The following is a 144179-nucleotide window of genomic DNA, read 5'->3' as shown; positions in this document are numbered from 1 at the left end:
CTGGAGAAGCGGCCACAGACTGCAGGTCGCTTCGGGTAGGCGCAGGCCGTAGTAGACAGAGACACCTGCTCACACGCAGCATCTGATGAAGGCAAAAAACACGACAGGACAGGGCGATACACAATCACAGCAAAAACACGACAGGACAGGGCGAAACGCAATCACAGCATGGTGAATACTAAACAAGGAACCGACGGGACAGGAACGGAACACAAAGGAATAAATAGGGACTCTAATCAGGGGAAAGGATCGGGAACAGGTGTGGGAAGACTAAATGATGATTAGGGGAATAGGAACAGCTGGGAGCAGGAACGGAACGATAGAGAGAAGAGAGAGCGAGAGAGTGAGAGAGGGAGGGGGAGAGAGAGGGATAGAAGGAGGGAAAGAACCAAATAAGACCAGCAGAGGGAAACGAATAGAATGGGGAGCACAGGGACAAGACATGATAATAAATGACAAACATGACAGTACCCCCCACTCACCGAGCGCCTCCTGGCGCACTCGAGGAGGAATCCTGGCGGCAACGGAGGAAATCATCGATGAGTGAACGGTCCAGCACGTCCCGAGACGGAACCCAACTCCTCTCCTCAGGACCGTAACCCTCCCAATCCACTAAGTATTGGTGACCCCGTCCCCGAGAACGCATGTCCATGATCTTATGTACCTTGTAAATAGGTGCGCTCTCGACAAGGACGGGAGGGGGGGAGGGAAGACGAACGGGGGTGCGAAGAAAGGGCTTAACACAGGAGACATGGAAGACAGGATGGACGCGACGAAGATGTCGCGGAAGAAGCAGTCGCACAGCAACAGGATTGACGACCTGGGAGACACGGAACGGACCAATGAACCGCGGAGTCAACTTACGAGAAGCTGTCGTAAGAGGAAGGTTGCGAGTGGAAAGCCACACTCTCTGGCCGCAACAATACCTTGGACTCTTAATCCTGCGTTTATTGGCGGCTCTCACCGTCTGTGCCCTGTAACGGCAAAGTGCAGACCTCACCCTCCTCCAGGTGCGCTCACAACGTTGGACAAACGCTTGAGCGGAGGGAACGCTGGACTCGGCAAGCTGGGATGAGAACAGAGGAGGCTGGTAACCCAGACTACTCTGAAACGGAGATAACCCGGTAGCAGACGAAGGAAGCGAATTGTGAGCGTATTCTGCCCAGGGGAGCTGTTCTGCCCAAGACGCAGGGTTTCTGAAAGAAAGGCTGCGTAGTATGCGACCAATCGTCTGATTGGCCCTCTCTGCTTGACCGTTAGACTGGGGATGAAACCCGGAAGAGAGACTGACGGACGCACCAATCAAACGACAGAACTCCCTCCAAAACTGTGACGTGAATTGCGGGCCTCTGTCTGAAACGGCGTCTAACGGGAGGCCATGAATTCTGAATACATTCTCAATAATGATTTGTGCCGTCTCCTTAGCGGAAGGAAGTTTAGCGAGGGGAATGAAATGTGCCGCCTTAGAGAACCTATCGACAACCGTCAGAATCACAGTCTTCCCCGCAGACAAAGGCAGACCGGTAATGAAGTCTAAGGCAATGTGAGACCATGGTCGAGAAGGAATGGGGAGCGGTCTGAGACGACCGGCAGGAGGAGAGTTACCCGACTTAGTCTGCGCGCAGTCCGAACAAGCAGCCACGAAACGGCGCGTGTCACGCTCCTGAGTCGGCCACCAAAAGCGCTGGCGAATAGACGCAAGAGTGCCTCGAACACCGGGATGACCAGCTAACTTGGCAGAGTGAGCCCACTGAAGAACAGCCAGATGAGTGGAAACAGGAACGAAAAGGAGGTTACTAGGACAAGCGCGGCGACGCAGTGTGCGTGAGTGCTTGCTTAACCTGTCTTTCAATTCCCCAGACTGTTAACCCGACAACACGCCCATAAGGAAGAATCCCCTCGGGATCAGTAGAAGCCACAGAAGAACTAAACAGACGGGATAAGGCATCAGGCTTGGTGTTCTTGCTACCCGGACGGTAAGAAATCACAAACTCGAAACGAGCGAAAAACAACGCCCAACGAGCTTGACGGGCATTAAGTCGTTTGGCAGAACGGATGTACTCAAGGTTCTTATGGTCTGTCCAAACGACAAAAGGAACGGTCGCCCCCTCCAACCACTGTCGCCATTCGCCTAGGGCTAAGCGGATGGCGAGCAGTTCACGGTTACCCACATCATAGTTGCGCTCAGATGGCGACAGGCGATGAGAAAAATAAGCGCAAGGATGAACCTTATCGTCAGACTGGAAGCGCTGGGATAGAATGGCTCCCACGCCTACCTCTGAAGCGTCAACCTCGACAATGAATTGTCTAGTGACGTCAGGAGTAACGAGGATAGGAGCGGACGTAAAACGTTCTTTTAGAAGATCAAAAGCTCCCTGGGCGGAACCGGACCACTTAAAACACGTCTTGACAGAAGTAAGAGCTGTGAGAGGGGCAGCAACTTGACCGAAATTACGAATGAAACGCCGATAGAAATTAGCGAAACCTAAAAAGCGCTGCAACTCGACACGTGACCTTGGAACGGGCCAATCACTGACAGCTTGGACCTTAGCGGAATCCATCTGAATGCCTTCAGCGGAAATAACGGAACTGAGAAAAGTAACGGAGGAGACATGAAAAGAGCACTTCTCAGCCTTTACGTAGAGACAATTCTCTAAAAGGCGCTGTAGAACACGTCGAACGTGCTGAACATGAATCTCGAGTGACGGAGAAAAAATCAGGATATCGTCAAGATAGACAAAAACAAAAATGTTCAGCATGTCTCTCAGAACATCATTAACTAATGCCTGAAAAACAGCTGGCGCATTGGCGAGACCGAACGGCAGAACCCGGTACTCAAAATGCCCTAACGGAGTGTTAAACGCCGTTTTCCACTCGTCCCCCTCTCTGATGCGCACGAGATGGTAAGCGTTACGAAGGTCCAACTTAGTAAAGCACCTGGCTCCCTGCAGAATCTCGAAGGCTGATGACATAAGGGGAAGCGGATAACGATTCTTAACCGTTATGTCATTCAGCCCTCGATAATCCACGCAGGGGCGCAGAGTACCGTCCTTCTTCTTAACAAAAAGAACCCCGCCCCGGCCGGAGAAGAAGAAGGCACTATGGTACCGGCGTCAAGAGACACAGACAAATAATCCTCGAGAGCCTTACGTTCGGGAGCCGACAGAGAGTATAGTCTACCTCGAGGAGGAGTGGTCCCCGGAAGGAGATCAATACTACAATCATACAACCGGTGAGGAGGAAGGGAGTTGGCTCGGGACCGACTGAAGACCGTGCGCAGATCATGATATTCCTCCGGCACTCCTGTCAAATCGCCAGGTTCCTCCTGAGAAGTAGGGACAGAAGAAACGGGAGGGATGGCAGACATTAAACACTTCACATGACAAGAAACGTTCCAGGATAGGATAGAATTACTAGACCAATTAATAGAAGGATTATGACATACTAGCCAGGGATGACCCAAAACAACAGGTGTAAACGGTGAACGAAAAATCAAAAAAGAAATAGTCTCACTGTGGTTACCAGATACTGTGAGGGTTAAAGGTAGTGTCTCAAATCTGATACTGGGAAGATGACTACCATCTAAGGCGAACATGGGCGTAGGCTTATCTAACTCTCTGAAAGGAATGTCATGTTTCCGAACCCATGCTTCGTCCATGAAACAACCCTCAGCCCCAGAGTCTATCAAGGCACTACATGTAGCACCCGAACCGGTCCAGCGTAGATGGACCGACAAAGTAGTACAGGATTTTGATGGAGAGACTTGAGTAGTTGCGCTCACCTGTAGCCCTCCGCTTACAGATGAGCTCTGGCTTTTACTGGACATGAATTAACAAAATGTCCAGCAACTCCGCAATAGAGGCACAGGCGGTTGGTGATCCTCCGTTCCCTCTCCTTAGTCGAGATGCGAATCCCTCCCAGCTGCATGGGCTCAGACTCTGAGCCAGAGGAGGGAGATGGTTGCGATGCGGAGCAGGGAAACACCGTTGATGCGAGCTCTCTTCCACGAGCCCGGTGACGAAGATCTACCCGTCGTTCTATGCGGATGGCGAGAGCAATCAAAGAGTCCACATCTGAAGGAACCTCCCGGGAGAGAATCTCATCCTTAACCACTGCGTGGAGTCCCTCCAGAAAACGAGCGAGCAGCGCCGGCTCGTTCCACTCACTAGAGGCAGCAAGAGTGCGAAACTCAATAGAATAATCCGTTATGGACCGTTCACCTTGGCATAAGGAAGCCAGGGCCCTAGAAGCCTCCCTACCAAAAACTGAACGGTCAAAAACCCGAATCATCTCCTCTTTAAAGTTCTGGAACTTGTTAGAGCAATCAGCCCTTGCCTCCCAGATAGCTGTGCCCCATTCTCGAGCCCGGCCAGTAAGGAGTGAAATGACGTAAGCAACCCGAGCTCTCTCTCTAGAGTATGTGTTGGGTTGGAGAGAGAACACAATCTCACACTGCGTGAGAAAGGAGCGGCACTCAGTGGGCTGCCCGGAGTAGCAAGGTGGGTTATTAACCCTAGGTTCTGGAGGCTCGGCAGGCCAGGAAGTAACAGGTGGCACGAGACGTAGACTCTGGAACTGTCCAGAGAGGTCGGAAACCTGAGCGGCCAGGTTCTCCACGGCATGGCGAGCAGCAGACAATTCCTGCTCGTGTCTGCCGAGCATGGCTCCTTGGATCTCGACGGCAGTGTAACGAGCGTCTGAAGTCGCTGGGTCCATTCCTTGGTCGGTTCCTTCTGTCATGCAGGTGAAAGAGGACCCAAAAGCGACTTAACAGAATCAGAGTTTATTTAAGTCCAAACAGGGAATAACAAAAATCCTCTAGTCTGTAGAGGGGAATAACTGGAGAAGCGGCCACAGACTGCAGGTCGCTTCGGGTAGGCGCAGGCCGTAGTAGACAGAGACACCTGCTCACACGCAGCATCTGATGAAGGCAAAAAACACGACAGGACAGGGCGATACACAATCACAGCAAAAACACGACAGGACAGGGCGAAACGCAATCACAGCATGGTGAATACTAAACAAGGAACCGACGGGACAGGAACGGAACACAAAGGAATAAATAGGGACTCTAATCAGGGGAAAGGATCGGGAACAGGTGTGGGAAGACTAAATGATGATTAGGGGAATAGGAACAGCTGGGAGCAGGAACGGAACGATAGAGAGAAGAGAGAGCGAGAGAGTGAGAGAGGGAGGGGGAGAGAGAGGGATAGAAGGAGGGAAAGAACCAAATAAGACCAGCAGAGGGAAACGAATAGAATGGGGAGCACAGGGACAAGACATGATAATAAATGACAAACATGACAGATGGCACATTCACAGCTGATTAGGGACTTATTGGAATGCAGCACTTTCAAAACTTGGGGCACTTCCGGATTGGATTTATCTCAGGCTTTCGCCTGCAACATCAGTTCTGTTATACTCACAGACAATATCTTTACAGTTTTGGAAACGTTAGAGTGTTTTCTATCCAAAGCTGTCAATTATATGCATATTCTAGCATCTTGTTCTGACAAAATATCCCGTTTAAAACGGGAACGTTTTTTTCCCAAAAATGAAAATACTGCCCCTAGAGTCGCAACAGGTTACGTTAGTATACTACATCTAACCACCGGAGGACAACAAATGCAACAAATCAATTTTTTTCCTGTCAATAATGACGTTTGGCTTCTGATGTGATTGGTCTGAAGCCAAATCCAACACATGACAACACAGCATGGTAGCAACACAACATGACAATATGGTAGCAACACATGGCAGCAGCACTACAAAACATGGTACAAACATTATTGGGCACAGACAACAGCACAAAGGGCAAGATGATTGAGACAACAATACATCACACCGAAGCAGCCACAACTGTCAGTAAGAGTGTCCATAACTGAGTCTTTGAATGAAGAGATGGAGATAAAAATGTCCAATTTGTGTGTTTGCTGCAGCTCGTTTCGGTCGCTAGTTGCAGCAAACTGAAAAGAGGAGCGACCCAAGGATGTGTGTGATTGTTCGACAGGTGTTGTATGTGGAGGATGAGGGCTGTAGTAGGTATCTCAGAGAGGGGGGAGTGAGGCCTAAGAGGGTTTTATAAATAAGCATCAACCAGTGGTTCTTGCGACGGGTATACAGAGTTGACCAGTTTATAGAGGAGTATATAATGCAGTGACATGCATTGGTGAAAAATCTGATGGCCGAATGGTAAAGAACATCTAGTCATTCAAGAGCACCCTTAGCTGCAGATCTATTAATTACTTCTCCGTAATGTAGCATGGGTAGGATGGTCATCTGAATCAGGGTTCATTTGGCAGCTGGGGTGAAAGAGGAGTGAATACGATAGAGGAAACCAAGTCTAGATTTAACTTTAGCCTGCAACTTTAATATGTGCTGAGAGAAGGACAGTGCACTGTCTAGCCATACTCCCAAGTACTTGTATAAGGTGACTACCTCATTTACATTTACATTTAAGTCATTTAGCAGACGCTCTTATCCAGAGCGACTTACAAATTGGTGCATTCACCTTATGACATCCAGTGGGACAGTCACTTAACAATAGTGCATCTAAAACTTAGGGGGGTGGGGTGAGAGGGATTACTTAACCTATCCTAGGTATTCCTTAAAGAGGTGGGGTTTCAGGTGTCTCCGGAAGGTGGTGATTGACTCCGCTGTCCTGGCGTCGTGAGGGAGTTTGTTCCACCATTGGGGGGCCAGGGCAGCGAACAGTTTTGACTGGGCCTCAAGATCTAAACCCTCTAAAGCTCTAAACACACATCTGGAAGGTACACAAATAAATTGGTCATTTGGATTTTAATTTGTTATCAATGTTTATCATGCATGGAATCATCTCCTTCAATGTAATACTGAGAAAATAGATCGTGACCATGATTGACAGTGATGTCTGGCTGTTTGGTACCTCTTTTTAAAGTTACAAACTCAAACACATTACACATAGGCTTAACTTTTCATATCAGCCTATTACTATTAAAATGTTCATCTCTTCTGCCAGAGTTACCACATAGCTCTTATTTATGTTTCATTTATATTACTCAAATGGCTGTGATTCAAGCGGATTTAATTTATGCATTTGAGTTTGAAATTACAGTGGCATGCTAGCTTCACTGTGTACAAGTCATTTACAAACATAAATTACATCCCATTCGCCCAAGTTTCATAATAACCTGGCATAGCTATTTTAATTCAAATGCTGGCATAACTAGGGAAATAACACCATAGCTTCCTTTGTATAAATCCAGTAGCCAACAGCCGATCTCTCACCCCCGTGGGGACGTAGATGCACTCTGGAGGGCAGGTGGCAGGAGAGGGTTTCCTCTCCAGATCCTCACAGATGTCCACATCTACATCTCAAAACACAGGACCAACAATACGGGAGGACCAATTGATGGGCTGGAGGACACTCAGAGGGCCCTCCACTGACGTGGAACCACAGGGTGCGGGAAAGCAGGTCCTCCGGCATCCTGGTCCCCAGTCGGTGATTCTCATCTTTGACCAGGAGATGGTGGGGTTATGAAGTTAGACCATGGGAGGCCGAGGATGAATTTGTGTACGAGTGCGGTGATGATGAGGAAGGCTGTCATGGTGCTTGGGTCCCACAATGAGGGTGAGTGGTGCTGTGAAATGCAAAATTGTGCCGGATCCCAATGGTCGCACATCCAGGGCTTGGATAGGAAAAGGAGAGCGTGTATGAAGTCAAGTTCAAGGAGGAGGCGAGGTCCTGGTTGATAAAGTTCCCAGCGGCTCCAGAGTCCACTAGAGCTGTAGAAACAACACTTGAAAGACAGCCAGGCAGTGAAATGGGAACCAGGAAGGGTTTGGCGGAAAACGGTGATAATGGAATACTCATGTCTACCCTGGTCACGGGGCTGCCCCTCTGTTCTAGAGGACCTCAGGTTGGGTTGCACCCAACACGACTGAAGCTGGTGCCCCTCCTGGCCACAATAGGGACAGAGCCTCAGCTATCTCGGGTGACGCCGCTCTCCCGCGGAGAGGTGTGCGGCCCCTACCTCCATGGGTTCAGGCTCAGGACACCCAAAGGAGGGAGGTGAGACAAAGGTGGACACTGGTGCTCCCAAAGAAGGTTATCCAGATGGATGGCCATTGCAATGAGAGCGTCCAAGTACATATTGTCATTCCGACATGCAAGCTCTGTCTGGACCTCTTCGCACAGTCCACTGTGGAACAGAGTGTGAAGCGCCGGCTCATTCCATCCGCTGGGGGCTGCTACAGTCCGAAAGGTGAGGGCGTACTCCGCAGTCGTCTGGGCACCCTGCTGGAGTTAGAAAAGTAACTCACCTACCTCTTTGCCCTTTTGGAGGAAGGTCAAAGACCACCCTGAACAAAGCCAAGAAACTCTCCTAAGAGCTCAGCTCTTCCTCTCCTCTCTCCCAGACGACCGCAACCCACTCCAACGCCCATCCGGTCAGCAGGGAAATGACCATGGCAACCTTGGAGCTCTCGGTGGTGGGCCTCCCGTCTGATAGGCAAAATAGAGGGAGAACTGAAGCAGGAAGCCATGACATTCCGATGGAGTGCCGTCATATTTCTCCGGAAGGGACAGTCGGGCATTGCTGACCTGGGCAGACGGCTGGGTAGGCTGGGGGACTGGCTCACTCTGACGACCTGTAGGAGGAGGCCCTCTGTTAGAGGTATGGAGCACATCTCTACCAGTGTCGAGACGGTGGAGAATGCGGAAGACCTCCTTCATGGTCATACACAGTAGAGCCAACTGGTTGTGGTGTTGGTGGAGTAGATGACCCTGTTCCTTGATAGTCTGGATGATGGTGTAATCTTCTGTTGCTTCCATAATTTCTGAGGCAGTATTCTGTAACATACTCAGGGAGTCAGGAAGCAGGTGCAGAAAGTTTTATTTATTTATTTACTTCACCTTTATTTAACCAGCTAGGCTAGTTGAGAACAAGTTCATTTGCAACTGCGACCTGGCCAAGATAAAGCGAAGAAATTCGACACAAAGAACAACTCAGAGTTACACATGGAATAATCAAAACATACAGTCAATAATACAGTAGAACAAAGGAAACAAAAATTCTATATACAGTGAGTGCAAATGAGGTAAGTTAAGGAAATAAATAGGCCATGGTGGCAAAGTAATTACAATATAGCAATTAAACACTGGAATGGTAGATCGGCAGAAGATGAATGTGCAGGTAGAGATACTGGGGTGCGAAGGAGCAAAATAAATAAATACCCGTATGGGGATGAGGTAGGTAGATAGATGGGCTGTTTACAGATGGGCTATGTACAGGTGCAGTGATCTGTAAGCTGCTCTGACAGCTGGTGCTTAAAGCTAGTGAGGGAGATGTGAGTCTCCAGCTTCAGAGATTTTTGCAATTCGTTCCAGTCATGGGCAGGAGAGAACTGGAAGGAAAGGTGGCAAAAGGAGGAATTGACTTTGGGGGTGACCAGTGAGATATACCTACTGGAGCGCGTGCTATGAGTGGGTGCTGCTATAGTGACCAGTGAGCTGAGATAAGGCGGGCTTTACCTAGCAGAGACTTGTAGATAACCTGTAGCCAGTGGGTTTGGCGACGAGTATGAAGCGAGGGCCAACCAACGAGAGCGTACAGGTCCCAATGGTGGGTAGTGTATGGGGCTTTGGTGACAAAACAGATGGCACTGTGATAGACTGCATTCAGTTTGTTGAGTAGAGTGTTGGAGGCTATTTTATAGATGACATCACCGAAGTCGAGGATCGGTAGGATGGTCAGTTTTACGAGGGTATGTTTGGCAGCATGAGTGAAGGATGCTTTGTTGCGATATAGGAAGCCAATTTTAGATTTAATTTTGGATTGGAGATGCTTAATCTGAGTCTGGAAGGAGTGTTTACAGTCTAACCAGACACCCAGGTATTTGTAGTTGTCTACGTATTCTAAGTCAGAGCCGTCCAGAGTAGTGATGCTGCACGGGCGGGCTGGTGCGGGCAGTGATCGGTTGAATCGCATGCATTCAGTTTTACTTGTGTTTAAGAGCAGTTGGAGGCCACGGAAGGAGAGTTGTATGGCATTGAAGCTCATCTGGAGGTTAGTTAATTCATAACACAGTGTCCAAGGAGGGGCCAGAGGTATACAGAATGGTGTCGTCTACGTAGAGGTGGATCAGAGAATCACCAGCAGCAAGAGCAACATCATTGATGTATCCAGAAAAGAGAGTCGGCCCGAGAATTGAACCCTGTGGCACACCCATAGAGACTGCCAGAGGTCCGGACAACAGGCCCTCCAATTTGACACACTGAACTCTATCAGAGAAGTAGTTGGTAAACCAGGCAAGGCAATCTTTTTAGAAACCAAGGCTGTCGAGTCTGCCAATAAGAATGTTGTGATTGACAGAGTCGAAAGCCTTGGCCAGGTCGATGAATACGTCTGCACAGTATTGTCTCTTATCGATGGTGGTTATGATGTCGTTTAGAACCTTGAGCATGGCTGAGGTGCACCCATGACCAGCTCTGAAACCAGATTGCATAGCGGAGAAGGTATGGTGGAATTTGAAATGGTCAGTAATCTGTTTGTTAACTTGGCTTTCGAAGACCTTAGAAAGACAGGGTAGGATAGATATGGGTCTGTAGCAGTTTGGGTCCAGAGTGTCACCCCCTTTGAAGAGGGGGATGACCGTGGCAGCTTTACAATCTTTGGGAATCTCAGACGATGCGAAGGTGTGTTAAATAATGAAATTATACAAAAGAATAAACGTGAGACGGGTACTGAACGTGAGAGAAAACAATACTGCCTGATGACTGAGGCTTACTGAGTGCTAAATAAAGGGAGAGTAATCAGGTTGTGCTTAACGATGGGGAGCAGGTGTGTGTAATGATGGTTGCCAGGTGTGCACAATGTGGGATGCCAGCACCGGTGGTTAGTTGACCAGCAACGTCGTGCTGGAGGGAGGTAGGGAGCAGGAGTAAGCGTGACAGCAACAGTCTTTTGGATGCCTACTTTAATAGCAATCCTTAGTAATAATTATTAGGCATGTTATGTTAATAACACAGCAAAGAATTATGGTATTGAATTTCCATGAAAACTATGTGTGTGTGCGTGTGCCTGTGAGTGTGCATGTGTGCGTACTTGCCTGTGCGAGTGTGTGTGCGTGTACACGATTACTGTTGATTTTCTAATGGCATGCCCGGGTGCCTCAAAATGCTGGAGACAGCTGTCAGAACAAATAAATATTGACTGATAAAAAGGCCACTGAGGTACTGTCTGTCTGTCTGTCTGTCTGTTTTTCGGGGAGCAGAGTGGAGCTTCTGAATCACTGCCTCATGTGTTTCTTCCTCATAACCACATATAATTGCTGTTCTCTCTCTTTGGGTATATGTGCGCGGTGGTGTGCAAGCTTCATTCCAAAGGACACCTGGGTTTTAGATTGTAGAAATCTCACTGTGCTGCCTGCAGTAGAGAGGAAGCTTTTAGATGAGAATACAGTAAAGTCCTCTAAAGTACCACTGCCTATTCTTTGCTTTTCATTGCTTTGAACCAGTGAAAAAAAAAAATCAACAAGAACAGAACTTTGACCACCTTTCAAAGCCATGGATGAATGATTAGTTATGTAAAGCCACATAATCAAAATGGGTTGAGCTGTCCTCTGATGATGCTGCCCTCTAATGATGCTGTCTTCTGATGATGCTGTCCTGATGTATATATATTTTTTTGAACATACAATCTACCTGCAGTGAAGCCGCTCAACATTTACATTACATTCAGTCATCTAGCTCAACTCAACCATCCAACTCAACCATCCAAGCCGTCAGCCCCCGAAAAACTTCCACTCCACATGGACAAATCCCCCATTCTACACCCCCCAAGCCACCGCCCCCCTCCAACCCATCCAAAACAACCACCCACCCAATGCGCCAACTGCCAACATAAAGAACAAAAGAGAAAAAAAGAGAAAACAACAATGCAAAATCAAAAGACATTATACGTTTGTGTGCATTTGTGGCACAATTTACATGTGGGTACAGTATGTGTGTGTGTACGTGTGTGCATATGAACGCGAGTGTGTGTATGCATGTGTACACACGTATAAGCACTTGATGATGCTGTCCTATGATGATGATGTCTTCTGATAGCTTTTTGTAAGTACCCTATTCACCACACATTCCTGGGTATGTCTTTAAGGCCCTGTCTTTATGTCTTTAACCGCCAGACACTCTATTAGACTTTTACATACCGTCTGTGAAAGCAGCTCAGGAATCAACAGGAAATGACTGAACTGACAATAGACAGGTCATTATGTAAGCCATGAGAGACAAGCAAACTATTTGCACATGATTACATGAGACAAAGGTGTCAGGAAAAGATAAAAATCTACATTAGACTGTTTATTTGTGTTAAAACGTGTTATGACATATTGAAAAACAAAACACGTTTTCAATTTCTGAGATAAAGATATTTATATATTGCTTTCAATAAATGGAAAACTGTTCTGACTATGGGACTAAGTTTACTTTGTTTAGAGGTGGTGGTCTGAGGCTGAGTTTAACTAGTCATGAAGCATATCTACCAGAAACAAAAACAATTGGAGCCAGAAAGGGCAAACCAAATTTTTTTTTTAAATAAGGGTCCAGAATTACAATTGTCTGTTTGGAAGAAATGTCTGGCTTCAACATTGGGGGCGATTGCCTTATTTGCACTGAATTATTATTTGTTTCTTGGTCAAAAATGGAACAAAATGGATGTTGCCTTGAACTGTTTTGTGGAAATTATTAGTAGTCAATCACTTGGTCTGCTATTGATGCACAAGAAATCTAATTTTCTATTTGTATTTATTATGGATCCCCATTAGCTGCTACCAAACAGCTACTCTTCCTGGGGTCCAGCAAATTTAAGGCAGTTTATACAATTTTAAAAACATTACAATACATTCACAGATTTCACAACACACTGTGTGCCCTAAGGCCCCTACTCCACCACTACCACATATCTACATTACTAAATCTACATTACTAAATCCATGTGTATGTATAGTGCGTATGTTATTGCATGTGGGTGTGTGTGTGTGCATGTGTCTGTGCCAATGTTTGTGTGGCGGGTGCAAGAGAGCACTCTGGTTACATTTGTTCTCTCAAATGAAGAAAAAAGTCACACACATGATTTTGCATGTGCAACTTCCTTTTTTACATATATCTTCACCTCTTCAAAGAGGTGTGGGTTCTTGATCTATTTACTTCGTAGATCTGTTGTCTCACCACACCAGAATTTGGGTTGTGGACCAGTCTTCAGGTCTACCCGTCTCAGCCTTTCCATGTTCATCACCTGGGTCACCTGCTGGACGTCAGGGGGAAACTGTCAGCTCCAAGGTATCGAGTTCCTGGGACCATTTCCACAAATATACAGGTCTAAAAACTAACTTTGCATAAAACAATAGAATTAAACAAACCAAAAGTTATCATGCCCGAAAACATAATTATGGCGTTATTGGCATTCTGGGGAAGGGAAAATAAGCTTTCGATTTATAATTCTTAAAGAAAATCCAATACCAGGCCTAACCCTTTCCAGATGAATTGGCAGCCAGTGCGGTACACGCACACACACACACACACACACACACACACACACACACACACACACACACACACACACACACACACACACACACACACACACACACACACACACACACACACACACACACACACACACACACACACACACACACACACACACACACACACACAGTCTTGTATCAGGTTTCAGGTACGACCCAAATGCAGACTGTGTTGAAGTAACAATGTTTATTGTAACCACAGGGGCAGGCAAACGACAGGTCAAGGCAGGCAGGGATCGGTAATCCAGAGTAGGGGCAAAGACACCGGAGTACATTTGGGAGGCTCGTAGGTCTGGGGCAGGCAGAGTGTTCGGCAGGAGGGCTCAGAGTCAGGACAGGCAAAGGTCAAAATCAGGAGGGTGAGAACAGAGTGACTGGGAAAAGCAGGAGCTGAGAAACAAAACGCTGGTTGACTTGACAAACAAGACGAAATGGCAACAGAGAACACAGGTATAAATACCAACAAAAGTTGTCCTTGCATGAAATAACTAATTTTAAACCGTGAATAGGTACAGCTCCTTTTCAGATTACCTAAATCAATTATCTTGTAGCAGAGAACTCATTACAAACAAGGTACAGACTCCTTATTTGTTTTTAACTAGGCAAGTTAGTTAAGAACAAATTCATATTTACAATGACAGCCTACTGGGGAACAATGAGTAAACTACCTTGTTCAGAGGAAGAAGAACAGATGTTTACTTTGTCAGCTCAGAGATTCGATCCAGTAACCTCTCGGTTACTGGCCCAATGCTCTAACCACTAGGCTACCTGCTACCTCTTGTCAGTTTACTAAAACAGTTATCCTGTAAAACAAGTGAAGAAAATAAAGACATGGTGAACTAAAATTATATATTACAACAAAGCTTTCAAGTGTTTGATTGTCTCATGACAGCAATTGATGGAAGAATAAATAAATATAATGTATCTTTTAAAGTGGTAATCTGCATTTGCTAAGTACATTTGGGGATTTATTAATTAATGATATATACTCATTGATTCTTGAAGAATATAACTTACAAATGCCTCGAGCTTAGTTCAACTGTCGTACCCCTATAAGAACCCAACATATAATCTTGTTTTTCTCCAGTACTTGTAAACAAACACTGTACAACCTCAACATACCGTGCCTTCAGAAAGTAGTCACACTTCTTGACTTTTTCCTCATCTTGTTGTGTTACAGCCTGAATGTATTAAATGTAGATTTGTTTTGTCACTGGCCTACACACAATACCACATAATGTCAAAGTGGAATTCTGTTTTTAGAAACTTTTACAAATTAATAAAAAATTAAAAGCTTCAATATCTTGAGTCAAGTATTCAGCCTAAATAAGTTCGGGAGTACAGTGATTCCTCAATTAAAAGGTTTGAGCTTATTTTTTTATTTCACCTTTATATACCAGGTAGGCTAGTTGAAAACAAGTTATCATTTACAACTGCGACCTGGCCATTATAAAGCACAGCAGTTCCACACATACAACAACACAGAGTTACACATGTGTTACGAAAAACTAAGAGTGGTGGATGGAATCAGGCGCAGAGAGCAGGGTTCCGTCGTTTATCAAATTTATTACACCGGTGCAACCGAAAAATGATCACGCCAACACACAGGGCGTATAATAGTTGCCAGTCCAAAACAACAGGACAAAAATAGACCAGAGAATAAAGATAAGAAAAACAAATCACACCATCAAACACAGAGTAACAAAAAACAAGCCCGCACAAAATACCCAGCGGGCCTAGTGCCCTTAAATACCCTACAAACAAACCCTAATACAAAACAGGTGTACCCAATTAACCACGAACCAACACAAACGGAAAAGGAATCGATGGCAGCTAATAGGCCGGTGACGACGACCGCCGAGCCCCGCCCGAACAGGAAGAGGCACCCTCTTCAGCGAGGTTCGTGACAACATGGAATAAACAAACATACAGTCAATAATACTGTAGAAAAAAAGAAAAATTGACATACAGTGAATGCAAATGAGGTAAGATAAGGGAGGAAATGCAATAAATAGGCCATGGTGGCGAAGTAATTACAATATAGCAATTAAACACTGGAATGGTGGATGTGCAGGAGATTAATGTGCAAGTAGAGATACTGGGGTGTAAAGGAGAAAGATAAATAAATACAGTATTGGGATGAGGTAGTTGGATGGACTATTTACAGATGGGCAATGTACAGGTGCAGTGATCTGTGAGCTGCTTTGACAGCTGGTGCTTAAAGCTAGTGAGGGAGATATGGGTCTCCAGCTTCATTGATGTTTGCAGTTCGCTCCAGTCATTGGCAGCAGAGAACTGGAAGGAAAGGCGGCAAAAGGAGGAATTGGCTTTGGGGGTGACCAGTGAGATATACCTCCTGGAGCACAGGCTATAGTGGCCAGTGAGCTGAGATAAGTCGGGGCTTTACCTAGCAGAGACTTGTAGATGACCTGGAGCCAGTGGGTTTGGCGACGAGTATGAAGCGATGGCCAGCCAACGAGAGCGTACAGGTCACAGTGGTGGGTAACATATTTTTTTTATTTCACCTTTATTTAACCAGGTAGGCTAGTTGAGAACAAGTTCTCATTTGCACCTGCGACCTGGCCAAGATAAAGCATAGCAGTGTGAACAGACAACACAGAGTTACACATGGAGTAAACAATTAACAAGTCAATAATACAGTATAAAAAAGGGGAGTCTATATACATTGTGTGCAAAAGGCATGAGGGGGTAGGCGAATAATTACAATTTAGCAGATTAACACTGGAGTGATAAATGATCAGATGGTCATGTGCAGGTAGAGATACTGGTGTGCAAAAGAGCAGAAAAGTAAATAAATAAAAACAGTATGGGGATGAGGTAGGTAAATTGGATGGGCTATTTACCGATGGACTATGTACAGCTGCAGCGATCGGTTAGCTGCTCAGATAGCAGATGTTTAAAGTTGGTGAGGGAGATAAAAGTTTCCAACTTCAGCGATTTTTGCAATTCATTCCAGTCACAGGGAGCAGAGAACTGGAAGGAAAAGCGGCCAAATGAGGTGTTAGATAACAGGAGCCAGGTGCCTGATAACTGTATATTCTAAACTACAACGACTGACGGCTCGGAAGCAGGAACTACCTCTGTCAGAATATATTTATAATATCTTTGTCAGGAACAAGTCAGTTCTCTTTTTGCCCTGCGAGGTGGGACAGAGAGCCGTATATACGAAAATTGCATTTACCATTTATTGCTTGAATTTAATTAAAGATAATTAACGACAGATTCTGACTTTTATTCTTCCTGATACCGGATTCGAAAGACGCAGCCTCTAACACTACTAGCTAGCTAACATTCTGGAATGTTAGCTATGTGGCCAGTTCCAATAGCTGGCTAACATCATATAGCTAGCTAGGTAACATTAGGAGCTAGCAGTTGCATGCATGCCAATTATATTCAGTCCAGCGTTGGCTTTAAAGTCAAAGATTGTCAGCAAACTGGCTACAGAAGTGAACAGAATTGACTAATTCTCTAGCTAAATAATTCTTCATTTGTGAGTTTGAATGTTTGCTAGCTGCACGCTAGCTGCACGCTCCATCCTAAAGGGCACCTGATTTCTTTTCTAATGCACCAGTTTTGACCAGGGCCCTATTCCCTTTATAGGACACTACTTTTGATCAAAAGTAGTGCACTATAGGGAATAGGCTGTCATTAGAAACCTTTTTGAGCTCATTTCACCCTTCCACCTCAGTTCAACCTACCAACTTCCCCAACTCTCCCTAATCATGAACACAATACAAGATTTGAGACACGTGTTGTTTCTCAGCACTGGGTGCATTACCAGCTCTGCTCTACTGACCACCGTTGCAAATTGTAGAGCATTTTTGGTACCATCTTGAAGGTTTGGACTGTAATAAACAAACAGAATGAACACACAACACCACCATGCTTTTCACACACACACACACACACACACACACACACACACACACACACACACACACACACACACACACACACACACACACACACACACACACACACACACACACACACACACACACACACACACACACACACACACACACACACACACACACACACACACACACACACACACACACACACACACACTATCCTATTTACTACAATGGCAGGAAGTTGTGAGGCATTGTTTGCTGACACTGATAATATGCTAATGTCAATTAAATGATATGATAACTATGAAACCTATTTCTATGGTGAGAATAGCACACAAACACACACACTGCTATTCGGTTTCCTCCTCTGATTGTTTAGCTGTGGCAGATGATGTTCCTGTATTTACATGTATTTCAATAATAATGATGATGATGACAACAGAAACAGTTAAATTAGATTTTGTGAGCTGATATGTATGGCTCATGTACATTTCCCTGAATAGAGTTTGCTCCCTACAAGAGGTCAAATGTGTCAAACCGATAAGCATACAGGAGGAGAATGCAGACAATGTGACCTCTGCATAGAAGACTGACACAGACATGACTTAATGTCCTTCTCAAAGTTATAACCATTAACATTCTCAATCAATGATATGATATGATGTTAGGGTAGGGTAGGAGCATGAGCCCGAGATGGCTTGGTTGAGCATTATCTATTTTTAGATGTGACAGATTCAAGGTTTAAGTTAATACTGTTTTGGGGTTATTTTGTAACGATAGTGTACATCAAGCTATCAGCACACTGACTGATTGGATGATAAATTAACTTCTTAAAGTGATATTATTGCTACTTGGTAATTACATTAGGATAATGACAATGTGCATAATCATATGATTGTAACAAAGTTTTTAAAAACGTACTGTAAACTCACTCCACAGCTAGCTTGAAATGTTGTCAATACACCTATCGAATTAGATATTTAGTAGGAAGCACTTTTCCAGTAGGTTACTGTCATTTGCGATTTAAATCAAATCAAAGTTTATTTGTCACGTGCACCAAATACAACAAGTGTAGACCTTACAGTGAAATGCTTACTTACAGGCGCTAACCAACAGTGCAATTTTTAAGTAAAAAACAAGTAAAGAACTAAAAACAACAGTAAAACAGCTTCCTGCTTTCATTTTTTTATTGTAAGCGGGAATCGGGAGGATAGAATTGTGGTCAGATTTGCCAATTGGAGAGCGAGAGAGAGCTTTGTATGCATCTCTGTGTGTGGAGTACAGGTGATCTAGAATTATTTACGCTAGGGTTGCACATTTAACATTTTTATTTTATTTTAATTTATCCGTTATTTTACCAGGTATGTTGACTGAGAACACGTTCTCATTTACAGCAACAACCTGTGGAATAGTTACAGGGGAGAGGATGCTGCTTTCTAACATGCTGATAGAAATGAGGAAAATGGATTTGTTTGCCTGCATCATCCCCGTCCACTATTAGCACTGCCTCTGGGTGAGTGTTTCCGTGTTTGCTTATTTCCTTATACAGCTGACTGAGTGCGGTCTTAGCGCCAGCATCCATCTGTGGTAGTAAATAAACAGCCACGAAAAATATAGATGAAAACTCTCTTGGCAAGTAGTGTGATGGCACCTTGTTATGGTGGAGCGCACGGTTTCTCCAGTGCACTATTCTAGCCCGGTGCGCTCTATTCCAGCTCCTCGCATTGGCCGGGCTAGAAAGGGCATCCAGCCAGGAAGGAGGGTGCCGGCTCAGCGATCCTGGTCTCCAGTATACCTCCTTGGACCAGGATATCCTGCACCGGCTCTGCGTACTGTGTCTCCGGTGAGTCTGCACAGCCCAGTGTGTCCTGTGCCTGCGCCCTGCATTTGTGAGAATAAACATCCAGCCAGGACGGTTGTGTCAGCTCTACACTCCAGACCTCCAGTGCGCCTCCACAGTCCAGTACATCCTGTGCCTGCTCCCCGCTCTCGCCCTGAGGTGGTTGTCACCAGCCCGGTACCACCAGTGCCGGCACCATGCACCAGGCCTCCATTGCGCCTCCAGGGTCCTGTACGCCCTGTTCCTGCCCCTCGCACTCGCCCGAGGTGCGTGTCCCCAGCCCGGTACCACCAGTGCCGGCACCACGCACCAGGCCTAGAGTGCGCCTCGGCAGTCCAGAGCATCGGGCGACAGTACCAGGTCCAGAACGTCCGGCGACAGTGCCCAGCCCAGGGTCTCCAACGACGGTCCCCAGCCGGGGTCTCCAGCAACAGGCCACAGTCGGGAGCCTCCAACGACAGTCCCCAACCTGGGGTCTCCAGCGACGGTCCCCAGCCCGGGGCCTACGGCGGGGATCCGCAGTCCAGAGCCTCCGGCAATGATCCATGGGTCAGTGCTACAAGAGCGGACTCAGTGTAAAGAAGAGGGGCGGCGTCCGAAACCAGAGCCGCCACCGAGGGTAGATGTCCGGGTATCTAGATGCCCTAGATACCCGGACCCTCCCCTATAAGTTCAGGTTTGTGGTTGGGAGTCCACACCTTTGGGGGGGGGGGGGGGGGGGGGGGGGGGGGGGGTACTGTCACGCCCTGACCTTAGTTATATGTTTTATGTATTATTTTGGTCAGGTCCGGGTGTGACGAGGGTGGGTTTGTGTGTTTTTGTCCTGTTTAGGGTTTTTGTATATCTATGGGTTTTTGTATGTCTAGGAAATGTAGGTCTATAGTGGCCTGAATTATTCCCAATCAGATGCAGCTGTTTATCACTGTCTCTGATTGGGGATCCTATTTAGGTTGCCATGTTGGTTTGGTTTGGGTTATTGTCTATGTGTAGTTGCATGTCAGCACTCGTTCTATATAGCTTCACGGTCGTTTTGTTAGTTTAGTGTTCTTTCCTTATTAAATGAAAGGAATGTATTCATATCACGCTGCGCCTTGGTCTCCTCTATACGACGAACGTGACATCTACAGCTTATCATGAGATACTTAACTTAAGGCGAGCAAAATCTAGAGACGTCCTTAGATTTTGTGCACCAGCTGTTGTTTACAAATATGCACAGATCACCCCCTCATCTTACCGGAGTGTGCTGTTCTATCTATCCAGCAAGCTGAATATCCATGTTGTCGTCCAGCCACGATTCGGTAAAACACATATGATGTTACAGTTTTTGATTGCCCAATATTCGTGATCTTACCTTGTCTAATTTATACATTTATCTTGTCCGATGATTGTACGTTGGCAGGTAATACTGACGGTAAAGGCATATTTCCCACTCGCCGTCAGTTGATCGTTACGAGGCACCCCGCTCTGTGTCCTCTGTACCTGCATCTCTTTCTCTTGCCAATGACCGGGATTTTGGCCTTGTCAGGTGTCTGAAGAACATCTTGTGCGTGCGTCCTGCTTGTTGAACAAAAAGTATTTGTCTAATCCGAGGTGAGTGATCTCTGTCCTGATATCCAGAAGCTCTTTGTCTAATCCGAGGTGAGTGATCTCTGTCCTGATATCCAGAAGCTCTTTGTCTAATCCGAGGTGAGTGATCTCTGTCCTGATATCCAGAAGCTCTTTGTCTAATCCGAGGTGAGTGATCTCTGTCCTGATATCCAGAAGCTCTTTGTCTAATCCGAGGTGAGTGATCTCTGTCCTGATATCCAGAAGCTCTTCATCTAATCCGAGGTGAGTGATCTCTGTCCTGATATCCAGAAGCTCTTTGTCTAATCCGAGGTGAGTGATCTCTGTCCTGATATCCAGAAGCTCTTCATCTAATCCGAGGTGAGTGATCTCTGTCCTGATTTCCAGAAGCTCTTTTTTTGCCGTAAGATACGGTGGCAGAAACATTATGTACAAAATAAGTTACAAATAATGCGAGAAAAAAACAATAGCAAAATTGCTTAGGCGCCCGTAAAACTGCTGCCATTTCTCAAGTGTCATTTTCCAAGGCAGCAGCTTGTGATAACGCATTCACATTCCACTAATCGTGAGATGTTTGTAGCCATATTGTAACCACTGTAGCAGCATGAGCAACTAATGCTAGCAATTCAGAGAACTATCCCAAATTGAGAATATCTGACAGGAATAACAAGTAAACAAGTAACAGCATCAATCTCCTTAGTAACTTTGAATGAATGAAGATGACACTGACATAGGGTCCTCTCACATTTTGCTTGCTCTGCTGCTCCATCATTGCAGGCATAATATCATAAACCTACAAAAACATTTTTTAGATAGCTACTTAACTTATACTGAACAAAAAATAAAGGAAACAAAACCATTTCAAAGATTTTACTGGAAATCAATCAATTTAAATACATACATTTGGTCCTAATGTATTAACATGACTTGGAATACAGATACCTAGATCAGAAAACCAGTCAGTATCTCATGTGACCACCATTTTCCTCATGCTGCGCGACACATCTACTTTGCAACTAGAGTTGATCAGGCTGTTGATGGTGGCCTGTCAAATGTTATCCCACTCCTCTTCAATGGCTGTGCGAAGTTGCTGGATATTGGTGGGAACTGTCGTACACTTCGATCCAGAGCATCCCAAAAATGCTCAATGGGTAACATGTCTGGTGAGTATGCAGGCCATGGAAGAACTGGGCCATTTTCAGCTTCCAGGAATTGCTCGCCCACACAACGCCATCACAACGCCATCTGCCCGGTACATTTGAAAGGTGAGCATTTGCCAATTGAAGTCAGGTACGACACTGAACTGCAGTCAGGTCAAGACAAGGCCCTGGTGAGGATGATGAGCGCCCAGATGAGCTTCCCTGAGATGGTTTATGACAGTTCTTTGGTTGTGCAAACCCACAGTTTCATCAGCTGTCCGGCTGGCTGGTATCAGACGATCGCACAGATGAAAAAGCCGGATGTGGACATCCTGGGCTGGAGTGGTTAAACTTGGTCTGTGGTTGTGAGGCTGGTTGGATGTACTGCAAAATTCTCTAAAATGACATTGGACATTGCCACACCTGTCAGGTGGATGGATTATATTGGAAAAGGAGAAATGCTCACTAATAGGGATATAAACACATTTTGCACAACATTTGAGAGAAATAAGCTTTTTGTGCATATGGAACATTTCTGGGATCTTTTTATTTCAGCTCATGAAACGTGGGACCAACTCTTTGCATGTTGCGTTTCAAGTTTTTGTTCAGTGGAATTTACTCATTATTTAAGAATAATTCATATCCAGAATAGTGAAGCTAATATTACATTAGAGCTGCTGTTTTTCTAATGAGTATGCTTTGATTGTGATTATTTCATACAACTATCAAATCCATGCATATTCTTAAATGACACCGATGTTCAAGATAAGATGGTTTTATATTCGTTGATAACTAATATTGAAAGGTGTTATGATACAATCTAACTAGAGTAGAATACATTGGCTAATTCATCCTAATGTAATTGTCACACCCTGACCATAGTTTGCTTTGTATGTTTCTATGTTTTGGCTGGTCAGGGTGTGAGCTGGGTGGGCATTCTATGTTACATGTCTAGTTTGTCTAGTTCTATGTTTGGCCTGATATGGTTCTCAATCAGAGGCAGGTGTTCGTCATGGTCTCTGATTGGGAACCATATTTAGGTAGCCTGTTTGGTGTTGGGTTTTGTGGGTGATTGTCCTTAGTGTCTTGATGTCCTTGTTACGGTCTCTGTGTTACTTTGCACCAGTATTAGGCTGTTTCAGTTTTCGTGGTACGCCGCATTTTGGTCTGACTCTACTTCACCGAAAACAGAACCGTTACAGTAATCAGTTGTCTCTGATTGGGAATCATACTTAGGCAGCCTTTTTCCCTTTGTATTTTGTGGGTAGTTATCTTTGTTAGTGGCACTATAGCCCTAGTAAGCTACACTGTTGTTTCTTTGGTTTGTTGGTGACATTTACACAAATAAAGGAAAATGTACGCTCACCACGTTGCACCTTGGTCCGGTCATTTCCACGACGACGTCCGTGACACTGAAGGCATTGGATACAAATACTAGCATGTGATAAAGAGTCCAATATAAATACAGTACCAGTCAAAAGGTTGGACACACCTACTCATTCAATGTTTCTCTTTTAACTTTTCTACATTGTAGAATAATAGTAAAGACATCAAAACTATGAAAGAACACATATGGAATCATGCAGTAACAAAACTGTGATAAACACATTTTATTTGAAAGTAGCTACCCTTTGCCTTACCCTTTGCCTTGATGACAGCTTTGAACACTCTTGGCATTTTAAGATCATTTGGTGAATAAATAAATGTTATAAATACATTATTCCTTATTCTTCTGGAAAATGTTATCCCAAGTGGTGTCTTCTAATATGCTCTGCACTGCAAGGTGTAATGGTGAAACACAATAGGGGAAGGGAAAGTGGCAAGAGAAAGTTAGCTAGATAGACAGACACTGCATGCAGCTTGCTAGCAAAACAGACTCATCAGAGTGCACAAGTACTTGGCTGGCTAGCAAGCCTACATTGAGAAGAAACCAGATGGCTGCATTTCTTATGTGTTTCATCAGATGTTGTTCAAATGTCTTACCTCCAAACGAGTCGGGCAGGTCAGTTTTCGCCTGCCAAGCCAATGTAATGGAGTGAAAAGTGATCAGGTGCCAACTTTTGTCCCTGAAAAGAGATGGGGGGGGGGAAGATCTTCCACATGTCTTTAACTGGCTAGCAAGTTCATAAATTCATGATTTAAACACTGTCTGGGTCTTTACAATTCAAACATTGCTGAAGCTATGATTAGTTAGTTTAGTTGTTCATCTCTAATCAGTCTAAGCGGGATGAGATCACTTAGTAGCTAGCAATCACATTCAACATGTTAGCTAGCCAGCTAGCTTGGCAACAGACTGATTAACACCAGTTACTCAACATTTGAATTCACAATTCATATGAAAGTAATTTGTTGAACATTTTAAGATAATTTGGTGAATAAATAAATGGTATCCTTACATTCTTTATTCTTCTGGAAAAATGTTAGGTGGGGACTTAATTTTCTCTGCACTGCGAGGTGTAATGGGATAGCCTCCCCAGCAAGGGATACATGGGATTGTGACATGCCAAATTTGACTTCTTGCCTAGAAATTCTGCCTCAAAAAAATATAATTATTATTATCGCCAGATGATGTCTTGTTAAATCATTAATACGAGCTAAAATTCACCTGCACAGCTGATCTAAATTGCAACCATTATGCACCTCATTACCACTTCCTAAGATGCTTTCAACCGAATTCTTGCAAGATACACCCTATATATGTGGACACTCCTTCAAATTACGGGATTTGGCTATTTCTGTCAGGACCCGGTTACGAAACCGGGTCTCCGGAGTGAGAAACAGTCACTAAACCAACTGGGCCACGAATAGTCAGCAGAACCCAGAAAATGAGGCAGACATAGCAGTACTTGAGACGGTGTATTTAATGAAGTAAAAAGTGAAGTTCTTCAGGAAAACATGTAACTCCACAACCTCAAAAGGAATTCCACAAGAACAAAGGTAATCCTCCAAGACAAAAAGGTAAATTCACAAGGTGGAAGGTATAGCACAAAAAAAGCCTCAAAAGATACTTAAAAACGAACAAACAAGAACAAAAAACAGAATTCCACAAGAGAGTCCACCGGGATCAACAAGAGTTCACAGAGTACTAGGGCTGGGTGCTAACATACAAATACAGAGCAAAGAACTGAGTAAAACAAAGGGTTTAAATACAATCAAGGGAAACGAGGCACAGGTGCAAATAATAATGGGGATCAAGGGAAAAGAAAAGGTCAAAAGGCACAATGGGGGCATCTAGTGACCAAAAACCGGAACAACCCTGGCCAAATCCTGACAGAATCCCGCCCTAGGAACGGCTCCTGACGTTCCTACCAGCTCTCTCAGGGTGGAGGGCCCTGAACTGACGAATGAGGTCAGGGTCCAGTATGTCTTTGGCAGGAACCCAGGAGCGCTCCTCGGGACCGTAGCCTTCCCAGTCCACCAGATACTGCCAGGACCGCTGCACCCGGCGGGAATCCAGTATCCGATGGACGGTATAAGCCGGCTGGCCTCCAATGACACGAGGCGGAGGTCTGTCTGCCGGGACAAGGGGAGAAAAAACAACAGGTTTTAATAAGGAAATGTGAAACGTGGGATTAATCTTAAGGGATCTGGGTAAGTGTAGGCGATAAGAAACAGGGTTAACTCTCCTGGCAACCTTAAAGGGACCGATGTATTTTTGGGACAGCTTGCGAGACTCCACCCGTAGTGGTAAGTCTCTTGTGGAGAGCCAGACTCTCTGGCCGGGGTGCAGGGTAGGCCCGGGACGGCGACGTCTGTTGGCTTGTTGTTGGTACCTCTGTGAGGAACGCATAAGATTAAGACGGGTCTTCCTCCACATAAGCCGACAGCGTCTGACGAACTTCAAGGCTGAAGGCACTCTGACTTCTGCCTCCTGGTCCGGGAACAATGGAGCGGCATAGCCAAACTGACACTCATGCGGGGACATACCATTGGAGGAGGAGCGCAAGGTGTTGTGCGCGTATTCGGCCCAAACAATGAAGGACGACCATGTGGACGGGCTGTTATGAGTCATACATCGGAGGGTGGTTTCCAGCTCTTGATTCATCCTCTCTGTTTGGCTGTTGGACTCCGGATGGTACCCTGAAGATAGACTGGCAGAAGCCCCCATGAGTTGGCAGAAGGCCTTCCAAAACCTAGAGGCGAACTGGGGACCTCTGTCAGAAACCATATCTTGAGGAATGCCGAAGACTCGGAACACATGATTAATTACCAACTCAGCCGTTTCATTGGCAGAAGGTAACTTAGTCAGAGGGACGAACCTGGCCGCCTTTGAAAACCTGTCGATTATGACTAGGATAGTAGTATTGCCATGGGATGGAGGAAGGCCAGTAATAAAGTCCAACGAGATATGGGACCAGGGTCTGTGGGGAACAGGTAAAGGGTGAAGGAGTCCTTGAGGGCGGAGGTGAGAAGATTTGCACTGGCAGCACACGGGGCAAGCATTGGCGAAAGTGGCAACGTCTTCTCTTATGGTAGGCCACCAGAACTTACGCTGGATGAACTCCAAGGTGCGACCTACGCGCGGGTGACAGGTGAGGCGAGAGGAGTGCCCCCACAGAAGGACCTGAGTCCTCACTGCCTTGGGGACAAACAACCGATTGGCAGGACCTCCTTTCGGGGCCGGTTCAATAGCTTGAGCTCGTCTCACGGTATCCTCAACTTGCCACGAGATCGGAGCCACTATCTTAGCAGCAGGAAGGACAGGCATGTCCGTGTCATCTCGAATGGCAGGAGCGTAAACTCGGGACAGGGCATCCGGTTTGAGATTCTTCGACCCGGGCCGATAGGTGAGGATAAACTGGAATCGATTGAAGAAAAGAGACCATCTAGCTTGTCTAGAGTTCAACCGCTTCGCCTGCTGGATATACTCTAGATTTTTGTGGTCCGTAAGCACTTGAAACGGGTGAGAAGCCCCTCGAGCCAGTGTCTCCATTCCTTCAATGCCATCTTAACTGCTAGGAGTTCACGATCCCCCACATCGTAGTTCCTCTCAGCCGGGGTAAGCCGGTGTGAGAAGAAAGCGCACGGATGAAGCTTCTTGTCTTCACCCCTCTGAGACAGGACAGCTCCAACACCAACCTCTGAGGCGTCTACCTCCACCACAAACGGTTCATCCGTAGTCGGTAGTATCAGGATGGGAGCAGAGAGGACGCGCTGCTTGAGTCCTTGGAAGGCCGTCTCAGCTTCTCTTCCCCACAAAAAGCTGAGAGAGGGGCTGCCACCAAGCTGAAGTTCTTGATGAACTTGCGGTAAAAGTTAGTGAAGACCAGGAAACGCTGAACTTCCTTAACGGATTTGGGGGTGGGCCAATCCGCTACCGCCCCTACCTTCCTGAGGTCCATTTGGACTCGACAGGGTTCCACTACAAATCCCAGGAATTGTACTCAGGATGAATGGAATTCACATTTTTCCGGCTTAACGTACAGATGGCTGTCTAGGAGGCGTTTGAGTACTTGTCTGACATGCTTTGTGTGTTCTTGAAGAGAGCTCGAAAAGATGAGGATGTCATCCAAGTAAACAAACACAAATATGTTAAGCATATCCCTAAGCACATCGTCTATGAGCGCTTGGAACACCGCTGGGGTGTTGGTCAGGCCGAAGGGCATCACCAAGTATTCATAGTGACCAGTAGGCATGTTGAAAGCGGTCTTCCACTCGTCACCAGGTCTGATCCGCACAAAATGGTATGCGTTCCGCAGGTCAAGCTTAGTGAAAACAACTGCTTCCTGGAGCAGCTCGAAGGCTGTGGCCATAAGGGGTAGCGGGTAACGGTTACGGACGGTTATGGCATTGAGTCCCCGGTAGTCGATGCAAGGATGTAATCCACCGTCTTTCTTGGCCACAAAGAAAAACCCTGCTCCCGCCGGGGAGGTGGATGGACGCATGAGGCCTGCTTCCAGAGCGTCCTTGATGTAGGTATCCATAGCAGCTCGTTCGGGTGGAGATAGGGAAAAGATCCGACCCCTGGGGGGGCAAGTGCCCGGAAACAGTTCGATGGGGCAATCATAAGGTCTATGGGGTGGTAGCATGGTGGCCCTCTGTTTGCTAAATACCAGTTTGAGGTCATGGTAACACTCGGGAACTCGGGTCAGGTCGATGGATTCTAAAGACTCGGGAGTAGAACTCGGGGAATTCGGGAAAATACAAGTAGCTTGGCACGTAGGACCCCACTGCTTGATAGAGCCCACAGACCAGTCGATGTGAGGGTTATGGCTGTGAAGCCAGGGGTATCCAAGGACGAGAGGGAACTCGGAACAGGAGATCAAATGAAAGTTCATCAATTCCTGGTGTTGTGAAACTGAAAGTCGCAAGGAGGTAGTGACATGAGTGACAAGTCCAGATCCCAAAGGGCTTCCATCCAATGTAGTAACCCTCATGGGGTCACTTAGAGGTTCAGAGGGAACGCCATTCTCCTTCGCCCAGACACCATCCATGAAGTTACCTGCGGCTCCAGAGTCTACCAAGGCTTGAAGTTGAAGCTTCTGGTTGTCCCAGGAAAGGATGACTGGAATGAGCAGATGGGAGTTGGACGGATGGGAGGAGGTTATGTTTCCCGTTACAGTTCCCCCCGGTCTGTACGGGACAGAGCGTTTCCCTGGAGCCCGGGACACGTGGAACGGAAATGGCCTGGTTTTCCGCAATATAGACAGCGTCGCTCCCTCATCCGGCGGACTCTCTCAGCCTGGGAGATGCGTCCAATCTGCATGAGTTCCGGTGGAACCAGCGAGGATAAAGGTGGGGACTCGGAGCTGGGACTGATAGGGGCTAGAGGTCTACAGTTGAGTTCTCTCTCTCTCTCTCTCTCTCTCTCAGACGCTGGTCTATGCGTGAGGCCAACTTGATCAGGGACTCGAGTTTGTCCGGTGGTTCCCGAGTGGCCAGTTCATCTTGGATAGTGTCGGTAAGGCCTTTCAGAAAGCACACCGTGAGCGCCTCGTTGTTCCAGCCACTCGCTGCTGCCACCGTGCGGAACTGGATGGCATAGTCCGTCACGCTGCGCCGACCTTGGTGGAGAGTCAGGAGCTGTTTGGCTGAGTCAGGACTACTGCTTGGGCCTTGAAACACTCGTTTGAATTCCTCAGCAAAGGCAGAGTAGCTGGCACAGCAGGAACTATGGGCATCCCACACAGCAGTAGCCCAGGCCAGGGCTTTTTCCGACAGCAGGGTGATGATATATGCGATCTTAGACCGGTCGGTGGGGAACGACGAGGGTTGCAGCTCAAAGGAGAGAGAACATTGGGTGAGAAACCCTTTACAAGCACTTGGGATCACCTGAGAACCGTTGGGGAGGTGGAAGACGAGGTTCAGCCAGAGGGTTAACTGCCATGGGTACGTGAATCTGAGGTACTGGGACGGGAACTGTTGCCGGGGTAAGTCGATCAGATATCTGCTTTATGGAAGTCAGCATCTCCGACAGAAGATGAGAATGTCTAGCCATTAAGGCCTCTTGCTGAACCAGGGCGGCTTCGTGGCGTTGGACAGTCTCCTGGTGGTGGGACAGCATGGCAACAAGGTCCTGGGAACTGGCTGCCTCTGGGTTCATTTTTGGCTCTGTGTTTCTGTCAGGACCCGGTTACGAACCCGGGTCTCCGGAGTGAAAAACAGTCACTTAACCAACTGAGCCACGAATAGTCGGCAGACCCCAGAAGATGAGGCAGACACAGCAGTACTTGAGACGGTGTATTTAATGAAGTAAAAAGTGAAGTCCTTCAGGAAAACATGTAACTCCACAACCTCAAAAGGAATTCCACAAGAACAAAGGTAATCCTCCAAGACAAAAAGGTAAATCCACAAGGTGGTAGGTATAGTATAAAAAGCCTCAAAAGATACTCAAAAATAAATAAACAAGAACAAAAAAAAACAGAATTCCACAAGAGAGTCCACCGGGATCAACAAGAGTTCACAGAATACTAGGGCTGGTTGCTAACATACAAACACAGAGCAAAGAACTGAGGAAAACTAAGGGTTTAAATACAATCAGGGGAAACGAGGCACAGGTGCAAATAATAATGGGGATCAAGGGAAAACAAAAGGTCAAAAAGCACAATGGGGGCATCTAGTGACCAAAAACGGGAACAACCCTGGCCAAATCCTGACAAAGTGTTATTGAAATGTTGTGGTTGCAAGTTCACTTGGCACATCTAAATCATTTTATATTGGGGTGTTGCTATAGGCCAACAAGAGCTAACAGTCAGTATCTAAATGCTTGATAGTGTATGAGATGCACATTGTTGGAAAAAATACCAAAGTTTCATACTTGAGTTAAAGTAAAGATACCTGAATAGAAAATGACTCAATTAAAAGCGAAAGTCACCCAGTAAAATACTAGTAAAAGTCTAAGGTTTTAAATATTCTTAAATATCAAAAGTAAATGTAATTGCTAAAATAGACTTAATTACCAAGCGTAAAGGTAAAAGTATACAACATTTCAAATACCTTATTTAAAGCAAACCAGAGTGCATCATTTTCTTGTTTTTATTTTATTTACAGATAGCCAGGGGCATGGTCCAACCTCAGACATCATTTACAAATGAAGCATGTGTTTAGTGAGTCTGTCAGATCAGAGTTAGTAGGGATGACCAGGGATGTTCGCTTGAAGTGTTTGAATTATACTATTTTCCTGTCCTGCTAAGCATTCAAAATGTAATGAGTACTTTTGGGTGTCAAGAAAATGTATGGAGTAAAAGTACATCATTTTCTTTAGGAATGTAGTGGAGTAAAATTAGTCAAAAATATAAATGGTACAGTACTTTATTTTTACATAACTACTTTACACCACTGGTGATGTAAACAGAGGTCTACGGATGGTTGTGGCTATATCCAGGAATGCCAAAGTTCCAAAAATTGGGCCTAAAATAGTATATAAGAAATCATACAATGATTTAGCTGTTACTCTTATGTGAAAAAAATATTTTTTGGTCTGATGTGATTAATAAGGAGCATCCAGATGCTGCACTTGATGAAATTATGAAATTGCTTCTTACAATTATTGATAAACATGCACCTGTTAAGAAACTGACTGTAAGACAACTGTATGGTTGAAAAAGATGGTGCAAAAAGATAAGAGGCTATTAAGTCTGGCTGCACATCTGACTGGCTGACTTACTGCAAATTGAGAAATGATGTGACTAAACTCAACAAAAAGAAGAAGAAACTGTATTATGAAGCCAAGATCAATTCTATGAGGAATGATGGGGAAAAAACTTTGGAGTACTTTAAATGAAATTATTGGCAGAAAGACGTTCAACTCCATCTTTCAGCGAATGAGATTCATCACAAAACGTTTTGATGTTGGCAATTATTTTAGTGTTTACTTCATTGTCAAAGTGGGCAAACTTAGACAGGAAATGCCAATAACAAACAGTGAGCCATCGTAAAAGCACTGCAAGTTTGAATTTTGTAAAGTTAGTGTGGGAGAGGTGGAAAAATTGTTATCGATCAATAATGACAAGCCTCCTGGCTAGATGGTTAGATGGACAGCTACTGAGGATGGTAGCTGATTCTATAGGCACTCCTATCATATCTTTAATCTGAGCCTAGAGGAAAGTCTTTGTCCTCAGGCCAGTCATTCTGCTACCTAAGAGTGGTAATGCTGCCTTTACTGGTTCTAATAGAAAACCTATCAGCTTGCTGCCAGCCCTTAGCAAACTGTTGAGCATTTTTTTTGACCAAATAAACTTAGCAAAAAAAGAAATGTCCCTTTTTCAGAACCTTGTCTTTCAAAGATCATTCGTAAAAATCTAAATAACTTTACAGATCTTCATTGTAAAGAGTTTAAACACTGTTTCCCATGCTTGTTCAATGAACCATAAACAATGAACATGCACCTGTGGAACGGTCGTTAAAGACACTAACAGCTTACAGACTGTAGGCAATTAAGTTCACAGCTATGAACACTTAGGACACTAAAGAGGCCTTTCTTCTGATTCTGAAAAACACCAAAAGAAAGATTCCCAGGGTCCCTCATCTGCGTGAACGTGCCTTAGGCATGCTGCAAGGAGGCATGAGGACTGCAGATGTGGCCAGAGCAATATATTGCGGTGTCCGTACTGTGAGACGCCTAAGACAGCGCTACAGGGAGACAGGACGGACAGCTGATTGTCCCCGCAGTGGCAGACCACATGTAACAACACCTGCACAGGATTGGTATATTTAAACATCACACCTGCAGGACAGGTACAGGATGGCAACAACTACTGCCCGAGTTACACCAGGAATGCACAATCCCTCCATCAGTGCTCAGACTGTTCGCAATAGGCTGAGAGAAGCTGGACTGAGGGCTTGTAGGACTGTTGGAAGGCAGGTCCTCACCAAACATCACCAGCAACAACGTCGCCTATGAGCACAAACCTACCATCGCTGGACCAGGCAGGACTGGCAAAAAAGTGCTGTCTCACCAGGCGTGATGGTCGGATTCACGTTTATCGTCAAAGGAATGAGCGTTACACTGAGGCCTGTACTCTGGAGCGGGATCAATTTGGAGGTGGAGGGTCCGTCAGGGTCTGGGGCAGTGTGTCACAGCATCATCGGACTGAGCTTGTTGTCATTGCAGGCAATCTCAACACTGTGCGTTACAGGGAAGACATCCTCCTCCCTCATGTGGTACCCTTCCTGTAGGCTCATCCTGACATGACCCTTCAGCATGACAATCCCACCAGCCATACTGCTCATTCTATGCGTGATTTCCTGCAAGACAGGAATGTCAGTATTCTTCCATGGCAGGGCCTTGGTGAAAGAGTGGGGTATCATCTCACAGCAAGAACTGGGAAATCTGGTGCAGTCCATGAGGAGGAGATGCACTGCAGTACTTAATGCAGCTGATGGCCACACCAGATACTGACTGACACCCCCTTCGTTCAGGGACACATTATTCAATTTCTGTTAGTTACATGCCTGTGGAACTTGTTGAGTTTGTCTCAGTTGTTGAATCTTATGTTCATACAAATATTTACACATGTTAAGTTTGCTGAAAATAAACGCAGTTGATAGTGAGATGACATTTATTTTTTTGTTTCTCTGTAAAGAAATGAACAACAGACTTTCAGCATGAATATAGAGAAGGGGCACTCAACATGTTGTCACGTTCTGACCTTAGTTTCTTTTTTATGTCTTTATTTTAGTTGGTCAGTGCGTGAGTTGGGGTGGGCATTCTATGTTGTTTTTCTATGTTTTGTTCTGTTGTTATATTTCTATGTGTTTGGTCTGGTTCTCAATCAGAGGCAGGTGTCAGTCGTTGTCTCTGATTGGGAGCCATATTCAGATAGCCTGTTTTCTATTGTGTTTTGTGGGAGTTGTGTCCTTTGTTCGTGTTTTCACCATACGGGACTGTTTCGGTTGTTTGTACTTTTTTTCAGAGTTCTGTTGATTTATTAAATATATCATTATGGACACTTACCACGCTGCACATTGGTCTGATCCTTGCTACTCCTCCTCTGAAGAAGAGTAATTCCATTACACATGTACTACACTGACACAAATGACTGATGATTGGTTGAAAGAAATTGATAAGAAGATTGTGGGAGCTGTATTGTTAGATTTCAGTGCGGCCTTTGATATTATTGACCATAGCCTGTTGTTGAGAACTTCTGTCATATCGTGGATTCACAGCTATCTATCTGATAGATATCAGAGGATATTCTTTAATGGAAGTGCGACACAAACAACAACACCGAGTTATACATGGAATAAACAAGCGTACAGTCAATAACACAATAGAAAAAATAAAGTCTATATACAGTGTGTGCAATGGCGTGAGGAGGTGTAGTCCATAGTAGCAAAGTAATTACAGTTTAGCAAATTAACACTGGAATGATAAATGAGCAGATGATGATGTGCAAGTAGAAATAATAATAATAATAATAATATATGCCATTTAGCAGACGCTTTTATCCAAAGCAACTTACAGTCATGTGTGCATACATTCTACGTATGGGTGGTCCCGGGGATCGAACCCACTACCCTGGCAAATACTGATGAGGTAGGTAGATTGTGTGGGCTATTTACAGATGGGCGATGTACAGCTGCAGCGATCGGTTAGCTGCTCAGATAGCTGATGTTAAAGTTAGTGAGGGAAATATAAGTCTCCAGCTTCAGTAATTTTTGCAATTCGTTCCAGTCATGGGCAGCAGAGAACTGGAAGGAAAAGCGGCCAAATGAGGTGTTGGCTTTGGGGATGACCAGTGAGATATACATATTGGAGCGCATGCTACATGTGGGTGTTGTTATCGTGACCAGTGAGCTGAGATAAGGCGGAGCTTTACCTAGCATAGACTTATAGATGACCTGGAGCCAGTTGGTCTGGTGACGAATATGTAGTGAGGGCCAGCCGACTAGGGCATACAGGTCGCAGTGGAATGTGGTATAAGGGACTTTGGTGATAAAACGGATGGCACTGTGATAGACTGCATCCAGTTTGCAGAGTAGAGTTTTCGAAGCTATTTTGTAAATGACATTGCCTAGGATCGGTAGGATAGTCAGTGTTACGAGGGTATGTTTGGTGGCATGAGTGAAGGAGGCTTTGTTGCGAAATAGTAAGCAGATTCTAGATATAATTTTGGATTGGAGATGCTTAAAGTGAGTTTGGAAGGAGATTTTACAGTCCAGCCAGACACCTAGGTATTTGTAGGTTGTCCACATATTCCTATTCAGAACGGTCCAGATTAGTGATGCGGGCAGCAATCAGTTGAAGAGCATGCATTTGGTTTTCCTAGCATTTAAGAGCAGTTGGAGGCCAGGGAAGGAGTTATGTATGACATTGAAACTTGTTTGGAGGTAAGTTAACACAGTGTCCAAAGAAGGGCCAGATGTTTACAGAATGGTGTCGTCTGAATAGAGGTAGATCAGGAAATCACCCGCAGCAAGAGCGGAATCGTTGATATATACAGAGTCCCCCATAGAGACTGCCAGAGGTCCGGACAACAGGATCTCCAATTTGACACACTGAACTCTATCTGAGAAGTAGTTGGTGGACCAGGCGAGGTAGTCATTTGAGAAACCAAGGCTGTTGAGTCTGCCAATAACAATACGGTGATTGACAGAGTTGAAGCCTTGACCAGGTCGATGAAGACGGCTGCACAGTACTGTCTTTTATCGATGGCGGTTATGATATTGTTTAGTACCTTGAACGTGGCTGAGGAACCAGCTCTAACTGTTTGGGTCTAGAGTGTCACCCCCTTTGAAGAGTGGGATGACCACGGCAGCTTTCCAATCTTTAGGGATCTCAGACGATATGAAAGTGAGGTTGTACAGACTGGTAATAGGGGTTGCAACAATGGCGGCAGACTGACGGGATGAGGATAATGTCCTTCAAGGATTCCTGGGCCAGGTCAATTAGAAAGGCCTGCTCGCAGAAATGTTTTGGGGAGCGTTTGACAGTGATGACCCATAGCCGCAGACCCATAGCGGATGCAGTAAATGAGGCAGTGATCGCTGAGATCCTGATTTGAAAACAGCAGAGGTGTATTTGGAGGGCAAGTTGGGCAGGATAATATCTATGAGGCTGCCCATGTTTAGGGATTTAGGGTTGTACCTGGTGGGTTCCTTGATAATTTGTGTGAGATTGAGGGCATCTAGCTTAGGTTGTAGGACTGCCGGGGTGTTAAGCATATCCCAGTTTAGGTCACCTAACAGTACGAACTCTGAAGATCGATTGTGGGCAATAAATTCACATATGATGTCCATCCATGGCACAGCTGGGAGCTGAGGGGGATCTATAACAGGTGGCAACAGTGAGATTTATTTCTGGAGAGATTCATTTTTAAAATGATGCCAGTCTCTCTTGGCTAAGTGTTGAGGAGAGACTAACTACATCACTTCTTCTTTTTATGAGAAACATTAATAATGTGTTGAAAAACTCAAATTGTTTGCATAGTCCACTTATACACAGCTCGGACACAGACTTACCCCACCAGACATGCCACCAGGGATTTTTTCACAGTCCCCAAATCCAGATCAAATTCAAGAAAGTGTGCAGTATTGTACAGCGCCGCTATTGCATGGAACTCTGTTCCATCTCTAATTGCTCAAATGAACAGCGAATCTGGTAAAAAACACAAACAAACAAAAAAAAACAGATAAAGCAACACCTCTCCCCTTTTTGACCTCGATAATTTGTGGGTATGTATTCGATCAATCAATCAATCAATCAAATGTATATAGAAAGCCCCTTCTTACATCAGCTGATGTCGCAAATTGCTCTACAGAAACCCATTCTAAATCCCCAAACAGCAAGTGATGTAGGGGTAGAAGCACAAAATTGATATGTAGGCTGCGTGTGCCATTTAATTGATGTAGTTCTGTTGTTTTCTATTAATGTTCTGTATTATGTCATGTTTCATGTCTTCTGTGGACCCCAGGAAGAGTAGCTGCTGCTTTCTCAACAGTTCAAATCAAATCAAATTGTATTTGTCACATACACATGGTTAGCAGGTGTTAATGTGAGTGTAGCGAAATGATTGTATTTCTAGTTCCGACAATGCAGTAATAACCAACAAGTAATCTAACTAACAATTCCAAAACTACTGTCTTATACACAGTGTAAGGGGATAAAGAATATGTACATAAGGATATATGAATGAGTGATGGTACAGAGCAGCATAGGCAATATACAGTAGATGGTATCGAGTACAGTATATACATATGAGATGAGTATGTAAACAAAGGGGCATAGTTAAAGTAGGCCTTGAGATAGAAGCTGTTTTTCAGTCTCTCGGTCCCAGCTTTGATGCACCTGTACTGACCTCGCCTTCTGGATGATAGCGGGGTGAACAGGCAGTGGCTCGGGTGGTTGATGTCCTTGATGATCTTTACGGCCTTCCTGTAACATCGGGTGGTGTAGGTGTCCTGGAGGGCAGATAGTTTGCCCCTGGTGATGTGTTGTGCAGACCTCACTACCCTCTGGAGAGCATTACGGTTGTTGGCGGAGCAGTTGCCGTACCAGGCGGTGATACAGCCCGCCATGATGCTCTCGATTGTGCATCTGTAGAAGTTTGTGAGTGCTTTTGATGACAATCCGAATTTCTTCAGCCTCCTGAGGTTGAAGAGGCGCTGCTGCGCCTTCTTCACGATGCTGTCTGTGTGAGTGGACCAATTCAGTTTGTCTGTGATGTGTATGCCGAGGAACTTAAAACTTGCTACCCTCTCCACTACTGTTCCATCGATGTGGATAGGGGGGTGTTCCCTCTGCTGTTTCCTGAAGTCCACAATCATCTCCTTAGTTTTGTTGACGTTGAGTGTGAGGTTATTTTCCTGACACCACACTCCGAGGGCCCTCACCTCCTCCCTGTAGGCTGTCTCATCGTTGTTGGTAATCAAGCCTACCACTGTTGTGTCGTCCGCAAACTTGATGATTGAGTTGGAGGCGTGCGTGGCCACGCAGTCGTGGGTGAACAGGGAGTACAGGAGTGGGCTCAGAATGCACCCTTGTGGGGCCCCAGTGTTGAGGATCAGCAGGGTGGAGATGTTGTTGCCTACCCTCACCACCTGGGGGCGGCCCGTCAGGAAGTCCAGTACCCAGCTGCACAGGGCGGGGTCGAGACCCAGGGTCTCGAGCTTGATGACGAGCTTGGAGGGTACTATGGTGTTGAATGCCGAGCTGTAGTCGATGAACAGCATTCTCACATAGGTATTCCTCTTGTCCAGATGGGTTAGGGCAGTGTGCAGTGTGGTTGAGATTGCATCGTCTGTGGACCTATTTGGGCGGTAAGCAAATTGGAGTGGGTCTAGGGTGTCAGGTAGGGTGGAGGTGATATGGTCCTTGACTAGTCTCTCAAAGCACTTCATGATGACGGAAGTGAGTGCTACGGGGCGGTAGTCGTTTAGCTCAGTTACCTTAGCTTTCTTGGGAACAGGAACAATGGTGGCCCTCTTGAAGCATCTGGGAACAGCAGACTGGTATAGGGATTGATTGAATATGTCCGTAAACACACCTGCCAGCTGGTCTGCGCATGCTCTGAGGGCGCGGCTGGGGATGCCGTCTGGGCCTGCAGCCTTGCGAGGGTTAACACATTTAAATGTCTTACTCACCTCGGCTGCAGTGAAGGAGAGTCCGCATGTTTTCGTTGCAGGCCGTGTCAGTGGCACTGTATTGTCCTCAAAGCGGGCAAAAAAGTTACTTAGTCTGCCTGGGAGCAAGACATCCTGGTCCGTGACTGGGCTGGATTTCTTCTTGTAGTCCGTGATTAATATTATACTAGTTAATTTATGCCGGATAATATTATACTAAATAATATACTCAATTTTGGGTGTCATAGCAAAGGTTCTGAATACTTGTAAATGTGATACTTCCATTATAAATTTGCAAAAAATTCTAAAAGGTGTTTTTGCTTTGTCATTACTGGGTATTGTGTGTAGATTAATGAGGGGAAAAAACGATTTCATCAATTTTAGAATGAGACTGTAACATAACAAAATGTGGAAAAACTGAACGGGTTTGAATCCTGGGAGCTCCCAGGATCCTAGGAGCTCCAAAGATGCAGTGGGGGTTGGGGGAGGAGGAAAGTCAGAAAGGTGAAATGAGTCCTGTGGAAACAATCTGCTGAGACTGACCGGAAGATCATCAGGTCATACAAATGGGTTTATATTAAAGATCTGTTTCTTTTGGATCGGAAGTCAGCTTGTGGTGGGTGGGTGAGTCACAGGATAGGCTGATATTATGTTCAGATTGACCCAGTGTTGAGATTGGATTGTAGGCCGGGCTCGACCTCTTTCCCCTGTAGAAATTGAGGGTCCTGGCCTTGGGACAACTGCTTTGCAGAGAAATCCATGAAAATGTGTGCTTTTTATCTTGTTTTGTGCTAAAATACAACACAAAAATGAGGGGAGGGGATCGGTATGTATTACTACTTGTGTGACTATGGGCCAGTTTCATTGAAAGGCCAATTCAGAAATCTGTCTGCTGTGTTGTTATGTGTTAATAACATTTAGACTACATTACACAGCAGGCTATGTGGGAGGCGGATGGTTATTAAAGAATGTCTTGCATGGCTAAACATGGAGTTTTCTAGCTGAAGTATATGTTCATTAAAAGTAGTTAAACCTACACCCCGGTTTGTCATGATATAAGGAACAAACATAACATGGTGTCAGATTGGTAGTCACTATGACACGACAGAGAAAAGAAAGGAGTTACTACTTTCCGTGACCAAAATTGAACATTCTACCACAAGTTAAGTGACGTAAGTAGTCGAAGATGCTAGCTTGCAAGAGCGAGGACAACGAGCCGCAGCAGCGAGAGTGACAGCAGCGAGGGGGTGATGATGACAAATTGATAGCTTCCATTTTTCTGCATGTTATTGGAGAGGATGCATTGGACATTAGCAATAGCTTTCAGCAAGACGAGGCAAACTTAACATTGACTGGGCTAATGGCTAAATTTGAGGAGTACTTTGTACCAAGCCAGAACGTCACTTTTGAGAGATACATGTTTTTCTCTCATGATCAGAAGCAGGGAGTCAGTTTTGCCCAGTATTTGGCTGAGCTGAACACACTGACCAAAGTGTGTGAATTTGAAAATCTGAAAGACTCACTAGTGAAGGACAGGATAGTCTGTGGCATACTTGATAATGGCCTCAAGGAGAGATTGCTGCGTGAGCAAGATTTAACTTTGGATAAAGCAGTGAACGTGTCGAACAGCTGAAACCACCAGAGCACAAGCTAAAGAGCTGTGCAGGGATGAGATGTCAGTGCATGCAATAAAAAGAGAGGAGCAATAGACACAACTCCTTACAAAACAAAAACAAGCAAAAGAGAGAAATCAAAACACTACATGTGGAAAATGTGGATTTATCCACAAGCCAAAACAAATGCCCTGCATATGGCAAATCATGTAACAACTGTGGGAAAAATTATATTTTCTCAAAATGCTGCAAAGCTGAAGCTACACAGAAAAAGGTTCACACAGTGGAGGAGATGGAATAATTCTTTGTTGATTCTGTGGAAATATGCAATGCAGTAAATGCTGAATGGGTTGTGCCATTGACTGTGAATGAAACTATAATACCATTCAAGCTTGATACTGGAGCACAGGTAAAGCTGTTGTCGCTGGATGACTACAAAACACTGAAGGTGAAGAGCAAAATACACCCGGTGAAAATTAAGGTTCCTGGTTATAATGGGGAGAACATACCAGTCAAAGGAAACTGCATAGTAACTTTACAGCACAAAGGAAAACAGTTCAGAGCACAGCTGCTGATTGTGGAAAAGAGTGTACAGCCTATTCTAGGAATCAATGCATGTGAAAAACTCAATTTGTTGAAAAGAGTGTATGTAGTGACATCACAGACTGAAAATGACCAAGAATCAATACTGGCTGAGTATGAGGACGTGTTTGAGGGTCTTGGATGTTTACCAGGAGATCACAAAATATGTACTGATGACAAAATTACTCCAGTTGTGCATGCATGCAGAAAAGTTCAATTTGCACTGAGGAAAAAGCTCAAAGAGGAACTCAAACGCATGGTTATTGTGGTAAAAAAATCGGCAATCTCAGGATATGTCTAGACGCGAGATATCACAAAAGCAATCAAGAGAGAGCATTTCAAGTTTCCAACCAGAGAAGAGATAATGTCGCAGTTTGCTGGAGCTAAGTGGTTCAGTAAGCTTGATGTCTCATCAGGATTCTGGCAAATGAAGCTAGTTGATGCAAGTTGATGCAAGCTATGCACATTCAACACACCTGAGGGCAGGTACAGATTTCTTCGTCCACCATATGGGATTCTCTCTGCACCAGAGGTCTACCACAAGACAATCCACATGATATCCGAGCACATTCCAGGAGTGGAGACTATGATGGATGACATCATCGTCTGGGGGTCCACAAAAGAAGAACACGATGCGAGAGTGAGACAAGTGCTGGACCTGACACGGAAAGTCAACCTAAAACTAAACAAGGACAAATGCGAGTTTGGTGTGAAAACACTTACCTTCGTGGGAGATGTACTTTCTGAGGATGGAGTCAAACCAGACCTGAGGAAAACAGCCATCAACAACATGGAGCACCCGAAGACCAAGGACGATGTGAGACGGTTCATGGGCATGATGATCACCTACCTTGCAAAGTTCATACCTCAAATGTCAGCACAGTCCGCTCCACTCAGATGTCTTCTGGAATAGAAAAATGAATGGGAATGGTCCCATGAACAGGAAAACTGCTTCAAAAACCTAAAAAAGACAATCACAGTAGAGCCAGTGCTCAGGTTCTATGATCCAGAGAAAAGCACAAGGATTTCTGCAGACGCGTCACAGTTTGGCCTGGGAGCAGTTCTTCTGCAACAGCATGACGACACGTGGCAACCCGTCGCTTATGCGTCCAGAGCTTTGACAGGCGCAGAGACAAGTTATGCACAAATAGAGAAAGAACTACTGGCGAGCACATACGCATGCGAAAGGTTTCACCAATACGTCTACGGACGAGACTTCGAAGTAGAAACCGACCACAAACCATTGGTGTCGATCATGTCTAAGCCACTAAATGATTGTCCAATGAGAATCCAGAAATTGTTGATCAGACTGCAAAAGTATGATGTGAAGATGATCTGTACCCCGGAGAAGTTCATGTTCGCCGCCGACACTCTTTCTCGAGCAGTCGACAAGGAGAGCTTTGACACACAGAAAAACACTGAGATTCAGGCCTACGTCGACATGATCGTAGCATCACATCCTGTGTCTTCTGAGAGAATGGAGCAGATCAAAAGAGAGACCGCAGCTGACCAAACAATGACAGAGTTGAAAGAAACAACACTGATAGGATGGCCTGCACAGAAAAACAACTGTCCAAGGAGAATACAGGATTACTGGATGTGCAGAGAGAGCAGAGCTCACCGTTGTGGATGACATAGTGTTTAAAGGCAATAAGATTGTCATTCCCATTACACTACGCAAACAAATGCTACAGAACATACACGAGGGCCACTTGGGTGAAGAAAAATCCAAACGACGAGCACAAGAAGTAATGTAATGGCCAAGAATGAATCAGGAAATCAGCCAGACCACTGCTTCATGTGAACTGTGTTTGACCTAAAGGTCAAAACATCAAGCAGAGCCGCTAATGCCTCATCCAGTACCCAACAGACCCTACTACAAAATTGTGAAAGGTCTGATGAAAAATGCACACGATGGAAAGGAGGATTTCCTGCACAAATGTTGATGGGACGTCGTGTCAGAACTAACCTACCCATCCATGAGGACTTGCTAACACCCAGAGGTGCTCAGAAAGTCAAACTCGCAAAGGAAAAACAGAAAGACAAAACAAAAACAGCAACACAACAAAAGTGCAAGACACTTACCTGAACTGAACCTGGAGATCATGTACGACTCCGGGACACCACTACAGGAACATGGATGCAGCAAGGGTGTGTGCAGAGAGAAGTTGCACCGCGATCCTATGAGATCCAAACGGAGCATGGATCACAACTGAGATGAAACAGAGTGGATCTAAGGCTTCAGCCATTCACTCAAGGGACTGAGGATCATCAGGAGGATACTGCTGAAGTGTCAAATGCCTTTAGAAATGGACAATTCAGTCAGAACACCCCGACTGACAATGAACGCTGTCCAACTGTTTCAGGAAGCACTTCAGCAGAACGACCAAAAAGGACCGTCAGAGCCCCTGAAAGGCTTATTGAGAATTGCAAAAAAAAAAAAAAAAGGGGCAACTGGACTGTGAAAAGAAATAGGGCCACAATAGAGTTTTGTTGGACAGACTATATTTAGTTTAATTGTTTGGGTTTTTTAAAGAAAAATTGGGGTAAAGAAATGTGTGTTATTGAAAATTGCATGTTATGCAGGTTGAGTAAACAAATGTGATGTGACGTGTAGTTACATAGAAAAGTAGTTCTCGTTATGTGTTAATAACATTTAGACTACGTTACCCAACAGGCTATGCGGGAGGAGGACGGGTTAAATAATGCCTTGCATGGCTAAACATGGAGTTTTCTAGCTGAAGTATATGTTCCTTAAAAATAGTTAACCCTACGCCCCTGTTTGTCATTATATAAGGAACAAACATAACATCTGCCACAGCCTCTAATCACTTTGATTACTTCCCCTATCAATTTTCTCTCTCTCTCTCGCTCTCTCTCGCTCGCTCTCTCTGCTTATGTTACTATAATAGCAGGTGTATAATTACTACAGTGGAAACTTGAAAATACCATACATGTACAACAGTCACAGTGTCAATCAGTCATGATTGTAAGGAAGTTGTATTGACTTCAGAAAGCTCTACTGTAGCTGTGAAGTCTAGGTTAAAAGCTTTATTATGACGGCATCCATCGATTTACTGTCAGAATAAAGACATCATCCTATCTCCTCTCCTCTCTACAGTACTCTTTGAAAACTGCTTCATTCCGTTCTCTCCTCTTAATTCAATGCAGTAATCTAAATAGATGGATGCGTCTTCTTAAGGGTGTAACTGTTGGTGTTATAGTAACCTCAGAGGAAACACAGCAGCCAGCCCCCCCACACACACATTTATATAGTGCTAATAAATTGCAAATAATTCACTGTCAGACGAGCAATATTTGTCTGTATTGCAGATTGGGGACGTTGACTTAATTTAAAGGTAGTGGTCTCCTGAGAGAAATTAATCAACATTGCCTCTCATGACAGCGGAGTTAATTTTCAATTCATCGTCCCGCAGTACCTCTTGACCTCTCTGTAAGTAGCTCCATTTTCCTCCAGCATCCCACTGCAGACTGGAACTGTGTAGATCTGCAAATGACAGAAAATACATTGAGGGAAACTCTTGTTTCTAAAATGATTTTTATGCAACGTTTTTTGTTCTTTCTCTATGTGATAGTTTTCTCCCCATTGTACTATTGTCTTGTATTTCAAAATGGCCTCCTCGAGACCTCACTTAACATTATAATACATTCTAAAATATGTCATGTTTTTTTATTAAGCAGAGGACTCAAAATAAGCCACTTTACCTTTCTTTTTCCATTTTCCCAATTTAATTAGAGCATCTGCTGACCCCCAAGTAATTGCAACGGGGCTCAATACACCTACCAGTTAAATGGTGTCACAATGTATGCAATAGGATTCATATTTAAAGTGAGCAGCTTCACATGTTCATATGTTCAGTGTAACGGCGTTCTTCGTTAGTAGAAAGAGAGTCGGACCGAAATGCAGCGTGGTGGTTACTCATGACTTTAATAAAAAAAGCGACACATGAAATAACTATACAAATACAAAAACAACAAACGGAACGTGAAACCTAATTACAGCCTATCTGGTGAAACTACACAGAGACAGGAACAATCACCCACGAAATACACAGTGAAACCCAGGCTACCTAAATACGGTTCCCCATCAGAGACAACAAGAATCAATCATACAATAACCCCATGTCACACCCTGGCCTGAACAAATAATTAAAGAAAACAAAAAATACTAAGACCAAGGCGTGACAGAACCCCCCCCCCCCCTAAGGTGCGGACTCACGGACGCACCTCAAAACCATAGAGAGGGTCCAGGTGGGCGTCTGTCCATGGTGGCGGTTCCGGCTCTGGATGTGGACCCCACTCCATTAATGTCCTAGTTCCTCCCCTTCGCGTCCTGGGATAATCCACCCTCGCCACTGACCATGGCCTAATAGTCCTCACCCAGAACCCCACAGAACTGAGGAGCAGCTCGTGACTGAGGGGCATCTCGGGACTGAGGGACAGCTCGGGACTGAGGGGCAGCTCGGGACTGAGGGGCAGCTCGAGACTGAGGGGCAGCTCGGGACTGAGGGGCAGCTCGATACTGAGAGAAAGCCCAGTAATGAGAGGAAGCCCAGTACTGAGAGGAAGCCCAGTACTAAGATGAAGCTCAGGTAGGTAGTAGGCTCCGGTAGATCCTGGCTGGCTGGCGGATCTGGAAGACTCAGGTTGACTAGCAGATCTGGAAGATTCTGGTTGACTGGCAGATCTGGTAGAATCTGGTTGACTGGCAGATCTAGAAGATCATGGCTGACTGTTGGATCTAGCTGCTCTATACAGACTGGCAGATCTGGAAGGATCTGGTTGACTGGCAGATCTAGAAGATCATGGCTGACTGTTGGATCTAGCTGCTCTATGCAGGCTGACAGCTCCTTGCAGACTGACAGCTCTGACTGCTCCATGCAGGCTGACAGCACCCTGCAGACTGACAGCTCCTTGCAGACTGACAGCTCCTTGCAGACTGGCAGCTCTTTGCAGACTGGCAGCTCTGGCTGCTTTATGCAGACTGACATCTCTGGCTGCTTCATACAGACTGACAGCTCTGACTGCTCCATGCAGGCTGACAGCACCCTGCAGACTGACAGCTCCTTGCAGACTGACAGCTCCTTGCAGACTGACAGCTCCTTGCAGACTGACAGCTCTGGTTGCTTCATGCAGACTGACAGCTCCCTGCAGACTGGCAGCTCAGGCTGCTCCGAACAGGCAGGAGGCTCCGGCAGCGCTGTAGAGGGGGAAAGCTCTGATAGCGCTGAACAGGTGGGAGACTCCGACAGCGCAGGAGGGAAGGAAGGCACTGATAGCGCTGAACAGACAGGAGACTCCGGTAGCGCAGGAGAGGAGAAAGGCTCCGGCAGCGCTGGAGAGGCGGGAGACTCCGACAGCACAGGAGAGGCGAGGCGCACTGTAGGCCTGATGCATGGTGCTGGCACTGGTGATACTGGAGCGAGGACACGCACAGGAAGCCTGGTGCGGGGAGCTGCTACCGGAGGACTGGTGTGTGGAGGTGGCTCTGGATAGACCGGACCGTGCAGGCGCACTGGAGCTCTTGAGCACCGAGCCTGCCCAACCTTACCTGGCTCGATGCCCACTCTAGCCTGGCCAATACGAAGGGCTGGTATGAACCGCACCGGGCTATGCACCCGCACTGGAAACACTGTGCGCTCCACACCCCTAAACAACCACGATCCCAATGCCTACAAAAACCCCAATAAGACAATACAATAACCCCATGTCACACCCTGGCCTGAACAAATAATTAAAGAAAACACAAAATACTAAGACCAAGGCGTGACATTCAGATAAGAAGTTGTGTACAGTATATGTTTTAAATACTGTTTACTGTCTGGCTTGAATCAAATACCCTTTGAGGAGATCTTCTTATTTCATTACCATTAGAAGAGGCATCCACCCTGGTTTCACTAGCGAAGACACAAGGGAGTTCAATAGCTAGATCTCCTGCTTTGGCTTTGAAGCTCAGTGAGATAGATCCACAACAGCTCTAAATGAAATCTGACTGTGGAGTGTGTACCACAGCATATCCAGGGTTGGTTAACACACACACACACACACACACACACACACACACACACACACACACACACACACACACACACACACACACACACACACACACACACACACACACACACACACACACACACACACACACACACACACACACACACACACACACACACACACACACACACACACACACACACACACACACACACACACACACTTGTGGAAGGACGAGGTTCACAGCATACTGTATCTCAGGGTTGGTTAATTACACAGAGTGGGCTCAGCGGCTGCTGGCTCATTCTAAATAATTTAACCTGTAGAGACAGGGGAGCTAAGTGTTTGTGACAGGACACCTGACGAGTGTAATTGGGAGATAATAATAAAATGGTAATTTGACTGCAATATTACCTACAGTGTTTCTTCTATGTTCATTTTCATTAAGAATCACTGTCACAAGTTTGTGCCTCCTCTTCACTGAAGGAAGTATTGGCTACAGAAAGACAGCCTCATCTGGTTTGACCCTAAAGAGCATAACATGGTACTGAGCCCAAGACCAGATATGTATGAGTGGAAGCATGCTAACCGTGAACAGCCCAATAATGTAACATTTGTGTTCACCCATGTTTGGCCCACACATGTCACATGTGATGTGGGCCAGTGTTGAATAACTTGACAGATTGTTTATAGTATTTTATGGCTGCCCATAAACGCATGTAGCTGGCTTTTTAAAAATGTTTATTAGGGCTGTAGTTAGGCTAATGTTTATCCATAATATACTAGTGACCCAGAAGTGTCTGAGGATTTCAAAGAGGAGAGGACCTTTAAGGGTGCAGACCAGACCCGACTAGACCAGAACAAACCAGACTAGACCAGAGCAGAGCAGACCCAATTGGACCAGACTAGACCAGACCAAACCAGAGCAGAGCAGACCAGGTCGAGCCAGAATAGACCAGACCAAACCAAAGCAGAGTAGACCAGACTGGACCAGAGCAGACCAGACCAGACCATACCAGAGCAGACCAAACCTGTGTGTGGGTGTGTGTGTGTGTGTGTGTGTGTGTGTGTGTGTGTGTGTGTGTGTGTGTGTGTGTGTGTGTGTGTGTGTGTGTGTGTGTGTGTGTGTGTGTGTGTGTGTGTGTGTGTGTGTGTGTGTGTGTGTGTGTGTGTGTGTGTGTGTGTGTGTGTGTGTGTGTGTGTGTGTGTGTGTGTGTGTCCAAGACTCAAAAACAGAAGTCAAATTAAAGTGAAAGCATATCTTGCTCTATTATCCTAACCCAAGCATCCTGACGCAAGGCAAAGGGTCTGGGTCGAACAAGCAGCCCCTTTTTAAAGTGTCATATAAATTAGAGAGTGTAAGGGAGTATGCTAGAGGCCTTTGTAATGAGATGAGAAATGAGCCTCTCTTTCTATACGAAGGTCAGATGTATCGCCTTGTGGAATACCAAAAGAAGGTCACATCACATTAATATCCCTGGCACACAAATTCATTATAGCATAGAACTTTGAATGGTAAAAGTTACATTTTCACTTGTGAGCCGTGGCATGGGTGTTGTGTCTATGTCTGTTGGCTGACCACTTGCCTTGACCTGTTGACAGGGCAGCATGACAACAACACTACTCTGAGGTGTATTCCTGATCAATGACTGTATAAATGAATGGACAAAGCCATCGATCACATGACACTATTCATTCATGTGAAGACTCAACAGCTCATTGAAGCCAAATTAAGTCTGATAAAAGATGGCGCATCATGGAGACATACCATACGCAGTTTGAGCTACTCTAGGAAGTGACGTTGCAGGCTAGGTGATTGAAGTAGCTCAAGTTGAAGGCCGAAACGTGTACTGCAGGCTGCCATTAGCAATTAAACTATCCTTTGAACTTCTTCTGTTTGTGATTTTAAAATAATCTGTTCAATGACATATTTCTGTTGTATTAGAACCAAGTATTGGTACCATGATTGTCTTCCCCCCCAAAAAACACAAAGATTGACCATGAACTATAATGTGGGATCCTGTTTTCTGCTAACAATGCCTGCAGTACCTTAGTCCGCCTTGACTTCCATGGCTTCAATGAGAGGGGCACACTCTTTTCACACCACTTCGATTCAAAGTGATTTTCGTAACAGGTTAGGAGATCATTTTCGCTACCCCTAACCCTTTTCCTAACCTTAACCTCACTCTCCTAACCTGGTAAGAGTGTTTCCCATGAGAGAGGGAAGTTGTTCCTCCCTGATCCTGACAGTGTCATATAAGGCTTGTCTATAGGCAGGTTAAAGGACAACTAGGAAGCATGGAACTATAGGTCGGCCAACAGAGTGTGCTGGAGCTTCCCTTCTTATTCAGTCCAACAACCGTATTGACAGAAACTACTGTATATTCGTTTCTGGAGATAACCCATTACTAAAAATCAAATCAAATCAAATTGTATTTGTCAAATGCACCAAATACAACAGATGTAGACCTTACTTTGAAATGCTTACTTACAAGACCTTAACCAACAATGCAGTTTTAAGAATATAGAATTAAGAAAATATTTACTAAATTAGCTAAAGTAAAAATGTTTTTAAAAAGTAACACAATAAAATAACAATAATGAGGCTTTACAAAGGGGGTACCAGTATCGAGTCAATGTGCGGGGGTACAGGTAAGTTGTGGTAATTTGTACATGTAGGTAAGGGTAAAGTAACTATGCATAGATAATAAATAGTGAGTAGCAGCAGTGTAAAGACAAGGGGGGGGGGGCATTTGATTAATTGTTTAGCAGTCTTATGGCTTGGGGGTCGAAGCTGTTGTTGAGAATTTTGGACCTAGACTTGGTGCTCCGGTACCGTTTACAGCTTGTCATGCGGTAGTAGAGAGAACAGTCTAGGAATTGGGTGACCGGAGTCTTTTAAAAATGTTTGGCCTTTCTCTGACACCGCTTTGTATATAGATCCTGGATGGCAGTAAGCTTGGCCCCAGTGATGTACTGGGCTGTACGCACTACCCTCTGTAGCGCCTTATGGTCAGATGCCTTACAGTTGCCATTCCAGGCGGTAACTACAGTATACTATTATCTAATAATTACCTTCACTCTTAATCACTTTTTACTTCAGTTTAACTTTAATTCAGTCTAACTTGCTATCCATATTAGTCTCATTCATTATAGCAGTTTGAAATAGAACAATTAACATGTTGCTTATGGTGTTGCTATGGTTCATATGTAGTGACACAATTATCCACATGAATTAACCATCATGTAGCTTGACATGTAATTCCCTGATTGCCTAGGATGGAAAGTGTTTAGTCACTTGTCTGACCTTCATTTGACTTTTCCCCAGGCAACCTCTGGTTTCAGCTTCATGCACAAACAACTGAACCAATTTTCATACTTAAGAGTTGCCAAGTGTGTCAATTAGTAAAAGCTTGCATCAATTTTGCATTAGATTTGGTTTATTGTGCCTGTAGTTAAAGTATGTAGACTCTTAATTGCCTGATGTAGGCTACTACTTTGTATTACAAATCAATTCTTAATGTCTGATTATGGCCACACATAGACAAGCATATCACAAACTAACAGACACATTACATACACATACACCAGCCTGGTCTCATAGACTAGATGTAACATAGTAAACATAAGTCCAGGACATTCACATTAGTATGATATGTTACGTTTGATATGTTTAAATAAAACAGAAGGTTACTTTCATCAAGGATCTCTCTGTACTTTGCTCCGTTCATCTTTCCCTCATTCCTGACTAATCTCCCAGTCCCTGCCACTGAAAAACATCACACACAGCATGATGCTGCCACCACCATACTTCACTGTAGGGGTGGTGCCAGGTTTCCTCCAGATGTGGCGCTTGGCATTCAGGCCAAATAGTTAAATCTTGATTTCATCAGACCTGAGAATCTTGTACCTCATGGTCTGAGAGTCTTTAGGTGCCTTTTGGCAAACTGCAAGCGGGCTGTCATGTGCCTTTTACAAAGGAGTAACTTCCGTCTGGCCACTATGCCATAAAGGCCTGATTGGTGGAGTGCTGCAGAGATGGTTGTCCTTCTGGAAGGTTCTCCCATCTCCACAGAGGAACTCTGAGCTCTGTCAGAGTGACCATCGGGTTCTTGGTCACCTCCCTGAGAAAGGCCCTTCTCCCCTGATTGCACAGAAACAATAGTACCCGCAAAACACCAGTCTCAACGACAACAGTGAAGAGGCGACTCCGGGATGCTGGACTTCTAGGTAGAGTTGCAAATAAAAAGCCATATCTCAGACTGGCCAATAAAAATAATAGATTAACATGGGCAGAAGAACACAGACACTGGAACTTATTGACAGCCTAGGAACAGTGGGTTAACTGCCTTGTTCAGGGTCAGAATGACAGATATTTACCTTGTCGGCTCAGGGATTTGATCTTGCAACCTTTCAGTTACATGTCCAATGCTTTAAATAGGGTGCAGGCCAGGCAGCAGGCTGTTAGCCAGTCTGCTAGCTTAGTGGAGTCTGCCACTAGCACAGTCAGTGTAGTCTTCTCAGCTATCCCCATTGAGACCGTGTCTGTGCCTCGACCTACGTTAGGCAAAACTAAACATGGCGGTGTTCGCCTTAGCAATCTCACTAGGATAAAGACCTCCTCCATTCCTGTCATTATTGAAAGAGATTGTGATACCTCACATCTCAAAATAGGACTACTTAATGTTAGATCCCTTACTTCAAAGGCAGATATAGTCAATGAACTAATCACTGATCATAATCTTGATGTGATTGGCCTGACTGAAACATGGCTTAAGCCTGATGAATTTACTGTGTTAAATGAGGCCTCACCTCCTGGTTACACTAGTGACCATATCCCCCATGCATCCCGCAAATGCGGAGGTGTTGCTAACATTTACGATGGCAAATTTCAATTTACAAAAAAAATACGTTTTCATCTTTTGAGCTTCTAGTCATGAAATCTATGCAGCCTACTCAATATCTTTTTATAGCTACTGTTTACAGGCCTCCTGGGTCATATACAGCATTCCTCATTGAGTACCCTGAATTCCTATCGGACCTTGTAGTCATAGCAAATAATATTCTATTTTTTGGTGACTTTAATATTCACATGGAAAAGTCCACAGACCCACTCCAAAAGGCTTTCGGAGGCATCATCGACTCAGTGGGTTTTGTCCAACATGTCTCTGGACCTGAACAACTGATTGCCCACCTCAAACAACAGCCCCTTCACATTACACTCCATGCAGTTTGGCTTCAGAGCGAAACACTCCACAGAAACGGCCAACTGCTTTCTTCTGGAAAATGTGAAGTCCAAGATGGACAAAGGGGGTGCTGTTGGGGCTGTGTTTCTGGACCTAAGAAAGGCTTTTGATACTGTTAACCATGAGATTCTCATCACAAAATTGTCCAAGTTCAACTTTTCCCCTGATGCCTTGAGATGGATGAAATCATACCTTGAAGGCAGAACTCAGTGTGTCAGAGTGAGCAATGAGCTGTCACCCACTCGTAGCTATGCTGTGGGCGTGCCCCAAGGGTCAATACTGGGGCCCCTCCTGTTGAGCCTGTATATTAATGATCTGCCTTCTGTCTGTACTGGGTCTGAAGTTCAAATGTATGCAGATGATACAGTGATATATGTGCATGCAAAGAGCAAACAACAAGCTGCACAAGAACTCACTACTGTAATGGTCCAGGTTACAAAGTGGCTCAGTGACTCGTGTTTGCATCTCAATGTGAAAAAAACTGTTTGCATGTTCTTCACAAAGAGGGCAACAGATGCTACTGAGCCAGATGTCTATGTGTCAGGGGAGAAGCTCCAGGTGGTATCCGATTTTACTTGATTCCAACCTCTCTTTTAAAAAGCATGTGAAAAAGGTAATTCAAATAACTAAATTCAACCTAGCTAATTTCCGATTTATATGAAATTGTTTGACTACAGAGGTAGCAAAACTGTACTTCAACTCTATGATACTCCCCCACTTAACATACTACTTGACTAGTTGGGCCCAAGCTTGCTGTACAACATTAAAACCTATTCAGTCTGTCTACAAACAGGCTCTCTAAGTGCTTGATAGGAAGCCCAATAGGCATCATCATTGTCACATCCTTAGAAAGCATGAGATCTTGAGTTGGGAAAATCTTGTGCAATACACCGACGCATGTCTTGTATTCAAGATCCTTAATGGCCTGGCCTCCACTCAATATTTTTGTTAAACAGAATAACCCAGACATATGGCAGCAGATCCACAAGGTCTGCCATGAGAGGTGACTGTATAGTTCCCCTAAGGAAAAGCACCTTTAGTAAATCTGCATTCTCTGTGAGAGCTTCCCATGTCTGGAATACACTGCCATCAGACACACATAACTGCACCACATATCACACTTTCACAAAATGCTTGAAGACATGGCTAAAGGTCAATCAGATTTGTGAACATGGTCCCTAGCTGTGTGTTGCCGCTTTCCATGTTGTCTGTAGCTTGTGAGGTGTGGAAACACTTTGTTGCTTTTATGAATTTTGTCTTGTTGCTTTTTGTTCTATGTTCCTATGTCTGTATGCTACGTCTTGCTTGTCCTATGTTGCTCTGTCTGTATGCTATGTCTTGCTTGTCCTATGTTGCTATGTCTTGCTTGTTCTATGTTGCTATTGTCTATTGTAATTGTTTTTAATAACCTGCCCAGGGACTGCGGTTGAAAATTAGCCGGCTGGCTAAAACCGGCACTTTTACTGAAATGTTGATTAATGTGCACTGTCCCTGTAAAAATAAAAAATAAACTCAAACTCAAACCTACTGACTGTCACAGTCATACTCTGGACCTAGTTTTGTCACATGGTATAAATGTTGTGAATCTCAATGTTTTTCCTAATTATCCTGGACTATCGGACCACCATTTTATTACGTTTGCAATTGCAACAAATAATCTGCTCAGACCCCAACCACGGAGCATCAAAAATCGTGCTGTAAATTCCCAGACAACACAAAGATTCCTTGATGCCCTTCCAGACTCCCTCTGCTTACCCAAGGACGTCGGAGGACAAAAATCAGTTAACCACCTAACTGAGGAACTCAATTTAACCTTGCGCAATACCCTAGATGCAGCTGCACCCCTAAAAAAAAAAACATTTGTCATAAGAAACTAGCTCCCTGGTATACAGAAAATACCCGAGCTCTGAAGCAAGCTTCCAGAAAATTGGAACGGAAATGGCGCCACACAAAACGGAAATGGCGCCACACCAAGTCTACCGACTAGCTTGGAAAGACAGTACCGTGCAGTATCGAAGAGCCCTCACTGCTGCTCGATCAACCACTTTTTTCAACTTAATAGAGGAAAATAAGAACAATCCTAAATTTATTTTTGATACTGTCGCAAAGCTAACTAAAAAGCAGCAATCCCCAAGTGAGGATGGCTTTCACTTCAGCAGTAATAAATTCATGAACTTCATGAACTTCATGATCATTAGAAAGCAAATGACAGATTCCTCTTTAAATCTGCGTATTCCTTCAAAGCTCAATTGTCCTGAGTCTGCACAACTCTGCCAGGACCTAGGATCAAGAGAGACACTCAAGTGTTTTAGTACTATATCTCTTGACACAATGATGAAAATAATCAGGGCCTCTAAACCTTCAAGCTGCATACTGGACCCGATTCCAAATAAACTACTGAAAGAGCTGCTTCCTGTGCTTGGTCCTCCTATGTTGAACATAATAAACGGCTCTCTATCCACCGGATCCACCGGATGTGTACCAAACTCACTAAAAGTGGCAGTAATAAAGCCTCTCTTGAAAAAGCCAAACCTTGACCCAGGAAATATAAAAAACTATCAGCCTATATCGAATCTTCAATTCCTCTCAGAATATTTAGAAAAAGCTGTTGCGCAGCAACTCACTGCCTTCCTGAAGACAAACAATGTATACGAAAAGCTTTAGTCTGGTTTTAGACCCCATCATAGCACTGAGACTGCACTTGTGAAGGTGGTAATGTACCTTTTAATGGCATCAGACCGAGGCTCTGCATCTGTCCTCGTGCTCCTAGACCGTAGTGCTGCTTTTGATACCATCAATCACCACATTCTTTTGGAGAGATTGGAAATCCAAATTGGTCTACACAGACAAGTTCTGGCCTGGTTTACATCTTTTTTTGTCAAAGATATCAGTTTGTCTCTGTGAATGATTTGTCCTCTGACAAATCAACTGTAAATTTCGGTGTTCCTCAAGGTTCCGTTTTAGGACCACTATTGTTTTCACTTTATATTTTACCTCTTGGGGATGTCATTCGAAAACATAATGGTAACTTTTACTGCTATGCAGATGACACACAGCTGTAAATTTCAATGAAACATGATGAAGCCCCAAAATTACCCTGCAAACTTTCTACTTTTAAACTCGGACAAAACAGAAATACTTGTTCTAGGTCCCAAGAAACAAAGCGATCTTCTGTTGAATCTGAAAATTAATCTTGATGGTTGTACAGTCGTCTCAAATGAAACTGTGAAGGACCTCGGTGTTACTCTGGACCCTGATCTCTCTTTTGACGAACATATCAAGACTGTTTCAAGGACAGCTTTTTTCCATCTACGTAACATTCTGTCCAAAATGATGCAGAAAAATGTATCCATGCTTTTGTTACTTCTAGAATACTACTGCAATGCTCTACCTTCCTGCTACCCGGATAAAGCATTAAATAAACTTCAGTTAGTGCTAAATACGGCTGCTAGAATCCTGACGAGAACCCCAAAATATTATCATATTACTCCAGTGCTAGCCTCCCTACACTGGCTTCCTGTTAAGGCAAGGGCTGATTTCAAGGTTTTACTGCTAATCTACAAAGCATTACATTGGCCTGCTCCTACCTATCTTTCTGATTTGGTCCTGCCGTACATACCTACACGTACGCTACGGTCACAAGACGCAGGCCTCCTAATTGAAGGCCTCCCTAGAATTTCCAAGCAAACAGCTGGAGGCAGGGCTTTCACCTATAGAGCTCAATTGTTATGGAATGGTCTGCCTACCCATGTGAGAGATGCAGACTCGGTCTCAACCTTTAAGTCTTTACTGAAGACTCATCTCTTCAGTGGGTCATATGATTAAGTTTAGTCTGGTCCAGGAGTTTGAAGGTGAACGGACAGGCTCTGGAGCAACGAACCGCCCTTGCTGTCTCTGCATGGCCGGTTCCACTATTTCCACTGGGATTCTCTGCCTCTAACCCTATTGCAGGGGCTGAGTCATTGGCTTACTGGTGCTCTTTCATGCTGTCCCTTGGAGGGGTGCGTCACTTGAGTGGGTTGAGTCACTGACGTGATCTTCCTGTCTGGGTTGGCGCCCCCCCTTGGGTTGTGCCGTGGCGGAGATCTTTGTGGGCTATACTCAACCTTGTCTCAGGATGGTAAGTTGGAGGTTGAAGATATCCCTCTAGTGGTGTGGGGGCTGTGCTTTGGCAAAGTGGGTGGGGTTATATTCTTCCTGTTTCGCCCTCCTGACCCGTCCTGTCTCAGCCTCCAGTATTTATGCTGCAGTAGTTTATGTGTTGGGTGGCTAGGGTCAGTTTGTTATATCTGGAGTACTTATCCTGTCTTATCCGGTGTCCTGTGTGAATTTAATTATGCCCTCTCTAATTCTATCTTTCTCTCGGAGGACCTGAGCCCTAGGACCATGCTTCAGGACTACCTGGCATGATGACTCCTTGCTGTCTCCGTTCCACCTGGCCGTGCTGCTGCTCCAGTTTCAAATGTTCTGCCTGCGGCTATGGAATCCTGACCTGTTCACCGGACGTGCTACCTGTCCCAGACCTGCTGTTTTCAACTCTCTAGAGACAGCAGGAGTGGTAGAGATACTCTTAATGATCGGCTTTGAAAAGCCAACTGACATTTACTCCTGAGGTGCTGACTTGCTGAACCCTCGACGACTACTGTGATCATTATTATTTGACCATGCTGGTCATTTATGAACATTTGAACATCTTGGCCATGTTCTGTTATAATCTCCACCCCTCATAGCCTGGTTCCTCTCTAGGTTTCTTTCTAGGTTTTGGCCTTTCTAGGGAGTTTTTCCTAGGCCCGGTGCTTCTACACCTGCATTGCTTGCTGTTTGGGGTTTTAGGCTGGGTTTCTGTACAGCACTTTGAGATATCAGCTGATTACGAAGGGCTTTTTAAATAAATTTGATTTGATCTCGATTTGATTTTAACCACTAGGCTACCTGCCACCCCTCTGCCTGGAAGGCCAGCATCCCGGAGTCACCTCTTCACTGTTGACGTTGAGACTGGTGTTTTGCAGGTACCATTTATTGAAGCTGCCAGTTGAGGACTTGTGAGGTGTCTGTTTCTCAAACTAGACACTATAATGTACTCATCCTATTGCTCAGTTGTGCACTGGGGCCTCCCACTCTTCTGTCTATTCTGGTTAGAGACCGTTTGCGCTGTTCTGTGAAGGGAATAGTACACAGCGTTGTACGAGATCTTCAGTTTCTTGGCAATTTCTCGCATGGAATAGACTTCATTTCTCAGAACAAGAATAGACTGACGAGTTTCAGAAGAAAGTTAATTGTTTCTTGCCATTTTGAGCCTGTAATAGAACCCACAAATGCTGATGCTCCAGATACTCAACCCGTCTAAAGAAGGCCAGTGGTATTGCTTCTTTGATCAGGACAACAGTTTTCAGCTGTGCTAACATAATTGCAAAAGGATTTTCTATTATCAATTATCCTTTTAAAATGATCAACTTGGATCAGCTAACACAACTTGCCATTGGAACACAGGAGTGATGGTTGCTGATAATGGGCCTCTGTATGCCTATGTAGATATTTCATAATAAATCAGTCATTTACAACATTAACAATGTATTTCTGATCAATATGATGTTATTTTAATGGACAAAATGCACTCTTCATTAAAAAACAAGGATATTTCTAGTAGTGTATATTAAAATGTTACATAATTATTCAGAACCTTTGCTATGAGACTCGAAATTGAGCTCAGGTGCATCCTGTTTCCATAGATCCCCCTTGATGTTTCTACAACTTGATTGGAGTCTACCTTTGGTAAATTAAATTGATTGGACATGATTTGGAAAGGCACACACCTGTCTATATAAGCTATATAAGGTCCCACAGTTTACAGTGAATGTCAGAGCCAAAACCAAGCCTTAAGGTCGAAGGAATTGTCCGTAGAGCTCAGAGACAGGATTGTGTCGAGGGACAGATCTGGGGAAAGGTACTAAAACATTTCTGCAGCACTGAAGTTCCCCAAGAACACAGTGACCTCCATCATTCTTAAATGGAAGAGGCTTAGAACCACCAAGATTCTTCCTAGAGCTGGCCGCCCGCCAAACTAAGCAACAAGGGCCTCGGTCAGGAAGGTGATGAAGAATCTGATGCTCACTCTGACAGAGCTCCAGGGTTCTTCTGTGTAGATGGGAGAACCTTTCAGAAGTAATACCATCTCTGTAGCACTACACCAATCAGGTCATTATGATAGAGTGGCCAGATGGAATCCACTCCTCAGTAAAAGGCACATGACAGTCCATTTTGGAATTTGCCAAAAGGCACCTAAAGGACTCTCAGATCATGAGAAACACGATTCTCTGGTCTGATGAAACCAAGATTGAACTCTTTGGCCTGATTGCCAAGCGTCACGTCTGGAAGAAACCTAGCACCATCCCTATAGTGAAGCATCATGCTTTGGATATTTTTCAGTGAAAGGGACTGGGAGACTTGTCAGGATCGAGGAAAGATGAATGGCATGAAGTACAGAGAGATCCTTTATGAAAACTTGCTCCTGAGTGCTCAGGACCTCAGACTGGGGCGAAGGTTCACCTTCCAACAGGATAACAACCCTAATCACACACCTATGAGAACACAGGAGTGGCTTCGGGACAAGTCTCTGAATGTCCTTGAGTGGCCCAGCCAGAGCCCGGACTTGAACCTGATCAAACATCTCTGGAGAGACCTGAAAATAGCTGTGCAGCAACATTCCCATCCAACCTGAGCTTGAGAGGATCTGCATAGAAGAATGGGAGAAACTCCCCAAATACAGGTGTGCCAATCTTGTCGCGTCATACCTAAGAAGACTTGAGGCTGTAATCGCTGCCAAAGGTGTTTCAACAAAGTACTGTGTAAAGCTTTTGTAAATGTGCTATTTCCGATGTTAATTTTTTATAAGTTTGAGAAAATGTATAAATACCTATTTTAGCTTTGTCATTATGGGGTATTGTGTGTAGATTTATGAGGGGGAAAAACATTTGAACACCTTTTAGAATAAGGCTGTAACATAACAGAATGTGTAAAAAGTGAATGGGTCTGAATATTTTCTGAATGCACTGTAAAACCAACAGTTAGGGCTCATAAAGCTGTTGTGGAAGTACTGAAGCAGCTCACAGAAGAATGCATTTTGGTTTGTCAGGGTGGGGTTTTGCTGATGAGTGACTGAATTTAATCCCATCTCATAACATATGGTAGAAGCATCATGAGACGTGCCATCTATAATAATTGTATAATAATTTGGTTAATTTACCCATGATTCCATTCTGGATAACATTTTGAGACCCTAATTCTAAACCAGTGATATACGGTTTTGCTGATCTAGGCAGAATATTGAATATATCACCTACATATAATGTATATACAGTAGATCATTGTACATCATTTTGTACATAGATTGCATGGATTGCTGTCTTAGTAGCTCCCTGCAAATCTCTGTAATGCATTCATTTTTTCCAACCATTTTATTTTAACTGAAGGATGTTTGAAAAATATAGTTTAAAGTTTCAAAAGTACTTTTGCTGGGAGATGGAAAAACAAGCGAACGTCAGATCTGACTTTGAAGGGAAAGAATAAAACAACTGAAGAGAACACAACACAAACACTTTGTCTAGACCAGATCAAAGAGGAACAGAGAAAAGGCTTTAGTTTGAGACAATCAGTACCAGTAGACATGCAGACAGAGTAATCATTGTCGTGCGGTTCTGCTCTTACACACAGATATACACTATAAGCAGGTCGATGAGAAAGAACCCACAACTCCCTTATTTTTAGGGAAGTTAGCTTTAGGGTAGCCCTTTCCTGCAGTCAAATGAACTAGTGGCCTCATGGGTGAAATGTTATTCATACTTATCATAATTTCACATCAATAAACATATTTTTTTAAATGCTGAATATCCAGTGTTTCTTTGTCAAACAGTTTTGTTATATTTCAGTCTTCTGTGATGTATATAAAGTGTGATATTGGGATGCAAATTCAAAATGTAATACATTTCAACTCTATATCTGTGTCAAGAACACGAAGGGAGACAGAGCTAATTTCAAGCGCAGGGCGCAGCAGGTGTTTATTGCAAAGGACCACAGGAGGAGGCAGGTAGCTGGATCCAGGGGCAGGCAGAAGGTCATACACAGGAGGAGGCAGGTAGCTGGGTCCAGGGGCAGGCAGAAGGTCATACACAGGAGGGGGCAGGTAGCTGGGTCCAGGGGCAGGCAGAAGGTCATACACAGGAGGAGGTATGTAGCTGGGTCCAGGGGCAGGCAGAAGGTCATACACAGGAGGAGGCAGGTAGCTGGGTCCAGGGGCAGGCAGAAGGTCATACACAGGAGGAGGCAGGTAGCTGGATCCAGGGGCAGGCAGAAGGTCATACACAGGAGGAGGCAGGTAGCTGGGTCCAGGGGCAGGCAGAAGGTCATACACAGGAGGAGGCAGGTAGCTGGGTCCAGGGGCAGGCAGAAGGTCATACACAGGAGGGGGCAGGTAGCTGGGTCCAGGGGCAAGCAGAAGGTCATACACAGGAGGAGGTATGTAGCTGGGTCCAGGGGCAGGCAGAAGGTCATACACAGGAGGAGGCAGGTAGCTGGGTCCAGGGGCAGGCAGAAGGTCATACACAGGAGGAGGCAGGTAGCTGGGTCCAGGGGCAGGCAGAAGGTCATACACAGGAGGAGGCAGGTAGCTGGGTCCAGGGGCAGGCAGAAGGTCATACACAGGAGGGGGCAGGTAGCTGGATCCAGGGGCAGGCAGAAGGTCATACACAGGAGGAGGCAGGTAGCTGGGTCCAGGGGCAGGCAGAAGGTCATACACAGGAGGAGGCAGGTAGCTGGGTCCAGGGGCAGGCAGGAGGTCATACACAGGAGGGGGCAGGTAGCTGGGTCCAGGGGCAAGCAGAAGGTCATACACAGGAGGAGGTATGTAGCTGGATCCAGGGGCAGGCAGAAGGTCATACACAGGAGGAGGCAGGTAGCTGGGTCCAGGGGCAGGCAGAAGGTCATACACAGGAGGAGGCAGGTAGTGGGGTCCAGGGGCAGGCAGAAGGTCATACACAGGAGGAGGCAGGTAGCTGGGTCCAGGGGCAGGCAGAAGGTCATACACAGGAGGGGGCAGGTAGCTGGATCCAGGGGCAGGCAGAAGGTCATACACAGGAGGAGGCAGGTAGCTGGGTCCAGGGGCAGGCAGAAGGTCATACACAGGAGGAGGCAGGTAGCTGGGTCCAGGGGCAGGCAGGAGGTCATACACAGGAGGGGGCAGGTAGCTGGGTCCAGGGGCAAGCAGAAGGTCATACACAGGAGGAGGTATGTAGCTGGATCCAGGGGCAGGCAGAAGGTCATACACAGGAGGAGGCAGGTAGCTGGGTCCAGGGGCAGGCAGAAGGTCATACACAGGAGGAGGCAGGTAGTGGGGTCCAGGGGCAGGCAGAAGGTCATACACAGGAGGAGGCAGGTAGCTGGGTCCAGGGGCAGGCAGAAGGTCATACACAGGAGGTGGTAGGTAGCTGGGTCCAGGCAGAAAGTCATACACAGGGGGTCCAAAAGGGCAACAGTACAGGCAGGGAAAAGGCTAGTAATGTAGTCTTAGAGATCAGGCAGTAGGTAGATAACAGGAAATCCGATAGGCTGAAGTGCAGGTAGGGAATAGGCAAAAAGGCATCGTCAGTGAGGCAGGCAAAAACTATCATACACGGGAGGAGTAAATCACGGGAAAATCAATACTCCGAAAGAAGTGTCACAAAACAAACAATACCGCACAGAGATTGGGTGTAAAGAACTGAACTAAATAGTGTGTGACATACAGGTGTGTGAACAGGTGATTAGATTTCAGGTGATTGGGATCTGGAAAGTGAGCTGCATTCAGGGGATCTTTGTGTTTGAGAGTGTGAGTTGGAAGCAGATGTTACAATCTGACATGGTGCATTATTTTGTAAACCCATAACCATATGTGTGATGTGTATACCTTTTTTTTCAAAGTAGATTTGTTTATTAAAACTCAATTTAATTGGCAACTTGCAATGAATGTGTGATCTCCAATTTGAAGTTGATGCGGAAATGTGTAAACTGAAATTAAAGTTGATATAGTAGAAACCAATCATCAACCCAATCTGGTTTTAGCCAGGTTAGTGTCCTCAGTGTACTACTGTGTGATATTTAACAATTCACCAATAGGTGGAGCAATTAGGTTGTGTTAATTAATACTTTATTTTCTGTTTCCTTTAGACGTCGTCGAATGGCGCTTTTACATGGTACGAGATAGATGGCAAGCCGGATGTCATTGTTTTCAATGAGAGCACGACTGTAAATGCCGTTGAGGCTAGTGGTGAATGCCGTCAGCTGCCCAATAGACTGGACTTTTCGCCAAAGTTCAAATATTTCATCTTTTGGCATCTGTCGTAGCGTTGTTTTCTACCAGATGTTGATTTGCACTGATTGTTTACTGAAATACCGTCGTGCTGGCTTGCTTTTGCCGTCACCCTCTTTGTTTATTTCTTTCCATGCTGACTGGTATGACCGTTTTTGCATCCCTCATCTAAACGCAGCATAACGTAGTGATGCTAAATGTTTGAGTTGAGTTTGAGTTTATTTTTTATTTTTACAGGGACAGTGCACATTAATCAACGTTTCAGTAAAAGTGCCGGTTTTAGCCAGTCCCTGGGCAGGTTATTAAAAACATGTTGCATGGAGAATCTGGAGACTGAAATTTCCTCCAACTTTCTCTGAAAATAATAAATGATAAGATATTGGGAAGCAGGATTTGGGACGAATATACAGTATTAGGAGATATCACTGAGAGTGTTTGCTGTGTATGTTTAGTGAGAACCTCATGCTGGGCCTGTATTATTTTAATGATGATGCCTGCTCCAATGAGTATCAAGCCTTCCCTGGTCGGCTGGTGAGGAATAATAGTTGTCTCTCTGCTGCTCTATCTCTCTGTCACTCTCTCTTTCTCTCCCCCCTCTCTCTGTCTGCCACTTTCCTTTTTTTCTAACAAAGCAGCACACTACCCACTTTCACTCATGACACTTATTCCCTCACGAAGTTTCCCCTCAGTATTCCATCCTAATGCGTTGTGCTTCCTACTGATCCTCAGCATTGTGTCAAACAAAAAATCACTAACATTTTGCCCACAGATTAGTTACCATAGGAGACAATGAGTCCTGTGGTATTTTATCATTGTGAATTCTTAGCAATGAAACAAGTGTATTGTCTTGATGATGCTGCCTGCCCCAATCAGTATCAAGCCTTCCCTTGTCGGCTGGTGAGGGCTAAAAGTTGATTCTCAAATGGACTCTATGCTGCTCTCTATCTCTGTCACTCTCTCTTTCTCCCCCCTCTCTCTCCCCCCTCTCTCTGTCTGACACTTTCCTTTTGTCTAACACAGCAGCCCACTACCCACTTTCAATCCTGTGGTATTCTATTATTGTGAATTCATAGCCATGAAACAAGTGACTATTGGAGAAAAACAGTAACATAAGCATCATAGTTAATGCCATGAAAGGATGTCCTCTACAAAAACATTCCCCGCTGAGACCGGGGGAGTGAGTGGGCCTATTTGGGTTGCCAAGTGGCCTCTTTTGTTCCAACATCATGCACATATAACCGAGACCACCTCGTGGTTTAATCAAACATTTTGGTTTGCTGACGTGTAAATAAGAAATAAGCAATTATATAATAAGATCTAGCCTCTCTTCTGGTTGTGTCTCTCTTTCTCCCTTAATTTATTGATTTGTTTAACAGTTAACGTTAATGTTGCTGAAACGAAATGTGAATCCCTGTTGTCCGTTTTGGCAAAATGTGAGAGAGTAATAGAGTTTTTATTATAAACATCTCTTACGAGTTGGAATGTGTAAGCCTAATACAAATACAGCTGTTGTTCCTTGGTGTCCACATCACCAACAAGCTAACATGGTCCAAGCACACCGAGTGTCATGTTTTGTCATTTATTATCATGTCTTGTCCCTGTGCTTCCCATTCTATTCGTTTCCCTCTGCTGGTCTTATTAGGTTCTTTCCCTCTTTCTAGCCCTCTCTCTCCCCCTCCCTCTCTCACTCTCTCGCTCTCTCTTCTCTCTATCGTTCCGTTCCTGCTCCCAGCTGTTCCTATTCCCCTAATCATCATTTAGTCTTCCCACACCTGTTCCCGATCCTTTTCCCTGATTAGAGTCCCTATTTCTCTCCTTGTTTCCCGTACCTGCCCTGTCGGATCCTCATTTATAATTCACCGTGCTGTGTCTATGTTTTGCCCTGTCGTGTCGTGTTTCCCTCAGATGCTGCGTGGTGAGCAGGTGTCTGAGTCTGCTAGGTTCAAGTGCCTTCCCGAGGCAACCTGCAGTTCTCGATCAAGTCTCCAGTCTCTTCTAGTCTTTACGTGTAGTATTATGCTTTTTGTTTTGTAAAGTTTATTCTGGATTAAATACTCTGTTTTCGCCAAGTCGCTTTTGGGTCCTCATTCACCAGCATGACAGAAGGATCCGACCGAGGAATGGACCCAGCGACTACAGACGCTCGTAACACTGCCGTCGAGATCCAAGGAGCCATGCTCGGCAGACACGAGCAGGAATTGTCTGCTGCTCGCCATGCCGTGGAGAACCTGGCCGCTCAGGTTTCCGACCTCTCTGGACAGTTCCAGAGTCTTCGTCTCGTGCCACCTGTTACTTCCTGGCCTGCCGAGCCTCCAGAACCTAGGGTTAATAACCCACCTTGCTACTCCGGGCAGCCCACTGAGTGCCGCTCCTTTCTCACCCAGTGTGAGATTGTGTTCTCTCTCCAACCCAACACATACTCTAGAGAGAGAGCTCGGGTTGCTTACGTCATTTCACTCCTTACTGGCCGGGCCCGAGAGTGGGGCACAGCTATCTGGGAGGCAAGGGCTGATTGTTCTAACAATTACCAGAACTTTAAAGAGGAGATGATTCGGGTTTTTGACCGTTCAGTTTTTGGTGGGGAGGCTTCTAGGGTCCTGGCTTCCCTATGCCAAGGTGATCGATCCATAACGGATTACTCTATAGAGTTTCGTACTCTTGCTGCCTCTAGTGACTGGAACGAGCCGGCGCTGCTCGCTCGTTTTCTGGAGGGACTCCACACAGTGGTCAAAGATGAGATTCTCTCTCGGGAGGTTCCTTCCAGTGTGGACTCTTTGATTGCTCTCGCCATCCGCATAGAACGACGGGTAGATCTTCGTCACCAGGCTCGTGGAAGAGAGCTCGCATCAACGGTGTTTCCCTGCTCCGCATCGCAACCATCTCCCTCCTCTGGCTCTGAGACTGAGCCCATGCAGCTGGGAGGGATTCGCATCTCGACTAAGGAGAGGGAACGGAGGATCACCAACCGCCTGTGCCTCTATTGCGGATTTGATGGACATTTTGTTAATTCATGTCCAGTAAGAGGCCAGAGCCCATCAGTAAGCGGAGGGCTACTGGTGAGCGCTACTACTCAGGTCTCTTCATCTAGATCTTGTACTACTATGTCGGTCCATCTACGCTGGACCGGTTCGGGTGCTACATGCAGTGCCTTGATTGACTCTGGAGCTGAGGGTTGTTTCATGGACGAAGCATGGGTTCGGAAACATAACATTCCTTTCAGACAGTTAGACAAGCCTACGCCCATGTTTGCCTTAGATGGTAGTCATCTTCCCAGTATCAAATTTGAGACACTACCTTTAACTCTCACAGTATCTGGTATGACTATTTCTTTTTTGATTTTTCGTTCACCTTTCACACCTGTTGTTTTGGGTCATCCCTGGCTAATATGTCATAATCCTTCTATTAATTGGTCTTGTAATTCTATCCTATCCTGGAACGTATCTTGTCATGTGAAGTGCTTAATGTCTGCCATCCCTCCCATTTCTTCTGTCCCCACTTCTCAGGAGGAACCTGGCGATTTGACAGGAGTGCCGGAGGAATATCATGATCTGCGCACGGTCTTCAGTCGGTCCCGAGCCAACTCCCTTCCTCCTCACCGGTCGTATGATTGTAGTATTGATCTCCTTCCGGGGACCACTCCCCCTCGGGGTAGACTATACTCTCTGTCGGCTCCCGAACGTAAGGCTCTCGAGGATTATTTATCTGTGTCTCTTGACGCCGGTACCATAGTGCCTTCTTCCTCTCCGGCCGGGGCGGGGTTCTTTTTTGTTAAGAAGAAGGACGGTACTCTGCGCCCCTGCGTGGATTATCGAGGGCTGAATGACATAACGGTTAAGAATCGTTATCCGCTTCCCTTATGTCATCAGCCTTCGAGATTCTGCAGGGAGCCAGGTGCTTTACTAAGTTGGACCTTCGTAACGCTTACCATCTCGTGCGCATCAGAGAGGGGGACGAGTGGAAAACGGCGTTTAACACTCCGTTAGGGCATTTTGAGTACCGGGTTCTGCCGTTTGGTCTCGCCAATGCGCCAGCTGTTTTTCAGGCATTAGTTAATGATGTTCTGAGAGACATGCTGAACATCTTTGTTTTTGTCTATCTTGACGATATCCTGATTTTTTCACCGTCACTCGAGATTCATGTTCAGCACGTTCGACGTGTTCTACAGCGCCTTTTAGAGAATTGTCTCTACGTAAAGGCTGAGAAGTGTTCTTTTCATGTCTCCTCCGTTACTTTTCTCGGTTCCGTTATTTCCGCTGAAGGCATTCAGATGGATTCCGCTAAGGTCCAAGCTGTCAGTGATTGGCCCGTTCCAAGGTCACGTGTCGAGTTGCAGCGCTTTTTAGGTTTCGCTAATTTCTATCGGCGTTTCATTCGTAATTTCGGTCAAGTTGCTGCCCCTCTCACAGCTCTTACTTCTGTCAAGACGTGTTTTAAGTGGTCCGGTTCCGCCCAGGGAGCTTTTGATCTTCTAAAAGAACGTTTTACGTCCGCTCCTATCCTCGTTACTCTGACGTCACTAGACAATTCATTGTCGAGGTTGACGCTTCAGAGGTAGGCGTGGGAGCCATTCTATCCCAGCGCTTCCAGTCTGACGATAAGGTTCATCCTTGCGCTTATTTTTCTCATCGCCTGTCGCCATCTGAACGCAACTATGATGTGGGTAACCGCGAACTGCTCGCCATCCGCTTAGCCCTAGGCGAATGGCGACAGTGGTTGGAGGGGGCGACCGTTCCTTTTGTCGTTTGGACAGACCATAAGAACCTTGAGTACATCCGTTCTGCCAAACGACTTAATGCCCGTCAAGCTCGTTGGGCGTTGTTTTTCGCTCATTTCGAGTTTGTGATTTCTTACCGTCCGGGTAGCAAGAACACCAAGCCTGATGCCTTATCCCGTCTGTTTAGTTCTTCTGTGGCTTCTACTGATCCCGAGGGGATTCTTCCTTATGGGCGTGTTGTCGGGTTGACAGTCTGGGGAATTGAAAGACAGGTTAAGCAAGCACTCACGCACACTGCGTCGCCGCGCGCTTGTCCTAGTAACCTCCTTTTCGTTCCTGTTTCCACTCGTCTGGCTGTTCTTCAGTGGGCTCACTCTGCCAAGTTAGCTGGTCATCCCGGTGTTCGAGGCACTCTTGCGTCTATTCGCCAGTGATTTTGGTGGCCGACTCAGGAGCGTGACACGCGCCGTTTCGTGGCTGCTTGTTCGGACTGCGCGCAGACTAAGTCGGGTAACTCTCCTCCTGCCGGTCGTCTCAGACCGCTCCCCATTCCTTCTCGACCATGGTCTCACATCGCCCTAGACTTCATTACCGGTCTGCCTTTGTCTGCGGGGAAGACTGTGATTCTTACGGTTGTCGATAGGTTCTCTAAGGCGGCACATTTCATTCCCCTCGCTAAACTTCCTTCCGCTAAGGAGACGGCACAAATCATTATCGAGAATGTGTTCAGAATTCATGGCCTCCCGTTAGACGCCGTTTCAGACAGAGGCCCGCAATTCACGTCACAATTTTGGAGGGAGTTCTGTCGTTTGATTGGTGCGTCCGTCAGTCTCTCTTCCGGGTTTCATCCCCAGTCTAACGGTCAAGCAGAGAGGGCCAATCAGACGATTGGTCGCATACTACGCAGCCTTTCTTTCAGAAACCCTGCGTCTTGGGCAGAACAGCTCCCTGGGCAGAATACGCTCACAACTCGCTTCCTTCGTCTGCTACCGGGTTATCTCCGTTTCAGAGTAGTCTGGGTTACCAGCCTCCTCTATTCTCTTCCCAGCTTGCCGAGTCCAGCGTTCCCTCCGCTCAAGCGTTTGTCCAACGTTGTGAGCGCACCTGGAGGAGGGTGAGGTCTGCACTTTGCCGCTACAGGGCACAGACTGTGAGAGCCGCCAATAAACGCAGGATTAAGAGTCCTAGGTATTGTTGCGGCCAGAGAGTGTGGCTTTCCACTCGCAACCTTCCTCTTACGACAGCTTCTCGTAAGTTGACTCCGCGGTTCATTGGTCCGTTCCGTGTCTCCCAGGTCGTCAATCCTGTCGCTGTGCGACTGCTTCTTCCGCGACATCTTCGTCGCGTCCATCCTGTCTTCCATGTCTCCTGTGTTAAGCCCTTTCTTCGCACCCCGTTCGTCTTCCCTCCCCCTCCCGTCCTTGTCGAGAGCGCACCTATTTACAAGGTACATAAGATCATGGACATGCGTTCTCGGGACGGGGTCACCAATACTTAGTGGATTGGGAGGGTTATGGTCCTGAGGAGAGGAGTTGGGTTCCGTCTCGGGACGTGCTGGACCGTTCACTCATTGATGATTTCCTCCGTTGCCGCCAGGATTCCTCCTCGAGTGCGCCAGGAGGCGCTCGGTGAGTGGGGGGTACTGTCATGTTTTGTCATTTATTATCATGTCTTGTCCCTGTGCTTCCCATTCTATTCGTTTCCCTCTGCTGGTCTTATTAGGTTCTTTCCCTCTTTCTAGCCCTCTCTCTCCCCTCCCTCTCTCACTCTCTCGCTCTCTCTTCTCTCTATCGTTCCGTTCCTGCTCCCAGCTGTTCCTATTCCCCTAATCATCATTTAGTCTTCCCACACCTGTTCCCGATCCTTTTCCCTGATTAGAGTCCCTATTTCTCTCCTTGTTTCCCGTACCTGCCCTGTCGGATCCTCATTTATAATTCACCGTGCTGTGTCTATGTTTTGCCCTGTCGTGTCGTGTTTCCCTCAGATGCTGCGTGGTGAGCAGGTGTCTGAGTCTGCTAGGTTCAAGTGCCTTCCCGAGGCAACCTGCAGTTCTCGATCAAGTCTCCAGTCTGTTCTAGTCTTTACGTGTAGTATTATGCTTTTTGTTTTGTAAAGTTTATTCTGGATTAAATACTCTGTTTTCGCCAAGTCGCTTTTGGGTCCTCATTCACCAGCATGACACCGAGACAGTAGTGAAGAGGGAACGACAAAACCTATTCCCCCTCAGGAGACTGAAAAGATTGGGCATGGGTCCTCAGATCCTCAGCTTCCTGCCATCCAGGACCTCTATACCAAGTGGTGTCAGAGGAAGGCCCTGACAATTGTCAAAGACTCCAGCGATACCGGAATGCCAAGTGTAAGTCCAAGAGGCTTCTAAACGGCTTCTACCCACAAGCCACAAGCCATAAGACTCCTGAACACCTAACCAAATGGCTACCCAGACTATTTGCTTTTACACCGCTTTTACACCGCTGCTACTCTGTTGTTATCAACTCTACCTACATGTACATATTTCCTCAACTAACCGATGCCCCTGCCCATTGACTCTGTACTGGTACCCCCCAGTATACAAACTCGCTATTGTTATTTTACTGCTGCTCTGGCTGCATCCCATTGTTCTCAATTTCCGCCTGAAGACATACCCTAATCTAACTGCCTGTAGCTCAGCCCCAGAGGCAAGGACATGCATTTTATTGGTATCATTTGAATGGAAACATTCTGAAGTTTGTGGAAATGTTAATTGAATGTAGGACACTATAACACAGTAGATCTGGTGGAAGAAAAGAGAAAGAAAGAGCATACGTTTTCTGTTTTTTATTGTTGTAGCATCATCTTTCACACGTACTAGAATAGCCACACAGTCAGATGGGATGCTGGAGATTATTTTGATGGATAACACAAAAGGGCAACTGTAGGTGTGCAAAGTTTCAGACTGATAACTTCAGGAATGGGTGAGCTTCATGACATTTAGCATGAAGTCACTCAGGTGTCCCACACAAGTTGCCCAAATGTACCCAAATGGCCGAATTGGTGAAATTACCTATAACTATATACAACAGTGCAAATAACTATAAACAACATATCAAGAATCAATTCTAACACAAACACACACAAAAAAATGTAATAAAAAATATTAGAAAATAAATATTTTTTAAAAACAGTACACCCTATGGAAGTCCTCGACACAATATTTGCTGCCTGTGCCATCTCCCATAGCAGTCTCTTTCTGATGTAAAGCAGAGGCAAACTGAACAAGTTGTGCAGTTCAAGCGACACAGAACACAACAACGCCTCCATGCTGTGCCCTTTTGGCCCTGAGGCACAGTCATGTCTGCAGTAATGAACTGTGGCATATGAACACCACTGGGGGCAGAGGTAGAGCGGGCAGCTTGGCAGCGGGGCCTCCCAGTCAAAGTCGCTATCACTGTGAAAGAAAACATTTAAAAAATATTTGTATTATATGAGCCTTTTATCATCACATAAAATAAACAGATATGTATTGTATAGAGCAGAGGGAACAGTCACTAAGGTGAAGTGCTGTTCCATTTAACTCCGGCCAATGTTGTGGGCCTGCCCTCCCCTGAACAGCACCCAATGGCTATTTCATATGGAAATGGAGAGGAGTAGCAGGCACAGTGGCCATGTGTGTGTTTGCTGTTATACTCCATTCCATTTGAATAAAAGAATGGAAAATATAATCTGAGATGGAAAATATACAGTGCCTTGCGAAAGTATTCGGCCCCCTTGAACTTTGCAACCTTTTGCCACATTTTAGGCTTCAAACATAAAGATATAAAACTGTATTTTTTGTGAAGAATCAACAACAAGTGGGACACAATCATGAAGTGGCATGACATTTATTGGATATTTCAAACTTTTTTAACAAATCAAAAACAGAAAAATTGGGCGTGCAAAATTATTCAGCCCCCCTTAAGTTAATACTTTGTAGCGCCACCTTTTGCTGCGATTACAGCTGTAAGTTGCTTGGGGTATGTCTCTATCAGTTTTGCACATCGAGAGACTGAAATTTTTTCCCATTCCTCCTTGCAAAACAGCTCGAGCTCAGTGAGGTTGGATGGAGCATTTGTGAACAGCAGTTTTCAGTTCTTTCCACAGATTCTCGATTGGATTCAGGTCTGGACTTTGACTTGGCCATTCTAACACCTGGATATGTTTATTTTTGAACCATTCCATTGTAGATTTTGCTTTATGTTTTGGATCATTGTCTTGTTGGAAGACAAATCTCCGTCCCAGTCTCAGGTCTTTTGCAGACTCCATCAGGTTCTCTTCCAGAATGGTCCTGTATTTGGCTCCATCCATCTTCACATCAATTTTAACCATCTTCCCTGTCCCTGCTGAAGAAAAGCAGGCCCAAACCATGATGCTGCCACCACCATGTTTGACAGGGGGGGTGAGGTGTTCAGGGTGATGAGCTGTGTTGCTTTTACACCAAACATAACGTTTTGCATTGTTGCCAAAAAGTTCAATTTTGGTTTCATCTGACCAGAGCACCTTCTTCCACATGTTTGGTGTGTCTCCCAGGTGGCTTGTGGCAAACTTTAAACGACACTTTTTATGGATATCTTTAAGAAATGGCTTTCTTCTTGCCACTCTTCCATAAAGGCCAGATTTGTGTAATATACGACTGATTGTTGTCCTATGGACAGAGTCTCCCACCTCAGCTGTAGATCTCTGCAGTTCATCCAGAGTGATCATGGGCCTCTTGGCTGCATCTCTGATCAGTCTTCTCCTTGTATGAGCTGAAAGTTTAGAGGGACGGCCAGGTCTTGGTAGATTTGCAGTGGTCTGATACTCCTTCCATTTCAATATTATCGCTTGCACAGTGCTCCTTGGGATGTTTAAAGCTTGGGAAATATTTTTGTATCCAAATCCGGCTTTAAACTTCTTCACAAAAGTATCTCGGATCTGCCTGGTGTGTTCCTTGTTCTTCATGATGCTCTCTGCGCTTTTAACGGACCTCTGAGACTATCACAGTGCAGGTGCATTTATACGGAGACTTGATTACACACAGGTGGATTGTATTTATCATCATTAGTCATTTAGGTCAACATTGGATCATTCAGAGATCCTCACTGAACTTCTGGAGAAAGTTTGCTGCACTGAAAGTAAAGGGACTGAATAATTTTGCACGCGCAATTTTTTCAGTTTTTGATTTGTTAAAAAAGTTTGAAATATCCAATATCCAATATCCAAACAAACCAACACACACACACACACAAACAAACCACACATATTTTGCAACAAAAAAAATATATATATTTGTTTTTTTGCACAAAAAAAAAAAAGATATTTATATTTCATAAAACGGCATTAGCACTTACCCGTCCAGAAGTACGTCCTGTCCTTGCAGAAACAGCTCCTCAGTTCCTGTGTGAATCATAACACTCAAAGATTCCTCAAACAAAAAATCTGTCCCACTTTCACTTTTTCACTTTAGACTTTGACTTCGCTTACCTGATTTATTTGCCATGATATCTTCAATGAAATCGTTGAAAATACAACTTTCCGAAATACTGCTGCGCGTAACAAGCTTCACAGCAACTCCTCTGATCCAAGGCAAGAATGGAGTTCGTTACGTTTGCGATTACAAACAAGGAATGGTGGTCCAACCCAAAACCATTACATACTGGCGTTTACCTCAGCTCATTGGCTATCTACACAGCTAGATTTCAAGAAGATCAGTGGTCATTGGGTAGGAATACAATCCATCAATGAAGCTTCGCTGAAATGATTGGTGCGCAATGTAGTCATTGCTTGGTGTCTTCAAATCAGTTCACTTTGGTCAATATTCCCCGCAAAAAAAACAATGACTTTTGGCTGTGTTTCAAACATCCAGAGGAATGCACTGAAACCAACCATGACTAGATAAACAATGGTTTACCGTGTGTAATTACGTCGAATGCTCCGTGAAAAATTCATGGAGATGGAATTCACGGCACAACGGGTTACAAAATGTTTCGATTTAAGCTGTAAAAATTGATTTTTTCAAAGCAAACGGCACTTCATTTGATCACTGGGACGCTCAGGAAGAGAAATAAGAGCAAGATATCAGAATGTAAGTCATAGTTTTACCTTCAGATGTGAATGTGTAAAAACTGTCATGGCGGAAAATGTTTCTGTTGTTGATTGCTCTTCTCTAACAAAAGCATGGTATTTGTTCTCTGTAATAGCCATTTTAAATTGGAAAATGTAGTTTGATTACCAAGATGCTAATCTTTGGAAGGGTGTAAGACACTTGCATTTTCAAGAATGTTTAATGTTACAATGTTGTATTTTTATTTGTCACTCTGAAATTTCCCCTGATGTTGATCCCTGTACAGGGATCACACCCATGGGCTTGTAAGTAAGCATTTCACTGTAAGGTTGTATTCGGCGCATGTGATAAATACAATTTAATTTGATTCAAGTAAAAACGCCCGGACAGAGACAACCCCCAGCCATTCTTCTGTTATTTGTCTGCAGTAGCTATCTCAAGCAGCCAATATTCTTCAGGGCTACACTGTATGACATCATGTGCAAGTGTAAAAATCATGTACGTGAGCTTTTCCATGGGACAGCTTGTATCTATAGAAGCTCTCTGTCTTTCAGAAATATATAGACCTAATTCCACTTTCCATTGGGAATTCTTCCTTCCTGTCTGTGTGCCTTGTAAATATGGAGCTACAGCTTCGATTCATATCACATCTCTACTGCAGGCTCTGTAAATTAAACGCTGGCATTGGAAAGTAGCCTGAATGGATGGATGTCATACTGACACCTTTATTAGATATCATATGAATAACTATAGAGCAAACATAGAAGATATAGATCTTAAGAAGGCTATGGAGGAGTATGTCAAAAAAGGTTCTTAGTGGATGTTTCATTTCCCACAGGCATTCACAGTGGCCTAGAAACAGAACTGGGATCACTTTCAGTGAGACAAACTATACAGCTAAGAACAAATAATTTTCAATGACGGCCTAAGAACAGTGGGTTAACTGCCTTGTTCCGGGTCAGAATGACAGATTTTTACCTTGTCAGCTCGGGGATTCGATCTTGCAGTCCAACGCTCTAACCGCTAGGCTAACCACTAGGCTACCTGCTGCCCCATACATACATTTTCCAGCTGTGCATTTCTCTGGTCTGATAAAATACTTTATCTCTGTTCTCCACAATATAGTCATAATGCTCACCATAGAATGCTCTATAACAACTGGTATTTATTATAAACTGCTCATGCCAACTTGTGATGATTGTAAGGAAATATGTTGGATTCACAAATGGTTTAATAATGCATAAACAGCCTACCCTATGCCATCTAAACAGTAAAGTTACCAAAATAGTAAAATTACCAAAAGTCCTTCAGGTACAATACCGTTTATTTGTGTATTTACAGAAACAATTCTTAATTTTATTCACTAATTGAAATTCATAATTACGATGTTTAGTTTAGAGCCTGTGTAAATAATTAGCTAATATACAGCGTATCTCTCAGTTTGATACAGGATATAGATAGTATGTTGATTAGTGAGTTTTAAGACACCCTGGGGGAATGCTTTCACTGTCTTCTTCAGGCTAGCCTCCCAATTGGCTGATCCCAGTCCTCCAATCACAACACAATTCAAAGGAAGGACTAGAGAATATTGTTATGTACTCAACGTTCTGTGGATCAAGAGAACAGCTTTGTAAATGGCATTGTCAATTAACCTACAGCACATTAGGGAAGATCAATATTCATAATCCAAGTGGTTATTACCGAAATTAATGTTCTTCAATTCTCAAGAGCTTAACAGAACAATAGAGGGAGTTGTATGTTATACTTTATAAGGGTATGTAACTGATACTTGAGCTGGTTATTGTCATTACATTGATCCACTGTTAAAGCATTCATATAGTGTTTCAGTGTCGTGTGTATAGGTGGCAGGGAAGTCAGGCACAGGAGAGTCAAACGGAGTGTAAAGTGGAGTCTTTAATTGAATGTCCACATAACATGCTCCATAACACTAATAAGAACAGAATATAAACAAACATGGGTGTGAGGACCCGTCGCGCACCTATACAACAAACACAACACTGACCATAAACAATCTCTGACAAAGACATGAGGGGAAACAGAGGGTTAAATACACAACAGGTAATGAATGGGATTGAAAACAGGTGTGTGGGAAGACAAGACAAAACCAATGGGGGAAAAAAAATGGATCAATGATGGCTAGAAGACCGGTGACGTCGACCGCCGAGCACCGCCCGAACAAGGAGAGGCAACGACTTTGGCAGAAGTCGTGACACTCAGATTGCAGTATAAATATGTGGGTATCTTTTGGAGACGTATTACAGATTAAACTGAAGTAAATCTATTGGAGACCAATTGTGCATTAAACTAAAGTAAATGTGTTGAAATCAGAGACATATGACATATTAAACTAAAGTAAATGTGTTGAAATCAGAGACATATGACATATTAAACTAAAGTAAAAGTGTTGAAATCAGAGACATATGACATATTAAACTAAAGTAAATGTGTTGAAATCAGAGACATATGACATATTAAACTAAAGTAAATGTGTTGAAATCAGAGACATATGACATATTAAACTAAAGTAAATGTGTTGAAATCAGAGACATATGACATATTAAACTAAAGTAAAAGTGTTGAAATCAGAGACATATGACATATTAAACTAAAGTAAATGTGTTGAAATCAGAGACATATGACATATTAAACTAAAGTAAAAGTGTTGAAATCAGAGACATATGACATATTAAACTAAAGTAAATGTGTTGAAATCAGAGACATATGACATATTAAACTAAAGTAAATGTGTTGAAATCAGAGACATATGACATATTAAACTAAAGTAAATGTGTTGAAATCAGAGACATATGACATATTAAACTAAAGTAAAAGTGTTGAAATCAGAGACATATGACATATTAAACTAAAGTAAATGTGTTGAAATCAGAGACATATGACATATTAAACTAAAGTAAATGTGTTGAAATCAGAGACATATGACATATTAAACTAAAGTAAATGTGTTGAAATCAGAGACATATGACATATTAAACTAAAGTAAATGTGTTGAAATCAGAGACATATGACATATTAAACTAAACTGCCAAATCAGCCATCAGCAGCAGAGCTTGCCATTTCCACACAGCCAATCGCTTTTCTAACTTTAAAATGGTGTTTAATTTTGAAATGTCACCCTTATACATATGTATGATATGGCCTTTTGTATTAGCAGAGAAACAAGAGATACTGCAGAGTGTGTGTTGGCATTTCCCTCCAATATCACAGTGTATTCTAGATAACAGAGCTCAGAACACAGACTGGAACTTTTGACGTTCTGTACAGATAAGCCACTACAGAGATCAAGGGATTATTAGTGACAAAGACAACAACAACAAAAAAGGTTTAACAAGTAGCAGAAAAAAAAGAAAAACATCATACATTCAATTAAGCAATGTCCCTCAGGTGCGCTGAATTATTGTTATATGATTGCACTTTTTTCTCACTCGTTAACACTAAAGATGACAGATAACACCAGCTAATTGAGAGATTGTTATCTCCATGCAAGTCCTGGAAGTAAACAAGGGCTAGTTAGTTAGTTTGTCACTTCATTTTCTCAGCATTATGTTTCTGTCCGTGGTTGGTTGGTTGTCTGTGCGTGGTTGCCAGAGCATTAATTAAGTAGTTACAGAAACAGGCCTTATGTAGGTTGGATGTTGAGAAGTTATGACAGGTGCTATGACATGGGCGATGGCAGGACAGTTATAGTGGATATGGATATTATTATTCTATTGCTAAGCAATACGTTTAGTCCCTGATTAGAGCATTACCAGGTTCACGATGGTAGATCATTTGAAGGTAAATGACTTGACCCTGGAAAGGTGAGAGCGGATATAGATGAGATAAGATAAGAGAGATAAGGAAACGGTTAGTCATGTTATCTGAGCAAACTAAAGATCTCAAGCATTCCACAGTGATTCTTCTGAGACCCAATGAATAAAACCAAGGGCTCATTGTCATTTTACAGTTAATTAGACTCATCCAAAACCTAATCTGGCATGGCATACTGTAATGCACTGATTAAGCGATATCTCGCATACCAAAGGTGGACAGCCAGCTATGTATGTGGCACAAGACTCGTAGCTACACAATGGAAAACCTACAAAGGCATGCTACAAATGGAAAGATTGGAATCCAGCAGAGGAGCCTGGTGGGATGAGCTATAGGAGGACGGACTCATTGTAATGTACTGTAGGTGTGTTGTGAGCCAGGTAAACACACTGGATCTAAATGTCAGTTTATTACATAGAAGTAATATAAAGTCCAAAAATTGTCAAAGACTCCAGCCACAGTCTGTTCTGTCTACTACCACATGGCAAACGGTACCGGAGCGCCAAGTCTATGTCCAGGAGGCTTCTAAACAGCTTCTACCCCAAGCCATAAGACTCCTGAACGTCTAATCAAATGGCTACCCCAGACTATTTGCATTGCTGCCCACCCTCTTTCACGTTGCCTCTTCTCTCTGTTATTATCTATTCATAGTCACTTTAATAACTCTACCTACATGTATATATTACCTCAGTTACCTCTACTAACCGATGCCCCCGCACATTGACTTTCTACCGGTAGCCCATGTATATAGCCTCGCTATTGTTATTTTACTGCTGCTCTTTAATTAATTGTTGCTATTATTTCTAACTTTTTAGGGGGTATTTTAAAAAACTGCATTGTTGGTTAAGTGCTTGTAAGTAACCTGTTGTATTTGGCGCATGTGACAAATAAGATTTGGTTTGATTTGATTTGAACTCTAATGCTCTCAACCTCTCCCTACAAGAAGGGTACAACATATCAGTGAGAGGGGAAAAACTGTCTGAAGGAAAGAAAAGTTAGATCTGCACACTGAGAAAAGAGGGTTCCTCAAGGGTTCTTTGGGAAGGGCGATGGTTCTATGTGAAACCACACTGACCCAAATAACCTTTTAAGCCTTACAATGGTTCTTTGTTTAGTGATAATGAAAATGTAGGGGCGGTGGCTCATTTGAACATTTTGGGGCGTGATTTGCTCACAGCTCTTTTTGTGCAACCGTGAGTGAGAGTGTCATTATGGTATGTATTAAAAATTACTATGGCCAGTGATGGTGTCTTGTGAAAGACTAATGTATGACCTTGTCATTTAAGAACTGATGTCTAAATCAGTGGTTCTCAATTATCTCCTCAAGGAACCTCAGATGTTTCCAGAGCTAGCGCACCTGATTAAACTAGTCAATTAACATGATAATAAAACCTGGAAATGTAACAATACAATATATCTAAACAGGAAAAAGAATCCTGTGTGGTTCTTCATAAAATTACTTGTAGAAACCTTGAGAAAGGTTCTCCACATTGTGTCTTGCCGAAGAACAGCTCTTAGCCATGGTATTTTGGCCATATAACACACCCTCTCGGGCCTTATTGCTTAATTATTTGATGGCCCCCGCGGTCACACTGCAAAGCTGTTTAAATTAGGTAAGGTGCTGGTGTCAAAGGGCCTGTGATAACTAGTTCTGCCTTCTGCACTGTTTCCCTTCCTGAGAGCCCTCAGCCAAATTACTAGGGGGTACTCTATTATGTGGTTCCACTATGCTGTGTCTAATAAGGGCAAGGTGGGGAGGCTGGGTAGGATCACGATTCAGGCAGACTGGTTCTTGGGCCAATTTAACCTGACAGAACCACTGTGAACTGCTTCATTATAAATGAGGGTCTTGCAGCTGTAGTACCTCTCTCCTATGCTTTTATACTGCTTTGTTTTCAGATTTTGTAGCTCAGTTCTGATTTGAACATTGTCTTGGGGTGGTGTTTGAAACGGTATGGCTAATACAATTTTCCTAGCCAACCAGAACTTTCCCAGGACATTAGCTTTTTATAGTTTGGCATGATAGTTTTATCTTATAAGAAATAATTGGGAATTGTTGACTTAATTGAACATATCTAGGTATTAATTTATTTGGAAGGTCTGTTCCCTTAATTTTTGGGGACAGATTCTTTCTGCAATCACTGAACTGAAGGCAGCTAATGGACTTGAATTCAGTCAGGGGAGAATAATTAGAGGGAATCAATTTCCTGATGTTCCTCTGACTGTTTAAATGGATGTTTAAATGTCAGCAGCCACAGGAGAGCACATCAACATTGAGATCATCAGAGGAGAAAACACAAGGATCAAAAAGAATGAGCTGTCTGATAAACACATTGGAGATGGCAGAACTGTTCAAAACTCAAGGGGCCTGTAGGCATTCAGTTGTCTCTCTTTTGTGAAGAATAATGCCCCATGCAGAGTAAGCCATCATAAGCATCTTCTATGCAGAACATATCTATATTTTGATGGATATTCACATACTGTAGAGGTGAAATACATCTTATGAATGTCATCTCATCTTCACACTGCTGTGCCTTTCTGTAAGAACTGCCAATAACTGCCGATCCCATTAAACAGACACAAAGAACAGGTACAGCGCTACAGTTGCTGAATACGTATTTTACCAGCTGTCGTCTAAGCATAGTAAAGACAATGAGAGTTTTAAGAAATCGGTGTAGTGTTATCTCTGTCAGGATGTTACCCTATCAGAGAGACATCCGCTTTCATTGGTCGTCTTTGGTTATCAAAGACAAACAGAATACCTTTATGAAAGATGTTGCTAATGATAAATGCAGTCATCCATGCCTGAGAGTCACTCTGGGATTTTGTAAACACCCCGACACTCTAAAGGTCAACAGAGGCGGGGGAATTGTCACAGATATTAAGTGTGAATTATACCCTGACACATCTTTGAATCTGTTCACAGATTGGTCCTGTTTTTCATGGTCATTAGAGCTTTCTAACATGATGTATTTGAATAGAACAAGGAAGCTATGTTTTCTCCCTCTAGTCTCATCAGTTGCTCATTCAGCAGAGGTCAGCAGAATACCTCTGGTACAAATCTATCACAATCCTCAAAGCAAGATATAATTAATTGCTGTTTTTACATGACTTATTATCATATTAACATGTCTGTATTCACAACCGGTATCTTAACATGAATAATTGTGTAAGTCACATTTTAGGAAATGGTTCTTCCATAGCTTTCCTGCAGGGTTGTGGTAAAGAGCAGCATATACTGGCCCACGGGATCCATTGGGATGATGGGTGAGACAACATGGTTTGTGTGTGTGTGTGTGTGTGTGTGTGTGTGTGTGTGTGTGTGTGTGTGTGTGTGTGTGTGTGTGTGTGTGTGTGTGTGTGTGTGTGTGTGTGTGTGTGTGTGTGTGTGTGTGTGTGTGTGTGTGTGTGTGTGTGTGTGTGTGTGTGTGTGTGTGTGTGTGTGTGTGTGTGTGTGTCTGGTAGGTCAGTGGAATAAGCAAGGCAATGTGTCTCTAGTCCTGAGCTAGAGAGACCCTCTAGATATCTCCTGCAGTGAGATAATCAGGAAGCCTCAGGGTTTACAAGACCAGCAGATTTCCACAGGAGAAATTGGTCCACGTCTGAAATATTATATATTTAGTGCACTACTTTTGACCAGGAACCACTATGTAGGGAATAGGTGGCCATTTCGGATGCAGACAACAGGTTTTACCCCAGCAACACCCTGTGAAGGCTACTGGTATCCCCACAACACCCTAAGAGGACGACTATCATAAGGCCAGCAGGCTCTGAGTCAGTCAGAGGGATGTCTGGGTATGCTGCAATGGCTGGAAGGGGTGGGGAGGTGCATCATGGGAATGCCCTAATGGCCCTCTAGGGCAGGGGAGCTGTCAACACAGAGGTCTGGCCGGAACCTGAAGAGTCTGCAGGGAGGAATTTCCCATACTCTAATACTAATATTAAGTGGCATTAAATTAATTATTGTCTCGTGTCTCAGGCTTTATTCAGGACACCCGTGAATGGATTAACATAAATTGGGCCAGTCTTGTTTTCCCTATAAAGTCATCCCTACTGTAAGCACAGGAGTTAAAAAGGAGCCTCAAGTTATTCTGTTTAGCTAGATGTTATTTGAATTTCTGGTTTTCTGTGTGTGAAGCCGAATTTCCACATTGCGATGGACAAAACAGTTTAGCTAATTCTAATTCTAATTTTCATTCTCTTACATGTAAGTTAATCAACTGAGAATCTATCAACCCCCAAAAATGTATATTCCCAATATTACTAGCATTCTTGTCACGTTCTGACCTTAGTTCTTTTATTTATGCCTTTGTTTTAGTATGGTCAGGGCGTGAGTTGGGTGGGTTGTCTATGTTGTGTTTGCATTTGGCCTGGTATGGTTCTCAATCAGAGGCAGGTGTCGTTAGTTGTTTCTGATTGAGAATCACAGTTAGGGGCCTCCCGGGTGGCGCAGTGGTTAAGGGCGCTGTACTGCAGCGCCAGCTGTGCCATCACAATTGGCCTAGCGTCGTCCAGGTTAGGGAGGGCATGGTCGGTTGGGATGTCCTTGTCTCATCGCGCACCAGCGACTCCTGTGGCGGGCCAGGCGCAGTGCGTGCGAGCCAAGGTTGCCAGGTGCTGGCTGGCTTCTGGGTTGGATGCGCGCTGTGTTAAGAAGCAGTACGGCTGGTTGGGTTGTGTATCGGAGGACGCATGACTTTCAACCTTCGTCTCTCCCAAGCCCGTACAGGAGTTGTAGCGATGAGACAAGATAGTAGCTACTACAACAATTGGATTCCACAAAATTGCGGGGTAAAATAAAAATTAAAAATTAAAAAAGAGAATCATACTTGGGTAACCTTGTGTTTCGTGGGTGTTTATTTTCTGTCCTGTGTTTTATTTCACCGTTCAGGACTGTTAGTTTGTCGTTTTATTGCTTTTGTTTCAGTGTTTACTATTCGTATTAAAAATCAAGATGAACACTTACCACGCTGCGCTTTAGTCTTCTCCTTCATACGACAACCGTTACAGAAACACCCAAAACAACCGGACCAAGCAGCGTGGTACCCAGGAGCAGCGGGTTCAAGACTCCTGGATTTGGGAGGAGATCTTGGATGGCAAGGGACGCTGGATACAGCCGGGAGAATATCGCCGCCCCAAGGCAGAGCTTGAGACAGCGAAAGCCTAGAGGCGGCGTTATGTGGAGGCAGCGCGGCTGGAAGCTCGAGAGGCAGCCCCAAAAATGTCTTGGGGGGGGCACACGGGGAGTGTGGTTAAGTCAGGAAGGAGACCTGAGCCAACTCGCCGTGCTTACCATGGAGAGAGAGGGACTGGGCAGGCACCGTGTTATGCCGTGAGGCGCACGGTGTCCCCGGTGCGCAGGCATAGCCCGGAGCGATACATAGCAGCGCCTCGTATCGGTCGGGCTAGAGTGGGCATCGAGCCAGGTGCCATGAAGCCGGCTCGGCGCATCTGGTCTCCAGTGGGTCTCCTCGGGCCGGGGTACATAGCACCAGCCTTATGCATGGTGTCCCCAGCTCACCAGCACAGCCCAGTGCGGGCTATTCCACCTCGCTGCACTGGCCTGGCTACGGGGAGCATTCAACCAGGTAAGGTTGGGCAGGCTCGGTGCTCGAGAGCTCCAGTGCGCCTTCACTGGTCCGGTCTATCCGGTGCGAGAGTCCCATCCGTTTGGCCTGGTATCGTTCTCAATCATGGGCAGGTGTCATTAGTTGTCTCTGATTGAGAATCATACTTAGGTAGCCTTTTCCCACTTGTGTTTAGTGGGTGTTTATTTTATTTTCTGTGTTTTATTTCACAGTCCAGGACTGTCCGTTTGTCGTTTCATTTCTTTTGTTTCAGTGTTCACTATTCGTATTAAAAATCAAGATGAACAATTACCACGCTGCACTTTGGTCCTCTCCTTCATATGACAAACCTTACAATTCTAGACCTTCAGTCACTGTTGAATTGTGGTGAGCAGAGAGAAAGTCATTCAAAACAAAAAAGCATCTTCAACTAATTCTGAATAGACTTGCATAAAATAACTTTCAACAATGACATCATTGTTTCCTAGGTGATGGAATGAGCATTCATAATTAACCAAAGCAACAGCAATGGCTCTAATCACAATACCATACAGTATACCTTGCTATCTGATATAATGACTGAACCCTGACCTTTTGAAAAAAGGAAAATATTAGTTACAGCGTTGTTTGGTGTGTTTCTCTAATGCTCCTAATGAGATGAACTGTGCTTGTTTCAATAGCGGGAAAGGCCAAATTCAGGGTATTTGTTTAAAAATTCCTGTTTTCTAAACAATAAATAATAAACCCGGCATTGATTTATTTCTGGTATCTGGTATTTCTGGTATCTGTTATCTTGTCTCTGTGGTCTGTCCACCTGTGACTGCCCCAGAAAATCTGCTCTGGGTAGGCCAGTCACCCCCAATTAATAACACAGTTACCAGGTTAAGTCTGGCTTTTAACAATGTGCATTACTTTTTGGGGGATGTTTTCTGAAATAAATAAAAAAGATAGATTTCAATATTTTCTGGAGTGGGGGATGGAGTAATAAGTAAACATTGTATCACGATCGTCGTAAGGAGCGGACCAAAATGTGGCGTGGTATGTGTTCATGATGATTTTTTAATTAAAGAAAGCACTGAACACTGAATACAAACTATACAAAAACAATAAACGAATAACAACCGTGAAGCTATAAATGAGACCTGTGCTGACACAAGCAACTAACATATACAATCACCCACCAACAAACAGTGAAACCCAGGCTACCTAAGTATGATTCTCAATCAGAGACAAATAATGACACCTGCCTCTGATTGAGAACCATAGTAGGCCGAAACATAGAAATACCAAAATCATAGAAAAACCAACATAGACTGCCCACCCGAACTCACGCCCTGACCACACTAAATAACGACAAAACAAAGGAAATAAAGGTCAGAACGTGACACATTGTCTATAACTAATTGCATTTGGTATGCCAGCCCAGCAGCCTTTTTAGAATGTATTAAAATGCACCTCCTCCCATACCTATAGTTTGACGATAATTGTTTCATCAACTTTTATTACACACTTAGCTCAGCCCTCCTCAGATGTCACAGAATTCAGATGATCACAATTGGAGTCAAGATAATAGGATCTGTAATTGTGAAATAACACATCATCCTCTCCTCTCCCCAGGACATAATTATGACCTACATATGAAGCACTGTGAAGTATAAACTATAGAATTAATGTGGTGGGCATTTCAGAATAATCACAACAGCCCTATTACAGGATGATGTACAGCTGTCCTTGGTGCGTACATGCTGATTTTCTCGAGATATTTCAGATGACTTTAAACAAATTACTGGGTGCGTCCCTATAATCTCTCCATTCTCTTACTTCCCAAAAACTAAAACCCTTGAATTGGTGGAGCCATTGTCTAGTGTGAGTTTCCACCACATTTGTTATGCCAGTCATTTCCTTTCAAATCAGTGAATGGAAGTGGAGAAGTGCACACTTTGGGAGGACAACACATTTATCGCACAACCATTTGTAAACAAGGTATGGGGAGAGGTTGGTGCTACAATGAACAAACCTGATAAAAACACGAAACAAAAAGCACATTTATCTGCTATTGTAAAAGGCATTTACGTACAGTTGGCTACCTCTGTTGTAAATCTTTCATACAGGCTTGTCAAACATTAATGCATAAAATATAAGAAGCGTTAGATACATTTGACCTTCTCTGGGAAAGTTGACTACTGCAGCCTACAAAGTTTGTCAAACCTTGGAAAAAGGAGCAAGGGGGGCATGGTCTGTTTTCAGCTGGTGGGTTGGCCTGGTAGGTGGCTTGATTAATTACTGTGGCATCACAGTGCACATTCCCAAAGATGTCAGGTTGTTTTTGTAAAAGAGAATGTGTTCTCTAGTTAATTAAGGATCTGCCCCTTTTTTGAAGATAATACAAAGAAAAAAAACGTGTTTTTCTGTATTTTTTTGTGTTCCATGAACTTTGAAATGCAGGAGAAAGGCCAATATATGACTTAGGAATCTAGGCGCAATTTAGATCTTGACCACCATGGCAGCAGTGTATGTGCAATCTTTTAGACTGATCCAATGAACCATTGCATTACCGTTCAAAATGTTATATCAAGACTGCCCAAATGTGCCTAAAGGCAGTCTTGATATATAGGCAATTAGCAAGACACCCCCAATAAAGGAGTGGTTCTAAAGGTTTTGTTCACTTTTGAATGCTGGCGGTGCTTTCACTCTAGTGGTTGCATGAGACGGAGTCTACAACCCACACAAGTGGCTCAGGTAGTGCAGCTCATCCAGGATGGCACATCAATGCGAGCTGTGGCAAGAAGGTTTGCTGTGTCTGTCAGCGAGTGTTCAGAGCATGGAGGCGCTACCAGGAGACAGGCCAGTACTTCAGGAGACGTGGAGGAGGCCGTAGGAGGGAAACATAGAAATCAACAACCCAGCAGCAGGATCGCTACCTCTGCCTTTGTGCAAGGAGGAGCACTGCCAGATCCCTGCAAAATGGCCTCCTGCAGGCCACAAATATACATGTGTCTGCTCAAACGGTCACAAACAGACTCCATGAGGGTGGTGTGAGGGCACGATGTCCACAGGTGGGGATTGTGCTTACAGCAAAACACCGTGCAGGACGTTTGGCATTTGCCAGAGAACACCAAGATTGGCAAATTCGCCACTGGCGCCCTGTGCTCGTCACAGATGAAAGCAGGTTCACACTGAGCACGTGACAGACGTGACAGAGTCTGGAGACGCCGTGGAGAACGTTCTGCTGCCTGCAACATCCTCCAGCATGACCGGTTTGGCGGTGGGTCAGTCATGGTGTGGGGTGGCATTTCTTTGGGGGGCAGCACAGCCCTCTATGTGCTCACCAGAGGTAGCCTGACTGCCATTAGGTACCGAGATGAGATCCTCAGACCCCTTGTGAGACCATATGCTGGTGCGTTGGCCCTGGGTTCCTCCTAATGCAAGACAATGCTAGACCTCATGTGGCTGGAGAGTGTCAGCGGTTCCTGCAAGAGGAAGGCATTGCTGCCATGGATTGGCCTGCCCGTTTCCTAGACCTGAATCCAATTGAGCACATCTGGGACATCATGTCTTGCTCCATCCACCAATGCCACGTTGCACCACAGACCGTCCAGGAGTTGGCGGATGCTTTAGTCCAGGTCTGGGAGGAGATCCCTCAGGAGACCATCCACCACCTCATCAGGAGCATGCCCAAGCGTTGTAGGGAGGTCATACAGGCACGTGGAAGCCACACACACTACTGAGCCTCATTTTGACTTGTTTAAGGACATTACATCAAAGTTGGATCAGCCTGTAGTGTGGTTTTCCACTTCAATTTTGAGTGTGATTCCAAATCCAGACCTCCATGGGTTGATAAATTTGATTTCCATGGATCATTTTTGTGTGATTCTGTTGTCAGCACATTCAAATATGTAAAGAAAAAAGTATTTAATAAGAATATTTCATTCATTCAGATCTAGGATGTGTTATTTTAGTGTTCCCTTTATTTTTTGAGCAGTGTATATATGTCCTGGGAAATGTTCTTGTTACTTACAACCTTATGTTAATTGCATTAGCCTAGGTTAGCTCAACCATCCCACTGATCCTGTAGAGGTTAAATAAAGGCAAAACTAAATAAACAGAGACACACTGGAAAATTAAAAGGCATGGAACCCTTCACTCTCGTGGGATTTTTGGCAAGTCAAGGGCCCCTAAAACAAAATGATAAACATTAAACTAGTAGGGTGGGATTCAAGACATGCGCATAGGACAAAAAACCACATGCTGTACAGATTTCAAGATGTAAAAACCATAGAATTATAATGTCTATGGTAAACACAGCAGCCAGGCTGGTAATGCAAACAATCTTTGAGTTATTGTTATGATTAACACACTGAACAGATCTCATTCTACGCTACAGAGATTCACTTCATCTTGAGGGAATAATATATTTAAGGCTCTACTGTTCTCTGGCAAAAGCTGTGCTGTGGGCAGACCTAATACCTCTGAGGTTCAATTGGTTTTTCATCTCTCCGTCTGCCGTAATGGACACATACACATTTGATACAGTAAATACAGTGCAGAAGGTCTCCCCACTGTGGGGGAAATGCTGGCTTTGCTGTGGTTTACTGTAATTTGAAAGTGAGTAAAAAAAACAGTGTTGGAATGAGGTCTACCATGCCTTTGCATGCAGTCCTGAGTCAGTAGTTGATTACTCACTCAAATCAAATCATATTTTATTTGTCACATACACATGGTTAGCAGATGTTAATGCAAGTGTAGCGAAATGCTTCTGCTTCTCATTCCGACCATGCAGTAATATCTAACAAGTAATATAACCTAACAATTCCACAACAACTACCTTATACACACAAGTGTAAAGGAATGAATACGAATATGTACATAAAATATGAGTGATGGCCGAACAGCATAGGCAAGATGCAGTAAATTGTATAGAGTACAGTATATACATATGTAGGGTATGAAAACATATAAAGTGGCTAGTGATACATTACATCAAGATGCAAGATGCACTTCATCGTCTGGGTGTGTGTGTTGGCTGGGGTGAGATTACGTGGGGCCCATCCCCTATTACTGCCCTTGGGATGCATTCAGAGGACCATGAACTCACTCACCATCTGTGGGCAGTGGACCTTGTGCAGTGTGAGGCTGTTATGGGTTAGTGCATGGAGTGAACTTGTGCTGATGAATGTCCTATATGTTCTCATTCATACACAACCGGTGTAGCTGTGTAGACAGGAGAGTGACATCTGAAATGAATTTTACAAGCAATCTACAAGAAGTCTGTTACTAGTCCTTGAGGATCAACAGTGTATCACATCCAAATGAGAAAAACTAAAGCTCTATTAAACTGAATACAAACTGTTAAACTCTACAAATACGAATTCTACCCAGTATCCCACAGGTCCGGTGAACCTGCTATCTGTTCTTATGGGGTTAGGAGACCAGCTGCTATCTGTTCTTATGGGGTTAGGAGAACAGCTGCTATATGTTCTTATGGGGTTAGGAGAACAGCTGCTATATGTTCTTATGAGGTCAGGAGACCAGCTGCTATCTGTTCTTATGGGGTTAGGAGACCAGCTGCTATCTGTTCTTATGGGGTTAGGAGACCAGCTGCTATCTGTTCTTATGGGGTTAGGAGACCAGCTGCTATCTGTTCTTATGGGGTTAGGATACCAGCTGCTATCTGTTCTTATGGGGTTAGGAGACCAGCTGCTATCTGTTCTTATGGGGTTAGGAGACCAGCTGCTATCTGTTCTTATGGGGCTAGGAGACCAGCTGCAATCTGTTCTTATGGGGTTAGGAGACCAGCTGCTATCTGTTCTTATGGGGTTAGGAGACCAGCTGCTATCTGTTCTTATGGGGTTAGGAGACCAGCTGCTATCTGTTCGTAAGGGGTTAGGAGACACTACCAAAGCTGCTCTTTGTACGTAAGGGGTTAGGAGACCAGTCACTATCTGCTCTTATTTAGGAGACCAGCTGCTGTCTGTTAACCCAAAGTGATCCTCAGACAAAACTACATTTTTTTTCTTGTTATGTTATACTTTGTTTGTTTGCTTAGTTATAGAATAACTAGCTTTTATACAGGGTTGGCTATGTTATTTTCTAAATGTAATCTGTTACAGTTACTAGTTACCTGTCCAAAAATGTAATCAGTATCGTAATTTTTGGGTTACCCAAACTCAGTTACATAATCTGATTACTTTCAGTTACTTTTAGATGACTTTCCCCTTAAGAGGCATAGCATTTTTCGTTCTGGATGGACCTCTGTAGAATGGTCACTAGTTGGGACAGCCACAATGTCATAAAATATATATTTTTTTTTACCTAACCTTAACCCCACTGCTAACCCTAATGCCTAACCCTAACCTTAAAATAAGAGCAGAAAGAACATTTTTGTTTTCATTAATTTGGCAATATAGCCAATTATTACTTTGCAGCTGGCCCATCTAGCGGAAATCGTTCAGTTCGGTCTCAAGGCCAAGACTCATCCTAGTAAATGTCAATCTGCTTAAGACGCATTAGAAGAAGACAAGCATTTGAACAACATCTATTGCATTTTACTTTATGGGTTGGTTATGTAGGCTTCTTCTAACCCACTGCTTTCTACTACAGATATTAATATGATTAAGCTATGTCTTTGCATGAAAAAAATCTGATTCCGGTCATTCCAATTAATCTAATACCCCTTGATCTTCAAGAATAGGACTTGGAAATATGGAAATATAGATTAGCCAAATGTTTTTACCTGAGTTGAGGTAGTATGTACTTGTAGGTAGAGTTAATTAAAGTGACTATGCATAGATGACCCAAAAACCAAGGACTAATTAGCCTACTCTGCTGTTTATGAGGACGACTGATTGGGCTCATTGCTTCGAGTTGAATTTTTTTTAAATGCTGCTCTTGGAGTGGAATTCTTTGAGCACTACAGAAAAGTGCTTTTTGCACATTATGAACAATGTATGCCGTATGCTTCATTTTTTTTACCCCGTTTTCTCCCCAATTTCGTGATGTCCAATTGGCAGTTACAGTCTTGTCCCATTGCTGCAACTCCCATACGGACTCGGTAGAGGCGAATGTCGAAAGCCATGCATCCTCCGAAACACAAACCTGCCAAGCCGCGCTGCTTCCTGACACACTGCTCGCTTAACCCGGAAGCCAGCCGCACCAATGTGTCGGAGGAAACACCGTACAACTGGCGACCGTGTCAGCGTGTAGGGAGTCGCTAGAGCGCGAAGGGACAAGAACATTCTCATGCAAGAAACCCTAGAACCACTCCAATTTGCATACCACCCCACAGATCCACAGATGATGCAGTCTCTATTGCACGCCACACTGCCCTTCCCCACCTGAAAAGAAGGAACACCTATGTGAGAATGCTATTCATTGACTACAGCTCAGCCTTCAACACCATAGTGCCCTCAAAGCTCATCAGTAAGCTAAGGACCCTGGGACTAAACACCTCCCACAGCAACTGGATCCTGGACTTCATGACGGGCCGCCCCCAGGTGGTAAGAGTAGATAACAACACATCCGCCACACTGATCCTCAAGACAAGGGCTCCGCAGGTGCGTGCTCAACCCCCTCCAGTACTCCCTGTTCACTCATGACTGCACGGCCAAGCACGACTCCAGCACCATCAATACATTTGCAGATGACATAACAGTGGTAGGCCTGATCACCGACAACCATGAGATAGCCTATAGGGAGGAGGTCAGAGACCTGGCCGTGTGGTGCCAGGCCAACAACCTCTCCCTCTATGCGATCAAGACAAATGAGATGATTGTGGACTACAGGATAAAGAGGACCGAGCACGCCCCCATTCTCATCGATGGGGTTGCAGTGGAGCAGGTTGAGAGCTTCAAGTTCTTTGGTGTCCACATCACCAACAAACTAACATGGTCTAAGCACACCAAGACAGTCGTGAAGCGGACACAACAAAACCTCAGGAGACTGACAAGATTTGGCATGGGTCCTCAGATCCTCAACATTTTCTACAGCTGCATCATCATGAGCATCCTGACTGGTATGGCAACTGCTCGGCCTCCGACCTCAAGGCACTACAGAGGGTAGTAAAAACGGCTCAGTAGATCACTGGGGCCAAGCTTCCTACCATCCAGGACCTCTATACCAGACGGTGTCAGAGGAAGGCCCTGACAATTTTCAAAGACTCCAGCCACCCTAGTCATAGACTGTTCTCTCTGCTACCACACGGCAAGTGGTACCGGAGCGCCAAGTCTAGGTCCAAGAGGCTTCTAAACAGCTTCTACCCCCAAGCCATAAGACTCCTCCTGAACATCTAGTCAAATGACTACCCAGACTATTCGCATCTAATCAAATGGCTACCCTCCCCACCACTGTCACTCTCTGTTGTCATCTATGCATAGTCACTTTAATTAACTCTACCTACATGTACATACTACCTCAACTAACCGGTGCCCCTTCACATTGACTCTGTACCTGCACCCCCCTGTATATATTATTTTTTACTTCTCCTCTTTAATTACTTGTTACTTTTAGCTCTTATTCTTATCCATATTTTTTTAAACTGCACTGTCGGTTAAGGGCTCGTAAGTAAGCATTTCACTGTTGTCAGCGCATGTGACTAATATAATTTGATTTGATATATTGATTACCAATGACTATTGTATGCTCTCTCTCTATTTCATATAACAGACTGGTCTATTAATACAGAACAATAACACAATAACACACATAAATCATTTACATTACATTACATTACATTTAAGTCATTTAGCAGACGCTCTTATCCAGAGCGACTTAAATCATACTGCAATTTATCCGGCACAAATAAAAATGTGTGCATGCATACTGCTTTTTACGGCTGGGTGTTTATTGAGGCAAGAAGTGTGTGTATGTGTGTGTGGGGGGGGCATCTTTGTGTTGTGTGTATGTGCGCCTGTGTGTGTGTGTGTGTTTGTATGTATGTGTGTGTGCTGCTAACATTCCTGCTACGTGTGTGTGTGTGTGTGTGTGTGTGTGTGTGTGTGTGTGTGTGTGTGTGTGTGTGTGTGTGTGTGTGTGTGTGTGTGTGTGTGTGTGTGTGTGTGTGTGTGTGTGTGTGTGTGTGTGTGTGTGTGTGTGTGTGTGTGTGTGTGTGTGTGTGTGTGTGTGTGTGTGTGCGCGTGCGTGTGTGCGTGTGTGCGTGTGTGTGTGTGTTTGGTATTACATTTTTAATAGCACCACCAACACTATTTCACATTTATTTGTTTGAATTTTGATATGTAACCTCTCAAACAAAACGAGATAAAAGACCAGAGCAGAGAGAACATATTGACTATTGAAATATGCTTCTCATGTTCCATTGTACCGATCTGTGTTTTTCTAAAATTACGTTCTGGTCCGTAAAATATAGATATGCAGTATAACAGAAAAGGTAGGAGAGCCTGTGGTTATTTCAGGGAGCCCAGAGAAACAATGAAACCATATTTATCAGTGAGCACATCTTCCTGAAACACATTCCACACTTCCCAAGGTGCAGGTAAAACACATTAACTGGAAAACCTTTGAACCCTCAGTGTCCACTTTCATATCACAGTATTTTAGGTGGGTCTGGGGAGCAGAATGCCTGAAGAACCAATCCACTGAACTCTATTTAGCCATTTTGTTTTGGTGTGTTTTCATTTCTATTGTTCATTTGTATTATTAATTTGCATTATGTGTTTTTATTAGCTCTATTGTGTCTCTGTACAGTATCTCTCAACATTCTTATCAATGGTTTTCTCCATAGTCCTTCTGTAGACAAATAGGTCATACATAGATAGTCCCCTATACACTGAGTATACAAAACATTATGACAGGCTGACCGGGTTACTTGTTAAATCTACTTCAAACAGTGTAGATGAAGGGGAAAAAACAGGTTAATAACCTCTAGTGACTAATTAGCATAACGCAACGGACATAAATATTCCTAGAAAATATTCCTATTCATGAAATTCACAAATGAAATATATTGAGACACAGCTTAGTCTTTTGTTAATCACCCTGTCATCTCAGATTTTCAAAAGATGCTTTACAGCCAAAGCTAGACAAGCATTTGTCTAAGTTTATTGATAGCCTAGCATAGCATTTTGTCCAGCTAGCAGCAGGTAACTTGGTCAAGGAAATCAGAAAAGCAATCAAATGAAATCGTTTACCCTTGATGAGCTTCAGATGTTTTCACTCACGAGACTCCCAGTTATATAGTAAATGTTCCTTTTTTCCAAAAAATATAATTTTTGTAGGCGAAATAGTTCCGTTAGTCAAGAAAACGTCGAAAAATATACCAAATTAGCTCCATAATATCTACAGAAACATGGCAAATGTTGTTTATAATCAATCCTCAAGGTGTTTTTCAAATATCTATTCGATAAAATATCTATCGGGACAATTCGTTTTTCAGTAGGACCGATTGGAGTAATGGCTACCTCTGTATTTTACGCAAGAATCTCTCTGGGAGCATCAGGTGACCACTTGCGCAATGTAGCCGCTTACGGGTATTCTTCAACATAAATGCGTAAAACTACGTCACAATGCTGTAGACACCTTCGAGAATACGGACAAAGAGTAAACTGGTTGATAGACCATTCACTGCTCAATAGGGACGCATTGGAAAGCAGCGCTTTCAAAACATGAGCGACTTCCGGATTGGATTTTTCTCAGGCTTTCACCTACAACATCAGTTCTGTTATACACACAGACAATATTTTTACAGTTTTGGAAACTTTAGAGTGTTTTCTATCCTAAGCTGTCAATTATGTGCATATTCTAGCATCTTGTCCTGACAAAATATCCCGTTTACTACGGGAACGTTTTTTCCAAAAATGAAAATACTGTCCCCTAGTCACAACAGAAGGATTTTCAAGCCTTGACACAATTGAGACATCAATCAATCAACCAATCAAATGTATTTATAAAGCCCTTCTTACATCAGCTGATATCTCAAAGTGCTCTACAGAAACCCAACCTAAACCCAGCCTAAACTCCAAACAGCAGGCAATGCAGGTGTAGAAGCACGATGGCTAGGAAGAATGTGGTAGCAGAATCAGAATTAGTTAGGTAACATTAATAAGATGTTTTATTTATATAATAATGCTTATGTGAGATATTTGTCATTAGGATGTCTTCTTTTTGGATGATACTGTTGGCAGTTTGCAGTTAGTTACTTGGGGCTTGAGTGTTTTAATAGCTTGTTCGGTTCTAATGTTTTAAGGGATACATTTGACTTTTTAATAGATTGTTTAGGTTAAATTAAAAGACTAATTCATTTAACTTAAAATAATAGAGAAGTAAATTTTGATGCAAGACGGTGTCTGTTCACTAAATGATCTGCTGGAATAATGTATTGAGAATTGAGTCGTATTTAAATTACTGTATCAATAGAGGAGACAGTTACCTAAATTAAAGAAATTCTAAATAGTAGCGGAGAGATAATGGCGATAGTGGTGCCCACCGAAATGTTTTTCATTCTTATAGATTGACTGACACATTTGATCATTTTGTCGCTGTGTGTGTTATTTTTAAAGTCTTGGACATTTCATAAGTGTGAAGAAGAAAAAGAAGAGAAAATTATAAAGTTTGGTTTTAATCTTACAATACAGGTAAGGAAAAACGTTGAAATGAGAGGGGTTATATGTTTGCCCACTGAGAAAAAACGGAATAGGATATGTTGAGCTGAAAGTGATTCAGGTGTGAGTAAGGAAACATTGTGATAATGTATTCTGATGGTTATTGATTCTTGGTTTGATTGTTTAGGTAACACCACTGAATTTGAGCAGGAAAGTTGATGTAGTCTAACATTGTAATCTGTTTCCATTATGTGGAACAATGCCTGGACATTTAGAATCTTGAATACAAGATAGTGTATTGTCAGTGTATTGAATAAGATTTGTTCCAACTCAGGAGCTTATGCTTTCTATAGCTATTGGGTTTCCTATCAAGTTTGAGAGCCTGTTGGCAGAAGACTGAATGGGTATTATTAATGTTGGAAAGCAAGCTTGGGCCAAGGTAGTATGTTAAGTGGGGGAGTATTATATATTTTCATTATAGTTTTGTTACCTCTATAGTTTTGTCGCTCTGGATAAGAGCGTCTGCTAAATGACTTAAATGTAAATGTAAATGTAAATGTTACCTCTATAGTCAAAATCAATTGCATATGTTTCGGGAAATTAGCTAGGTTGAATTTGGTTATTTGAGTTACCTTTTGTCATGTTTTGTCTTATATTGTCTTGTCATTTTGCTTTTCCTTCTGTTCGTTTTCCCCCTGCTGGTCTTTTTAGGTTCGTTCTCCTTTTTCTCTCTCTCTTCTCTCTATCGTTCCGTTCCTGCTCCCAGCTGTTCCTATTCCCCTAATCAATCATTTAGTCTTCCCACACCTGTTCCCTATCTTTTCCCCTGATTAGAGTCCCTATTTCTCCCCTTGTTTTCCGTTTCTGTCCTGTCGGATCCTTGTTTATTGTTCACCGTGCTGTGTCTTTGTATCGCCCTGTCGTGTCGTGTTTCCCTCAGATGCTGCGTGGTGAGCAGGTGTCTGAGTCTGCTACGGTCAAGTGCCTTCCCGAGGCAACCTGCAGTTTATTATCGAGTCTCCAGTCAGTTCTCGTGATTACGAGTGAAATTGTTTTTTATGCTTTATTTACCGCTCCGATTTGTCTAGGAGTATTGCTATTTCCTTATACTGGATTAAAGACTCTGTTTTCGCCAAGTCGCTTTTGGGTCCTCATTCACCTGCATAACACCTTTTTTATTTGCTTTTTAAAAGAGAGGTTGGAATCAAGTATGATGCCTTGGCACTTAAAATCAGATACCACCTGGAGCCTTTCCCCTGATACATAGACATCTGTCTCAGGGGCATCAGTTGTTGTTTTTTGAGGAACATGCAGACTGTGTTTTATTTTATTGAGATGTAAACATGAGTCTCTGAGCAATTTTGACATCTGAACCATTATACTAGTGAATTGTTGTGTGGTTTGTTTATTTGTTTACTGTTTATTGTTGATTTTAGGTGTTGATTTAACTTAATTAAACAATGTATTATCTGATGTGTTTGAGTAGAATTCCTTCTTCCGGGACGGATGGAAGTTATCTAAAATATGTAAGTTGAAGGAGTCATGGGAGAACACGTCTACATTTTTATTAAATGCCTGGGATTAAATGACTGATTCCCTACGCTAAGAAATGTACTACATTTGCGACAGAGGGGGAAAAAATACATTTAGATTTGAGGTACAATGGAATTATCATTAGGTTTGGTTTATAGTTCACTTTTGAGTTTCTGAATCGACGTAGTATAATGAATACTAACGAAGTGTTTTGTGTTTTTTTCTGGGAAAATGGGTGTTTATTGTTTCTATTTGAAATGTTTCCTGGGACTATAATCTTGGGGAGAGTGAGGGAGATTGAGGCCATAAACTACCAAATTGAAAAGGACCTGGAAGTTTTTGTTTTTACCTTAAGGTTTGCAAATACACACACTTGAAACATTTGTAATGACTATTTGTTTGGTGTTTTTTAAATATTATGTTTAATTTGTTTTTTTTATTTCCTTTGGGTTTGGTGAGTTTTTATTTTCTGAGTTTTAATTAAACACGTTAATTTTTGTAGATAAAGTAATGTTCTGGGAATCTGAGATACAAGCAAGTAGGAAATAATTTACTATTTTTATAATTTGTCTAATTTTGGGAAAAATACTTCTTTGAAGGGATTTGTATAACCTATGTCCTCTATAATGACCTTCTGTTGTGGCTTGATCACCCGCATTGGAAAGCCATTTGGATAATGAATTTATGGTCATTTGTAATACTGATTTCAAGGTAATTTGTGTAATTGACAAATATGTTTGAGTTTATAGTTCTTAGACATATTAACTAAGGGTATGCTGCTTTAATTCTATTTCCCTATGACCATATGGGTTAAATAATTTCTCTTTGTGGAGTTTTTTCAGTTTAGTGATTTTAATTTGATTAGGTTATTTGAAATTTTGTTGTATTTTTTTCCAGTAGTAGTTTTGTTTTTTACATTACTCTCATATGGGGAGATACAGTATGTGTAAAAGATGGAGGAGGATTCAGTTTTTTGAGGTTTTGGATTGAAGTTATTACACCTTGAGTGATATATGAAGGAGTGTATTGTATTGTTGAGTGTATCGTATTGTTGTGTTTGTGTTGTTCTATTCCCGAGGAGAATATAGGTCTAACTTCTTGATCCTTGCCTCTACGATGGAGTTGACAGTGAGATGGGGAGTATAAGCCAATTTGAAAGAATAGTTTCAATAGAATGTGTTGTTATTCTCTTTGAAATGTGTTTAGATATGTGTGTTAAGAATAATTGTTAAAAATAATAATTTATCATGTCGTTAACTGAACTAAACTGTTGTTCTGATCTGTTATTTCGAGGTGATCGTGAAAAGTGACATCAGACGGTACGTTAATGCATGGACAAGATAATTGGACCGAATAGTGTGTGTACCTCAAAATCACCTCTAACTGGCTGAAGAAGAGTGACAAAGGCCCTTCCGAACCACTTCTACCGGGAGAAAGGAACCAAGCCAGAAATCTGTGTACAGTATCAGATCAAAGCGATCAACTGCTTTTCTTTCATGTTTCTCTCAGGAGTGTGAGAGGAGACCACACGGAGTGAGCATGGAGAGAGATCTGTTCTAACCTTTTCTTATGATGCTGGTTGACGAATGGACAAGACATAATGAGTGGTAAAGATGAGACATTGAAATTGAGACATTATCATGGGCCATCCACTTTGAACTGTAAAGCTATCTGAAGAAGAACGAAAAGGATGCCAGAAGAATCAGTGTGTGAGAGAGGGGGTTGGTCAACTGTGCCAATAAAATGGTTTAGACTTTTGTGGTATCAGGTTGATTGTAGAGGTCTACACCATGTAAGAATAATTGGTAAAAGTAATAATTTATCATGTAGTTAATGAACAGTCCTCTTCTGGCTGTGCCAGGTGGAGATTATAACAGAACATGGCCAAGATGTTCAAATGTTCATAGATGACCAGCAGGGTCAAATAATAATAATCACAGTGGTTGTGGAGGGTGCAACAGGAGAGACTCTGGCCCTGTCCAACGATATCCCCGGACAGGGCTAAATCGGAAAGATAGGTAGGAGCAAGCCCATGTAATGCTTTGTAGGCTAACAGTAAAACCTTGAAATCAGCCCTTGCCTTAACAGGAAACAAGTGTAGAGAGGCGAGCACAGGAGCATTGTGATCACATTTTTTGGTTCTAGTCAAGATTCTAGCAGCCATGTTTAGCACTAACTGAAGTTTATTTAGTCTAACCTAGAAATGACAAAAGCATGAATACATTTTTCTGCATTAAATTTGGACAGAAAGTTTCTGATTTTTGCAATGTTACGTAGATGGTAAAAATCTGTCCTTGAAATTCTCTTGATATGTTCGCAAAAGAGAGACCAGGGTCCAGAGTAACGCCGAGGTCCTACACAGTTTTATTTCAGACGACTGTACAACCATCAAGATTAATTTTCAGATTCAACAGAAGATCGCTTTGTTTCTTGGGACCTAGAACAAGTATCTCTGTTTTGTCCGAGTTTAAAAGTAGAAAGTTTGCAGCCATCCACTTCCTTATGTCTGAAACACAGGCTTCTAGAGAGGGTAATTTTGGGGCTTTATCATGTTTCATTGAAAATGTACAGCTGTGTGTAGTCCCCATAGCAGTGAAAGCTAACGTTATGTTTCCGAATGACATTACCAATTGGTAAAATATAATGTGAAATCAATAGTGGTCCTAAAACGGAGCCTTGATGAACACCGAAATTTACAGAAATAAAAGTAACAAGTAATTAAAGAAAAAGTTACAGGTCTGTGAGAGCCAGAAAACTTGCTTGTTTGTAGGTGACCAAATACTTATTTTCCACCATAATTTGCAAATAAATTCATTAAAAATCCTACAATGTGATTTTCTGGATTTTTTTTCTCATTTTGTCTGTCATAGTTGAAATGATCAAAATTGCAGGCCTCTCTCATCTCTTTAAGTGGGAGAACTTGCACAATTGGTGGCTGACTAAATACTTTTTTGCCCCACTGTACAAGTACTGAACAGCATGTACTTTAGTACAAAGTGCTTGAAGGAGTTTTGAATAAAGCTATACAGAGACTGAAGTTACACACAGAAAAGGGGGGAGGAGACAGAGAAAGGCATAGAGCAAGAAAGACTCATAGAAAGAAATGAGGTGTCGTCTTTTCACAGCTGACACATTGCACATGTATAGCTCACAGGACCGTTAGAAAATAGAACATTTTTTTATCCAAAGTGTCTATCAATTGAAAAGGTATAAACACTGTGCACAAATTAAGCGATTCTCCAGCTGAGTTGCAGGGACCTTGTACTGTGGAAGCAAATGTGTTGAAGCTTTCAATCAGCTCTCTCGGTTCGGGAGCACACAGAATAGAACAGTGTGAAACATGCAGAATGTGAACTAGAGTTTACCCCTGTATTAGAATATAGACATTCTCTCAATTGCAGAAATCATCCACTTACACTGATACAGTCTTTGAAATGAAATGAAACCCAGTCAGTCGTGAGAGAAAGTGAGAGCGAGGGGTAGAGAGAAATAGAGAAAAAGGGGGTGGAGAGAGACGGAGAGAGGGTGGAGAGAGAGAAAAATAAGTTGTTGAGAGAGAGAAAGAGGAAGGGACGGGGTGGAGAAAGTGCGAGGGTAGGAGAGAGATACTGCAGATTGATACACCCAAATACAGAGACAGGGCTTCCCTCTATACCCAGTCATCCAATGTGAGGAGTAAAATACATTTATAAGAACATGCTGATTCATAGTAAGAAATTATTTTCCAATTTGACTCCAATCTTGGAATAAAAAGCAACAGTAAATAACATCGTTGAATGTCTAGTTTGTTTGGCAATTTTTCTACTAATATGCTCGGCAGTACCAGTTACTGATGATTTAGTTAAAGCTGATCTCTGAATCTCTGAGGTGGTTTGGATAATGGATTTCCCACTGAAATTGTTGTGAACTTCAACCCCAAAATCCAATGTGATTACGTTAAATCAACATGGAAAACTAATTGGATTTGAAAAAGGTCATTAATAACGCAAGGACATTTTCTCTTTTTTAATCCAATTTTTTACCTAAATCCAATGACATGGTGAAATGTTTTGTTGATTTCACGTCAAATTCACGTTAGTTGACAGCTCAGCCAAATGTAATTCAAAACTAGACTGATTCCTGTGCTCAGTGGGATGGCTCTACTTCAGTAGCTTTTCTCTCTCTCTCTCTCTCTCTCTCTCTCTCTCTCTCTCTCTCTCTCTCTCTCTCTCTCTCTCTCTCTCTCTCTTTGAACACTCTCTCTGAAATAAACAATACAAATTAACAGTAAACATTACACTCAAAGGCGTAGAAACATTTCAAATGTCTTATTATGGCAATGTACAGTGTTATAATGATCTACTTCAGTAGGTGCTCTGTTTCTCTCTCTCTCTCGCTCTTTCTCTTTTTTGTATCTTTCTCTCTCTCTCTCTCTTTCTCAGTCTCTATCTCATTCTCTTACTCTCTGTGTGTGAGAAATTAGTCTGTAGCTCAATTCACATTATAATTATTATATGTGTGACGAGGCACTGTGCTTGCTTAGAGAGGAAACATTGTTATTTACTTTACTGCTAGATAATTATTTACTCATCTATGCTCTGAGCACAACACTGGTCTGCTGTCAAATTAGCTCACTGACACTGTCAAACCTTATCCCCAAACTCTATGCTTCCCTTAATGGCTTCCAGTAAGGCACTCCTTTGTAAGAATTCATTACGACTTGCCAGATAATTTGCTTGTTCATAGGCCCTGTCCATACTTTTATAATGGAAAAATACAAACCAAGTCCTCCAAACAGCAGAACAAGTGAATGATTAAAAGCATAAAGAAGCAGAACTGTGCTATTCCTACCATGAACTGTGAGTAGACAAATCACCTCAGAGAAATATAATGAAAGTACTTCAATCAAGTAGGTAGACCCAGGAGAAGAGGCACTCTGCTATTTGTATTGTTTAGGGCAAATCTATTAACACAGGCTGACAAATGCATTTGGTACTGAACAGCTGTGCCCCTATTAGTCCACACTGGAGGAACAACAACCACAGCCCAAACGGTAGCAATGTTAATTAGTGATAGAACAATCATTGTTGTTCCCCTGACCCTCCTCTACCTCAGCAAAACCACACACCGTTGTTGGGCCAGCCAAGGGAGCAACGTTGCCCACCCTGCTGCACAGGTCTGCCAACTTGTGTTAGAGGTTAGTCAACAGAACTACAGTATTTAGTCTGTGGCATGTACTGTGCTAGGGCACTTCTAAAAACTGCAAAAACAAAAAAGCCTTCTCATCCCTCGTCTTTGGTGCTCTGGTCTAAACCTCCCATTTTCCCCTGTCACTGTGATCAGCATGATTGAAATAATATGGCTCTTATTCATTTGCAGTGAACAATTGTTTATTAATTATGAAACTGAGAAACACCCCCGTGTAAAATATTATTCTATTGCTCCTCATTTTCACATTTTGATGACACAGGGGGATGATTCATGTGCAACAGGTATGAACAAATGTCTGATATGATTAAATATGAAACTCAGCAGATTGTGTTGTGTACATACCTTGGCAGTTGAAAACAATGTCATTCTGGTTTAATTAGTGATTAAATACTGTGATATAAAAAATTATGATTTGAATGAGTTTATTAAGACCCATCATTTACAGTTTAATTGTTCGAAACACTTTAATTAATGTCTCTATCAGAATAAATTGGAAAAGATCTCAGGGAAAAAAGCTAGTCACTCAGTCTACGATGTATCAAATATTGTTATGAATACAATCTAAGTTAGAAGATTAAACCAAAGCAAGATTGTGATGTTTTCTCTTCTACTTGCTCATCCTTTTGATGGGAATAGGTCCCTGTAGATCAGGCCTGTCTAAAAGTGGACCCACGCACTTGATTATATGTGTCAGGCAGTAACCTAGCCCTCACAGCAGTGGCGTGCCGTGGGTCTGGGGGCTGGGCCTTCAGTGAGGTCCTACACAGTCCCACCCGAATGAATCCACCTCTTATTACCATCTTTATGATGCCATGGCTAGACACTATACATTTAGACAGAAACACAGTATAAAACCAGGCGTTGCGTCACCTTGAAATTGACATTTTAATTCATAGAATTGCAGGGGAAGAGTACAATACATTTTCATTGTGCAGCTCCCGTTGCCCTGCGTGCTTGTTCGTTGAGCTGTAGATCCACTCGGGTGTCCCCAAAAGTTTTCAAAAGCACCATTGCTTGTAAGTGCCCAGCCGTGTCTCATTGCTGCCTTGGTTAGACAACTCAAGTTTGCAAAGCCAGTGTGGCTCCAAACACCAAATCTATCACTTCCAAATAATAGGCATTCCCAGCAGTACAGTTTGAGGTGCTTCTCGGAGCCTGTGAGCCAATGATAGTGCTCGTAGTTGGAACTTTGAAAGTGGCGAACGAACCCCTTTCCCGCCTGTGACAGGCTTTGTAGCGTCGGCGTCGGGCGACCTCTCCTAACAATGTCTAACTTTTCTTGAAAAGTTTGTCTTGAGAATGACGTTATAATTATATCCTCGACCAAATAGATATCTTCTCCTCCTTCCGCTGTTAAAAAAACAGCTTAGTAGTACGCAAATTAATTAGTTTATCAAATTCAGTTTCCTAGTTCTGAGGTTTGCATATACCTGCCCATATAGGACCTGCCTCTCAATATTGGTAATCCAATCAAAAGACGTGCACGCACTACGCCTGCTAGCTGGCTCCTGTGTAACACTGGAGCCAGCCAGCAGGCGTACAATAGCCAACTCTAAAGCTGATTGGTTGACACTAAATTTTCATTTCCATTCACTTTAAGCTACAAGCGCCTGCACTGTTGATTCTGAAGGCCTGAGGGCAGATTTTAGACCCCTGGCAACACATGATGGCTGAATATGATTGGATAAAAGATCTAACATAAAGACCAGCCCTCCAATTCTAAACCTGGGGCTGGAAGCAGTGCAACCAAGAGGAAAGCTATGAAATGAAGAGTATAACTCTTACTCTGGGGAATAATTTAATACATATTTGTGGGAAAATATATATTTTTTAAATTATATTCTGATGATGTTTAGGCCAGCAGAGAAGGCCTTGCTGGCCCTGACGGCCCACCACTGCCTCACAGTAATGCGGCAGGGGCCCTAGGGACCCTAGTCTGCCGCCTCTACTCTAGGTTGGTTTCGTCAGAGATGCTGTATATAATGACGAGATGGTCTTGTCTCTGCCCTAACGGGAATTATTGTCCCAGGGGCAGGGAGGCAGGTCTGGTTATCAGTCTGCTTATTTCTGGACAGATTGAGGGGAGTGGACCCTCTTGCTTCGCCTCTTCCTTTCTGGTTTAGTGTGTCTGTCTGACAGTAGAATGGAGCTTGATCTGCAGCTGCTATGTTCATCATCACATGGGCTACACACAAGCATGTACAGTATGTCCAATAACATGTGGTGTCAAGCAAAGGAAAATGCACATCAACGTCAGAATTCATTTGATTCTGGCTACTGGCTGCTCTGTTCACCCCCACATAAAGTATACACACACATTATCACCACCACATACACACAACATGAACAAAACAACTTAACCCTCTTATTATGTCCATTAACTACCAGTTCTGTAGCAAGGAAAGTAAAATACACAAACTTCGACTCATGATTAGGTGTCTCATGTCATTCACAATTTAAGATCCAATGTAAGTATCCAGTATGAGCTTCCTTTGTCTCAGCCATTGAGCAACAAGGCTTTGCAGTGAGAAATAAAAAGAGACTGCCTGCACGTAGATAGTTTTTTAATTTAAGTTTTTACAATCCTACCCATGTCTCCAACTTTATAATTGACCCTGAGATGCTGCACTTCGCTTCTGAAAATAAGTTACCTGGAGAACAACCCTCTTTTCTATTGATCTCTGTTGGGTGAGAATGAGTTATCATTATAGCTTTTGTGGGGAAAGAATGAGGAACCTGCACCACTTTGATTAGAGGATGGATAGGTGTAAAGATGATGATGTTTAGTTCATTAGGATGCCCATTACTTACTCCATATGAAGCAGATACTCTTCCTAGGGTGCACATAAAACGTACAAACAGGCCTACAAGACAAGAGTACGGAACTGTAATATACAGGAACATAAGATATTACATTAAATGTATCATTTAAAAAATGAATAAAATGCAAGTTATATATAGGAGAGACACCAAGAGACAACTAAAATACTATATTCACATTTACATATTCATATTATTATATACAGTACAATTAAATTAAATATTTACAAAGAGAGGCACTGTGATACAAGATGTTTTTGATCTGCTTTTTAAAGCTGATGATGATGATGGAACGCAGACTGTGAAATGACAGTAAATTGCTACCATTAAGTTGTCTGTGTTTAAAGAACGTCTTAAGAAAGTGTCAAATGGAGACTTGAGAGAGATTGCAGACAAAAGAGCTGGCAACATTTGTTTGTGGGGCAGGAAATGTATGCAGAGAATTTATTTTATTTAACTAGTCATGGAAAAGTGAATGGTCACTATATGACCAAAAGTATGTTACAATGACGGTGCCACGTTGAAAGTCACTGAGCTCTTCATTAAGGCCATTCTACTGTCAATGTTTGTCTATGGAGATTGCATGGCTGTGTGCTAGATGTAATACATTTATGGATAAACACCTTCTTTGCCCGCTTTGAGGATTAAACAGTGCTACCGACGCGGCCCGCTACCAAGGACTGCGGGCCCCCCCTCTCCGTCTCTGTGGCTGACATGAGTAAGACACCTAAACGTGTTAACCCTCGCAAGGCTGCCGGCCACCATTGTTACTGTACCCAAGAAGGCAAAGGTAACTGAACTGAATGTCTATCACCCCGGAGCACTCACTTCTGTCATCATGAAGTGCTTTGAGAGACTTTGAAGTGAAGTGCTTTGAGACATCACCGGGGTCAAAGTACTTGCCCTCCAGGACACCTACAGCGCCCAATGTCACCGGAAGATCATCATTCAGGTCATTGAATGAATGAAGTAAATTTTTAGTTTGAGTCAATCTAATCTATTTCATTTCGGAGTATGTCCTCAAGCTCAAGGACATCTCTTAGGCTCAGGGTAAAATGACAAAGGAAGAGCGAGAAAACAAATTGCAGGAAAAAGAGCTTACAGCTCCTACAGATGTCGGATCTTCATTTTATAATTTTATCAAACAGGAAATGTGAATTATTGTGTGGATCGTAATTTATTTTTTATTTTTGTTTGCAGTTGATGCATTTTTTGTATGGCAAATCAAGTGGAAATTACAAACTTTATAAGCATTTTTAACCTTTGAAAACACTACAAGTTTGCATTTCTTGCAACAACAGGGTGATCAATTTAAGATCCTATATCTAGACAGAAGCACATAATTTATTCTCTTGAGGTTTAATTAGTGTCTCTAATCTTTGATGAAAATGTAAACACACAGAGAAATGTTTGCCTCATCAAAGACTCAAAGACTCTCTGCATCAATAGCTTATTATGTAGCTTATTATGACTAACGTGTCATTAAATGTAAATGCTTTTCTATTGTTGTTGCTGCCCACATCTCTTATTAAGTTGAGGACTGGAGAAGGTGTCCAGAAGCATCACTTCAGGATAGGGTTTGGCTTTTTCTATAATTCGATTGCTTCTCTCTGAGGCAACTTGAATATATCGCCACTCCTTCTCCAACACCTGAACTTGGAGAGAAATCTTGCACCATTCTTCGCCTAGGTACCAGGGGTAAAACAAGGACAATTCGAACAGGTGTTGACGTTTTGGCTGTCCCCACAAGGAAAAATGCCATTTTAGGCATAGGGGTTAGGGTTAGAATTAGGGTTAGGTTAAAGAGGGTTTCTGTTAATGCTGGTATCTAACCTTGGGTTGCACGGGATAATTGCAACGTTCTACTCTGTTTCTATATTGTACATCAGACCAGTAAGGAGAGGGTGAGAGAACATAAAAGGCAGAGAGCTCCGAAGGGTCACCCATGACAGTTCAACAACAGGAGGAAGACAATTTTTTATATTTTTTTATATAGGGGGTGGATCAGCTTTAATATTGAGGATAGATTTTTGCTTCCATAAATGTAATTGTCTGCATCATTTCCAATCCACCATATATTTTTAGGGGGAAAAAAAAATATATATATATACAGTGCCTTGCGAAAGTATTCAGCCCCCTTGAACTTTGCGACCTTTTCCCACATTTCAGGCTTCAAACATAAAGATAAAAACTGTAAAAACTTTTTTTGTGAAGAATCAACAAAGTCAAACTTTTTTAACAAATCAAAAACTGAAAAATTGGGCGTGCAAAATTATTCAGCCCCTTTACTTTCAGTGCAGCAAACTCTCTCCAGAAGTTCAGTGAGGATCTCTGAATGATCCAATGTTGACCTAAATGACTAATGATGATAAATACAATCCACCTGTGTGTAATCAAGTCTCCGTATAAATTCACCTGCATTGTGATAGAGTCAGAGGTCTAACGAGGATTTTTCCACAAATATACAGGTATTTTCCTTTCCATGGTAGCAAGATCTTGTCTATTTTTTTAACTTCTTTTTGCTATGTTTTTATTGCTATCTATCTGTACTGTTAGTCCTTCAATGTCCTTAGTTAATAGGGACTCTTTTGACCTAAATTGCTTTTGTTTTATAGATGAGACCTGAATTGCATGGCCTCTAAAGGCACATTTAAAAGTGTCCCATACAATAAGGGGATCTGCTGTACCTATATTATGCAGGAAAAAGTCAGTTCTAAATTATTCAGTCCTAGTTCTGAACAAGTTATCATCCAGTTGGCTTTGGTGAAATGTTCAATATCCCCACCCACATGGAAACTGTAAGAGTAATACGTATATATGCCAATTATGTGATTGTCCTACCGCATTCTGTCCCCTATCAACACTTTTTAAACTTTTGGTGCCAGAGAGAATGACATAAGAAGTCAAGACAACTGGCTTGATTGAGCCTCCGCCATGTATATCTCACTAGGTCAGGATATTTAAGCCTCCATATATCCACTAATTCCAATATATCCATGACATTCATAATACCCTAAGTGCCTGATGGTGATAGTTTGTAGTGTGATTTCCTTTACGCTCCATAGAGGTATTTAAAAGCGTATTAAAATCTCCCGCTATAATAATAGTCTAGTGTAGCTTGTACAGTTGATAAATTCTTATATATATTTTCAAAGAAGCATAGAAATTCATTATTATTTGGTGCGTAAAAGTTAATGAGCCATATCTGTTATGGTCCAATAAGATATTTAATATCATCCATCTACTTTGCAGATTGTTTGGACATTTGGATCAAAATTACTTTTAATTAATATCCTCACCAGGTCTGAATTTCTTTGCCCATGGGAGAAATATATTTCACCCCCCAGTCCCTTTTCCACAAAACTGAATCTAAAACTGTTGACTGAGTTTCCTGTAAACAATAGATATTCTATTCCTTCTCTTTTAGCCAGTTAAATACTGATCGTCTTTTCTTATTATCTACTAAGCCATTACAATTATAACTGGCCATACTTATTTAATCAATTAGCATAATGCGACATAAGTTTAAATTGTATTTATCACAGTATATGTTTGTAAACGTAACATGATGATTGAGTGTCTGTGTCATGTTTGTCATTTATTATCATGTCTTGTCCCTGTGCTCCCCATGCTATTCGTTTCCCTCTGCTGGTCTTATTTGGTTCTTTCCCTCCTATCCCTCTCTCTCCCCCTCCCTCTCTCACTCTCTCGCTCTCTCTTCTCTCTGTCGTTCCGTTCCTGCTCCCAGCTGTTCCTATTCCCCTAATCATCATTTAGTCTTCCCACACCTGTTCCCGATCCTTTCCCCTGATTAGATTCCCTATTTATTCCTTTGTAATCCGTTCCTGTTCCGTCGGTTCCTTGCATTGTATTCACCATGCTGTGATTGCGTTTCGCCCTGTCCTGTCGTGTTTTTTGCCGTGATTGTGTATCACCCTGTCCTGTCGTGTTTTGTGCCTTCATCAGACGCTGCGTGTGAGCAGGTGTCTCAGTCGACTACGGCCTGCGCCTACCCGAAGCGACCTGCAGTCTGTGGCCGCTTCTCCAGTTGTTTTCCCCTCTACAAATCTAGAGGATTTCAGTTATTCCGTTTTGAGCATTAATAAACTCTGTTTCTGTTAAGTCGCGTTTGGGTCCTCTTTCACCAGCATGACAGAAGGAACCGACCAAGGAATGGACCCAGCGACTTCAGACGCTGTTTACACTGCCGTCAAGATCCAAGGAGCCATGCTCGGCAGACACGAGCAGGAATTGTCTGCTGCTCGCCATGCCGTGGAGAACCTGGCCGCTCAGGTTTCCGACCTCTCTGGACAGTTCCAGAGTCTACGTCTCGTGCCACCTGTTACTCCCTGGCCTGCCGAGCCTCCAGAACCCAGGGTTAATAACCCACCTTGCTACTCCGGGCAGCCCACTGAGTGCCGCTCCTTTCTCACGCAGTGTGAGATTGTGTTCTCTCTCCAACCCCACACATACTCTAGAGAGAGCTCGGGTTGCTTACGTCATTTCACTCCTTACTGGCCGGGCTCGAGAATGGGGCACAGCTATCTGGGAGGCAAGGGCTGATTGCTCTAACAGATTCCAGAACTTTAAAGAGGAGATGATTCGGGTTTTTGACCGTTCAGTTTTTGGTGAGGAGGCTTCTAGGGCCCTGGCTTCCTTATGCCAAGGTGAACGGTCCATAACGGATTATTCCATTGAGTTTCGCACTCTTGCTGCCTCTAGTGAGTGGAACGAGCCGGCGCTGCTCGCTCGTTTTCTGGAGGGACTCCACGCAGCGGTTAAGGATGAGATTCTTTCCCGGGAGGTTCCTTCAGATGTGGACTCTTTGATTGCTCTCGCCATCCGCATAGAACGACGGGTAGATCTTCGTCACCGGGCTCGTGGAAGAGAGCTCGCATCAACGGTGTTTCCCTGCTCCGCATCGCAACCATCTCCCTCCTCTGGCTTTGAGACTGAGCCCATGCAGCTGGGAGGGATTCGCATCTCGAATAAGGAGAGGGAACAGAGGATCACCAACCGCCTGTGCCTCTATTGCGGAGTTGCTGGACATTTTGTTATTTCATGTCCAGTAAGAGGCCAGAGCCCATCAGTAAGCGGAGGGCTACTGGTGAGCGCTACTACTCAGGTCCCTTCATCTAGATCTTGTACTACTATGTCGGTCCATCTACGCTGGACCGGTTCGGGTGCTACATGCAGTGCCTTGATTGACTCTGGGGCTGAGGGTTGTTTCATGGACGAAGCATGGGTTCGGAAACATAACATTCCTTTCAGACCATTAGACAAGCCTACGCCCATGTTTGCCTTAGATGGTAGTCATCTTCCCAGTATCAAATTTGAGACACTACCTTTAACTCTCACAGTATCTGGTAACCACAGTGAGACTATTTCTTTTTTGATTTTCCGTTCACCGTTTACACCTGTTGTTTTGGGTCATCCCTGGCTAGTATGTCATAATCCTTCTATTAATTGGTCTAGTAATTCTATCCTATCCTGGAACGTTTCTTGTCATGTGAAGTGTTTAATGTCTGCCATCCCTCCCGTTTCTTCTCTCCCTACTTCTCAGGAGGAACCTGGCGATTTGACAGGAGTGCCGGAGGAATATCATGATCTGCGCACGGTCTTCAGTCGGTCCCGAGCCAACTCCCTTCCTCCTCACCGGTCGTATGATTGTAGTATTGATCTCCTTCCAGGGACCACGCCTCCTCGAGGTAGACTATACTCTCTGTCGGCTCCCGAACGTAAGGCTCTCGAGGATTATTTGTCTGTGTCTCTTGACGCCGGTACCATAGTGCCTTCTTCTTCTCCGGCCGGGACGGGGTTCTTTTTTGTTAAGAAGAAGGACGGTACTCTGCGCCCCTGCGTGGATTATCGAGGGCTGAATGACATAACGGTTAAGAATCGTTATCCGCTTCCCCTTATGTCATCAGCCTTCGAGATTCTGCAGGGAGCCAGGTGCTTTACTAAGTTGGACCTTCGTAACGCTTACCATCTCGTGCGCATCAGAGAGGGGGACGAGTGGAAAACGGCGTTTAACACTCCGTTAGGGCATTTTGAGTACCGGGTTCTGCCGTTCGGTCTCGCCAATGCGCCAGCTGTTTTTCAGGCATTAGTTAATGATGTTCTGAGAGACATGCTGAACATTTTTGTTTTTGTCTATCTTGACGATATCCTGATTTTTTCTCCGTCACTCGAGATTCATGTTCAGCACGTTCGACGTGTTCTACAGCGCCTTTTAGAGAATTGTCTCTACGTAAAGGCTGAGAAGTGCTCTTTTCATGTCTCCTCCGTTACTTTTCTCGGTTCCGTTATTTCCGCTGAAGGCATTCAGATGGATTCCGCTAAGGTCCAAGCTGTCAGTGATTGGCCCGTTCCAAGGTCACGTGTCGAGTTGCAGCGCTTTTTAGGTTTCGCTAATTTCTATCGGCGTTTCATTCGTAATTTCGGTCAAGTTGCTGCCCCTCTCACAGCTCTTACTTCTGTCAAGACGTGTTTTAAGTGGTCCGGTTCCGCCCAGGGAGCTTTTGATCTTCTAAAAGAACGTTTTACGTCCGCTCCTATCCTCGTTACTCCTGACGTCACTAGACAATTTATTGTCGAGGTTGACGCTTCAGAGGTAGGCGTGGGAGCCATTCTATCCCAGCGCTTCCAGTCTGACGATAAGGTTCATCCTTGCGCTTATTTTTCTCATCGCCTGTCGCCATCTGAGCGCAACTATGATGTGGGTAACCGTGAACTGCTCGCCATCCGCTTAGCCCTAGGCGAATGGCGACAGTGGTTGGAGGGGGCGACCGTTCCTTTTGTCGTTTGGACAGACCATAAGAACCTTGAGTACATCCGTTCTGCCAAACGACTTAATGCCCGTCAAGCTCGTTGGGCGTTGTTTTTCGCTCGTTTCGAGTTTGTGATTTCTTACCGTCCGGGTAGCAAGAACACCAAGCCTGATGCCTTATCCCGTCTGTTTAGTTCTTCTGTGGCTTCTACTGATCTCGAGGGGATTCTTCCTTATGGGCGTGTTGTCGGGTTGACAGTCTGGGGAATTGAAAGACAGGTTAAGCAAGCACTCACGCACACTGCGTCGCCGCTCTTGTCCTAGTAACCTCCTTTTCGTTCCTGTTTCCACTCGTCTGGCTGTTCTTCAGTGGGCTCACTCTGCCAAGTTAGCTGGTCATCCCGGTGTTCGAGGCACTCTTGCGTCTATTCGCCAGCGCTTTTGGTGGCCGACTCAGGAGCGTGACACGCGCCGTTTCGTGGCTGCGTGTTCAGACTGCGCGCAGAAGAAGTCTGGTAATTTTTTTCTGCTTCTGCTCCTGGTCTTGCTGGGTCTCAGTCTGTTCCCTGCCATCGCATCTCTCCTGTTCTTGTCCCTGCCCTTGCTGTGTCTCAGTCTGTCCCTAGTTCTCATTTTTTTTTTAGAGTAGTACCCTAGTTTCCCTTTTTATCGTTTTTCGTTACGGTCCTGAGGAGAGGAGTTGGGTTCTTTCTCGGGACGTGCTGGACCGTTTGATCTATGATTTCCTCCGTTGCTGCCAGTGTTCCTCCTCGAGAGCGCCAGGAGGCGCTCGGTGAGTGGGGGGGTACTGTCATGTTTGTCATTTATTATCATGTCTTGTCCCTGTGCTCCCCATGCTATTCGTTTCCCTCTGCTGGTCTTATTTGGTTCTTTCCCTCCTATCCCTCTCTCTCCCCCTCCCTCTCTCACTCTCTCGCTCTCTCTTCTCTCTGTCGTTCCGTTCCTGCTCCCAGCTGTTCCTATTCCCTAATCATCATTTAGTCTTCCCACACCTGTTCCCGATCCTTTCCCCTGATTAGATTCCCTATTTATTCCTTTGTAATCCGTTCCTGTTCCGTCGGTTCCTTGCATTGTATTCACCATGCTGTGATTGCGTTTCGCCCTGTCCTGTCGTGTTTTTTGCCGTGATTGTGTATCACCCTGTCCTGTCGTGTTTTGTGCCTTCATCAGACGCTGCGTGTGAGCAGGTGTCTCAGTCGACTACGGCCTGCGCCTACCCGAAGCGACCTGCAGTCTGTGGCCGCTTCTCCAGTTGTTTTCCCCTCTACAAATCTAGAGGATTTCAGTTATTCCGTTTTGAGCATTAATAAACTCTGTTTCTGTTAAGTCGCGTTTGGGTCCTCTTTCACCAGCATGACAGTCTGTATAGCTGTACCATGATATTTGCATTGCTACTAAGTAAACGTCCAATTGGTCTCCACAATTCCACCTGCTAAAACCCCTCCCGAGTTGGGTTGTCATCCTAATGGCCCCGGATCCCATGTCCCCGGAGAGACCGGAACCCATCCTTCAAAAAGAGCACACATTGAAACCCACAGAACAGAAGCAGATCAACCGCAAAAATAATTTCCATCGCTCACACCTTGATTTGTATTATATATAGCAATTTAAAAAAATATATATATTTAAAAATCCAGTCAGACCTTTGATTTTGTGCCACCAGGGCCACAATAATATGCCCCCTCTCTGAATGTCAGTGTGACCCACTTCCCATGGGTTACTGCAACTAGTTTTGCCAGCACTGCCACTTCCTGGGTGGGGAACCCCACCAGAATCCCCACCAGCAAGGTACAAGGTCATCAAGGTTCCCATTAGCAGCTTTGAGAATTTCCTAGTATATTATGATCTCTCATCAGGGGCTCATCAGGGGCTCTGGCTTTGCTGCTCTTGAAGGTCTCTGACAGCATTTTGCACTTGTTGATAAAGTTTAATTTTAAAACAAATTTGATATAATAAAATCATAAAACATGCAAACTGGATCAAGAAATGAATAATTAAATAAGTAGGTACATAATTGGAAATCCCACCAAGGGATGAAGTGCTACAGAGATAAGTGCTATGTTGATATAATACAATTAAATATAAAAAAGACAACCAGATTGAGCAAATTAATACATTCCTCCTTGTGTTGGTGGCCCTTCTGGCTCTCTGAATTAGGCCCTCACTAACTACCATGGTCAATGCTTTATCCTACTCTTTGCCATTTATATCAATTAGAGCCAAGGTGTTACATTTTGCTTTCCACCTGGATTCAGCTGCTCTTCTCTGGCCTATTGTCCAGGAGGCTTTCATCTCCAGGCCGATGATGTGGAGGGAGGTTGTAGGGTAGTTTTGAAAGTGTTTTACCAGGTCTGTTTGTAATAATTTTTTTTTCAATTGTGTAGAGGTGCTGTTTGAGGCGTATCACTGTGACTGGTTTCTCCTATATAAATGTTGTGGCACAATGTGCATGTTATGGCATAGACAATGTTGGTGCTCTGAATGGTCATGAGTTGTGGGATAGGACTGGAGGTTTGTGCATGTCGATTTTGAATGTGTGGGAGTTAGTTATCTATAGTACTGTTGTTCAAAAGGTGGTGTAGGAGTGGGTTAGTTTGAACATTTTGTGGAAATGTATGTTGTGTTTGGGTGAATGTTGCTTTTAAGTCTGGAATTTTTTAATTTTTAATTTAACCTTAGTTTAACCAGGTAGGCTAGTTGAGGATAAGTTATCATTTACAATTGCGACCTGGCCAAGATAAAGCAAAGCAGTACAACACAGAGTTACACCTGGAATAAACAAACATACACTCAATAATACAATGGAGAAAGAAAAGCCTATATACTGTGTGCGCAAATTAGGTAAGATAAGGGAGGTAAGGCAATAAATAGGCCATAGTGGTGAAATAATTACAATTGAACAATTAAACACTGGAGTGATAGATGTGCAGAAGATGAATGTGCAAGTAGAGATACTGGGGTGCAAAGGAGCAAGATCAATACATAAATACGATATGGGGATGAGGTAGGTGGATGGGCTATTTACCGATGGGTTTTGTACAGGTGCAGTGATCAGAGAGCTGCTCTGACAGCTGGCGCTTAAAGTTAGTGAAGGAGATATGGGTCTCCAGCTTCAGTGATTTTTGCAATTCGTTCCAGTCATTGGCAGCAGAGAACTGGAAGGAAAGGCGCCCAAAGGAGGAATTGGCTTTGGGGGTGACCAGTGAGATATACCTGCTGGAGCGCGTGCTATGGGTGGATGCTGCTATGGTGACCAGTGAGCTGAGATAAGGTGGGGCTTTACCTAGAAGAGACTTATAGCTGACCTGGAGCGAGAGCATACAGGTCGCTGTGGTGGGTAGTATTTGGTAACAAAACTGACAGCACTGTGATAGAAGGCATGCAATTTGCTCAGTAGAGTGTTGGAGGCTATTTTGTAAATGACATCGCAAAAGTCAAGGATTGGAAGGATAGTCAGTTTTACGAGGGTATGTTTGGTAGCATGAGTGAAGGATGCTTTGTTGCAAAATAGGAAGCCAATTCTAGATTAAATTTTGGGATTGCAGATGCTTAACCTCTTGCTCCTACCTGACACGCAGGCGTCCTTCTGTAGCTCAGTTGGTAGAGCATGGCGCTTGTAACGCCAGGGTAGTGGGTTCGATCCCCGGGACCACCCATACATAGAATGTATGCACACATGACTGTAAGTCTATTTGGATAAAAGCGTCTGCTAAATAGCATTATTTATTATATTATAGACATCTGGAAATGCAAATGCGCTACGCTAAATGCTAATAGTACTAGTTAAAACTCAAATGTCCATTAAAATACACATGCAGGGTATTGAATTAAAGCTACACTCGTTGTAAATCCAGGCAACAAGTCAGATTTTTAAAATGCTTTTCGGCGAAAGCATGAGAAGCTATTATCTGACAGCATGTAACACCCCAAAAGACCCGCAGGGGACGTAAACAAAATAATTAGCATAGTCGTTGCTACACAAACCGCACAAATAAAATATAAAACATTCATTACCTTTGACCATCTTCTTTGTTGGCACTCCTAGATGTCCCATAATCACTATTGGGTCTTTTTTTCGATTAAATCGGTCCATATATAGCCTAGATATCGATCTATGAAGACTGTGTGATAAACGGAAAAAAATAGCGTTTTATAACATAACGTCATTTTTTAAAATTAAAGTCGACGATAAACTTTCACAAAACAATTCGAAATACTTTTGTAATGCAACTTTAGGTATTAGTAAACATTAATAAGCGACCAAATTGATCACGAGGCGATGTATATTCTATAGGGGTACGTCTGGAAATAATGTCCGGGTAAATCTCAACCAAAATATCCGGTCTGAGACCTGAAGAAATCTGCTGTCTCTTCTTCGTTTGACCAAGAAACAAAGCCTAGGCAAATGACAAGACTGTTGACATCGTGTGGAAGCTGTAGGAATTGCAATCTCGGCTCCATGTAATTTGCTTTCCCATAGACATTTCATGCAAGTGGCGCATTGATATATTTTCCAATTTTCAGTGATCAGATTTTCCTGCGCTTTTCGATGACACGCACGTTCTGTTATAGTCACAGCCGTAATTTAACCAGTTTTATAAACGTCAGTGTTTTCTATCCACACATACTAATCATATGCATATTCTATATTCCTGGCATGAGCAGCAGGGCACCGAAATGTTGCGTGATTTTTAACAGAATGTTCGAAAAAGTAGGGGGTAGGAGTAACAGGGTAATGTGAGTCTGGATGGAGAGTTTACAGTCTAACCAGACACCTAGGTATTTGTAGTTGTCCACATATTCTAAGTCAGAACCGTCCAGAGTAGTGATGCTGAAAGGGCGGGCAGGTGCGGGCATTGATCGGTTGAAGAGCATGCATTTAGTTTTACTTGCATGGAGGCCACGGAAGGGGAGTTGTATGGCATTGAAGTTCGCCTGGAGGTTAGTTAACAGTGTCCAAAGAAGGGCCAGAATTATACAGAATGGTGTCGTCTGCTTAGAGGGGGATCAGAGAATCACCAGCAGCAAGAGCAACATCATTGATGATGGGGAAATGGGGAGGCTTGGGCAAGTTGCTGTGGGGGGTGCAGGGCTGTTGACCAGGGTAGGGGTGGCCAGGTGGAAAGCATGGCCAGCCATAGAAAAATGCTTATTGAAATTCTCAATTATTGTGGATTTATCGGTGGTGACAGTGTTTCCTAGCCTCACTGCAGCTGGGAGGAGGTGCTCTTATTCTCCATGGACTTTACAGTGTCCCAGAACTTTTTGGAGTTTGTGCTGCAGGATGCAAATTTCTGTTTGAAAAGCTAGCCTTTGGTTTCCTAACTGCCTGTATATACTGGTTCCTAACTTCCCTGAAAAGTTGCATATCGCGGGGGAAATTTGATACTAATCCCGTACGCCACAGGATGTTTTTGTGCTGGTCAAGAGCAGTCAGGTCTGGAGTGATCCACGGGCTATATCTGTTCCTGGTTCTACATTCTTTGAATGGGGCATGCTTATTTAGGATTGTAAGGAAAGCACTTTTAAAGAATAACCAGGCATCTTCTACAGACGGAATGAAGTCAATATCCTTCCAGGATACCCGGGCCAGGTCGATTAGAAAGGCCTGTGTTTTATGGAGCATTTGACAGTGATGATATCTACGAGGGTGCCCGTGTTAAAAGATTCGGGGTTGTACCTGGTAGGTTCATTGATAATTTGTGTGAGATTGAGGGCATAAAGCTTAGATTGTAGGATGGCCGGGGTGTTACGCATGTCCCAGTTTAGGTCACCTAACAGCATAAGCTCTGAAGATACAGTAGATGGGGGGCAATCAATTCACATGTGGTGTCTAGGGCACAGCTGGGGGCAGAAGGTGTTCTATAGCAAGCGGCAACAGTAAGAGACTTGTTTCTGGAAAGGTGGATTTTTAAAAGTAGAAGCTCAAATTGTTTGGGCACAGACCTAGATAGCCTGCAGAGTTCTGTCTTACTATCTCTGCAGTAGATTGCAACTCCGCCCCCTTTGGCAGTTCTATCTTGTCTGGAAATGTTATAGTTAGGGATGGAAATTTCAGGGTTTTTGTTGGCCTTCCTAAGCCAGGATTCAGACACAGCCAGGACATCCGAGTTGGCATAGTGTGCTAAAGCAGTGAATAAAATAAACTTACGGAGGAGGCTTCTAATGTTAACATTCATGAAACCTAGGATTTTACGGTTACAGAAGTCAACAAATGAAAGGGCCTGGTGAATGGGAGTTGAGCTAGGCACTGCAGGGCCTGGATTAACCTCTACATCACCAGAGGATCAGAGGAGAAGTAGGATAAGGGTACGGATAAGGGTTAAAAGAACTGGTCATCTAGTACGTTCGGAACAGACCACCTTGGTGGTGTGATTTGGGGTAGATTTTGCCAAGACCCCAGTAATCTAGTGAACTGTGCTCTGGAATAGCTCTGGAATAGCTATCATTTTGGATGTGTTCGTATGGATATTAAGGTATTCTGCTCAAGTTTGAATCTCCAATGATGGCAATCGGATTGTGAGATTATTTGCCAATCATACATTTTTCTGTTTGTTGTATCATGTCTAGTTGGCTGTTAAAAGAATGGGGGGGTGGAGGATGTTGGGGTGGAGTGTCTGGGTGAAGGCAATGTGGAGAGTCTCACAGTAGGCTCTGGAAGAACCCTATTTTTTTTGTACAAAGACTAAGTGGGGTGGGTAGGAGGTATCTGGTGTGTGGAGTGGTTAGTATTGAGGAAGGTTCAGACAGGAAACTGTTGGGATTGGTTTTCCCTTTGTTTTCTCCCATCACCACAACCTTGTCCACCTTTAATTCTGTCTCTATAATCACCACCTCAGAGGGGTTTTAGGGTGTATTGGGTTGGGCCTCTGTGGGAACAGATGTGGAGATAGTGTTCTAGCTAGAAAGGTCAAATGTTTAGATCAGAAAGAATCGCTACATTGCTGATAATTGGTGTTTGGGGTGGTTGTGCTGTCTCTAGGGATACAGTCAATATGGGGACATTCTGGGAGACAAGTTGACTGCAGGGTCTGTGGATCACCTGCGCCTGGACCGTAATGGTCGTAGCCTGGGCCATGGTGTGTTATGCCGGCACCATGATGGCCTGGAGAGTTGGAAATTCCTCCTCTTAGCTCAAAATCTACCACAAATTCATCAGGGTCAGGTAGTGGGGAGGTAATTAACTGGGGGTAGGGAAGGGGACCCCTATTAGGAGTTGGGGAAGAAACCTGTGGTATGTTATCTAAGGCCTTAGCCAGTGTTTACGAAGCTCCCGGTACGGTAGCAGTGCCAGGTGAGGAGCTAGAGTACCAAGCCAAGTGTGTGTGTGTTTGTTTACCTGTCCTTGTGGGTACCAGGATTCCTCACAATGGGTAGTAAAACAAGAAATTCAGACAAATAACATTTGTTGCCAAAAAATCTGAGGTCAACTAGCAATGACTGGTCTGGGGAATACTAAAAGGATGCCAACCCCACCATTAGAATATTGAGTATGGTGTATGGTTTATGGTGTGTGGATGTCTAAGCATAACAATACACCAGCAAAGGCTGTGTGCTATATTACAAGACATGGGAGGGAGAGTGACGGACGGACAGAGGCCCTGTTGTGATCAGGTTGAGATGCTTTTAATTGACCAAATGTCGGGTCATCCTTCTTCCACTGAGTTTCTTGCCAACAGCAGCTCAACAAAACCCCTGGTTTATTTAATCTTAGAGGTACATAGCCTTTATTACTGACCTGGATCCATGGGGGCTGAAGGGTATTAATTGCCTTTTGTTTCCTCTTTCTACATTTGTCACTATGATACATGTATCAGACATACAAGACAGTTAAGCGAGAGCACACTATTACAACAGAGGTGTAAAAACAACCTAAGTATGGATATCATTTGGCATTTTCTGAACTTTCTTTTCTTGTTTCTTGAGTTGATTTCTCACTAGTCCTTACTTGGCTCAGGTCTTTCAGTTTCAAACTTCTTAATTGCAGGAATGGGGAAAAAATTACAAAATGCAATTACAAAACGCTGTAAAGATCAATGTATCAAACATTTAAATACATCTTTGCAAGTAGTCAGCCCGAACCGGTTGTTTATTACTTTAGTTGAATGCACTGACTGGAAGTCACTCTCGATCATGTCTGCTAAATGACCAAAATGTAGATGTATTATATGTGAAAATGAACATACTAAAATGCAAATCACACTGGGTATTATTATTGGCCTTGTCATGGAGCAGAGCTCATTGGAATCATTTTCAGCATGCTTTGCAATTGTTCATTTTTACGTATACATTCGTACTTAGTTCATTTTGCAGACGCTCTTATCACACCATAGTGCCATTAGACTTCTGATGCCAATGCAGGGTGAAAGGGAGCCACAGAATGTGAATTGGTAAAAAATAAAAAATAAAATTGGTATAGAAATGTATTTAGTATTTAAAAAATACAAATATACAGCTCTCAAAAGTATCTTGTAACAAAATATTTGAGTGTAGTTCAGCCCACTAACAGAAATGACAAAATACTCAGAAGTAATTGAAATACATATTTAAAATGCATGTAACAGAAATAGTGCCACTCTCTGCTTATTTGGAGTTGTCTGTTGGCATCAATCAGTCTAGTGGTCATGCCTGTTGCTTTATTTTTATTTTTTTACTTAACCTATATGGGAGGCGAGTTGAGAACAAGTTCTCATTTACAACTGTGACCTGGCCAAGATAAAGCAAAGCAGTGCAACACAAACAACAACAGAGTTACACATGGAATAAACAAACGTACAGTCAATAACACAACAAAAAAATATATATACAGTGTGTGCAAATGGTGTGAGGAGGTAAGGCAATAAATAGGACATAGTGGCGAAGTAATTACAATTTGTCAAATTAACACTGGAGTGATATATGTGCAGATGATGATGTGCAAGTAGAAGTACTGGTGTGCAAAAGAGAAAAAAAGCTAATAAAAACAATATGAGGATGAGGTGGGTAGACTGGATGGGCTATTTACAGATGGGCTGTGTACCGCTGCAGCGATCAGTTACCTGCTCAGATAGCTGATGATATGATTTAGTGGGATACGCTTGCCCATTTACTCCCTCACAACAACTTCTCCTTTCACACTGCTTTTACAAGAAACTGCTTCTATTCAGTCGATTGGAAGTTAGATGATGTCCAGGTCTCAAAACGTCACTGTGGGCATTTATCACCTTGAAGTACTTTAACTGTTTATCATTGTTGGCCAACATCACGCTCCTTCCTCCTCCGATATTAGATGCCACATTTTCATTGTGTCCCAGTACCATTATAATTCAATTTGTTTTCTATACCCTTGTGCACAATGATACACTCTTCTTTCTCCCTAATGTACTCAACAAACTTTAGCATTCACAACTCTTTGTCTTCATCAGGCTTCCCTAGTCTGAGAACATGTGTAGAAATAATATTTTACTTTGTGAAAGATGGTTTGGTAGCCTATAACTACAGCTAGTCTGAGTATCCAGAACAGGGAAAATGCATGTCTTTAGATGTTTAATCAATTTTTCCAATAATAGTGTAGCTTCCCAAAGATGAGATCATTGTGTAGAGTTTGTTTTGGAGTCTCTGACGGCTTGTATTGTGTATATACACCCTAGTATTGTAATGGCAATAAGAGAAGCGAGAAGGATCGGAGGACCAATGCGCAGCGTGGTAAGTGTCCATAACGTTTTATTTTAAGATATAAACCCAACACTATGTAAATACAAAACAATAAACGTGAACGAAACTAAACCAGGTGGCAACAAACACTCACAGGAAAACAAACACCCACCACTCAAAAGTAAAACCTAAGGCTACCTAAGTATGATTCTCAATCAGAGACAACGGCACCTGCCTCTGATTGAGAACCATACTAGGCTGAACTCAAAACCCCAACATAGAAAAACACACACTACCCACCCCAACTCACGCCCTGACCATACTAAATAAAGACAAAACAAAGGAAATAAAGGTCAGAACGTGACAAGTATCCAGATCGAGGAAAATCTATTTTTTAGACAAATCTATTTTCACTAAAGAGTGTTGTTCCTAATGATCAAATGCTTTAAAAATCTAAGGCTGATTCATGCATATCCACAGCCATGCTCAGTGTGCTACACACACACACACACACACACACACACGCAGGCAGGGAGTAGATGGTAACTGTCATAGGGCTGATTTAATTTCCATACAGCGTAATACCAGCCAGGCAGCCCCTCAGAGGGGTTTGGAGATCGTCCAGCCCCCTGGTCTCCCAGCTCTACCTACCTTCTCTCCTCCTCATTACAGTCCCAATTCACATTCTCCTTCATGTCTACGGACAATCCATCTGCCTCTCTCAACCCTGTTTTTGTCAAGAGTTGTTAGCTGTCAGGCCCCAGGGATGAACACCACCAGCTATTATTAATCTTGTTTGTTCAGTCTTTCTTTCTCTCCACTGTAACGCAGGATAGAATTCCCCCTCGTCTCTCTCTCAATCTCTCTGATTTCCACAGGCGTAATCAATGATGTATCTAAATGCAGATTGGGATTGAGAATGGGGAAGGAAGGTAGAGGGTGGAGGGTGGAAGACTGGTCCTTTAATCTCAGTCTGGCTGTGAGTGAGGAGAGTGAGATGCCGAGTTGTTTTGTCCTTCAGTATGTAGTGATTCACATTGATTTCCTCCGTCACCATAACCCTGTCCTCTATTTGTTATTCAGAGGATGAATGGGGTCCGTACCAAATGGCACCCTGATCCCTTTATAGTGCTCTATTGAGCCCTGGTCAAACATAGAGTGCCATTCTGGATGCAAAATGATCACCACACAGAGGGTAACCCACCTAGGGAAACTATGGTAAGCAGTGTCTGTCTGAGAATTCAGCTGTCATTTAGCTTTACTTTACTCTACAGCGGGGTATTGAAATCTGAGCCTGGAGGTCTGGAGTACCGCTGCTTTTCTGTTGCACCAACGTGGTGTCCCAGGTGAATATGAGCAGTGGCACTGGTTTAGATGTCCAGATTTCATCTGCTCTACTGTATATAGATCAGAACATGATCAGAAACTGACAAACATCATTACAGTATATAGCATTTCACCTATTATAATAAAAACAATATAATGTTCACTTTCATGAGGAACCCATGACATGATATTCAACAAAGTCTTGGTATGGTTCACATATAATCACACAAGAAAATGGCATATGATTAAATCACTTTTTGGTGTACTTGCTCAATTAAATAGACTTGAATTGATATGAATTCATTAGAATAGTTCAGTCCATGCATGTACATTTGACTTTCATGACATCAAGGGAGTTAAATAAATGTTTCTAAGCAGCAACAATAAAATGGCGGTGGGCTCAGGTTAAAACTGCAACTCAAAACAAAGATGCAAAGTAGTTCATTAAGTTTTTAACAGTTCTTTATATAAAAATGTAACACGCCTTTTCAACACCAAACAAAGATGTAAATCAGAACCCATTTTCTTCCCAACGCATCCTATTTAAATCTTTAGACCTTATCTGTCGGAAAGATATCAGTTTGTCCCTGTGGATGGTTTGTACGGTTCGGTGTTCCTCAAGGTTCTGTTTTAGGACCACTATTGTTTTCACATTATATTTGACCTCCTGGTGATGTCATTCAGAAACATGATGTTAACTTTCACTGCTATTTGGATGGTACACAGCTGTACATTTCGATGAAACATAGTGAAGCCCTACAATTACCCTCCCTGGAAGCCTGTGTTTCAAACATAAGAAAGTGGATGGCGGAAAATTGTTTACTTTTAAACTCGGACAAAATAGAGATGCTAGTTCTAGGTCTCAAGAAACAAAGATATCTTCTGTTGGATCTGACAATTTAATCTTTATGGTTGTACAGTCATCTCAAATAAAACTGAAGGAAGAAAGAAGTTACTCTGGACCCTGATCTCTTTTGACAAACATATCAAGACTATTTTTCCACCTACGTAACATTGCAAAAATCTGAAACTTTTGGTCCAAAAATGATGCAGAAATGTTCATCTGTGCTTTTGTCACTTCTACATTAGACTGCTGCAATACTCTACTTTCTGGCTACCCAGATAAAACACTAAATAAACTTCAGTTGGTGCTAAACATGGCTGCTTGGATTTTGACAAAATTTGAGCATATTACTAGCATAGGTTGGAGCAAGCCAGTGCTATCATCTCTACACCTGCTTCATGTTAAGGCTAGGGAGGATTTCAAGGTTTTTACTGCTAACCTACAAAGCATTACATGGGCTTGCTCCTACCTATCTCTCCGATTTGGTCCTGCCATACATACCTATGGTATGTGGTTGGTTCACTCCAGACCTGACTGCCCTTGACCAGCACAAAAACATCCTGTGGCGGACTGCAATAGCATTGAATAGTCCCCGCGATATGCAACTGTTCAGGGAAGTCAGGAACCAATACACGCAGTCAGTCAGGAAAGCAAAGGCCAGCTTTTTCAAGCAAAAATTTGCATCCTGTAGCTCTTACTCCAAAAAGTTCTGGGACACTGTAAAGTCCATAGAGAACAAGAGCACCTCCTCCCAGCTGCCCAATGCACTGAGGCTCGGTAACACGGTCACCACCGATAAATCAATGATAATCAAAAACTTCAACAAGCATTTCTCAATGGCTGGCAATGCCTTCCTCCTGGCAGATGTTCTGAAAGAGCCTCTCTTTCATATCTGGAAAGCTGCCACAAACATCCCCCTCTTCAAAGGGGGAGACACCCTGGACCCAAACTGTTACAGACCTATAGCCATCCTGCCCTGCCTATCTAAGGTATTCGAAAGCCAGGTCAACAAACAGATCACTGACCATCTCGAATCCCACCGTACCTTCTCCGCTGTGCAATCTGGTTTCCGAGCCGGTCACGGGTGCAACTCAGCCACACTAAAGGTACTAAACGATATCATAACCGCCATCGATAAAAGACAGTACTGTGCAGCCGTCTTCATCAACCTTGCCAAGGCTTTCGACTCTGTCAAACACCATATTCTTATCGGCAGACTCAGTAGCCTCGGTTTTTCTAATGACTGCGTTGCCTGGTTCTCCAACTACTTTGCGGACAGAGTTCAGTGTCTCAAATTGGAGGGCGTGTTGTCCGGTCCTCTGGCAGTCTCTATGGGGGTGCCACAGGGTTCAATTCTCGGGCCGACTCTTTTCTCTGTATATATCAATGATGTTGCTCTTGCTGCGGGCGATTCCCTGATCCACCTCTACGCAGACGACACCATTCTGTATACTTCTGGCCCTTCCTTGGACACTGTGCTATCTAACCTCCAAACGAGCTTCAATGTTACTAAAGCACCGTATACCACCCACCACTGTGACCTGTATGCTCTAGTCGGATGGCCCTCGCTACATATTCGTCGCCAGACCCACTGGCTCCAGGTCATCTACAAGTCCCACTAGGTAAAGCTCCGCCTTATCTCAGTTCACTGGTCACAATGGCAACAGGTGTATCTCACTGATCATCCCTAAAGCCAACACCTCATTTGGCCGCCTTTCCTTCCAGTTCTCTGCTGCCTGTGACTGGAAGGAATTGCAAAAATTGTTGAAGTTGGAGACTTATCTCCCTCACCAACTTTAAACATCTGCTATCTGAGCAGCTAACCGATCACTGCAGCTGTACATAGTCCATCGCTAAATAGCCCATCCAATTTACCTACCTCATCCCCATACTGTTTTTATTTATTTACTTTTCTGCTCTTTGCACACCAGTATCTCTACCTGCACATGACCATCTGATCTTTTATCACTCCAGTGTTAATCTGCAAAATTTTAATTATTCGCCTACCTCATGCCTTTTGCACACAATGTATATAGACTCTTTTTTTCCTTATTTTTCTACTGCGTTATTGACTTGTTTATTGTTTACTCCATGTGTAACTCTGTGTTGTCTGTTCACACTGCTATGCTTTATCTTGGCCAGGTCACAGTTGTAAATGAGAACTTGTTCTCAACTAGCCTACCTGGTTAAAAAAATGTGAAATGAAAATAAATAAATAAAATATCCTGCCTGGTTGGCCTTGTCCAGGCCAGGGATATCTTCGGACGGTGCCACAGTGTCTCCCGACCCCTCCTGTCTCAGCCCCAAGTATTTATGCTGCAATAGTTCATGTGTCGTAGGGCTAGGTTTAGTCTGTTATATCTGGAGTATTTCTCCAGTCTTATCTGGTGTCCTGTGTGAATTTAAGAATACTCCCTCTAATTCTCTCTCTCCCTCTCCCTCCCCTCCCGGAGGACCTCAGCCCTAGGATCATGTCTCAGGACTACCTGGCATGATGACTCCTTGCTGTCCCCTGTACATGTGGTCGTGCTGCTGCTCCAGTTTCAACTGTTTTGCCTGCGGCCATGGAACCCTGACCTGTTCATCGGACGGGCTACCTTGTCCCAGACCTGCTGTTTTTTTTACTCTCTCTCTACCACACATGCTGTCTCTAACTCTGAATGCTTGGTTATGAAAAGCCAACTGACATTTACTCCTGAGGTGCTGACCTGTTGCACCCTCTACAACCACCGTGATGATTATTATTTGACCCTGCTGGCCACCCTTCAGAGACTGGTTCCTCTCTAGGTTTCTTTGTGCTTCTACATCTGCACTGCTTGCTGTTTCGGGTTTTAGGCTGGGTTTCTGTATCGCACTTCGTGGGCTTTATCAAATCAAAGTTATTTGTCACGTGCGCTGAATACAACCGGTGTAGACCTTACAGTGAAATGCTTGCTTACAGGCTAAGGCTCTAACCAATAGTGCAAAAAATGTATTTGGTGAACAATAGGTAAGTAAAGAAATAAAACAACAGTAAAAAGACAGGCTATATACAATAGCGAGGCTATAAAAGTAGCGAGGCTATATACAGACACCAGTTAGTCAGGCTGATTGAGGTAGTATGTAGATATGGTCAAAGTGACAATGCATATATGATGAACAGAGAGTATCAGTAGCGTAAAAGAGGGGTTGACGGGTGACGGGTGGCAGGACACAATGCAGATAGCCCGGTTAGCCAATGTGCGGGAGCACTGATTGGTCAGCCCAACCAGTGGGGTAGTATGTACAGTACATGAATGTTTATAAATAACATTGATTGATTTACCTGTTTACACAAGTGAGTTGAGCATGTTCTCCTCCAGGACTGAACCTGCCACTGGCGGTGGGGGGGCTTCACAGCAGCAGAACTCATCTAGTTGTGGTCTGTGTCCCAAATGGCACCCTATTCACTTCTTTTGATCAGAGCCATATGGGCCCTGATCAAAAGTTGTGTACTGTAGTGGGAATTGGGTGCCATTTGAGACACAACCATGATGTCATCCGAGAAGGACAGGGCACAGGGGAGAAGGGCATAGCTCTGTCTCTGGTCTAGCAGCACTTCCTTTCTGAGTTCTCTCAATCAATACATTATAAGACATGTTTCTCACGTGACTGAGATCTGATCTGGAATCAATCTCAGCCTGAGGACCTCCGTACCCCTATGACCTCATCTTTTTTCTATCACACTAGCATCAAACAAATTAGCTTTGTCTCTCGCTACCTAGCATAGTATAGTACTACATTTAAACAAAGTGTCCTAAAATTGTATACATACTCAAACCTGAATATGTGGATTATGAAAGGGGCAATCTGGGATTGGTCTATTCATTTTTGGACTTCTAAATGAATGATGTATAGACATTTATTCTTGATGAATATAACTTCAAGCATTGTAGTCATAGCCCCATCAATGAATTTGAGAGTGGTTCCATTTCTCCAGCCCCACCCCTCAGCTGTTTACCAAGGAAGTGGCAGGGTGTCCGTTTTGTTAATATTCGCTTCCCAGATTTCCGCTTTTTTAAACCGATAAAATACATAGGATGTCATGTCAGTACTAACTTTAGATAAAAAAAGCAATATTTGAATTGTATTGTCAACATCAACTTTAATTGAATGTGGAGTCTAATGCTTGTTACAACTGACCCCATCCTGACAGTCTTGATAAAAACGAGACAACAAAATTGATATGCACGAGTGAAAATAACTAGGTAGCCGTGAGGTTATTTCCGCTTTACGCGGCTTCGAATGCCTCTCAACCAATCAGATTGTGGAACTAACCATTTTTAAAAAATATTTGCTTTTAGAAAGTTAAAGCTGGAGTCACAAGGATGGGGAAACTGATGGTCCTCTACAGTCTCCATATGTAATCACCCATCTGTGATGTCATCACTATCAATCAATCAATCAATGATGGCAATGTTGTATTGGATGACATGTCATTTTGTGATCATCCAATAAACTATTGTGGTGAGTTATGAATTGATTGTTGTCCACAGTGTCCTCTTCATCCTCTTATCTCTGACTGCTCTAGATACTGCTCAATTATAATTAATATTCAAGGAGAGAATCTTGTGCTACAGGCACACACACACAAACACATATGTGTGTGCCCACACACAGAGACACACATGGTGTGTGCCAATCTCAATTGGGTCCATGAGTTTGTATGTAAAATAGAAAGATAAATGTAATAGTTTTTTCAATCACTTTGGTACTATTTTCACAAGTATGTGGTGGATTTGAAAAACTCTTAGTACAAAACTCCTAACTGGTAACTCTTCTAACGCAGCCAGTCTTACATTTAAAACCATCCATTGGCATTCATTTTGCTTGAAGACGTCTTTTACCAAAAAAAACTGAGATACAAAAGAAAAGTTTACTGTGAAATATAATGAAAACATAACATAAAAGGATATCTTCTCAATTTAGCTGTTTTAACAACCAGTTAATCTAATTGCAAAACAAAATACAAGATAAATGTTTCAAAATGTCCCTTTGAAGTGCTGAAAGCAATATACTACAGTACTGTCAATGACAGTACATTACGCTGTTTTCATATTACAGTGGGTTATACACTTTCTCTACCCATCAAAATGTCAATTTTCATCCCATGTGTGATCAAGGTGTGATCATTGAAGACATCTTCAACAATCATTGATGCAAAAACATGACATGTTCAGATGTACTGTAATCAAATGTAGCATATGAAAGAAACAAATATAAGGAATGAAAGAAACAATGTTTAGCAGGTACTAGTTCGCGTCTTGAGCTTTTGGTTCTCATCGATTATATTGTACTTATGTACAGCACATGTATTCTACATGAATCGTACCCTTATTGTATTGTAGGTATTGTAGTGGTCTCAGCTGGTAAAAGCGTGACACTAGCAACACCATAGTTGTGAGTTTGATTCCCACTGGGGTCATATACCTGCTACAATGTTTTGGGTAGCCTTCCTTGCAACCAAGCTTTAAATTCCTGACTGATGTCTTGAGATGTTGCTTCAATATATCTACATAATTGTCCGCGTCATGATGCCATCTATTTTGTGATGTGCACCAGTCCCTCCTGCAGCAAAGCACCCCCACAACATGATGCTGCCACCCCCATGCTTCACAGTTGGGATGGTGTTCTTTGACTTGCAAGCCTCCCCCTTTTTCCTCCAAACATAACGATGGTCATTATGGCCAAACAGTTCTATTTTTGTTTCATCAGAACAGAGGACATTTTTCCAAAAGTACGATCTCTGTCCCCATGTGCCGTTGCAAACCATAGTCTGGCTTTTATATGGCGGTTTTGGAGCAGTGGCTTCTTCCTTGCTGAAAGCCTTTCAGGTTATGTCGATATAGGACATTTTTTACTGTGGATATAGATACTTTTGTACCTTTTTTTTCCTCCATCTTCACAAGGTCCTTTGCTGTTGTTCTGGGATTGACTTTTCACACCAAAGTGCGTTCATCTCTAAGAGACAACCTTCCTTCCTGAGAGGTATGATGGCTGCATGGTCCCATGGTGTTTACACTTGCGTGTTATTGTTTGTACAGATGAACATGGTACCTTCAGGCATTTGGAAATTGCTCCCAAGGAATGTGCTCCCAAGGAACCAAACTTGTGGAGGTCTACATTTTTTTTTTTAGGTCTTGGTTGAGTTCTTTTGATTTTCCCATGATGTCAAGATAAGAGGCACGGAGTTTGAATGTAGGCCTTGAAATACATCCACAGTTACACCTCCGATTGACTCAAATGATGTCAATTAGCCTATCAGTAGCTTCTAAAGCTGTGACATCATTTTTACAAGCTGTTTAAAGGCACAGTCAACTTAGTGTATAACCTTCTGACCCACTGGAATTGTGATACGGTGAATTATAAGTCAAATAATTTGTCTGTAAAAAACAGTTGGCAAAATTACTTGTCATGCAGAAAGTAGATGCCCTAACCGGCTTGTCAAACTATCGTTTGCTAACAAGAAATTTGTGGAGTGGTTGAAAAACGAGTTTTAATAACTCCAACCTAAGTGTTTGTAAACTTCAGACTTCAACTGAATATGAATGCTAGGGATGTGCATCTGTCCCTTTTCAAGATTATTCAATGAATATCTAGACACATGGGCTCTGGTATGATACAGAAACGATATGTTTTAGTTTGAAACGATTTGATGTTCGGTTTGATATGCGACACGATTCAATTCACTAACATTTGTTGCATAAACACATTCATTTTCCATTCAATCCAAATCTGCTGCTGATGGGTCTCATAAGCTGGTTCACTCTGAGCTACATCTGTCTGAGCTGACTTCTGTGTGTGTGTGTGTGTGTGTGTGTGTAAAAGAATCAAGAAATAAAAAATAATATATACTGTACACGGTAGACACCATGTTTATATTGGAAAAAGCAACACATTTAAAGCGAAACATCACATCTACGGTGATCTTGTTATGAAATGGAAGTTGTTTTCTGTTGGTGAGCTAACTTGTCCAACCAAAATGTAGGCTATATGTGTTGTCTTAAGGGGTGATTTGTTACAGGCTTTGGTTTTTCCATTTATATTTCGAGGTTAGCACGTTAGTACGTAGGGCATGCAGATTGATGTCACCTCGTTAGTCAGTATGTGTTACACCTGTGCTGGCTTGTAAATCTTGTTAGTCGGAAGGTGTTTCAACAGTGCTGGTCCAGGTGATATTTAAGAGATTTAGATGCACTATTGTAAAGTGGATGTCATAAGGTGAATGCACCAATTTGTAAGTCGCTCTGGATAAGAGCGTCTGCTAAATGACTTAAATGTAAATGTAAATGTAAGAGTGTCTGGTCCAGTGCTCCAGCTGTCTTGAGACATGTGGAAAGTTAACACCTCTAGTTGGCGGCCCCTATTTGATTTTTAGAAACACACTCCTTTATCTGATCTTCCCTGTTTTAGTTTTGCTCCCCATTTCAGTTTGCTTCTTGTCTTTAAGCTTGGTGTGGGTTTTTATTTTGTTTGCCTCTTGGGCAAATGTATTGGGCGCTAGCTGTGGGTGTCTTTGTTGTTGCCACTTTCTGTGGACACCCCATGATTGTCTTTCAGAACCCCTCCTAAAACCCCACCTGTTTTGGTTGTTGTCAGTGACTCTTTGTTAGTGTCCCATTCTATTTTTGGTTTTCTTGCTGGGGAACGTAACAGAGCTAGTAATATATGAATATTTATCATTTACAAATGAGCTATGACATAGCTAATGGACATAGCACAACTTTGGATTTTCCCATCTCAAAATCGAATGGTTTTGACCTATTGGAAGTTTTACAGAGTGATTTCCTCTCGCCTCGGCCATGCAGTGTGCCTTGCAAAAGTCATTGCTGTCCTCATTATGAAATTATCAACTTTATGTTGTATATCTTAAAATGACCATATACACTGATTGTTTAAAGCAAAACTACCAAACACATTGCTGCTGGTAAACCTGAACAATCCAAATAAAAGTGTACTGTAAGCCCCGTTCAGCAGGTATAGCCAGATGAGAGTTCTATCCCCATTAGATTATTTTTTATTTTGGTCGAACTACATTTTCAACAGTGCATAGATAACAATAACCTAGGAAATGACATAGGTTGTCACTCAACTAATAAAGCCTAATATCACCATTTTTATCATTTAAATGCTGAAGGTGCTTCACAAATGTGCAAGATCAAAAACAGGCCGCCTACCTCGTGTTGGTCAACTCACAAAGCTAGGCACAGTGCGCAGTAGGTGTGGATATGACAGTCAGACTATAACACCATAACCAATGGGGGCAGGCCAGACTGACAATAAAACCAATGGCGGAAGGCCAGACTGATATTATTCCCAGTGGAGTTGATAGATAGACACTCTAACTATTCCTGTACCTTCTCACTCAAATCTAGTTTTGTTTGAGAGGTTAGATATCAAAATAAAATTAAAGAAATGTGAAATAGAAGTGGTGATGCTATGTTTAACACACACACACACCCCATTCCCATTATAATTGCTTATGTTAAGGTTTCCTAAATACTTTTTATTTGACAACAAATCAACATCCATTGCTACATCATTCCATCTCAATTACTTGTTGTTTTCTTTCCTGATTGAAGCATTAATAGAAATACACTAACAAAATGACACAGTGTTTGTTTTGAAGATTTGATATAATGTGAGTTGACACCGATATCTCCAAGGTTTTCTTTTTGGTCTGCACACAGTTTCTTAAAGTGGAGTAGCATTGAATAACATCACATTTATGATGGTCTTGCTTTGTTGTTCTGGAGAATAGCATTGATTGAACTTCAGCAATCAATCAATGTTCCTCTGCATTATCCTTACGCCTCACAACTATATTGTAACTGCTCATTATGGTTTCAATAAAATGAAGGAGAAATGGATTATTGAAGTTAATTTACATTCAGGGACATCTGTTCAACAGCTGCAAAGTCAGCCTTAAAGCGGCAATCTGCAATTTGTACAGTGCCTTGCAAAAGTATTCATCCCTCTTAGCGTGTTTCCTATTTTGTTGCATTACAACCTGTGATTTAAATAGATTTTTATTTGGATTTCATGTCATGGACATGCACAAAATAGTCCAAATTGGTGAAGTGAAATGAAAAAAATGACTTGTTCCAAAACATTCCCCAAAATAAAAAATGTAAAAGTGGTGTGTGCATATGTATTCACCGCCTTTGCTATGAAGCCCCTAAATAAGATCTGGTGCAACCAATTACCTTCAGAAGTCACATCATTAGTTAAACAAAGTCCACCTGTGTGCAATCGAAGTGGTCACATGATCTGTCACATGACAGGTGCTTCTACACCTGATTTGCTTGCTGTTTGGGGTTTTAGGCTGGGTTTCTGTACAGCACTTTGAGATATCAGCTGATGTACGAAGGGCTATATAAATACATTTGATTGGATTTGATTTGATTTTATTTCAGTATATACACACCTGTTCTGAAAAGCCCCAGTCTGCAACACCACTAAGCAAGGGGCACCACCAAGCAAGTGACACCATGAAGACCAAGGAGCTCTCCAAACAGGTCAGGGACAAAGTTGTGGAGAACAGACCAGGGTTGGGTTATAAAAAAAGATCAGAAACTTTGAACATCCCACGGAGCACCATTAAATCCATTATTAAAAAATGGAAAGAATATGGCACCACAACAAACCTGCCAAGTGAGGGCCTGCCCACCAAAACTCACGGACCAGGCAAGGAGGGCATTATTCAGAGAGGCAACAAAGAGACCAAAGATATCCCTGAAGGAGCTGCAAAGCTCTACGGATTGGAGAGTCTGTCCATAGGACCACTTTAAGCCGTACACTCCACAGAGCTGGGCTTTACAGAAGAGTGTTTGGTGTTCACCAAAAGACATGTGGGAGACTCCCCAAACACATGGAAGAAGGCACTCTGGTAAGAAGAGACTAAAATTGAGGTTTTTGGCCATCAAGGAAAATGCTGTCTGGCAAAAACCCAACACCTCTCATCACCCCGAGAATATCATCCCCACAAGTGAAGCGCGGCGGTGGCAGCATCATGCTGTCATTATCATTATGTTTTTCATTGGCAGTGACTGGGAAACTGGTCAGAATTGAAGGAATGATGGATGGCGCTAAATACAGGGAAATTCTTGAGGGAAACCTGTTTCAGTCTTCCAGAGATTTGAGACTGGGACAGAGGTCCATCTTCCAGCAGGACAATGATCCTAAGCATACTGCTAAAGCAACACTCAAGCAGTTTAAGGGGAAACATGTAAAGGTCTTGGAATGGCCTAATCAAAGCCCAGACCTCAATCCAATTTAGAATCTGTGGTATGACTTGCTGTACTCCAGCGGAACCCATCCAACTTGAAGGAGCTAGAGCAGTTTTGCCTTGAAGAATGGGCAAAAATCCCAGGGGCTAGATGTGCCAAGCTTGTAGAGACATACCCCAAGAGACTTACAGCTGTAATTGCTGCAAAACGTGGCTCTACAAAGTATTGCATTTGAGGGGGGTGAATATTTATGCACGCTCAAGTTATCAGTCTTATGCACGCTCAAGTTTTTGTCTTATTTCTTGTTAGTTTCACAATAAAAAATATTTTGCATCTTCAAAGTGGTAGGAATGTTGTGTAAATCAAAAGGTACAAAATAGGAAAAATGCCAAGTTGGTTAATACTTTCTCAAGCCACTCTACATCAATTGTTTTACTTTTAAATTAATGATATATACCCATTGGTTCTTAAAGAATACAACTTGCAAATGCCTCATGAGCTTAGTTCAACTGTCGTACCCCATCAGAACCCTAAATATAGGCTTGGTTTAGTCCATTGTTAGTAAACAATGTAGACAAACACTTGAGACTCAAAACATGGGTAAAACTATCATTTTGATATCAAGCTGGTCAGCCCTTGCATCCATAGCTTTGTCTATAATGTGAGTTATATTTCTCCAGACCCATTTCTTTATCTTCTCCTTAGAGTGTAAAGAATGAAAGGATGTGAAATTAAATTAGATCTCTTTGAAAACACGTCTTTTATGCATGTGAGTCACGGCCTGCCAAACATGCAATCAGAACTGAATAATAAAGAACATGTCAGAGGGCAACTAAAGTCGTTCTATAATGACTTTGCTCATAATGAGGAGTTTAGAAGCAAAGGGATACTTTGTGCTGGTATGTCAGGCCTTTTCTAGGCAAATGTGAATATTCTGTAACGTAAAACATTTTGCATTCAAAATGTTGATCCCTCCAATCGAAACCAGGAATGATGGTAGAATGTTCCTGATCAGAACCAGAAATCTCAACTTTTTAATTCCTTGTTTTCTGTTGCGCTGAATACCAACGTATGTATTTACCTGCAATTCTACCTGCGGTGATATTTTAAAAAGCGTTTTAAAACAAAGAAACAGGCCCTGTTATCGTATGGGACCGTAGTACCTCTGATGGAAAGCATTAATTGTTAGAAAGGATGATGCAATTACAGATCAAAGTTAGAGCTGAAGAGGAACTTGCCAGCTTTCATTGAAGGTTAGAAAACACCCACTGGCTTCATAGTTTACGAGCTAATCATAATTTAATTTGGAATTTAATTAATCACAGAATCCAGACTTTAGGATGCCTACTTGTCATCTCTCTATGAGGCTCTGGCACTAGGCTCTGTGTGCTCTCTTAGAAGAAGAAAAAATCTGTTTTAGAACCTAAAAGGTTTTAACTACTTTGTAACAAGGGATTTGTTACAACTTGCAACACAATTACATGAACTTCTAATGCGGCTGCGTGGCGTTTGTCAGAATTAAAGTCGGATGTCATTTTGTTGCGTCCAAAGAATGTCCACGATTAGGTAATGCAATGAGCCGCTTGTGGATTTGACCGCTCTAACGCATTTCCAACTCCGACATCGCCAAAACAACTGCTATGCGGATGTCTGCTAGCGCGGACCTGATAGAATCTAGCTCTAAAATGTTTCCGATACCGTTTGGCCAACATACTCCATGAGAGAATATTTATGAAGCTGTCTCCTAAACTAAAGCGTGATACTTTCTGTCTTCTAGTAGTTCGATAGAAGAAAATGGACAATAAATCTGTAACACTGTTCAGTCTCCTCTGCTGATGTGTTCTTGCTCCAAGTCTTTGTTAGTGTAATAAAATCTGTGCTATTGTCAGTAGAATGCCATATATCTCACAGCTCTCTCAAATGCAATACAGAATCTCCTCCAATAAAACCATTATTCCAATAGATTTTAGAAGGTTGAATATTCATTACATTCTTTCCTCATGCTATCAAAGAACACCCATCTGTTAGTTAACACAATACATTTACATTGAATTTTAGACACATTTAAAGCCCGGCTGCTGTTCCAAATCATGTATGAGCAGAGCCAATAGAGCTCTGAGAATCTTCTTGTTTGTTTAATCTATACCTGCAATGTACTACCAAACTATATACACACACTAATCCACAGCTACTACATATTGTAAACACGTTCATTACACAACAGTATGTATTGCAGATAGTTAATACAGAGCTGCTGGTGATAAACAGTCATAAATCCAGGCTGTCCTTTAAAACATTCACAAATCACAGTGACCTCAGTTAGTTACTCTGTCATTACTCACAAGGCTGTGGTTCAATTCCAGCATGGTGAGTCTCCCCAACCCCCCTCTCTCATTACCCTCTATTGACAGGCAGGGAGAAGCAGCAGAAATCGGGGAGAACCAGCGTCTTCTTCAAACACACTTTCTTTTATGGGACAGAAATTAAAAGATACTTGCAAAAAAATGACAAGGTAAATGTATTATTACATAATGATAACCAAGTAAATACCAGTGGAACCATCACTGTAAAATTAGGCCCTTTCTCTCCATCTCTAATGGACAGATTTACTGTTGTGACAGATTTCCAAACAAGGAGAGGAGAGCAACACCAGGGACAGAACTTCATTTTTTGCAGCGACACCCGTACCCTGGTCTCCTCACTCCTACCTGAAAAACGCATCTAGGCAGAGCATAGAAAGTGGAGGGTATTACAAAGGATTTCAGTGCAGTCCACACAGTATATTTTATTTTTTAAACATACACTACCGCTCAAAAGATTGGGGTCACTTAGAAATGTACTCGTTTTTGAAAGAAAATCACATTTTTTGTCCAATAAAATAACATCAAATTGATCAGAAATACAGTGTAGACATTGTTAATGTTGTAAATGACTATTGTAGCTGGAAACAGCTGATTTTTATGGAATATCTACAAAGGCGTACAGAGGCCCATTATCAGAAACCATCACTCCTGTGTTCCAATGGCACGTCGTGTTAGCTAACATTTTTTTTAACTTTAGTTTATTTAGTAAATATTTTTGAACTCTATTTTATTGGTTAAAGGGCTTGCAAGTAAGAATTTCACGGTAAGGGTTAGACCTGTTGTATTCAGTCTACACCTGTTGGATTTAACAAGTGGCATCAATAAGGGATCATAGCTTTCACCTGGATTCAACTGGTCAGTCTATGTCATGGAAAGAGCAGGTGTCCTTAATGTTTTGTATACTCAGTGGATGTAGGCTTTCTATAGGCTCCCTGTCCTCTCTGTCCAATGACTATTTCATTGTTTACTGTTTGTGATATGAATTTCTTCTTTAAGTATTTCTTTATTCTTCAAGTTCCAATTGAATCTCATATAGTAAAGAATGTCCCAGATGAATTCTAAGAAGCCACTGAGCCAGAGGGATTAGAGACTGAGTCTGAGTTCTCTCTCACATTCACGGTTCTGACGAAGTCAGTCTCCAAGTCCCACCTCACATTGGTTTGTGAAAACTTGTCAGGGTATATTTGCAGTGCTAGTGTGTAATGGAAAGTTGTGTGTAATTTGGGGCTGAAGGAAGGAATCCAAAAACACACACACACACACACACTCACAAACAAACACACACACTCACAAACAAACACACACACACACACACACACACACACACACACACACACACACACACACACACACACACACACACACACACACACACACACACACACACACACACACACACAAGAGCCCTGTGGAGTAGTAGGCACCATGTCTCATTAAAACTCTTCTGTTCATGACCATGGTTGGTGCTGTGATGATGATTGCTCATTGGGCTGTCACCGTGGCCACGAGCAGGAGGACTCGATTAGTGTTTTTTTATTTATTTTTTAAAGCAGTCCTGTCTCCTCAAGCACCCTGCCCACACACAGACATCACACACACACACACACACACACACACACACACACACACACACACACACACACACACACACACACACACACACACACACACACACACACACACACACACACACACACACACACATTGAAGTCAGCTCAGACAGATGTATCTCCTCCTAATGAATAGACTGGTACATGGAGAAGTTATGTCATTTAGAATGCTGCTGTACTAGTACTAAAACTGACACAGGAAGAAATCCCATTGTTTTCTTATGTCAGCAGTGGTGTATTATACATGTTCACTCATTTGACTATCAGACTAATTGTAAAGCATTTCCCATTCCAGCGAACTTATACTGTAGCTGTTCTGGAAAGAGCCAAGAACTTGAAAGGAATGTATATCTTCCTCAATGAGGACTATCCAGAAGCTGTATGACAGAAGAGGAAAGAACTTATCCCAGCCATGAAAGCTGCCAGAGTGTGTGTGAACATTGCTTACATTCGGTATGTCAGGTTCATTGTCTACCCTCCCTCCCAAAAGCCTGTAAGTGATGAGAGAGCCAAGCCTATGTGTTCGTAGCTTCAACACACTTACACACACCTACACACACCAACCGATTAATGGACTGCGGAATGTGTCACACCCTGATCTGTTTCACCTGTCTTTGTGCTTGTCTCCACCCCCCTCTAGGTGTCCCCCATCTTCCTCACTATCCCCAGTATATTTATACCTGTGGTCTCTGCTTATCTGTTGCCAGTTCGCTTTGTTTCGTCAAGCCTACCAGCGTTTTTTACTGTGCTCTTTTCTGTCCCTAGTTCCTGTTTTCTAGTTTTCCCAGTTTTTGACCATTCTGCCTGCCCTGACCCTGAGCCTGCCAGTCGATCTGTACATTGTCACACCACCCTGGATTATGGACCTCTTCCTGCCCTGACCCTAAACCTGCCTGCCATTCTGTACCTTTCGGACTCTGCTCTGGACTACTGACCTCTGCTTGCCCTTGACCTGTATGGTTAAAAACTGTATGGTTGAAAGAGATGGGGCAAAACAGAGAGTGGCTAATAAGTCTGGCTACACATCTCTGGCTGACTTTCTGCAAATTGAGAAATTCTGTTTTTTTTTATTTAACTAGTCAAGGCAGTTAAGAACATTCATATTTACAATGACGGTCTACACCGGGCAAACCCAGACGACGCTGTGCCAATTGTGTGATGCCCTATGGAAATCCAAATCACAGCCGGTTGTGATACAGCCTGGAATTGAACCAGGGTGTCTGTAGTGACACCTCTAGCACTGCAATGCAGTACCTTAGACTTCTGCATCACTCGGGAGATCAGTGACTAAACTCAACAAAAATAAGAAGAAACTGTATTATGAAGCCTGTCACGTTTTGACCTTTATTTCCTTTGTTTTTGTATTTAATTAGTATGGTCAGGGCGTGAGTTGGGGTGGGCAGTCTATGTTTGTTTTTCTATGATTTGGGGATTTGTATGTTTCGGCCTAGTATGGTTCTCAATCAGAGGCAGGTGTCATTAGTTGTCTCTGATTGAGAATCATACTTAGGTAGCCTGGGTTTCACTGTTTGTTTGTGGGTGATTGTCTATGTTAGTTGCTTGTGTCAGCACAGGTCTCATTTATAGCTTCACGGTTGTTATTTGTTTATTGTTTTTGTATAGTTTGTATTCAGTGTTCAGTGCTTTCTTTTATTAAATATTCATCATGAACACATACCACGCCACATTTTGGTCCTCTGATCCTTCTCGCCTCTCCTCTTCAGATGAAGAGGAGGACGACCGTGACAAAGCCAAGATCAATGATATAGAGAATGATGGGAAAAAAACTATGGAGCACTTTAAATGAAATTAGGGGCCATCTTTCATCGAATCAGATGGCTTATTCATCACAAAACCATTTGATGTTGCCAATTATTTGTACGATTACTTCATTGGCAAAGTGGGCACACTTAGGCAGGGAATGCCAGCAACAAATATTGAGCCATCGTACTAATGCGTAAAAAAACGAATAATTTAAGAAAAGCATTACAAGTTTGTGTTTTGCAAAGTTAGTGTGGGAGAGGTATAACAATTATTGTTATCAATAGGTCCAGAAGGTGTATCTCTTTGGTCACCCCCAAAGCCAATTCCTCTTTGGCCGCCTTTACTTCCAGTTCTCTGCTGCCAATGACTGAAACAAACTGCAAAAATCACTGAAGCTGGAGACTCATATCTCCCTGACTAGCTTTAAGCACCAACTGTCAGAGCAGCTCACAGATCACTGCACCTGTACATAGCCAATCTGTAAATAGCCCATCCAACTACCTCATCCCCATACTGTATTTATTTATTTATCTTGCTCCTTTGCACCCCAGTATCTCTACTTGCACATTCATCTTTTGCACATCTATCACTCCAGTTTTTAATTGGTATATTGTAATTACTTTGCCACCATGGCCTATTTATTGCCTTACCTCCCTTGCACACACTGTATATGGTTTTTTTCTACTGTATTATTGACTGTGTTTGTTTATTCCATGTGTAACTCTGTGTTGTTGTATGTGTCGAACTGCTCTGCTTTATCTTGGCCAGGCCGCAGTTGTAAATGAGAACTTGTTCTCAATTAGCCTACCTGGTTAAATAAAGGTGAAATTAAAAAATAAATAAATAAAATTAATAATGACAAATCTCCTGTCATTGACAACTTAGATGGAAATCTACTAAGGATGGTAGCTGACTCTACAGCCATTCCTTTCTGTCATATCTTTAATTTGAGCCTAGAAGAAAGTATTTGTCCTCAGGCCTGGATGGAAGCCAAAGTTATTCCGCTACCTAAGAGTGGTAAAGCGACCTTTACTGGTTCTAACAGCAGACCTATCAGCTCGCTGCCAGCTCTTAGAAAACTGTTGGAAAAAACTGTCCTTACATTGCTATTTCTCTGTAAACAAATTAAAAACAGACTTTCAGCACGGGCACTCGCCATGTACAACACTGACACAAATATCTGATGATTGGTCAAAGAAATAAGAAAATTGTGGGAGCTGTACTGTTAGATTTCAGTGTAGTCTTTGACATTATTGACCATAACCTGTTGTTGAGAAAACGTATATATTATGTCTTTTCATCTTCTGCCATATTGTGGATTCAGAGCTATCTATCTAAAAGAACTCAGAGGGGTTTTTATGGAAACTTCTCTAATGTCAAATATGTAAAGGGTGATGTACCCCAGGGCAGCTCTCTAGACACTCTACTTTTTTCAATTATGTCCAATGACCCGCCACTGGCATTAAACAAAGCATGTGTGTCCATGTATGCTGATGATTCAATCATACTGTATATGCATCAGCAACCACAGCTAATGCAGTCATTGAAACCCGTAACAAGGGGTTGCAGTCTGTTTTGGAATGGGTGGCCAGTAATAAACTGGCCCTGAACATCTCTAAAACTAAGAGTGTTGCATTTGGTACAAATCATTCCCTAAGTTTTAGACCTCAGCTGAATCTGGTAATGAATGGTGTGGCTGAGTGACTTTGGAAAATTCTAACTGGCCCAGAACGGAGCAGTTAGAATTGGCCCTTAAATTTACACGTAGAACTAACATTAATAATATGCATGTCAATCTCTCATGGTTCCGAGCAAAGGAGAGAATGACTTCATTAGTACTTGTTTTTGTAAGAAGTGTTGACATGCTGAATGCACTGAGCTGTCTGTTTAAACTACTAACACACAGCTCAGACACCCATGCACACCCCACAAGACATGCCACCAGAGGTCTCTTCACAGTCCCCAAGTCCAGAACAGACTATGGGAGGTGCACAGTACTACATAGAGCCATGCCTACATGGACCTCTATTCCACATCAAGTAACTCACACAAGCAGTAAAATCAGATTTAAAAAACAGATAAAATACACCTTATGGATCAATGAGGACTGTGAAGAGTCACACACACAGGTACAAACACACACATACAAACACACATAACATACACACTATAGACAGTTTTATGCTTTCCCAAAACCATAGCCCTCACCTTAAGCCTTCGGAATGAATACCTAAACTTAACCCTTTGAGTTGTTTCTGTTTAAACCCTGTAACCACACGGCATGAACTCTGTATCAATGTTTTAATGGATAAAAAATTGAAAACTATGAGATCAAGTTGCAGGTAATACATGGGTGACATACAGTATGCATTATCCTACAGTTAACAATCAGTGATATGATCTATGGTGAACGGTATAAGCAGTTTGAACTACAATCTAACTATATTCCTCCATGCTGTTCTCTCATTACTTTCCTGTCTCACTCTCTTGGTTCTCATTATGTTTCTTCATTCTGTCTGCAGAGGAAAATAACTCAGGTGCAAAAAGAGCTCTGTTGGCTCACCAACTCATCATTTATCAGAGGCTGCTCTGTTTGTTGGCTTTCTAGACACAGATATATATACCTTTATTTAACTAGGCAAGTCAGTGAAGAACAAATTCTTATGTTCAGGGGCAGAACGACAGATTTGTACCTTGTCAGCTCATGGATTTGAACTTGCAACCTTCCAGTTACTAGTCCAACGCTCTAACCACTAGGCTACCCTGCATATGATGACTCAGCAGCAGCAGTCTGGGCTGTTTCACTGGCAGCCATTGGTTGTTGGGTGACACCATGCCCCCACTCTGAGGGAAGAGGCTGGGGGCATCTGGGGGCATATGTACACTCAACAGCAGTGTGTGTGTGCGTGCTGCGTCTTGGCATGCTGTCAGCCTGGCTGTCACCTCTGATCCCATAACCTCTGAACTGGTCCATATAGCAACAGTAGAATGCTGCTGAGTGCCAGAGCTGAGCTAGGCTAACCCAGTGAAGAACTGTCACTAGGAGAAGTACAAAATAATACAACCCCTACTGGTCGTTAGTGGAAAGGCCATCGCTAATGATAATTGCTAACTTTCAAAGGCTATGGACTGTGTCCCAAATGGCATCCTATTCCCATTGTAGTACACTAGTCCATATGGATCTGGTCAAATGTAGTGCACTATAAGGGAATAAGGTGCCATTTGGGATAGTACCTGGTTCTGTTCTGACAGTCATCAGTGTGGGTTGCTGTGGTGAGTCAGAGATAGGACAGCTAATGATGGTTATCTTATCTGCTCTCTGTGGAAAGAAAGACTTTTCTTTGGCTCATTTGCACTGAAAGACAAAAGACTATAAGAATGAGAGAAAATGTCAAGATTTCAAATTACACCTTTGAATAAGAGGATGTTTAAAAAGCATGTTTAAAGATGATGTTAAAAAAAGTGTATCTTAAAATAAAAAAATTAAGACCCTTGCCTTGTTTGCACTATCAAACACACTTGTATTTTCTTACTAGCACTGACTTTGGATATAGGTATATGTGGTTGTCTCACTAAGCTATCTTCAGATGGATGCACAAACTGTAAGTCATTCTTGATGAGAGTGTCTGCTAAATGACTAAAATGTCAAATGTAATTCCTCAAGTTAAGTTAAAATGATTGATGACAAGCTGATATTTTCCCAAGAGAATGTTTGACGTACATATCTGATGGTAAGCCGTTTATGAGATGGTTTCTTGGTGAATGAGATGAGCTAGTTATTCGCTTTGCAAAATCCTTCTGATTCCATACCTGAATCTAAAATTAGGCTTGGATTATTCATAGAAGCTTTCCCTTTTATCTCCATAAAAAAACACTAATCTCCCAATGCATTATTCAGCACAATATACGTTATGCATGACCACATATCAATAAATGACTTAATGACTTGTATGCCTCAAACACACCAAATGTCGCCCCAACACCCATGCACATAAACACTCTCAAACACACTCACACACACACACACACACACACACACACACACACACACACACACACACACACACACACACACACACACACACACACACACACACACACACACACACACACACACACACACACACACACACACACACACACACACACACACACACACATATTTTATATAATTCAACAAATACTGCATTTTGAAAGACAAAATAGAAATTCACTTTTTACTTTCAATAATTAGACACATAGCTGTGTCCCAAATGGCACCCATAGTGCTCTCGTCAAAATAAGTGCACTATGTAGGGAATATGGTGTCATTTAGGATGCAGTCATGTCAGATGCTAAGGTGTTGAGACTAAATTGTATGCCAAAAACCATTGATTGCAAAGTTAAACAAACCATACAACTCTAAGCACAATAACTACTTTCAAAAATGTCCACTGAAAACTTTTCTAAAACTCATATACTCGAAGAATAGTGTAGATGAAATGTTTTGTAACATAATGACTGTAAAATCACCCTCAGTTTTTTATTTTACGAAGTTTTCCAAAAACCCAATCAAGAACACATTGTGTTGGTACAGACCGGATCAAATCTGAACCAATCTTAGGACACCGTAAAGCACAGAAGAGTAGAGTAGTGTAACGTTCCGTACAGTATAGTTCAGAACAGTTCAGTTCACTACAGTACAGTACAATAGAGGGCTGGTGTTATGGGCGGGTCTTAAGGGGCCTGGCCTACCCTACCATACCTCCTTGCCCGTCCAAATAACATTTTGAAATATTGATCATTTATTTGCCGAGACAAGCGGTGACAGAAAGACGAATCAATCTCAGCTAAAGCATCCAAGCGAGCGTAACAGCGCCCCAATGTCTCAGTATGTGTAGACCATGTATCCGATGCTGTATGGACCAATGGAGTATGGCTTGTCATACTATTTCTGTCCAGACAGCATCCGATATATGGGTTACATATAGAGGGACACTGTTTTGCTCGGTCGGATGCTTTCTCTGGTGATATTGTTTCAGCAAAGAGGAAGAGCTCACTCTCGCCAAAATCTGTCTAATATAAGCCCAAAGCTTTTCAATGGGAATAATGTGCAGACCTCAGCTTGTCACCTGCCTTCCTGCCTTTGGGACAAAGACTCACATTTTTAAGGCAGAGACATTTAAATCGCATCATTATATACAGATCTCTGGTTTCAGCCTCAGAAAGGAAAGTTGGCGGGTGCACAGTGCACTTTAAGGATGCTGGATTGCCCTAAAGTAAATGGATGCTTCCTCAAATTATATAATTACTACTGTCTCTATAAAATAATTCAAAATACACTACATAACCAAAAGTATGTGGACACCTGCTCGCCGAACATAACACGCCCTGGCCATAGAGAGGCTTTTATTCTCTATTTTGTTTAGGCCAGAGTGTGACTAGAGTGGGCGGTCTAGTTTCTTTATTTCTATGTTTTCTATTTCTTTATGTTTGGCCAGGTGTGGTACTCAATCAGAGGCAGCTGTCTATCATTGTCTCTGATTGAGAATCATACTTAGGCAGCTTTTTCCCACCTGTGTTTGTGGGTAGTTATTTTCTGTTTTCTGTTTCTGCACCTGACAGAACTGTTCGGTTTTGTTCCACCTTGTTATTTTGTTCCAGTGTTCAGTGTGTGTGGCTCTCTGTTATTTTCAGTTTGAATAAAGAATCATGAACACGTACCACGCTGCACTTTGTTCCAATCCTTCTTCGTCAGACGAGCGTTACAGAACATCTCATTCCAAAATCATGGGCATAAATATGGAGTTGGTCTGCTGCTATAACAGCCTCCACTCTTCTGGGAAGGCTTTCCACTAGATGTTGGAACATTGCTGCTCGGACTTGCTTCCATTCAGCCACACCAGCATTAGTGAGGTCGGGCACTGATGTTGGGTGATTAGTCCTGGCTCGCAGTCGGCGTTCCAATTCATCCCAAAGGTGTTCCATGGGGTTGAGATCAGGGCTCTGTGCAGGCCAAGAGCACCGATCTCGACAAACCATTTCTGTATGGACCTCACTTTGTGCACGGGGGGCATTGTCACGCAGAAAAAAGTAAGGGCCTTCCCAAACTGTTGCCACAAAGATGCCAGCACAGAATCATCTCGAATGTCATTATATGCTGTAGTGTTAAGATTTCCCTTTATTGTAACTAAGGAGCCTACCCTGAACCATGTGGCTCTGAACCAAGAAAAACAGCCCCAGACCATTATTCCTCCTCCACCAAACTTGTTGGCACTAGGCATTCGGGCAGATAGTGTTCTCCTGACATCCGCCAAACTCAGATTGATCCTTCAGACTGCCAGTGAAGCGTGATTCATCACTCCCGAGAATGCATTTCCACTGCTCCAGAGTCCAATGGCGGCGAGCTTTACAACACTCCAGCCAACACTGGAGTAGTGTAACTCACCATGTACACCACAGATTTTTCTTCACCTTATGCAAGTCAACAAAAAATGTAAACATTTTTACGGTCTGTTTTTTTTAACATCCCATTGCAAATGATAGTTCCTCAG

The sequence above is a fragment of the Oncorhynchus gorbuscha genome, linkage group LG03, assembly GCF_021184085.1.
Source record: "Oncorhynchus gorbuscha isolate QuinsamMale2020 ecotype Even-year linkage group LG03, OgorEven_v1.0, whole genome shotgun sequence".
In the NCBI taxonomy this organism is placed as follows: Eukaryota; Metazoa; Chordata; class Actinopteri; order Salmoniformes; family Salmonidae; genus Oncorhynchus; species Oncorhynchus gorbuscha.
The sequence above is the reverse complement of the archived record's forward strand: the minus strand, read 5'-3'. Positions refer to the sequence as shown.